At 34.2% G+C, this 102,759-nt stretch overlaps 20 protein-coding genes across 33 annotated transcripts; 7 read left to right on the top strand and 13 right to left on the bottom strand.

The window, feature by feature from the left end:
• The first annotated feature begins 5,407 nt into the window (after positions 1–5,407).
• EMS1 (Leucine-rich repeat transmembrane protein kinase) lies at positions 5,408–9,949 on the top strand. Its single transcript, XM_022285272.2, has one exon. It carries the CDS (start codon positions 5,885–5,887, stop codon positions 9,785–9,787), a length of 3,903 nt encoding a protein of 1,300 aa, XP_022140964.1. The 5' UTR covers positions 5,408–5,884; the 3' UTR covers positions 9,788–9,949.
• Positions 9,950–10,268: 319 nt separating this feature from the next.
• On the bottom strand, positions 10,269–11,707 carry LOC111011492 (heat stress transcription factor B-2b). Its single transcript, XM_022285274.2, has 2 exons — positions 11,172–11,707; positions 10,269–11,069 (listed from the first exon to the last, which is right to left on the bottom strand). The coding sequence occupies exons 1-2, from the start codon at positions 11,409–11,411 to the stop codon at positions 10,455–10,457; spliced, it is 855 nt and encodes a 284-aa protein (XP_022140966.1). The 5' UTR covers positions 11,412–11,707; the 3' UTR covers positions 10,269–10,454.
• A 973-nt stretch (positions 11,708–12,680) lies between these two features.
• Positions 12,681–14,563, bottom strand: LOC111011705 (transmembrane protein 161AB protein). Its single transcript, XM_022285572.2, has one exon. It carries the CDS (start codon positions 14,268–14,270, stop codon positions 12,867–12,869), a length of 1,404 nt encoding a protein of 467 aa, XP_022141264.1. The 5' UTR covers positions 14,271–14,563; the 3' UTR covers positions 12,681–12,866.
• Positions 14,564–16,585: 2,022 nt separating this feature from the next.
• On the bottom strand, positions 16,586–18,436 carry LOC111011640 (uncharacterized). The gene is made up of 3 exons (XM_022285492.2): positions 18,135–18,436; positions 17,682–17,761; positions 16,586–16,869 (listed from the first exon to the last, which is right to left on the bottom strand). Exons 1-3 carry the CDS (start codon positions 18,427–18,429, stop codon positions 16,795–16,797), a joined length of 450 nt encoding a protein of 149 aa, XP_022141184.1. The 5' UTR covers positions 18,430–18,436; the 3' UTR covers positions 16,586–16,794.
• A 2,438-nt stretch (positions 18,437–20,874) lies between these two features.
• On the bottom strand, positions 20,875–21,930 carry LOC111011614 (Sugar isomerase (SIS) family protein). The gene has a single exon (XM_022285459.2). It carries the CDS (start codon positions 21,718–21,720, stop codon positions 21,106–21,108), a length of 615 nt encoding a protein of 204 aa, XP_022141151.1. The 5' UTR covers positions 21,721–21,930; the 3' UTR covers positions 20,875–21,105.
• A 626-nt stretch (positions 21,931–22,556) lies between these two features.
• On the top strand, positions 22,557–26,356 carry GB1 (GTP-binding protein 1). 7 transcript variants are annotated; one of them, XR_015788492.1, is made up of 8 exons: positions 22,557–22,820; positions 23,964–24,216; positions 24,342–24,482; positions 24,806–24,914; positions 25,052–25,113; positions 25,378–25,485; positions 25,606–25,688; positions 25,996–26,356. XR_015788492.1 is itself a non-coding variant. In XM_022285174.2 (8 exons), the coding sequence occupies exons 2-8, from the start codon at positions 24,124–24,126 to the stop codon at positions 26,010–26,012; spliced, it is 609 nt and encodes a 202-aa protein (XP_022140866.1). In that variant the 5' UTR covers positions 22,558–22,820; positions 23,964–24,123; the 3' UTR covers positions 26,013–26,356. The 7 variants fall into 7 exon arrangements, 5 of the variants coding, with proteins under 5 accessions (XP_087975182.1, XP_022140866.1, XP_087975181.1 ...); XR_015788493.1 differs by having other exon boundaries at positions 25,606–25,740; XM_022285174.2 differs by having other exon boundaries at positions 22,558–22,820; positions 25,378–25,481.
• A 93-nt stretch (positions 26,357–26,449) lies between these two features.
• MBD13 (methyl-CPG-binding domain protein 13) lies at positions 26,450–30,359 on the bottom strand. Of its 4 annotated transcripts, none has more exons than XM_022285167.2 (6): positions 30,120–30,359; positions 29,194–29,322; positions 28,983–29,078; positions 28,650–28,811; positions 28,007–28,190; positions 26,450–27,754 (listed from the first exon to the last, which is right to left on the bottom strand). In XM_022285167.2, exons 1-6 carry the CDS (start codon positions 30,201–30,203, stop codon positions 26,637–26,639), a joined length of 1,773 nt encoding a protein of 590 aa, XP_022140859.1. In that variant the 5' UTR covers positions 30,204–30,359; the 3' UTR covers positions 26,450–26,636. The 4 variants fall into 4 exon arrangements, with proteins under 4 accessions (XP_022140859.1, XP_022140860.1, XP_022140861.1 ...); XM_022285168.2 differs by having other exon boundaries at positions 26,450–27,742; XM_022285169.2 differs by having other exon boundaries at positions 28,665–28,811.
• A 70-nt stretch (positions 30,360–30,429) lies between these two features.
• LOC111011427 (single-stranded DNA endonuclease family protein) lies at positions 30,430–34,586 on the top strand. The gene is made up of 14 exons (XM_022285171.2): positions 30,430–31,073; positions 31,186–31,343; positions 31,475–31,536; positions 31,620–31,747; positions 32,002–32,053; positions 32,164–32,236; positions 32,335–32,408; positions 32,547–32,606; positions 32,710–32,833; positions 33,037–33,136; positions 33,342–33,424; positions 33,514–33,614; positions 33,684–33,814; positions 34,009–34,586. The coding sequence occupies exons 1-14, from the start codon at positions 31,006–31,008 to the stop codon at positions 34,493–34,495; spliced, it is 1,701 nt and encodes a 566-aa protein (XP_022140863.1). The 5' UTR covers positions 30,430–31,005; the 3' UTR covers positions 34,496–34,586.
• Positions 33,961–40,777, bottom strand: MSH3 (homolog of DNA mismatch repair protein MSH3). Of its 4 annotated transcripts, none has more exons than XR_015788490.1 (14): positions 39,393–40,685; positions 38,686–38,877; positions 38,198–38,362; positions 37,867–37,965; positions 37,535–37,786; positions 36,966–37,220; positions 36,755–36,886; positions 36,391–36,651; positions 36,243–36,314; positions 35,932–36,081; positions 35,297–35,770; positions 34,936–35,213; positions 34,434–34,639; positions 33,961–34,337 (listed from the first exon to the last, which is right to left on the bottom strand). XR_015788490.1 is itself a non-coding variant. In XM_088119053.1 (12 exons), exons 1-12 carry the CDS (start codon positions 40,395–40,397, stop codon positions 34,932–34,934), a joined length of 3,339 nt encoding a protein of 1,112 aa, XP_087975179.1. In that variant the 5' UTR covers positions 40,398–40,686. The 4 variants fall into 4 exon arrangements, 2 of the variants coding, with proteins under 2 accessions (XP_087975179.1, XP_022140858.1); XR_015788491.1 differs by having other exon boundaries at positions 34,434–34,844; positions 39,393–40,683; XM_088119053.1 differs by lacking the exons at positions 33,961–34,337; positions 34,434–34,639 and having other exon boundaries at positions 34,932–35,213; positions 39,393–40,686.
• A 591-nt stretch (positions 40,778–41,368) lies between these two features.
• On the bottom strand, positions 41,369–43,592 carry LOC111011418 (pentatricopeptide repeat-containing protein At3g29230-like). Its single transcript, XM_022285156.2, has one exon. It carries the CDS (start codon positions 43,396–43,398, stop codon positions 41,722–41,724), a length of 1,677 nt encoding a protein of 558 aa, XP_022140848.1. The 5' UTR covers positions 43,399–43,592; the 3' UTR covers positions 41,369–41,721.
• A 539-nt stretch (positions 43,593–44,131) lies between these two features.
• Positions 44,132–46,410, bottom strand: LOC111011598 (uncharacterized). Its single transcript, XM_088118673.1, has 6 exons — positions 46,203–46,410; positions 45,533–46,098; positions 45,187–45,379; positions 45,040–45,104; positions 44,742–44,952; positions 44,132–44,645 (listed from the first exon to the last, which is right to left on the bottom strand). Exons 1-6 carry the CDS (start codon positions 46,305–46,307, stop codon positions 44,298–44,300), a joined length of 1,488 nt encoding a protein of 495 aa, XP_087974799.1. The 5' UTR covers positions 46,308–46,410; the 3' UTR covers positions 44,132–44,297.
• A 1,542-nt stretch (positions 46,411–47,952) lies between these two features.
• On the top strand, positions 47,953–52,220 carry LOC111011629 (uncharacterized). The gene is made up of 6 exons (XM_022285481.2): positions 47,953–48,310; positions 49,287–49,783; positions 50,700–50,892; positions 51,170–51,234; positions 51,318–51,534; positions 51,642–52,220. The coding sequence occupies exons 1-6, from the start codon at positions 48,152–48,154 to the stop codon at positions 52,017–52,019; spliced, it is 1,509 nt and encodes a 502-aa protein (XP_022141173.1). The 5' UTR covers positions 47,953–48,151; the 3' UTR covers positions 52,020–52,220.
• A 434-nt stretch (positions 52,221–52,654) lies between these two features.
• Positions 52,655–54,438, bottom strand: LOC111011599 (SNARE-like superfamily protein). Its single transcript, XM_088118674.1, is given in 8 exon segments — positions 52,655–52,833; positions 52,913–52,964; positions 53,139–53,201; positions 53,204–53,281; positions 53,454–53,486; positions 53,489–53,613; positions 54,247–54,353; positions 54,355–54,438. Coding segments are annotated over 8 exon segments (720 nt in total). The 3' UTR covers position 52,655.
• Positions 54,439–54,525: 87 nt separating this feature from the next.
• On the bottom strand, positions 54,526–56,129 carry LOC111011630 (Remorin family protein). Its single transcript, XM_022285482.2, has 5 exons — positions 55,756–56,129; positions 55,377–55,433; positions 55,187–55,274; positions 54,955–55,036; positions 54,526–54,882 (listed from the first exon to the last, which is right to left on the bottom strand). The coding sequence occupies exons 1-5, from the start codon at positions 55,928–55,930 to the stop codon at positions 54,688–54,690; spliced, it is 597 nt and encodes a 198-aa protein (XP_022141174.1). The 5' UTR covers positions 55,931–56,129; the 3' UTR covers positions 54,526–54,687.
• Positions 56,130–69,032: 12,903 nt separating this feature from the next.
• LOC111011735 (pentatricopeptide repeat-containing protein At1g55630-like) lies at positions 69,033–71,047 on the top strand. Its single transcript, XM_022285617.2, has one exon. It carries the CDS (start codon positions 69,475–69,477, stop codon positions 70,927–70,929), a length of 1,455 nt encoding a protein of 484 aa, XP_022141309.1. The 5' UTR covers positions 69,033–69,474; the 3' UTR covers positions 70,930–71,047.
• A 1,853-nt stretch (positions 71,048–72,900) lies between these two features.
• On the top strand, positions 72,901–76,586 carry LOC111011496 (uncharacterized). The gene is made up of 6 exons (XM_022285279.2): positions 72,901–73,315; positions 74,183–74,790; positions 75,228–75,420; positions 75,602–75,666; positions 75,754–75,964; positions 76,087–76,586. Exons 1-6 carry the CDS (start codon positions 73,154–73,156, stop codon positions 76,447–76,449), a joined length of 1,602 nt encoding a protein of 533 aa, XP_022140971.1. The 5' UTR covers positions 72,901–73,153; the 3' UTR covers positions 76,450–76,586.
• Positions 76,587–76,843: 257 nt separating this feature from the next.
• Positions 76,844–78,159, bottom strand: LOC148208363 (actin-depolymerizing factor 7). Its single transcript, XM_088118517.1, has 3 exons — positions 77,914–78,159; positions 77,412–77,671; positions 76,844–77,046 (listed from the first exon to the last, which is right to left on the bottom strand). Exons 1-3 carry the CDS (start codon positions 77,914–77,916, stop codon positions 76,896–76,898), a joined length of 414 nt encoding a protein of 137 aa, XP_087974643.1. The 5' UTR covers positions 77,917–78,159; the 3' UTR covers positions 76,844–76,895.
• A 322-nt stretch (positions 78,160–78,481) lies between these two features.
• LOC111011601 (VASCULAR-RELATED NAC-DOMAIN 6) lies at positions 78,482–81,516 on the bottom strand. Its single transcript, XM_022285444.2, has 5 exons — positions 81,087–81,516; positions 79,912–80,053; positions 79,575–79,666; positions 79,389–79,491; positions 78,482–78,954 (listed from the first exon to the last, which is right to left on the bottom strand). The coding sequence occupies exons 1-5, from the start codon at positions 81,381–81,383 to the stop codon at positions 78,797–78,799; spliced, it is 792 nt and encodes a 263-aa protein (XP_022141136.2). The 5' UTR covers positions 81,384–81,516; the 3' UTR covers positions 78,482–78,796.
• Positions 81,517–82,070: 554 nt separating this feature from the next.
• LOC111011638 (uncharacterized) lies at positions 82,071–83,238 on the bottom strand. Its single transcript, XM_022285490.2, has 3 exons — positions 83,082–83,238; positions 82,646–82,984; positions 82,071–82,557 (listed from the first exon to the last, which is right to left on the bottom strand). Exons 1-3 carry the CDS (start codon positions 83,149–83,151, stop codon positions 82,355–82,357), a joined length of 612 nt encoding a protein of 203 aa, XP_022141182.1. The 5' UTR covers positions 83,152–83,238; the 3' UTR covers positions 82,071–82,354.
• An 11,333-nt stretch (positions 83,239–94,571) lies between these two features.
• On the top strand, positions 94,572–101,336 carry LOC111011656 (RNA polymerase III subunit RPC82 family protein). Of its 2 annotated transcripts, XM_022285508.2 has the most exons (14): positions 94,573–94,868; positions 94,960–95,107; positions 95,450–95,574; positions 95,670–95,757; positions 96,389–96,540; positions 96,620–96,751; positions 96,829–96,933; positions 97,567–97,678; positions 98,235–98,363; positions 98,465–98,502; positions 98,735–98,827; positions 99,267–99,350; positions 100,120–100,269; positions 100,960–101,336. In XM_022285508.2, exons 1-14 carry the CDS (start codon positions 94,797–94,799, stop codon positions 101,092–101,094), a joined length of 1,563 nt encoding a protein of 520 aa, XP_022141200.1. In that variant the 5' UTR covers positions 94,573–94,796; the 3' UTR covers positions 101,095–101,336. The 2 variants fall into 2 exon arrangements, with proteins under 2 accessions (XP_022141201.1, XP_022141200.1); XM_022285509.2 differs by lacking the exon at positions 99,267–99,350 and having other exon boundaries at positions 94,572–94,868.
• Positions 101,337–102,759: the final 1,423 nt, after the last annotated feature.

Raw genomic sequence — 102,759 nt, 5'->3', positions numbered from 1 at the left:
CAAAAGATAATTGATTTAAATGATTTAATTTGTTATGGCATTCTAGTAATTTCTTCTCCAAGATATTTAGGTTAAAATATGATTTTGATCTCTGTAATTTTAGTGTTAGTTCATTTTAGTCCATGTATTTCGAAAATGTTCGTTTTGGTGCCTATATTTTTAACTTTGGTTCATTTTAGTCATGTACTTTGAAAATGCTAATTTTGGTCTTAGTACCTTTAAAAAGTTATTATTTTAGTCTATCTTTGCAATATTTTGATACAAATTTTACATTAGTATAAAGTAATGTTTACATTTTAACGAATATATTGATTGTAGTGTGGTGTTGAAATTGTGATAGGAAAAATAAAATGAAATGACAAAAAATAGTTAATTTTTAAAAGTACAGTGACAAAAACAAACATTTTAAAAGTATTAAGGACTAAAAAGATCCAAGTTGAAAGTACAAAACAAACATATATTTGAATAATTGAACTTTACACTATAAAAAATGAATATATTATATATTTATGCTATGGAATTTAGATTATTGCAGCTTGTTATAATCTTATAAATTAAGTCTTTATGAAATATAGTTTTAATTTAGAAGTAAGACTTGAATATAGTACTTTCCATATAGAAATTGAATGTTTGAATTCGCGCTTCGTAATATCATATTTTTAAATATAAAATATAATAATCGAAAAGACTATATTTCTTTTCACAGGTTGGATGTGAATTCTTACCTATATCATTGTCTTAAGATGCTTTTTCTTTTGGCACACTTTTTAGGAGTATGAGATGTTTTACTTCTATCTGATAAATTGTGGTTGATTTGAAAGATTCAACTAATGAAACTTCATTGGCCACCATTTCTACGAGAACCAAATAATTATTTTAGTGTGTGGTTGTGAAGTGTTTCTAAAAGAGTATTTTTATGAAAGGTCTCAACAAGCTGTAACGATGGTGTAGATTTAATTCCGAGCTTTACGAAACTTTTAATTATGTTCTTTCATTTAAATCGCAATTTTGCGTATTGATTGTTATTACCATTAACTCCCACGTATCGTAAAATAGTTGATGAAAGTGAAAAGTGGGACAAAATAAAGTAGCACACTCATAGTTTAGAATCTTCCTGACGCAGTGTATCAAATCTACATTTTTCAAGTGCTGAAATATATGTATATGTGTACTAATAGTTCCTATTGACAAGCAACCTTGAAGTATTCTTTATCATTTTTTAGAAGTTTGACGAAAAAGGAAAGAAAAAAAATGTGTTCTTCACCTGTCAAAATTCTGAACATTTGATGGGCCCGCGTAAAGTTATGATGATGGACTTGTTAAACTGGGCTCACTCGTTTCATCTAATCAAGTAATGATGGGCCTTGACAATCTGATAGATTATGAGAAGTCCAAAATGTAAGGCCCATACGGATGTAGAGGCTGTCTTTTTTCATCTAAATTGGCCGTTTGCAATTGGTGGATTGTCGAAATTACCCTCCATACACAAAACCTACTCCGACCCAATCTAACTTAAATATTGAGGTACTCAGACTTACTCGAGTTAAGAAGGTGATTGGAGAGTGATGAGTGTGGGTGAGGTCATAAAACTTCAACTTTAACGCAACGTCCTTTCGCTATCTTTTTCAATCAATTTCCTTTTTCTTTGTTCTAATCTCTATAATCTCTCAGCCCAACAAAACAAAATCTCTGCCCTGAAACTGTATGATTCCTGCGCTCTGCTCTGCTCTGCAATGCCTTCTCTAATTGGCTTCACACCACAAACGGAAAACATGTCAATTTTCCCAACTAAAAACTCGAAATCTCAGGACAAACACTGTGAACCGCGTGGAGTGTGTACCTTTTTCTATTTTTTTTTTTTTTTTTACAGATCAGTGTATTGATGGCCTCAAAAAATCACCAACAGTTCACACTTCAGTGATGACACAAGATTTTACTTGATTTTCTCCCTCTTTTTCTCCCATTCCCATACCACACTTCCTTCATAATAATGCCTACTTTTCGTTTTATAAATTAGGGGCACCCGACGTTTGAACTTGCAACTTGCAAATAACATAGATTAAGCGGAAAAAAAAAAAAGAAGATGGAGCAGATGAGTGATATAAATGGTAAAAAAACATTTACATAAACATGTCGGTTAAAAAATACTTGTGTCTATCCGTATTTTTAGTCCAAGAATGATTTAATCCATCAATTTTAATTTGTATCGATTTAATATCGATATTTTTAAATTGGTAACAATTTAGTTATTATGATTCGTAACGGTTTACTACCGAGATATCAAATATGTTTATAAATTATAAAGGTTGAATTGTTATAAGATGGACTAAATTATAACATATTTGTTAAAACTCAAAACAGAAATATTTGGCGAAGAAAAAGGAAAAAGAAAAAAAAAAAAAGCAAATGAGCGAAATGACAAAAGTGACCCCAAGACCAACAAATATTTCAGCTTTGTGTCAGTTCGGGGCCCCGAATCTCAAACGATTTGACCTTCATCCGAAAAATTCTGAGGGTCCATTTTTGCAATTTTTTTAAAAACCTTCGACTTGGAAAATGTACCTTGAATCAGAATCAGAATCGAACCCACCTACTCTTTCCCACGTGTCAGATTCTCACACCATCCCCCACCAAAATAGTAATCACCTAATTAATGAACACAACCATTTAAAAATTTTCACCAATAATTTCGTATTATTGCTGTCGTTTATATTTAATTATATTCACTCACATCACCTCCCAAAACTCAAAAGTAATATGTAATTTCTAAAATTAATAAAAACATAGAAACGAGATTTGCAAACATTATTCCTTTAATTCTATCATTTTAAAAATGAAACAAGAATCTAACTCAATTGATTTAAACATGGATAACTTTTAAATTTCTAGGTTTAGATTATTCTCATCTGTGATATCACAAATAACTAGTCAGATTAAATATTTAGTACTTCTCGATAACAACAAAGATATTTACTAAATAGGATCCCGTAGGAACAAAATTTGCAGTGACTATTTTTTTAATTCTATCATTGAAAAAATGAAACAAGAACCTAATTCAATTAGTTTAAACACGAGTAACTAGGTTTGAATTATTCTCATTTTATTATTTGTAATCTAATATTTTAGAAATTGAAATAAATGAAATTTCAAGTCAACAAACCTCCATCCCTAGTTGGAGGCTGAGTTAAATGGAATTCAAGAGAAGTAGGTACTCATAAAAAAAAATAAAAAAATAAAAAAGAATTATTGAGAGTAGGCTAATAAATAAGGACAAACTAGATCGAGAGAGCCACGACATCTCTTTCTAATAGTGAAAAAAGTTGGGAACTAGTAGAAAATTTTGTGAAAATCAAGTTCTTTATTTCTAAGAAGATAAAAATAAGTATATAATGTAAATCCTTTGTTCTTTTATATTAACTTATTAATGATAGCTTTTTTTTAAAAAAAAAAACTTATTAATGATAGCTTAATAATACAACATAATTAATTTATATAAGGTATGAATTATATGAACTGAATCTCTGCATCTCCATTTATATTTTGAGTAAAAACAAAGAAAAACAAAACTTTTCTTCATTCATAAGAGAAAAACATGTTTAATTTGTGTATAATGTGCACTTAAATATTCAAAATTTTAATGTTATATTTACTATTTAATTATGTTTATTATGAATTTTATAAGTTAAAAATCATTATGTTGTGGAAACAAGAACCAAACTTGATTTTAAAATACACAAAATTGTTATTTCCAAAATTTGTACACAAGGTTGGAGAAGATTCTAAAAAAGAGAAAACAAAAACAAAAACAATTATCAAACACTTATATTTCAAAAAAAAAAATGAAAATGAAAATGAGAAATAAAAAATATAAATATAAATATTACAGAACATGTCCGAAGAAACTAGAATAATTACATGGATGTGTGATGAGGCAAAAAGAATAATGATAAAATAAAGGTAACAAGAGAAATTAACTTCTATTGCAAAGATTATTTAAAAGGAATAACAAGTTTTAGAGACACCAAGATACTATTCCAAGAGATGATGAATTTGTTCCTAACCTATATAGTCAATTTAGAACAGTAGAAAGAAAAATAGGTTTGGCAAAGGAAAGACCTAATAGAGTATGATTTTCCGAATCATAGATGTTTTAGCTCATCGTCTCAATCCTAGAAAATAAGTCGAGATGTTATGATGAGAAATAGTGCTTATCTTGATAAAAAAAAGTTCAATTGTATATAAAAACGATAGGTATGTTTGAAGGTCTCTCATAGTCAAAGATAGAATCTAAATTACCCTAATTATTGAGGAAAAGAAATTAATCAAAAGAGAGATTAGAAATTCAAGGATTAAAGAGACAAAAAAGAAATGACCTAACAAGTTTGGGTGCAACAAAATAGAAGGACAAGAGGTGTGGTGTGACAAAAGCTCATGCACTTGCCTTATTTGGGAGATGGAAAAAAAAATCAAGAAATTTCAAATTCAATTGTCTTTATTTTCACCAAAACGAGTATAGCTCTTAAACTGTAATTGATATACATCTTACATCAAGAGATTGTGAGTTCGAATCCCCTTCCAACATGTTGTACTAAAAAAAATCGGTGTTTTGTACTAAAAAAAAATGGACATTATAGATAATAAATATCTACCTATTTTATTGCACATTTTCTACCTCTCCCATGCATTATATATGCATATATATACAAGTGAGCTATCTTTTTGGTATACCCCACCCCAAAAAAGAGGGGCACATGTAACAAAATTTAATCAACATCTTTAACAAAGGAAAAACATATATGAATATATATACTATCAAACCGACATCTTACCCTCTATTGTCTATTTATAATAAATGTTAAAAAAGTAAAATCAATTTAGATAGCAATATGAGCATAACTCAATGATAATTGACATATATTTCAATGATACTCGTTTTGAAGATATATCATATCTATTTTTAATTGCCTATATATTTTTTTCTCAATCTATCATTCAAATATTAAAAAAAAAAAAAAGAACCATTTCATTCAAGAGGCCTAAAATCCTACACCACAAGTTTCATATATTTGTATTTTTTTTTTCTTTCTCAAAAAAAAAATAAAGAAAGAATAAGAGATCAACAAATAAATAGAATCCAAGGGTAAGCATTAAAAGAATTTGTTTGAAGGAATCCAAACCCTAGTGAAAGGAGGATAGAAAAGAAAACCCTAAAAACCCAAAACACAAGTTTTTATAGATGACAAAATAATTGTCACTCTGTGTTCCCCCTTTTGACCAATTTGGATTCTTTTCCACAATTATTTTTCAAAAAAAGATTAGAATAAATGCAACTTAGGGAAAAGTATAGACCCATATAGGAATAAGGCTATTAGGGCTTGAAATTACAGCCAACAATGGTGGGAGTATTTGCAAAACCCACAATCAAAAAGCTTCCATTTTTATTCCCTATTCCACAAACACAAACACTTGATCAAAAAATGAATAAAGAATAAAGAAAAAGGGATGGAAGTGACAAAAAGACTAGTTTTTTTTTTTTTTTTTTAAACCCCCTCCAAAAAAAGAGCCTTGTTTGCCAAAAAGCATGAAACTTTTTGGACTTGAAAATAAATACCCGAAAGTAATAACAGGGGATTTGAGGGGTCTAAATTAAAGAAAAACAGAATTGCCGTTACCATCCTTCAAGTCACGTGAGCTGCGCCTCCTCTTTCTGACACTGCTTCTTCTGCCGTAGTCCTCCCCTTGCATTATACCTATGGCGCTCAACCTTCTTCTTCTTCTTCCTCTTCTTCGTCCCTTCGTTTGATTTCTCTCCAGCGGCCATGGAATTCGAGATTACCCATCACCGTCTTTTTGACTGAGAACTGAGAACATCGTGTTTTTTCAGATGGGGGTGGAGATGAAACGCTTCGTTCTCATTTTCATTGTCTCCTTCCAGCTCTGCATTTCGAGCTCCAATGGCGTTGCAGACCCAAATGATGTTAGTATAGAGAGAGAAAGCTTGCTTGCTTTCAAAGCTGCGCTTGAGAACTCCGAAATTCTCCCATGGAACTCATTGGTTCCTCATTGCTCTTGGGCTGGCGTTTCTTGCCGACTCGGTCGAGTTACAGAGCTCTCTCTTTCGTCTCGTTCGCTCAAAGGCCAACTCTCTCCTTCTCTCTTCAACATTTTGAGCCTCATGGTTCTTGACCTTTCCTCCAACTCCCTCCACGGCTCAATCCCACCTCAGATATCCAATCTCCGGAGCTTGAAGGTGCTCGCTCTCGGCGGAAACCAGTTTTCTGGCGACTTCCCTGTCGAACTCACTGAGTTGACCCAGTTGGAGAATCTCAAGCTGGGGACTAATTTATTCACAGGTGAAATCCCGCCGGAGCTTGGTAATTTGAAGCTGCTACAGACGCTCGACCTCTCCGGCAATGCCTTCGTCGGGAATGTTCCGGCCCACATCGGAAACTTGACGAGGATTTTATCCTTGGACCTCGGCAACAATCTCTTATCAGGTTCACTCCCATTGACCATCTTTACTGAGCTTAAATCTCTAACTTCTTTGGACATTTCGAACAACTCGTTTTCTGGTTCAATCCCACCTGAAATTGGTAACCTACAGCATTTAACCGACCTTTATATCGGCATTAACCACTTTTCTGGTGAGTTGCCTCCTGAAGTTGGGAAACTTGCATTGCTCGAGAACTTTTTCTCGCCTTCTTGTTCTCTCACGGGTCCATTGCCTGAAGAACTATCCAAGTTGAAATCATTGAGCAAACTTGACCTTTCATACAACCCACTTGGCTGCTCTATCCCAAAATCAATCGGCGAGTTGCAGAACCTGACTATACTGAATCTGGTTTACACAGAACTTAATGGTTCCATTCCTGCGCAACTTGGAAGGTGCAGAAATTTGAAAACATTGATGGTTTCGTTCAACTTTCTATCTGGGGTGTTGCCACAAGAGCTTTCAGAACTTCCCATGTTGACATTTTCTGCCGAGAAGAATCAGCTTTCTGGGCCACTACCCTCCTGGCTCGGCAAATGGAATCATGTCGATTCTATTTTGCTCTCAAGCAATCGGTTCACTGGGAAAATCCCACCTGAGATTGGAAACTGTTCAATGCTTAAGCACCTTAGTTTGAGTAATAACTTGTTGGCAGGTCCGATACCTAAAGAAATCTGTAATGCTGCATCCTTGATGGAGATTGATCTTGACAGTAACTTCCTTTCAGGTACGATTGACGACACATTTGTGCAGTGTAGAAACCTTACAGAGTTGGTTTTGGTAGACAATCAGATTGTTGGTACAATACCAGAGTACTTCTCAGACCTTCCCCTACTGGTAATCGACCTCGACTCTAATAATTTTACTGGTTCTTTACCGAGAAGTATATGGAACTCAGTAGATTTGATGGAATTCTCTGCTGCAAATAACCGGTTGGAGGGTCATCTCCCTTCAGAAATCGGTTATGCAGCTTCACTTGAGAGGCTTGTTCTCAGCAACAATAGGTTGACAGGTACAATACCAGATGAGATTGGAAATCTCACAGACCTTTCTGTTCTAAATTTGAATTCAAATCTGCTTGAAGGTACTATTCCATCCTTGCTTGGAGATTGCAGTAAACTTACCACATTGGACCTTGGGAACAATAGTTTGGACGGGTCCATCCCGGAAAGACTTGCAGACCTTACTGAATTACAGTGCCTAGTTCTTTCACACAACAAGTTATCTGGAGCAATACCTTTCAAGCCGTCTGCGTATTTTCGACAGATGACTATTCCTGATTTGAGCTTTGTCCAGCATCATGGTGTTTTTGATCTGTCTCACAATAGATTGTCTGGTACCATACCAGATGAACTGGGGAAATGTGTGGTAGTGGTTGATCTTTTACTAAGCAATAATCTGCTTTCTGGAGAAATTCCCAGATCTCTCTCTCACTTAACAAACCTGACAACCTTGGATCTGTCTGGTAATATGCTTACTGGTCCTATTCCCACAGAGATCGGGGATGCTCTCAAGCTCCAAGGCCTATATCTTGGGAATAATCAGCTCACTAGAACGATCCCCGAAAGCCTGAGTCATTTGAATAGCTTGGTAAAGTTGAACCTAACTGGTAACAAGTTATCTGGTTCGGTTCCAAAAAGTCTTGGTGATCTGAAAGCATTAACTCATTTGGATTTAAGTTCCAATGAGCTGGATGGTGATCTTCCTTCTTCTCTGTCCAGCATGTTGAATCTTGTGGGGCTTTATGTACAAGAGAACAGGCTTTCTGGTCTGGTTGTTGAACTTTTCCCAAGTTCCATGACATGGAAGATTGAAACTTTGAATTTGAGTAGTAACTATTTCGAGGGTGTACTTCCACGAACATTGGGCAATCTTTCATACTTGACAACTTTGGATCTTCATGGGAATAAGTTTACAGGGCCGATCCCTTCTGAACTTGGGGATCTTATGCAACTCGAGTACTTTGATGTTTCGAAAAACAGGCTCTCAGGAGAGATTCCAGAGAAGATATGCAGCGTGGCCAATATGTTTTACCTGAATTTGGCTGAAAACAGTCTAGAAGGCCCGATTCCAAGAAGTGGCATTTGCCAGAATCTGTCCAAGACTTCACTTGCAGGTAACAAGGACCTTTGTGGGAGAATCATGGGTTTCAATTGCCAGATCAAAAGCTTGGAGAGATCTGCAGTCTTGAATGCTTGGAGCCTTGCTGGAATTATCGTCGTAAGTGTTCTTATTGTTCTTACCGTGGCATTCGCTATGCGGAGACAGATTATTAGAAACCACAGAGATAATGATCCAGAGGAAATGGAGGAAAGCAAACTAAACAGTTTTATAGATCCAAATCTCTATTTCTTAAGCAGCAGCAGATCGAAAGAGCCTTTAAGCATCAACGTGGCCATGTTCGAGCAGCCCCTTTTGAAATTAACCTTGGTTGATATCCTCGTAGCAACCAATAACTTCTGTAAAACGAACATTATTGGAGATGGAGGATTTGGGACCGTGTACAAGGCCACTTTGCCTGATGGAAAAATTGTTGCTGTGAAGAAGCTTAGCGAAGCAAAAACGCAGGGGCACAGAGAATTTATTGCTGAAATGGAAACTCTAGGTAAAGTAAAACATCATAATCTTGTTTCACTGCTTGGCTACTGCTCTCTTGGGGAGGAGAAGCTCCTTGTCTACGAGTATATGGTGAATGGCAGCTTGGATCTTTGGCTGAGAAACCGAATCGGAACTCTTGAAGTCCTTAACTGGGAGACTCGCTTCAAAGTCGCTTCCGGTGCAGCCCGTGGATTGGCATTTCTTCACCATGGATTCATCCCCCACATCATTCACAGAGATATCAAAGCAAGCAATATACTCCTCAACGAAGACTTCGAGCCAAAAGTTGCTGACTTCGGGTTGGCGAGACTGATCAGTGCTTGTGAGACTCATGTCACAACTGAGATTGCTGGAACCTTTGGCTACATCCCACCGGAGTACGGGCAGAGCGGGAGGTCTACCGCGAAAGGAGACGTTTATAGCTTTGGTGTGATTCTACTGGAACTGGTAACTGGGAAGGAACCAACAGGACCTGACTTCAAAGAGATTGAGGGTGGAAATCTGGTTGGTTGGGTGTTTCAGAAGATCAAGAAGGGTCAGGCTGCGGACGTCCTCGACACGACAGTTCTGAATGCTGATTCGAAGCATATGATGCTTCAAACTCTTCAGATTGCTTGTATTTGCCTGTCAGAAAATCCTGCTAACAGACCTTCCATGCTTCAGGTACTGAAGTTCCTCAAAGGGATAAAGGATGAGTAGAATTTAGAGTTTGTTAGTGTTGGGACTTAGTAGGGGGGAAACAAAAGATTGAATAACACTGTAAAAAGAAGTATTTAGTGAGGAAGAGGATATGGTGAAAAGGTTCAGAGTTGTAATAGTTTTTATCTGCTAATCTAATCTAATCAATCACATGTTTGTGTTTCTCATCATCTTCATCACAGTAATCACTCTGCTGAATGTGTGGAACTAATCTGTCCATTTGATATATGGGTCAAATTTCAAACCAACAAAATAGATCGAACCGAGTTCATTGTGTTTGAACAACGTGATTGTCGACTCAAAACTTAATCGATTGGTTCGAGTTGTATGATTCATTGTTTTCAGAAATAAGTTTCAGTTTAGTGATTCTTATTATTATTGTATTTATTTAAGAATGATAAGTTTTCTCAGTATTTATATGATCGGATGTAAAGTAAAATATTAGTGCTTTTGAAGATGGAAAAATGGAAAGACTAAAAACTGAAGAAAGAATGCAGAAGAGGGAAGATGTATTGAAACTTCCTTAATTGGTGGCTCACGTGCCAAAGATTTACGGCACGTGCTATCTCCCCCTCCCATCTGGAGACATGATTCCCTGCATCCTGAACTAGAGCCTTAATAGTTGATACGTTATCCTAGCCGTTAATTACAGATCCATTTGATTCCCTTAGTGGACCTGATTAAGCCACGTATTCTGATTATCGACGTTATTTTGACAATGTGACCGCTCTGATTTCACCTCCGATCTATCCGGCGATTGAAGCCGCGAAGTAGTATCACCCTCCGCCGCCGCCGCCCTCTCCCGGTGTTCCCTCGGTCGCTTGGCTCCGACGGGCGCGCCGATCGGATTTCTCTCCGCCTTTTCGTCTTCGCCGGAAGACTGCTTCATCGGGAAAAGATTGAGCGATGTCCTTGATGTCAAAACGCTCTCTCTCACTTTGAAACTGCTCTCGAATTGGTTTTCAACGAAGCTCGACATCAGAGAGAAGATATTGTTGCACAGAGATTTCACCTCGACCAATTGTTCTGTAAGCCGGACTTTCTCTTTTCTCAGCCGATCATTCTCGTCGATCAGCTCTGCAATAGCTCTCGCAGGAGTTGCATTCGACGAAATAACTTGGTCTTCACCGTAATTTCCCGTCAATGTTAGTACTTGCGTCGTCGGAATTGCAGTCGGAGTCGCCAATTTACGACGTTGAATCTCACATAGAAGTTGTTTCTCGCCTCTGCGGAAGCACTCGTTCGCGAATTCGCAGCGGTCCGATACAACCTTTCTGAATCCCTAAAAAAAATCCGAAAACAAAGGTAAATCCAACACGAAGCAGGATTTCGAGGAAAAAAGGAAAACAGCAGTGAAATTGAAATCTGGTAGAAGATTGATTACATAAGTATTGAGCTGGCGGAGAAAGCTAGTGAAGTTATTATGCTTGAAATACTTGGGCAGCAAATCTCTAGCAAAAGCCATGGTGTTCCAAACGATGAAAGTGGATCCATCGTCGTTCCACGAAATTACATGGTCGATCGTCTCGTCGTCAACGAGCTGATACGTTTTCGTCAAGAAAGGAGTGGGCACAGATCTGTGTGAATCGGCGCCAACCGTCGCCTTGCCGCTCGCCTCCCCCATCAACCAATACCTCGAGAAAAAGCTTCGTCAAGTGAATTTGCAGGATTTGCAATTCTAGAAAGTTCGTGGAAGTTGAAGAAGAATTTATGGGGGGAGACGACGGAGAAGAGAATATTGGCTTAGAAGGTGTGCGATTGAGAAATTTCGTCGAAAGGGTTTAAAGGTGTCAGTGACGATCCAGAGACGGAGGCGGCCAGCGCCAGGACGCATACATTATTTCATTATTATTCTTTCTTATTTATAATTTAACTTAATTATATGAACTGAACTTAGCTTAGCTTAGGAGTAGGAAAATCAATCAAGTTAATGGGGGGGGGGGGGGGGGGGGGGGGGGGTGGGTTTAGAACTCACAAAACTGATGAATTCTCTGGAAATATGAGCATTATAATCTCGACCAAAAGGTCAGCGAATCTCATCTCCACACGTAGCCGAAGTTAAAAAAAAAAGTAGAGAAATGAAAAAACCTCTCGCGACCAAAAAGAAACTGGAGAAAGACCCACCAATTAGAATTAATAATAAAAGGAGTAGAATTGAGAAAAAAGAAGAAGGAAGAGTGAAACTTAGGCATCACGTCACATCACGAAGACTTGTTGTCCATCCTTATTATCCGAGTCAAAGACTTAATTACACTGACCCACGAAATATGGCCTACTCACAACTCTCTTTCTTTACTCAATTCATCAGAAAACCAAAACCTTGCAACTAATGAAGAAACAAACGCTCTTCACCTCCCCCTCTTCCGTTCACCCTTACATAGCAGATATCAACTTCCCCCAAAACTCATAGGACAGGACATCGTCAACAAATTGCTAAAAGAGAAGCTATATGAATGTTCTCCCTTCCTACTAAATCCCTCCAATATACCTACTCAGAAATCTACCTTTAATCTACAACTGATTTCAGACATCACCCACCAACACAAAAAGGAAATCAGAACTAAGCCTCCTCTCTTCACCGTCTCATATTTCGCATTAAGAAAAATGACGGGAAAAAATTACCCAAAGCACATCCAATTTATCCATCTCCTAACAATACATGTTTCCTTCTAATCCTCAAAAAGAATCTGTCAATCTACCATATCTTGGTAAGCCTTATTAGTTCACAAATAGAAAACTAAGTACCAAGTCAATATTCGTCACAACTTAAATCATATGACAGGAATATATCACTTCATTCGTAAGACTGAGAAATCCATAGCCAAACTGGCAAAGATTGAAGAAAACAGTGAGAAGTCATAAGGCAAATTAGGCACCGTAACAGTAAAACCCATGTAAAATTTGATCCGTCGATCAGCATTAGTTTATATAAAATGAATCATGGAAGTTCAAGAGTACAATATGGATATTTTCATGGCTACAACCAAATTGCTGTTCTCATTTCACTCAAAATCTTACAGCAGTCCGAACTCAATGGACCAAATTCCGGAGGGCAAAAAATAAAGACACATATTTCACATCAAGAAATATACAACGTGCCACGACGATATAGCACAATGATGGCCGATGTATAAACAGTCATTAGCGAGACAGTCCACCAAGCCATTAACAGAGGCACTTGTTTGACAAAAGAAGAGCAGGGAAGTAAAAAACTTACCAAAGGGGTATTTTCCAAAGAGTTGACATCAATTTGAGATAACCCAACAAAAAGTGAAACTAAGGCTGGTGGAGCAAAAAACTGCAAGGCAGACACACATAAGTAGTGATTGTGCAGAAAAACTTTTGCTCTACTGAAATCCAAGTCTGGAACCTTCCCAGCATGTAGTCTTTGGTACCACGATAACAGAGCTTCGTTTAGAAACATTTGTAAGTTTGACCTTACAGCGATGATCTGCAAGAGACCAGACAGTGACAAACACCAAAGCCTGAGCTTAACAAAATCCGGCTTTGAAAATCCCATATTTCCTACCAATCTGTCAGCATTTCGGATTTCACTGAACGTATGTTCACTTGCACTTTCGCCAATATTCTTGTTAATGAAAATTTCAGTTAATGGGTTAACCCAAAGCAAAGTGGTGAAAGCCATGGCCATTTGGCTTGCGTACAAAATCATCCGAGAGAACCATCCACAATAAACCATTTCCAAATTGCATCTAATTTGATCGGTTCCAAGCCAAAATGATCGAGCGATTTTTGTTGCAGGTATAAACAAAAACCCCGCAAAACAGCCCATTAAGATAGCAACGAAACATGCCCCCGGACCACCAATCTCACCAAGATTAAAATCCAATATTAGAGGGGTAAGAGCAGAACAAGTTAGAAGTCCAAAAAGAAGCCCAGAGACTCCAAACAGTAAGCTCAATTGCCTATCCAACGTCCTTGACGCAGATTTCTCCATAGCAACCTTTGCGAGCGTTATAAACAGCTTACATCCAGCGAAGATCGAAAACAGTAGAGGGACGGAAATCCCATTTCCCCAAATCCCAGAACTTTTAGATACACCCAAGAAACTTTGCAGTAGTAAACAAGAAATACCCACGAACGTAAAAGTGAAACCATCTCTGTATTCTTTGAAATAGATCCGCGTTTGCAGATGATTCTCATCCAGCTTTAACCTGAAGATCTGCGCTTTGCTTTCGTCAAACTCAACCTTGTCCTTCGACTTTGTTCTTTTCCTGATCTCAGAAGCAGTATTTGAGGACAAGTTTCGGTACCCATCTAGTCCAGAACCGGAGCCAGAATTTTCAGGTCTTCTAATTGCGGCGCGGACGCCACTGCTGGCGTTATCTGGGTGAATATAAGTAAATATGCCATGGAGGAAAAGGGTTGGGATTCTGAAGAAGATGAGAAAAACAGAAAGCGAGAGAGACAGTACGACCTGAAGAAGCAAATTCCCGTATGTTGAAAAATTTTGCAGCACCATAGCGTGAAGGAACTGGTTTCGTTCGAATCAAGTTCGCAAGCTTGTTTGTTCCAGGCGATTTCTGCGGTCCTTCGAACTTGAGATCTCGCAGATTCCGTCACTCCCTCGTCGTCGATCGTCGAACGAATATTGGATTTGGGTTTCATTCCATCGTTTGTGGAGCATTGGGCTCGTTGTACTGAGCTGGGTTTCATTCGCTGCTTGCGGCGGTGCTGGGCGACGGACTCGAATCGGGTCGGCCCAAGGTCCACCTAATTGGGTGCTAGTATTTTTATGGATTTTTTTCGCAAGTGCCCCTATAAATATAGGGGTTATCAATAATGCCCATAGAAAAAAAATAATTAGCAATTATGCCCCACAAACCAATATTGTAATTGTCCAAATGTCCCCATGAAAAGACCCTTTATACTTTTAATCATTATTTTACATCTTAAATGCTAACTTTCCTTTGTAACTTTTTTTAAATATAGCATCATAAATGTAGCGTGGAATTCTAACTTTACATCCATAAGTAAAAAGAGAAAATTTGTATTTTACTCAATAAATAGAAAGATGAAATTCGTAAAATTTAAATACTCTAAATAGATGATCATCGTGAGATTTAAACACACTCTTAAAGTTCTTCACTTATTCTAGACCAACCTATAGCATTTAAGAATTTAGTACCTCATTTAAAAAACAACACCTAAATAACCTAGATAAAATGAATATAGTTCTTTTTTATGTCAATTCATTAAAAGTCTTTTAACTAAATAATTATCAACAAAACATTGGTACCTTGGTAGATATAGCAAAAAATAAATATCTCTACTTTTCTAATTTACAAAATATGGAAAAAAAAAGTAGAGTTAGAAAAGAAAAAAAGAAAGAAGAATTAAGAATTTTGATGATGGCACTCACATTGATATGCTTAGTTATCAAGTATGTCATTTATATTAATATTCAATTATACACTTTATATTCGATAGGCGGGTTACATATCACTAATATACATAATGTCAAGTATATTAATGATATCAAATGTATTGACACCCAAGATGGAGTATATCATTGATATACTTGATATATTAATAAGAAACCTACCATATTATTTAAACAAAAAATTTTCACTCGAATATTAGTGCTATATCTAATATGAAGTATAACATTCATATATTTAATGTGACTAATATATTTCATATTAGGTATATTGTATATCACTTATTGGTAAAATTAGGATAACAAAGAAAATGAAATTTCAATTTGAAATTTGTTTTTGGTATATTTACCGAACTAAAAATTTGTATAAATATTTGCTACTGTTAAAAATATCTATAAAACATTATTGGTCAAAAAAATTATGTTTAAAGGATTTAATTAACAAACTCCATCACTGGGATTAAGATTTGCCAACAAACTTGATATTCATGAATGAGTCCCTTTCCTTATTCCCCACACGATCCTCTTTTATGATTTTCCATTCAACCCAATCAAAACAGGAAAGAACAACCACAATAAAATCAAACCCACCATACCGAATAAAATATCCTTCTTTTGACCATATGTAGATTTCTTCGATTAATCAAAATTTATTTTGTCTATATATCAAGACTAATGGAGATATGAGAATTGGTATTAGAATATAATTCTCATGATATTGATTCAATTTTTTTTATTTCTTTTTCTAGTACACTATAAAGATGTAGAATTGAACTTTTGACCTATAGAGAATTAACAAGATGGCTTACTGTTGACCTATGATCATGTTAGAGAGTCAATTTTCCTATTAATCCTCGAAAAAAGAAACACAATAAAACCAAAGCTATCCTGTCTTTCTTTAACTGCACTTTAGACTTTATTTGATTGATTGCTTGCAATTATCTCGACCAAATTGTTTGGGGCTACACTTTTTTTAATCACATCGAGTAGATCTTATATCATTAATACCTCGATTTTTTTTTTCTATTTACCTTTTCTTTGGCAAGCTGCCATAATTAGAATTTTTTTTTGAACAACCGTAATTAAATTTTTAATATTGCATGAGGCAAATTCATGATTTATTAGACAAAAAAGGACATACCCTTTATACTTTTCAACCATCTTTTGATTTTTCATATCACCGTATAGACGATTCTAACCCTACATATCAATAATTTAGTCACCATAAGTAAACTAAGTACAATCACAGGAGGGGAAAAAAAACAAAAAAAGGAATAACAAAAATATATGATATTAATATTCTAAATTTAGCAACTAAAACTACAAAAGTCTGCATCTAAAATGTCAAAAAAAATAAATAAATAAGAATTTAAAATTAAAGTAACACATACAATGAGTGACATTTAACCATAAGCAGCCAAACGTTTATCATTTCGCCCAAATCAAATTCACCAATTTCAACTAAATCTTTTTTTTCACACCATCATCAATTTAAATGTAACAAACTAAGGTGAAAAGACATAAATATTAAAATTAAGTTGAAAAAAAAGCAAAGTGAAAAAAAAATGCAGAAATAACAATAATAATAAATATAATAATATATTTCTCAGTTGATAGGTGACATGGGATGGTCTCTCTCATCTTCATCCTCGACTGCTCTCTTTTCCATCTGTGGGACCACCTGTCAGATCACACAAGCATAACCTTTTATTTATTAATTATAAGTTATATATGTATAATTTTTAAAGTAGTGATAGGATAATATTAATAAGCTTTTTCTTTTTTAATATTGAAGGAGATATTTTTCTTCTATCTTATTAATTTTTTTAATTATTATTTTAAGATACCAAAGTTTTGATTTAAAATGAAGGTTAAAATACTATTTTGGTCCCTATACTTCCAGCATTGATTCATCTTAGTCGTCTGTACTTTGAAAATGTTCATTTTAGTATTTAAAAAATGATCATTTTAATCCCTTTTTGTAAAATTTTAACACAAATTTTACACATAACATAAAGTTTTAGTATAAAATGATGTTTACATTTTAAGAAATATATTGATTTTATTGTCATGTTGAAATTGTGATAGAAAAAAATGAGATTAAGAATAAAATTAATCGGTCAAAATGGTTAGTATAGGAACCAAAATGAACATTTTGACTAAAATGAATCAAAATTGAAAATACAGAAACCAAAACAAACATTTTAGAAGTATAGAGACCAAAATGAACCAAAGTTGAAACTACATGTAGCAAACTAATATTTTAATCTAAAATTAATAAAGTGTTTCATATGAAGAAATGCCTTAAATAAAATTTAAATTATATCATGTTTTGTCACTTTTAAGCTTTAGTGTGAAGACTTAATATTAGTAATTAATTAAGGAGTGATACTAACTATTTATAAAATATAAATTCCATTATTGGTCGAGAAAAAAGAAAGAAGGAAGAAATGCAATGTTATATTATATATAGTTTCTTAAATCTTAACTGACCTGATCTTGATTTGAAGTGTGCGGTAGAGATGATCTGGTCCTTGATCTGCTGCTAGATCTACCGTCGATTGTAGCAGCTCCTGGATCACAGCCAAAAGTTATATAAAAAGGAAATAATAACAAAAAAAGAAAAAGGAAAATGTAAGAAACTAGAAAGGAAAGAATATTAATGATCTTTATGGAGTGGAGGGAAAGTGATTTATTGTGATATAATCGTATAAATATCTTCACACGGAATATTCACTATTCTCGCTTTTATCGTATTCTTAACCTCTCCGTCCAGTCAAATATTCAAAAACCAAAATAATTATAATACGTCTTTTTTTAAAACAAAAATAATGTCTTTCACGTACAAAAAAAAAAACCCTCTAAATTAATTAACCCCAATGAAGCGTTTTCGTTTTGTTTTTTTTAGGGGAATTTGGTTTCAACGTGGATCGGCATTAAACTCACCGGAGGTGGCGTGGTTTTTTCTGTCCTTCTGAGGGGAATCTAGGGTTGAGTCTGACGTGTCCGGCAGGTGGCGGTCCAGCCGTAGACGGCGGCGGCGGTGGGTGCGATTTTCGAACATTGATCGGACGAAGGAAGCTTCCATGGAATTCAAGAAGTGCATGTGCTTCTCATTGGTCCAACACGACCCCGTTTCGTTGAATTGCACGTGCGACTCCATCGCCGGCGGAGACGATCGGAATTTAAAAGAAGAAACCCCACTTTCCGGCGCCTTTTCGGAGATGAGTTTCGATTCCATTCGTCGGGTTGCGTTGCGTGGTTTTTATAGCGAGCCTACGAGAAGAAGCCCATAGGCTGGCGTCTCCTTTTCACCGGCTCCCTCCAAACGCGACTACAGATTCACGCACGTGTTTCGGCTACTCGCTTTATTTCTCTAGACACGTATTTGTGATAAGGTCCCCCCTCTAATAAACACACAGAAACGTGATTTTCTTTTTGTAATTCTTCAATAAATAAAAATAATAATAACAAAATGTCTATGAATCCAAAATTCTTTGTACTGTACTATGCATCTTTATAATTGCCACGTGTTGGAGAAATGTCGACTCTTATTGAATTAGTAAGTACTTGCATGAAATTTAATTTGATAATGTTGAAATAAAAATAGATTTAATTAATTTTTTAGGAGGATAGTAAATATTGTAGGTACGAATTACGATGGGATTATATGATGTTAAAAAGAAAAAAAAGGGAATAATAATTGTGGGGGAAGGTGGGAGGAGGGGGCGAGTAGGGGGAAAGTGTAGTCGCGGAGGTGGGGGAGGATGGGGGAGGGGAGGGGCTGTGAAAATATCTGGATGGATAAAAAATTGAAGAGAGAGGAGATATTTTGGAAGATGAATGGAGAGAAACAAAAAGATCTGAGCTTCTCTTCCTGTCCCAGACACTGACCATTTATCCAGTTGGCGGATTCTGACAATTTCCCCTTATTTTTCTTTTTCTTTTTCCATGTTTTATTTGCCTTCAAAATCTTACCAAACTTTCTATTATTATAGAATAACAAATAAATAAACACCAATTCTCCCCCAATTACTAACTCATGTTGGCAAAAATAATATGTATATTAGATATTTAAGCTGTAATTATTATATATGAATGATTTGAGTTGATGTTGATTGTTTTTTTGTTCTCGTTTTCATATAGTTTTTTTTTTTAATTTCATTCTCGAAATTTTAGTATCAATCAAGTGCTATTAAATGAATCAAAATGACAATTTGAATTTTAAAAGTATGTCATTTTTTGGAGTTACTTTTTTTAAAAATGTTAAATATCATCTTGTACTATCTTTAACCTTATTTTGATAAAATTAGAAGCATTCATTCTAACTATTAAAATCAAATAAAAGCGTGCTTAATTAGAGAAGGGTTCATTTTAGAACCTCATGAATAAAGAGAAATTTGTGAAAATAAATTAAGAGGTAAGTTGCATGCAAGACATATAAATGAATATTGCATGGGTCGCGATTAATGAGAATGAATTTAAGGATTTATGTGATAATACCTTGTTTTTTATTTGGATGAAGACAAATTTAGTTTGTTAATTGAATAGGATGAGTAGATTTTTACTCATGCATATTTATTTTGTTTAAAATGTCAAAGTACTATATCATTACTTGTTATTTAATCCGAATTAAATTTGAAACTCTTTTAAACTTAAGGATAAAATTGAACTTATCTGTATACTTTTTGTTTTGGAAAAAGTGGATATGGGGTGGGATCGAGGGATAAATTTGAAACATAGACGTAAAGAACTATTCTAATTTAGTCATCATCAATAGATTCTTGCATTTATAGAGAAGATAATATATAAAGCAAGTATTTAATGACAAGTTGACAACTAAATATCAAAACATGTTAATTTAATATATTGGTGCCGGCTTACGCATAATTTCACTAGGTGTCTTTAAGTCATAATTTTCGCACTACTAAAAAACTTACCATATAGTTTTTTTTTCTTAGTTATCATTTCAATTTGAATATGGTTCAATTGGTCAAAGCAAATATTAAAAAAAATATAGAATATTTGAATATCCAATCTCAATTTTAAAAAAAACCAACGACCAAAATTCTTTTTTAGTCAATTTATCTTGTTTTTGGCTTTACTAATTAGGAGATGAGTCTTCATTTCTGATCGAGATGGGAAATGGGAGTTAACAAATATCTTCTATTTTATGTGAGTTTCTTGTCTCCCCCACGTATGGATATGATAAGACATTTTGTTAACCAAAAATATTTATATGGGATATCATATGAAGGAATAGTAAATTGCTAATAAAAATTCGTGGAAAACATATTCTTCTATTCCTATATATCAAATGGAAATAATTATTTAATAGCATAAAATAAATATGTATTTTCAAAAAACATTTAAAAAAGGACAAAAACAACATAATTCATATCAAAGTAAAACTCAATATTATGTAAAATACATTAAGAAAATCAAAATTATTATATATTTCAACCTACAGCCACTTTTTAAGGTTGTAATGCTATCCCTAAAATTTGTTAAAATTTGTCTAGAACTCCTGCAATATTTAATGAAGCAAAATAATTTTATCTTTTCCAAATTAAAATTTGAACGTATACAAATTAATTGTAAAATTAAATATGCTTTAGTTGTAAAAGAGTTGTAAAATTTAATATATATAGATACATACATATTATTTCAATGCCACTAGCATTGGTAGAGTCAAAAGGTTCATTTATTTTATGACGTAATATTCAATAGAAATAAAACAAATGTTAATTTAAAGTTTAAAAAACAAAATAAGTACCTTCAATCCAACTAAGCAAGTCAAAACCAACATAGCTTATACCAAATCCTCTCCCAACATGTGGTAAAAAAAGAAAAAAAATTCAATTAAGCAAAAGAAGGGAAAAAATAAATAAAATCCAACAAAGCTAATCTGGTCCATTCATTCTAGATTGGTGTGGCGTGATCGGACGGCTTCTGGCGTCTCTCCCAACGCCTCACCCAGCCGATACACCACCATCTCAAACAACACGAACAGAGCCCCTTCATACAAACTTCCCATCGGAAGCAGAGGCCGCCGAGATTTCACTCCCTCCGCCGCCGCCGCTTCCTCATCGTCCGCCATGGTCTGCGCCGGAACGTAACAAATCACATCCGCGTGCTTCACCGACGACCCGGTCTCCGGCTGGGCCGTCACTAGCAGAACCCTACCGCCGTTAGATTTCGCCACGGAACAAATCGCATCGACGGTCGAAAATCCGCCTGGGCCGGCGGATGCGATGAGGAGGTCCTGAGCCGCGATTGGCGGCGCGTTCATGTCGAAAACCTGGTGCGATGAGAGGCCGAGATGAGCGAGTCGCATGCATAGGGCTTTGAGCATTAGGCCCTCCCGGCCGACGCCGTAGAGGAAGACCCGGGCCTTTCGGGTCGCGGCGGCTGCAAGCTCGGATACCAATACGTCCATGGGCGGCGCGTGGGGGTGCGTGGTTTTGGAGAAGATAGAAGCTATGTCGGAGCATATTTTGGAGGCCAGAGAAGGCTGCGATTGGGAAGCCATGGAAATGAGATTTCAGAGCAAAGACGGAGACTCTGTTACTCGAATTTCAACGGATCTTCTATTAAGTAGCGAAATTAAGGGGTTTTAGTTGTCTGTGTTGTGCTCTTCGTGCAATCGTTTTGGGTACTCCTGTGATACCATGCCACGTGTGGTTTGAACTCTATTGTTCCCTTATTATTTGACTGCAGTGAAGTTACGAGAGTGACAAATTTGTCCTCGGAATGAAGATATTTCGCAGAATATTTAATTTTCGTTTGTTAAACAATACTCTACTTTATCAAAGAAAATTGTAAAATATTAATATCTTAATACATTCAAACAATTGAAATTATCATTCTTGAAACTAATTCTCATTCTTGAAACTAATTCGCACGACCAGATTAATCTTATGAAATTTGTAAGAAGATCTATGCTTCTTCTTTTTGGTTGAAATTCGAGCGAGCTACTAAAATTGAGGAAAATATTAAAGAAGGAAAAGATTAAAGAATATTTTGGTGCCATTAATTTTTGAAAATGAGTCTTCCACCTCGATGAAGATAAACTTTTTTTTAATACAACATGTAAGGGGAAGGAGGATTCATCTTGGTTGAAGGTATTTATCAATTACCGCTGAGGTATACTCGCTTTGGTTCTATAAAGATGAACTTGATTAGCTATTTTGATCACCTCATTATCTCAAAGAATATTACATATCTTTAATCTAAGATGAGCTCTCTCTTGGACACTATTCACTTTATTTATCCTAAGTAAGTTTAATTTTAGATATGTTGACCTAAAATAAAAAACTACATACATTGGAAATAATTTGGAAAGAAGGAATTATAGGTTATGCGATTTGGCCAAAGGTTTTTAAAAACCAAAAGAATCAAAAGGACGAAGAGGGCAATACGGGGATTGGAAGGAGAGAACATTGCTTTGCAATTGCGGCAATCGGGGGAAATTGAGAGTGAGACAGAGCCTCCTTTAGGAGGGTGTTCTATAATTATCGGAGGATATACATAATTTCGGTTACTTTCAGGCGGTGGGAGCTCTTATTTGCTGCACTGGAAGGAAGGCCCAACACTAGCAGCAGCTTTTTCAGCAATCCCTTCTTTCCTAGAGTATGAATCTGACTTTCTGTCTGTTTTATGGATCCGAATTTTTAATGGGTTTGAATTAAATTTTCATCAAATTGCCTGATCTGATTCATTTACTGCCATGGTCACGCTTTCGATCATCGAAAATCATCTGGGCACCTTCCCATTTCCATCTTTCTTTCACCATGAAATTATCATGTGTTTCATATCGACTGTCTGGGACGCTATTACAATTTGGGTAACCAAAAATCTCGCATGAAGTTGATTCGATTCTTACTGTGTGCCTTTTGTTCCTCATTTCCTCCCTAAATGGTGCATATGGTTCGCCATTTGGGATACGGTCCTTGATAATCTTGCTTACAGCACGTGGATCCGAAGATTTATCGGGCTTGTAGATGCGATTTTATGGAACAGTTTAAAGAAGAACCCTTCTTTGATTTGTTGTACAAGTATGAAGTTAATGAACAAGAGTGTTCTGCATTAAATTTTGGAAGTGGTGTTAGTGAGTCTGTGATTGTATTTTCTTCTTGTCATAATATTTCAATGGTAGTTGCTTTTGGAATCCAGTACTTTTTAAGCAGAATGGAATGCTGTTTATTATCTTAACTTCCATTGACTTTGCAAAACCTTTGGCATATTTACTTTAAATTTTCTAAATTTGATATTGACTTTAAATTCTCTTGGAACCAAACTTAAATTTTGAGAAAATATTGTGGAAAATCGATGGTTTGAAGATATCGAAGGGACAGGAAACGAGGCTGAAAGTGTTAAAATAAATACCCATTATGATTTGGATTCTAGTTATGGAACAGGTTGATGATTAATAGAGTTGATACTTGTTCTGAAGTGAAATCCTTCATGAGTTTGTTGAAGCATAATTTATTATATGATTTTATTCCCGACTTTTGAAGCTTAATTGAACTTCCTATATGTCATTGTCAATGAAAAGTAATTTCGAGGTTGAAATAAAATTGCTTATTGTTATTGTTCTAATAGTTAAATTAAAACAATTCTCGTTAATAAGGTGAGGTATGCCGAATAGATATTTTATATAATTTGTCGATTCTATTATATTTAATTGTTTGTCTGCAATGTATCCCTATTTCTTTCTAGAACAATAAGTTTAGAGGTGTGAAGGGCCAATTAACAATGCAAAACTATTTTTAGGTGGAAATATCTCATGATTCATACTTTGCTATCCAAGGAAGTCATCTCTATCCTGTTTCTGGAGTTGCAGAATAAATAAGCCAAAGGAGAGCTAGAAGTTATGAAGTTTGACCCCAAGGGTTAAAGAGAAATTAATACCTGAGTAAACTGATAAGGCACGATGTTCTCTTTATTTTATGGCCTCTGGAAGTACATCTTTAGTAAGACAGAGTTTCATGTTCTCATCTTAGGAATCGACAAGGCGGGGAAAACGGTAAAACCCTTCCATCTTGACTGATTGAGCATTTTTACTTCAAATTTTCCACCTATGTTATTCGGACCTTCCTAGACTTACTTCTTTCCATTCGCTTATAACTTTGTTCTACAAAAATGACATAGACTTTGCTTGAGAAGTTGAAGTCCTTATACTCAAACCTGGAAGGCCTCTCCCCAGATCGAATTGTTCCAACTGTTGGACTCAATATTGGGCGCCTCGAGGTGTTGAATGCAAAACTTGTCTTCTGGGATCTGGGAGGTCAGGTAGGGATATGCAGTGAGCAATGGTTTTGTTATATTAAATCTTTAAATTCACTGTATAAATGTTTCTACTTTAGCTGAACCCATCTTGCGAAGCATGCTGTAAACAGTAAATCCCATATATTGTAGTGATATTTCAGTTGTCGCTTGCCAGACTCTTTTAGTGCTAGGTCTTTTTATGCGATTCACATTATCTAAAATCCTAGAGTTTTTGCTTGACTTCTGCAGAACCTTGGTCTCTCTCTCTCTCTCTTTCATATTTATGGTGTTTGGAAAGGGGAATCTCAATATGTTATTTATCCTAGTTCTTTTGTTTCCTATCACAGCCTGGCCTTCGTTCTATTTGGGAAAAATATTATGAAGAGGCACATGCTGTGATCTATGTAATTGATGCTGCTTGTCCATCAAAATTTGAAGATGCCAAATCTGCACTGGGTAGGTGATGGCATGGGATGACCATATCTTAAATACGTTGGTATCAACGGGTTTTACTGCTGCATAATTTGCCAAAACGAGATAGAACTAGAATACGAATGATGAATTGATGATATTGTTTTGAATTTCCTCTCCAGAGAAAGTTCTTCGACATGAGGATTTGCAAGGAGCTCCACTTTTGGTTTTAGCAAACAAGCAGGTCAGAACTGGGATCTGTTGACTCTTTTACATTTCCTTTTATGTACTTCTCTTCCCTGTAAAAGGAAAAATATATAGAATATAAAAGTATGAACTCTGCTGCAAAATGGTGAATGATTCTAACATTAATTGAACCCTTTATTCAGTTATTTGAAGGATTATCTGAATTAAGTCGTATTGTTTAAAGTTCATGTGGTATTTTGAATTTTTCACCGTACTTTAAATTTGATTTCAAGCTGTCACATTATTGAACGTTTGGATGCAGGATCTTCCAGAGGCAGTATCAGCTGAAGAACTTTCTCGTTATCTCGACTTAAAAAAATTGGATGAAAGGGTCTACATGTTTGAAGCTGTTTCTGGCTACGATGGGTACGTATGTGGTCTATCTCATGAACTTGAAAATTGGGTTTTTATTCTTTTATCTTTTAATTATAAATAATTTGCAAACAGATGGGGTGGTTTTGAAACTCTTCATTCTTTTTTTTGATTTCAGGATGGGCATAAAGGAAGGTGTTGAATGGTTGGTGGATATAATGGAAAGAAGCAAGAGAACCGAAATGTTGAGAGCTCGAGCAGGTGTGGCTGGTCCCGGTTCTGCTTAGATCAGAATATGAAACAACCTTACTTGGTCTATATTTCTTCCATAAACTTGTAAATAGACCAGGTTCCATATTGGATCCTTCATGATTTAAAGCTAGATTTTTCCCCCAATGCCAGCTGATTGCATCTTCTTGACTGTTGGAAAGTTGATTTGCTTCTGATTTCTTTAGCCTGCCTTCCATTTTCTACTGCATAGAATGAACTTAGAAAATCAAGCTCAACATTTTGTATTACCCACTTGACCTTCTCTGGTACTTATCTTGAACGTTTCTCTCATTGACAGGTGTTAGGGGCCCTTAATTCATATTACATCCTCCTCTATGAGAGTACCCACACAAATCTGGCTTCCTGTTGTCTAGCTTTATTGCACAATGTAAAGAAACTCTTGATCCAAGGGCTAATTGGTTGAGCATTAGAATTCCCAACCACAAACGTACAGAATTATACGTGTTTGAACATGGGAATATTTTCGTAGACAATCTTAGCCAACCATGTTTCATACAAGTGATCTGAATTTAGTCTCCTTCAGTTCTTAGAAGCTGTAACATATCAAATTGACATCAGTGTTGCAGTATTTGTGTTAGTGTTTGTATTGATAGGAAAATTGAAAAAATCGGCCGACCTGTACTTGAGCTACTTGATCATACTTGATCTTTATGAACTTTAAATTTAAATTCGAATCAAATATCCATTCCCGATTTAACAACAAAAACAGATGAACAACACTGGACAGCAGATTAAAATCAAAATCAAGTCCTGTTTTAAGGCATCACATAGCACATCATATTGCCCAGGAGGTAAGGTGAGCAAAACTTGGTCAAAAGAGGTTGGCTGACAAAAACTAACAAAACTAGCAAAACAGAAAAATGGAAAAGTTTGTTTTCTAAGTAGTCAACCAAAACTGTACAGGATATGAAGTTAGTATTAGCGCCTTTGGAACTCGTTGTTTCTGTTCCTTTCTTGTCCGAGCAAACCAGTTCCACAGCTTCGGAAGTTAATACTTGGAGATGCTGCAAGAGCTAGAATAGGCTGCTGCTTCTGGCTAAGAACATTTGAATAGAAGTGATCCGAACCAACATGTTTCGAGACGTTTGCACTGGTTCCTTGGGCTTTTGAGGAGCCAAGTTGGTGAAAGTAATCCTCAATATCTAGATTGTTGTCCAGTGGGATTTCGCCGGTAAGAGTTTTAATCGCAAATTCTATACAAGGGTCTGCCAGTATTTCCCCAACAGGCAACTCCAGAGTCGATTCTAGCTTCTTGACAACATTATCAACAGGAAGTTCTGGAGACGGCAACTTCTCAGCAAGCTTACTTTCTGGTTCTACAGTTCTTTTCTCATTTGGAGCGGCGTAGACAGTGGAAGGACGATCGATATTGTTTGGAACCAGTAATGCTTCTGAGCTTATGGATGCATCAAAAACACCCCCAGTGAGAGTTTTAACTGCAAATGCAATGCAAGGATCAGTCAATAAGTCCTCCACAGGCAGCTTAAGGAGAGGGCCTTGTTTTACGTCAGCCTTATCTTCATATGCATCCTCAGATTTTACCTTCTTAACGTCCTCAACAGACAGCTGAAGGAGAGGGCTTTGTTTTACATCAGAATCTTCCTTTCTACTTGAATCTGGATTTGTGTCGGTACTTTTACGACGGTCAATTATGCTCTTTGTTTCATGCTTGACGTCTGGGTTCTCAGAGCATTGAGATGCCCACTTAGTTGAACTGGATACTTGTGTATCAGACTCTTCAGATGCAAGAGGACGTGCTCGGCGACCTGCTTTTACTTCAAGCACGGGATCAGCTTCGAGCCCTGCAAGTCGTTTTGAAGCTCGGCGAGGCAAGTTCATGTCTTTACTTTTCCTCTGTCTCTTTTTAATTTCATTCTTTGTTGGCTCATTTTCAATAGCAAGTTTGTGCGGGATGGATTTAACTGGAGTCGACACAACTTCAGAAAAATCATTCTTTTCCTTTGATTGCTCAGGATCTTTTGCCTCTGCTAGAGTTGGGTTGTGCAATTTAGTCCCTATCCCCCCTGCAACATTCACTAAAACCACATACTTTAACGGATTATGAAAATGCAATCAATCTACTCTGAACAATTTTCTAAAGCACCAATTAGAATCTTTTCATTCATTCTTCAATAAGTTGGAGTATGAAGTATGAACTGCCACTCTAAACAAAACCCCTACTTAAAAAGACATAAAAATGTTGGAGAAAGGAGAAAGTGAAAATTTAGAAAACAGGGTGTCTATCAGATCAAATTTGTTATACTAAAGTTGCATGTTCGGAACTATACCATGATCATGACCAGAACCAGAAGTAGGTTCTGAAAGGGGCATGCTTTCTCTGACACCCACAGAATTTTGAAAAAAAGCTTCATCATTTATTATTTCACTGGGTTCTGATGAGTTCTGACTCCATACAATCTGTCTCCTTGCTTTGCCAATCGTTAGCATCTCTTTCTTGGAGACAGCAGGTGACTAAGAGCGAGCCGAAATAACAAAAATTTAGTGATAGGTCAAAATAATCCTTAAGCAATCCAAACCTAAGTTGAAACAGAGTTGTTCTTGCATTATGGTTTAAAATACTTCAGAAACAGGAATGTTTAGAACATAATAGTTTAGAATGAAATCAAAAGTTTTTATCATGTTTAGGGGTGCAAGCAAGTATCCAAATTGTTTCAGAAACCTTAAAAATCTCAAGTCTACACGCTAATCCTCTGATGATCTACAGAAAGACTTTGCACAAGTGTAATAGTATTTGAAATTTCAGCTTTACAAGTAGCTAGGTATTTGTAAGTTTCATCAATTTACAAAGTTCATCTACACATTTTTGATAAGATGAATTCACCCAAATTTCAGCCGTCAACACAAAGGAGATCTTTAATTGAATCATTAGCATGAAGAAATCCACCACAAAGTAAAATAAACTAGCAGTACCTTGAGAGCACTTACAGAGATATCATCATTTTGAAACTCAAGTTCGCTGTTTCTTTGGTTCCTTGATTTATATGCTAACCGGCTCACTTTTCCAGTTGTTAGATACCGGTGTACATCCCTTATCGAGCGAAGTGCATTGCCAGTTACAGGATCAATGTAAAACTGCAAACAAAAGTTATTCGTAAATTTTCTTGTTGCCAGAGTAAGTCACTGACTCACAATCTGTAGGGCACTAAATATATAAAAAAGACAAATTATGGTTAGAGAGCATATCCAAAGTGCAAACGACACAAACGAATATAAATTACGTAAAGGAAATAAATGATCAATTACTGAATCTCTTCTTATCCTGTTAGCAATCCTTGTTACTCTGATTTCTCTGATCCATCCTGGAGGTAACTCTTCTGCTATAGCCTTCTTAACTTCCACCTAGATTGCTTGAATAGTAGAAATTTTTAAGAAAAATCAATAAAGTGCATAATATAAAGGACCAGAAAGTTCAAAACAAAAAATAGAGCGGAGGGGGTAAATTTTTTCGACAGACATTGTTCACCGGTTGCTCGACGATTCTGCTCTCTTCAGATTCAGGATGATAGATTGCAGCAGTTTTGAGATATCTAGACACCTCTGCCCTAGAATTAAATCTCATTTGACTTGAGGGTTCAAAATAATACTGCAACATTAGAACCAGTCACAGAGATCCACAAATTATTTATCTTAAAACGACCATAATTGGCTACTATCCATTTATATGATCTTTATTCAAGTTTACTTTTCACCATAATCTTCCCATGATAATAAAATGACATGTAGAATTTGTAGTTAACAAATAAATATTTGAATACCAAAATCAAATAACTAGAAGACAGTATAATAGGAAGAACTGTGGTATGTTGTTAAAGTCATTAATGGAAGTTGCATTAAGATGCTTCAGTCAAGCTAATGATAGTACAGGTTGCTGCTTCACATCAGACTAAACAGAAGAGCCTAAGAAGGGATCAAAATGGTTACTCAAAATGAAAATAGAAGCTTTAAACTGATGGGTAGACTTAGTCTATGGTAGAACAAGAAGAAGGTAAGTCATTTACTCAGATCAGAAATTTATAGGAAAGCTTTTGGTTAATTAGTGTAATATCACAAGCATACACAATAATAAGGCCACTCCTTTCTCCCAAAAGTCACTGCAAAAATTAGTAATCTCTATCTTCTTTCCTTCCACTGTTTACACAACCAAACAAAAACCCCAAACTTCCCCATCAAAAGCCCTGAAATACCCATAAAAAAAGTCCAAGTTCCCAACTAGCCAAAAAGAAACACATCCACACCATTACAACATTCATCATACACAAATTCAGCAAGCTTGTTGTAACAGCAATGCAAACATTAAAGTGACAAACTCAGCTAGAGATCTATGATTTGTAAAATATAAATTGAAAAATTATAGAATCAGAAGTTAAACAAGAGTGATACCTTATCTTTTTTGCCACTCTTCCTTACTTTGATCTTCACAGTCCAGCCCGGTGGTAGCCAGTCTTCTGAATTCTGGTTCATCATTTGGCCGGGAACTCAGATTTTCCGGCGAAACCCACCGGCCAATCTCTACGAAACTCTCTCTTTCTGGGTGGGGAAGATTCTGATTTTGGAGTCAAATACCTTGAAGCGGATAAAAAAATGTGGGATCCCGACAAAATATTCTTTCACACCACGTGTTCTGAGAAGCACCCTGCGAGGCATATAAACGTGTCGGATACCATGGATAATCCTCTACAACTCCATTCTTCCACATTTTCTACGACCCACTTCCCTAGATCGTATAATTGTTCTTTTGCCCCAGCTGGATTCAAATAACCACCGCTTAAAGTGGAAGACTACGGTAACTTATCTACGAGTAAAGCAGGGGATTGAAACCGCTAGAGGTTCCGGTAACGTCTACCGCTGCGGAGAGTAAAGGAAAAGGTGCTGTTTCAATGTACCTAGGAATAGGAAGTTTTTAATTAGTTTAATCATTCTTTATAAGTCTAACGGAGGAATAATTTGTGGGTTGAGATTTGAAAAAAAGCGCGGGCAGTTTGGATATCTGCCAAGTAGAAACCTTTTTGGTCAAAAAGTGAAAGAAAATGCACGATTTTGATGTAGATATTAGACTTCGTATTAATTAGAACATTAACCCCCGATTTCTTTTTTCTCTGAAAACGAGAAGGGAAAATGGTTATTCAAATTTCAAAGTATTATTCATTTTTTAAAAATTTAAGGGAATAAAAAAAAAAGAGTAAACTTTGAAAGAAAAACACAAAGAGTTCTCATTTTGTCGAAAGAAAGGACCCGCAAACCTGTTTGTTACGCGCCCACTGGAGAAATGGGAGTAAAGAACTTGTGGGATATCTTAGAATCGTGCAAAAAAACTCTCCCACTTCACCGACTTCAGTAAGTTCTTTCTTTCATCATTTTCCATCGTTTTCTTGGCAACCAAACAGAGGGTTGTATCTGCCATTCAGTCGTCCAGTCTGAGTTTTTGTTATTTTGAATTTGGGTTCAGGAATAAGAGGTTATGCATCGATCTCTCATGTTGGATGGTTCAGCTTCAAAATGTAAGCAAATCGCACTCTTGTCTGCATAAGAAGATTTACCTACAAGGGCTCTTTCACCGCCTTCGAGCTCTCATTGCCTTGAATTGCAGCATCATTTTCGTTACAGGCATGCTCCTTTTCATCTTCAAATGAAAAATAGGTGTTGGGTTCTCGTTAAAACGCTTAATGGGTGTTCCTTATTTTCTGAGTAATTACTTGAAAAGTTGCGTAACTGTCATTTAATTTTGCTGCCTGTAGATGGTTCAATTCCTGGCATCAAACTGTCAACTTATAGACGCCGCTTGAACAATGGAAGTGAGGTGGGAATTCTCATAACCCACATTCGTTTTTGTTTTCCCCACTTTTACTTGAATCATACTTACCACAGCTGCAACAAAGACAGGTTGCTCAAAATGACGCAAATTCGCAGCAAATACCCTCACTGAAAAGGAACAAGGGTTCTGAGTTTTCTTTAATGATAAAAGAGGCAAAAGCCTTAGGACTGGCCCTTGGTATCCCCTGTCTAGATGGGTAAATTCCTTTTTGCTTAAAATTTTTTTTATGATCTAAGTTGTGGAAAAGTGAGAAAAGTCTCATCACTACATGTGCTGTTGGCGAAAGCCTAAGTTTTTGTTAAGTATTTGGCTTAATGATACTACTTAAAAGGGCTTCGAAACAATTGATGAGAATCTAGACTTACATTATTTTAGTAAAGGTTTGGGTGTCTTGTGGTTTTCTGTCTCCAAACTGAGCACTTTTTTTTTTACATATTCTTTTGAATTTAGGATTGAGGAAGCTGAAGCACAATGTGCATTACTAAATTCAGAATCATTATGTGTAAGTAGAGGCTTAGTTACTATCTTTCAGTGCTCCAAATGCTTATTGTTTCTGCATCTCTGTTGTCTTGAACATCATTACTATTATTAAATCATCATTTTTCTGATCAGGATGGATGTTTTACTTCAGATTCAGATGTTTTCCTTTTTGGTGCTAGGACAGTGTATAGGGATATCTGCCTTGGTGAGTGTACTAGAGCATGCTCAGTTTCTCTTGAGTTGGTTTATGTTTTTAAACAATGCACTTGTTATTCATATGCTCATTGTTTATTGTTAAACTAGGAGACGGCGGTCATGTAGTTTGTTATGAAATGGCTGACATTGAAAGACAACTGGGATTTGGAAGAAACTCAATGGTAAATTTCTTGTTTTTTCTGTTGTTCTATGCTTCGAACTATGTATGATTTAGCAGGGTGGAGGTTTCACTCCTAAGATGAATTTTCTTGTCATATGGTCAATATGCAATCATCACCAAGTCATTCTGTGATTTCCAGGTTACTTTGGCCCTACTTCTTGGCAGTGACTACTCGCAAGGAGTTTATGGCCTGGGTCGTGTGGGTTCCAATTCTTAATTCTTTTTTCCTAAGTTGGATTTCTATTTCTAAGTACGACCCGACTGCAACGTGTAACTGTGTTGCGTTTTTGTGCCCTTTGTAGGAATCTGCTTGTCAGATTGTTAAAGCTGTAGGAGATGGTGCTGTCCTTCAAAAAATTGCATCTGAGGGACTGTCTTTCACAAAGAAGGGGAAAAATTCCAAGAAGCAAGGACTTTCTAAGTCTGGTTATACTACTACTCTAGAACTTCATCTCTTTTTTTTTAAACACGAAAATGTGGGATTGGGGCATTTCAACCTTGGAGGATGGAAACTGAAAATCAGCCAGTTCTTTTTTACTAATTGAGCCATTACTAGTGTGCTTAGGAACTTATATGGTGCAGTTTTAGTAATATTCTGATATAATAGGTGAATCAATTGCACATGACAGGAGATGGACAGTGTCTGCATAAATGTGATCACTTTTTGAAAGTCATTGATGCCTATTTGAAACCCAAATGCCACTCGGCTGATTCTGATGCTGTGACTAGGTGAGCTTGTAGAACCCTTGGAACTATATTACAAATTTTGTTCTTCTGCATATATATATCTTCCATAATTCCTCTTTTGCTTAATTTACGGGTTTCTTATCCAAAAAAAAAGAATATATATATATATCTTCCGTAATGAAAGTAGAGTTTTTTTTGTCTAATAACCGCTCACCACATATGGCCTCAACATTTCCTTCATCTACAGGGTACTTGTTCAGCATCCTTTTCAACGCATCAAACTTCAGCAGATATGTGCTGAGCTTTTTACATGGCCTCCTGAGAAAACAGGTTCTTTTTTTCCTATATTGTCGCAGCTAAGTAGGTAAAATTCTGGTTCCTTTGATGTTTAGCGTATATGGGTGATCTGTGTGGTTCAGATGAGTACATTCTTCCAAAGATTGCGGAAAGAGACCTACGACGATTTGCTAATCTTCGTTCTAACACATCAGCACTCGGGTTCAACATTCCACTCCAAGAGGTAGTTACATTCTTGGTTCTTCAGTGACAGTCATATTATATCTGTTTCATTATGTTGCCTTGAGTACAGATACCAGCAAATTGTCCTGTTTCTGGAATTGTCAAGCATAGAAAAGTCCAGGGCAGCGACTGCTTCGAGGTCTCTTGGAAAGATTTAAATGGACTTGATTCATCTATTGTACCAGCGGATCTCTTGCAGAGGTATGGGGTGTCATGATATAATTCTGTTATTTTAAACCATACTGCATGTTTTTTGTATCTCAGTTTCTTCTATAACAACTGATGATTTGGATACTTTGACGTCTACGAATCGAAATCTCCTGTTCTGGTCATGGAAGACTAAAATGTTTACACTGCTAAGACTGCTTTATTTCCTTTTAAAATATGTTCTACAGTGCCTGTCCCGAGATGATTGTAGAATTTGAAGAGCAAAAAGCTCAAGGGATGAAACAAAATAGGCGCAAAACTAAAACAAAGAAGTCAGAGGCTGCTGTGGCTGAAATTGACAAAAGACTCCAAACTCTCTTGCTTCAGATCGAATCCGAAAGCAGGGCAGTTCATAGCCTCTCCCTCTCCCATACTCCAATAGTTTCGGAGAGCAGTACTTCTGCTACTGGTGTTGATGAAATGAACCAAGAGGATTTTCTTGATGTTGAACCAACCATCATTGATCGTACTCGTAGCACAGAGAGGATTGAGGTCATTGATCTCTTAAGCCCTTCACCTGCAATTCAAACCAGCAAAGTTTCAAAATTTCAACAGGAAAACAGTGAGAAGATTGATGTAATTGATTTGAGCGATGCAGAGAGTGATCGGTCACCTGAACATGAGAGGAAGGCGAGAGAATTGAGAGCATTCCTTGTTTCTTTGAGGAGTAAATGACATCCTCTGGTTGGCCATTAGTGTAGATTATGTATATTGCAAGACGAGTCGGAACATTACAGAAGGAATATGATCCAGAATCTGGCCTTCATTAATGAATGAAATTTGCAAAGTCCCTCCCCTTTTCCTTAAGAATGCAACTTCCTATACAAAATAAGTACAAAATGGCCTTTTCACACAGCTATCTCCAAAAGAAGCACCGGGATTTCTATACAAAATGCCCCCAGTCATCTTACAGAGTAAAGACAAATCAAGTACATAGATTCAAGGTGCTGTCCTAGTCAAGCCTGTTACTACTCAACAAAAAAACTCATTGATTATCCACCCGACAATGAATGATTTCTCTCACCTGTCATTTGTAGCAATAAAAGAAGAGAAATAAAAGCAGGGTAGAGTAGTAAAAAACAGAAGTAATTCAGATAAAAATAGTGCTTCTTTACCTTCCTAACAAGTCCATGGCCATGCTTCTAGCTCGGTTCAATTGTTGGCAACTTTGTTCAATATCATCAGCGGCACATATTAAAGCTTTCAAGGACAGAAAGAATTCCTCATACGCATCTTCTGACTCACCGGCATCTCGAAGAAAGAATTCCAACCTCTTGCCTGATGTTTCTTGCGAAGGCTGCTCTTCTTTGGACTTTCGTTGTGCTCTTCTGGTTTCTAATGCTTGTAAGCAGACCCCCATTTTTGTAGCCCGTTCAATGCATGATAAAGGTATCTAAAAGCCATAACCAACCCAAAAAAATGAATAAGTCAGGGTCACAATAAGTAAAAAGAGTTAATTATTTATATTACAGTTACCTGTGCAAGTTGGGCAACCTTGAAGCCGAAACTGCTTTCCGCAACACCAGGAACCAGTTTATACAAATAAGTAACATCTTGGTGATCAGATTTTAGGGGCGATAAAGTTGGATTTTGGTGTGAAGTAAGGTAGGAGACATGGTATACCCCCACAGATCGTGGAAATTCCTTCACAATATCAGCAACTTTGGGATAGTGTGTGACAAATAGGAGCAAACATTTTTTGTATTTAAGCAGATTATGCAACGCGGCATAAGCAATGGCAAGGCCGTCGTGGGTACTAGTACCTCTACCAAGCTCGTCGATTATAACCAGGGAACGTGAGGTGGAATGTTGAAGTATGTGTGAAGTTTCGGTCATTTCTTCTAGGAAGGTGCTTCTTCCAAGTTGAATAGTGTCAGAAGCACCCATTCGAGTGTATATAGCATCAAGGACGCGGAGTTTTGCAGACAATGCTGGTACGAAGGAACCAACCTAAAAGAGTATACATTACGAGGAAGTGGAAGCGCCAGTTGCAAAAAGAAATTTAAAATTTGTAATCAATGGATCAGACAAATGTAACAATGAAGCGCAAGCGCAGGTACTGTCTGCAAGAGCTAGTTAAAACAGCAATGAGACAATTTGGTTTGATTTACCTGAGCCATCAGAGCAATGAGAGCCACTTGTCGAATGTAGCAACTTTTCCCTCCCATGTTTGGTCCTGTAACTATTTCACAATGCTCTCCATTCACATTCATATTTGTGTCGTTCGGCACAAAATTCCCTCCTAATGTACTCTCCAAAACCTGCTTCGACATTCACAGATTGAAAAAAAGCACCCTTTTCAATGGAGAGAAGAAAAACAATTCCCCAAATAATTGTGTGCGGTCGTGGAAGAGGAAAGACATCATGTATATGCATATGAAGAACGCGATGAATTTTGACAGAGATGAGCAAAAAACCATACCGGATGGCGTCCAGAACGGATAAATATCTGACCAGGTTCATCGTCATGCACAAACTCTGGACGAACATAATTCTGTACGAATTTAAAGTTAAGAGGTTCAACATCATGTTATGAATATTGAGGAAGATGGTCTACATGAAAATCTTACCATATTTCTTGAGAGAATTGCCAACGAATACAGACAGTCTATGGAAGCCAACGCTTGAACAGCAGCTTGAAACTCTGCATAATAGCTACTGAACCCGCTTAGAAAGACATCCCAAGCATCACGAGATGCCACCATGAGCTCCTCATTCACCAGGGATAGCTCGTCTAATGCACTCAACACTGCAGGTGGGTGATACCTTATGGTTTTCTTGGTACTATTGACCTTAACCCAATTTGAAGGTACCTTCACATCTGAGGCCAACTGTACCAAAAGAAATTAAGAATAGGGCATCAACAAAAATAATTTCAAGCATCCCTACCAATCCCAATTTTTTTTATTTACAAATTAGTTTGAATTCAATGACCTCAATCAAATGCGTAGTTCCCAAAACGCTAACAAACTCCAACTTCCGCATTCCAAGCTGCTTGCGGTATAAGGTGATCAGAGAATCCAATTTCTCTCTCACAGATTGAACCTCCTTTCGAGCTCTACCAACCTAAAAAAGATTATACTAAGAATATAAAAGAGAAAATGACTGTAGAGAATGAAACATTTTGTATAGAACAAGTATATACCTTGGGAAATTGGTCATTATTATTAATGATCATAAGGTTTGGTAGGTCCCCTTGATCTGCAGCTTCTTTGCTGATCGTTGACAAAAGTTTTGCACCAGTGTTAATTAAACCAGAGGAAGAGGCAGATAAAATCAGCTTTCTTAGGAGCTTGGATCCAATCATACTTGCACTGGAATAATTGTCATCCTCTTCATCGATGTTAAACTTCTGAAGCTGTTTTCCAGCAAATAAAACAGCTTGAACAACTGCGATGAACTGTATCACACATCATTGGGAAACTGTCATTGTGCTAAATATAAGAAGAAAAATCAATAGGAATTGAATAATAAATGTAAAAAATCCACTAAAACATGTCTCCAGGTCATGTACATTTAACCAACTTGAACAGTGCAGTTATGGTAAATAGAAAACTCAGGCCACTTTAATAGACTGAAATATGGAAACCTTCATCCTCATAGAGAAGGCAAAATATGAGAACAGTTACAAAAAAAATTTAAAAAAATGTTAGTAGTTTTAAAGGAAATACATCCTACTTCTAACACTACAAAGATGAAAGTAACTCTTGGTACCTCTGATGGGGTTGCAGTTCGGTGAAAGATTCTTGTTATACCTCGCTGAATATCTGGTGTCCTTCCCAAAGTTGTTAACACTGAAGAAAGTACATAATTCAATTCTGGTTCAATGACCATCACATCAGAATCTGCTTCATCTAACTCTATGATGTTTTGTGATACTTTTGAAGATGCCATAGAAGCAGCAATTTCAGAGACGGCCTCTTGACGAGCAATTATCATGTCTCTATCACATAAAGGATGTGTTATCTGTTCCATAAATTGGAAATATTAGAAGTGGAAATATGAAAAACCTTACAGCACGAAAGACAACATAATATGATATGTACCCATTGCCGAAAAAGCCTTGAACCGAATATAGTAAGAGTATGATTCATGGACTGTAGTAAGGAGCCAGTTTCAGAACCATCATCATTATTCTTCAGAACCTAAAACATAGGACATATTTCTACAGTAAGAAAAACAAATCAAGCAGTTCCAAAGGCAAATAAATATAATCCTCTAGTATTGAAGGGTAGATCATTACTCTAATGATATGCCACACAACAAATTTAACAAAAGAGAGGGAAAAAAAGCAGTTCAAAAGATCAAAATACTTTGGCTATGATAAATTTCCATGAAGAGATCTTCTTAGTATAGTTCATTTACAGAGGAAATTACCTCAAGTTGTTTAAGTGTATTGCCTGAAAGAGACATTTCCACTTTGCATGAGAATGGCCTGAAAGAAGACCCCAACGACACAATTCTTTCTAAACCAAATTGCTTTAAATGACGAATGGTCAAGGCCAATGCTTGAAGAGCTAAATCTGGCAAGTTCATTATTTCCTTCAATTCCAACATAAAAAAGTCTCAGAGGAAGAAAATGCGTACTAATAGAATGAGAAACATCAAAAAAGAAATAAAATGAAGTATTAAGTCATAAAAATATCTTTTAATAAATGGGATGAATAGAAAAATAGTTATTACAACACATGGTCTAAAAATATTTAATACTTTTTTTCGAGAAGATAAAGTGAGTTAGGTTAGGATGCAAAAAACTACAATAAGATCCTGTAACAGCCCCACAGAAAGCAGAAAATGCAATTCTTATTCAAATACATAGTTAGGACCTCTATTCCATTTGGAGAAAAATCCATAATAACCTGTACCTTAATAGCCAAGTGATCAGTCTTTTGTTCAATAAATCCTGTATCCGGGTTGTGATGATCTGCTAAGTTATCTTGGGAAATGTTTTCATATAAAGACATCACTTCAGCTAGTGCACTGCCATCTTTGAAGCAATCTCGTGAAACATGCTCCACACGAACATTTGAGGCAGGTCCAGCATAACCTAGTAATAACTAGTCACAAACAATCCCTATTAACAATTATGGTAAGCTGCAGTATATTAAGGAACATAATCAACAACCAAGGAAAGGGAAAAAAATAGAACTACATATCAAGCAAATCAACATCATAAAGCATTCTTCGTAATGAGAAACTTGAAGGAAACCTTTTAAATAACATGAGGAAAAGGCAAGGTCTTAGCCAGTTCCAGATGTTGTAGTATGGATGAACAAACTCTCTCATGTACCCATATATTGCTATTCCTAATCCAAGGATACAATTAGACAGAATGCCTGAAGTTATTGGGAAAATTATAAATTGATACAGCAACAAAGTTCATTGGTGCCATAAAAGAAAGGCTTCCAACTGTATCCAAAATTAGCAAGGCAGGAAACAAAAAAAGAAAAAAGAAAAAAGAAAGCGTACAATTACCAAAAGTTAGTGTAAAACAGGGGAAAAGGAAGGAAGATTGTATAGCTTTTCACATTTCTTCCTTGACACAACATTACATTGTAACTCTAAAGTATACCTTCTCTGTTAGCTTTGATATGGGATCCCCAACAAGTAACTCAGCAGGAGACAAGCTCAAAAGCATTGATTCAAGCCCACTTCTCATAAAGTTATCACTATATTCCTCATAAATAACATCCCCAGTTGATATCTCAATTCCAACCATCCCAATTTTCACATCAACCCCATTTTCTATTCTACAGTCCAAATTTTCCACCAACATACCCTTTTCAACCACACAGAACAAGTAGTTACTCTCTCCCCCACACCCCTCTTCACCTCCCCCTAAATTCTGGGCCGCCTCAAGTGTTGCCTTAGTATACAATGCCGACAATCCTCTGCAAAAGGGGCCTAATTTGTTCGATCCGTGCGCCTTAATTGCAGCAGTTTCGGTTTGCTTCACTACACCCACCTTATACCCTGCGCTCACCAGCCTCCTCACATGTACATTCAACCTAAACGTTGGTATACTCGCAGTCATGAAATTATGATCTAAGTGGGCATAAATACCCAACACTTTAGCCGCTATTTCGGCATCTTCCCCGAAGAATCTGTACCTGTAACCAACTTCTACCATCAAAAGAACATCAGGGTGTCTCTTTTTCAGTTCCACAACTTGTAGCTCCAAAGGGGTGTATTTGGGATCACCCCCCGGCGGTGGTTTGGGGTTTGGATTAGAAGGTTGTAGAGTATTTTCGGTGGGTTCGAGGAACTTCTGGAGGAATCTTTTGTGAAGTGAGGGATTGGGCAGGGGAGAAACAGGGTTTTGGGTATGGGGGGAGAGTTTTGGGCGTTTTGAGGATTTGGGTGGTGTCGATTGGGAGGCGAGTGCAGAAGAGAGGAGGCGTTTGGAAGGAGAGAAAGTGACTGTTGCCGATATCTTTGGGGGTGAAAACGGTTGAGGAGCCGGAATTGACGGCGGCGATGAAGAGGAAGAGGATGGGGACTTGGGTTTTGGCGCAAAGAATCGAGAAATCACCTGTTGCTTCTGCTTCCCCATGACACCTGCACTGCAAAAATTCATCTAAGATATACATATATAGATACAGTCATACGGACACAGAGGTCACAATCACAGCTTTGGCGCGCTTTTTCGTTGCGTCAACTCCAGAATCGGGAGTTCTGAGAATGCTTTTGAGGTATATACGAGTTGTTCGTTTTATTTTAAAAATCATTTGGAAGTGGCAGGCAAAAGCAGAACTCAGAAGCCACAACCTCCCCGAGGCTTGAACAAGAGAGAGTGAGATGCAATTTTATTTATTTGGTGTCTCCTCGTAATGCAAAATGGGGTAAAAAAAAAATTTGATAAAAGATCAAAATTTTTATAAATAAAATTTAATTTTTTTTTATAACCGGAAGTATGAGCTTTTATCCCACTGCACTCTAAAACTCGAACTTGGGAGATATCAATGATTTTTGTAGATAGACAAAAAAATCCGCAGATCCGATTCACCCAGATACCCAACCCGGGTGGAAAATTCTCGATTTGACCAAGAACAGAGTCAAACCAAGATCCTAATCGGGGTCTTCGACGGACACGGGATGGGGATGAGAGGAGGTCTCCCGCCCCATTTAATATTTTATATTTTTATATATAATCATATTGATTTTAATAAATACTTATAATTGTCTTTAATTGAATTTTACAGAAGAAATTTATATTTTTTAAATAATTGAAATATTATACAATATTTCTAAAATATATATATATGTCCGTTCCCCTGGGAACCCATCCTCAATCGGAGAATTTCTGTCTAGTCCCCGTCTTCAAAATCTTAGGGATGAGGGAAAAATTTCCAACGGAGCGAAGATGGGGATGATCCCCAATCCTGTCCCATTGCCATCCCTAAATTTTTGGTATTAAACTCATCAGAAGTTCGAACCTGAAACTTCTAAACTAGTATGAATAAAATAATCCTTGCCATTTTTTTTTAGCGGGGAGGGGATTCGAATTCACAACCTCTTGGTTGAAGGTATATGCCAATTAGGCGGAGAGAAATAAAAATTGAATTTTTATAAAACAGAATTATAGATTTTATTGTTTATTATATATCAATATATGATTAAATAAAATTGGCCCATCAACTTTTTCGTTTTCTCAACGTAACAAGAAATTAACATAGAACATTTCTGTTAAGTTGATCTGGTTCGGTTTGGTTTTCAAACAAACTGGCCAAAATTGAACCACTCAAGCGATGGTGACCAACCAGTTAGGACCAATGCCAAACCCAGATCGGTTGGATTTGGTTCAATTTCTTGTATCCGATGCTCTTTGTCCTTCCACCAAAATTTAATGAAAATTCCTCGCCACCATATTAGTCTTTGTCCTCTGTGGTGAACATTGAGCTTCAACAGGGTGCATAAATCACGCTACTCTGGCCAGTCTTCTTCAATATATTCTCCTCTTCCATCTTTTCCCTCGCAATTAGAGCCTCTGGCCAGTGCTCAATTGATGCATACATATTCGACAAGCTCGCATGGATTCCACCTTCATTTGATCTCAATTTGCTCGCCCTCTCAACGATTTCTCCTGCTCTCTTGAAATCACTTCTTAACTTGCAACCACCCAGCAAAGCTCCCCATATTGCAACATCAGGCTCAAACGGCATCTTGTCTACTAGCTGCAGCGCTTCCTCCAGTCGACCGTTTCGACTGAGCAAATCAATAACGCAACCAAAATGTTCGATTGTCGGGCTAATCCCACATTCCTTCTCCATATTATCAAATATTGATTGGCCTTCTTCCACCATCCCTCCGTGGCTGCAGGCAAACAGAGCTCCAAGGAAGGTGAAGTCATTTGGCTTCAGGCCTTCTTTTTGCATCAGTGAGAATAATTTAATAGCATCATGAGACTTTCCATGGAGGGCAAGTGACTTTAACATAACGTTCCAACAAAACACATCCTTTATTCCAATTTTAATGAAAAGGATAAATGCTCTGTTAATGTCTCCACATTTTGCATACATTTCAATGAGGGCAGTTGCAGCAATAACTCCAAGTTGAGAGAAATCTTCGATCAAGTAGTGAATCCACTTCCCAAACTCTAGATCACCCAAGTGAGAGCAAGCTGATAAAACAGAAACAAAGGTATACCCATCAGGAGTTACGCCCTCTGATCGCATTTCGATAAAGAGATCCACTGCTTCCTGAAAATTCCCTTGTTGAACGTAGCTTGAAACCATGGAATTCCATGACACCACATTTCTTTGAGGCATTTTATTGAAGAACATTCGTGCTGTAATAAGATCTCCAGCTTTAGCATACACCCCAATCATCAATGTCCAAGACACGACATTATTCTCTGGAATTCGTTCAAATAACTCCCTTGCTTTTACTACCTCTCGTACCTTGACATAACCAGAAATCATTGTATTCCACGTAATGATATCTCGATCTTCCATATTATCAAACAACTGCCGTGCATTATTGACATCCCCAGCGCTCGTATACCCTGCCATCATTCGGTTACATACTTCAACAGTTCTAACACACATTTCGTCAAACACCTTGCGAGCATCAGAAACCTTCCCACCAGTAACAATCCCCGGTCCAGGGAACTCTGGAAGTTTCAAATACAGATTCAAGAGCGCATTAGAAACTGAAAAACTCGACGAAAATCCCGTCTTAAGAATTCGACAATGCACGTTTTCCCCATCCCGGAACCGACCCAAATCAGTGCACGAGTTTAGCACAAAAGGGTAGGTAAAATTATGGGGTTTCAGCCCTCTTTGAAGCAATTCGGTATACAAGGACACGCATTTCTCAGCAGGGCCATTGAAAGCGTAACCCCTGATCATAGCGTTCCAGAATTGGATTTCGGTTCTGAAACCGGGAGTTAGATGAGAAAACACGAGACTGGCGTAATCCATGGTCCCGAATTCGGTGGTTCGTCGAAGAAAGCTCGAGAAAACATGGATATTTTGGTGAAGAGAGGTGGTAATGAGGAGAGCGTGGATTGGTTTGAGGTGCGCGAACTTGCACCTTGGTAATAGTTCGGAAATTTTGAGCTCCAAGGTGTAGGCCATTCATGATTATATCGGTTGTACAATGGCGGGAGGAGGCGCCATTTAACCGCCTTTTACCAGGAGAATACGGACCAAATCTTATTATCACCGTATTGAAAATTTAACAAGTTATTATTAAAAAAAAAAAATCCTCATTTTTTAATAGCCATATATTTTTCTTTGTGTAGTTACAGAAAAACAAAATATTTATCTAGAGAAATTACAATTTTTATTAATATGATGAATTAAGTTATATATATAATACATGCTTTTAGAAGACAGCATTACAAATATGAGAGCGTCAACTCGAACTTCAGACCTTAAAACATGTTATTGTTGTGTTAATTAGTTTAATCAATTTTAGATGGACTAAATAATAGGTCAGAAATGTTAAAGATAATATATCTATTAAATATAATGTGTACGGTGAAAAATATTAGGAAAAAAAAACTTAAAAACAAAATTATTATCAAAATTTTAAATTCGACAATAATTTAATATGGTATGAGAGCAAGTCTTCAAACTCGTATAATATTATTTTCCTATATTGATTGACTATGTGTGTTAATTAAATGGTAGTTTAACAAAATATTATTCAAGTTATGCTACCTTATAATATGCATTTATATTAGGGTTAAAATACAATAAATTCTGTCTAACCCATCAACTCACTGTACATAGTTGATTAATTATTTAATATAGTATTAACTGTATTTTAACTTTTGTGTAATATTATTTTGTAACAACAATAAAATGTTAACGTATCTATAAAAAATTAACTTTTACTTTTAGTTAGGAGAAGAAAATGTCTAAGCTATAATTCTAAAATAAAGTTAGCATCAATCTCTCGATAAGAACAATTGTCCGTGAAAATATTGGAAAAATACACTAAATGTCAAATCTCACGCTAATCTTATATCTCACCCATACTGCACAGCTTTTTCCCACCTTTCGACTTGTTTGATTGAGATTTCCTTTCTGGTTCGAATGTAGTCGAGAGCGGTCGAGCTAAAGGGCGGAAGCAAGGAGCAAGGGTTCGAATACGAAGGACGTTTCACGAGCGAATCTATCATAAATTTGGTGGCTAAGCCTTCAGTAGCACAAACCAATTCCTCCAAGCAAAGCTCGGTAGCATTTGGTGGGATGGTTGGCTTAAAGGTTAAAAGTTTGGAGTATTCATTTAGACTATGAAACATGTAGTCATACACATTCTCCATCCTTAGTTTCTCTTCAATGAATTTGCTTCCTGCCTTCCCAATTGCTTGTGCCTAAGAAAAAACTCTCATTCATGAGATGCTCTAAACTATAGAGATTAAATTAAAATTCTTAAAATGATATGGGACTAAACTAATTTTAATAGGTACCTTTTGTTGGTGGATATTGCCCCAATCGACAACAAACTTGATATCCTTGCACATATCATCTTCTTTGATTGGCCAATAGTGATGCAAAGGCATCAAACTTCTCATGAAGAAATCATAGAAATGGGGGTTTACCATTAACGTAACTGAATCACAAGCAAGGATATACTTAAGACTCACCGACCAACTAATTCCCTCAATGTATACTTTGTACCTACAATATTTAATTTTCATATCATTACATTATTACAATAAAAAATCCATACCCAAGAATGGAAAAGAAGCGTCGACAACAACTTACCTATGAATACATTGATTCGCTAGATTTGATTCTTTGAATCCTTGTTCCTGTTCCTTGATCCAATCCTACATATGCATTTGGAGTCGCTAGAGAAATCATTTTATATTTTTCAAAAAGGAAAAGATGAGTGAGAACTTTTAGTCATACCTGCATATATACACGAGCATTCCAATCATATCCATAAGAGACATTGCATTTGAGAAGTTTGTATCTGGGCATAGAAACAAAACTATTTCCCTTCCAATAAGCATAAGGTTCTCTGTCGATCCATTTCTTCCTTTGGTTGCCTTCTTTTAGATCTTTTAAAAGTGATACCCATGGCTTTATATTGATCTCAGGCCTGAAATTAATCAAATCAAATTTCATTAAATTTTATACAAAAACGAAAGTAACTAATTATTAGACACGTATTTACTTCTCCATTCTTGAGTGGTAAATTCAAATCCCCATCCATCATTTAACGTAGATTTATTTAAATCATTTTAAAAATTACCATCCCCAGAAGGACCAATCAGGGAAAACAATGTCCAACGTGTCATCATCTGCGCAGTAGCGGAACAAAGGAGGCGGGGTCGTCGCATTGGGCCCAGGCCCAGGCCCAGCGTAATCACTAGCAAAAACAATGGGCTGGTCACCGCAATTGAACATGAGGTCCAAATCGGGGATTTTACCTGGGTACCACCGTAACAGCTGTAGAATCCCCCACAGCGTAAAAATATCTCTACTCTGAAACGCCTCCGCATATTTCTCCACGTAAGCCCTTCCTCCCACGATCACCAGCCGGAAGTCCGCCTTCGATCGGCCCCTCTCCAACGTCTCCCTCGTGATCCCCGTCTCCGCCCACGGCCGTAGATCCTCGTGGATCCAACGGAAGTACTCCGGACACGTGGCTGCCCCTCCACCGTCTGGATCTTCCCCGTTATCCAGCCTTGCGAGACCGCTCGCAGGGCATGTCTTGTTCCCGGCCTTAAACGCCGCGCAGTCCGGAGGAGAAAATTCGACTTCCGGTCGAGGGTCGATACGTAATTCCATCTCCTTCTCCATCCCCGTCTCCACCGCCTAAGACGCAGTAAATAATTAATTAGAAATACAAGGAGTTGGAAAATGCAATTAGTGGGTAATTAATTAATTAGAAATACTTAAAAGAGGGAAAAAAAACTTACGAGAGGGCGAAGGAGGCGCAATGAAATCAGAAAGACACCGATAAGGAGTGGAATGGAGAAGAAAAAGAAGATACAGAGTGGAGGAGTTGGTAACTTTCTTACCATGGCCGTAAAATCTGATCAGTTTTTTTTTTTTTTTTCCTTTTTTCTTCTGAGTTCGAATTTATGAAGATATTTTAGTTTTCAAATTTATAATTGGAGGAGGGGGGCAGTGTCTTTGTTTGGAAATAGTGTCAAAATTAAGTGTGCGAGCCACAATATTTGAGTCGCTGCCAGCATGAACACGAAGAAAATTGTTTCCAAAGCATTGGCCAGATCACCAATAATATCCACCACGGAACCAATTTCTAAAATAGAATCCCTTCCAACATCCAACTCCTTCAAAATTGACGAGGATTCAGTTAAAAAAATATATATATAACACCGGATTTATGTTTTTTTACACACCAACTTTTGGAGGTTGGCTTTTTGATCTTAGGTTTTGAATTGTCGTGGAGATAAATTTGTGAGAAATTAGCTAGTAGATTAGCTTTGTGTAATTTTGTACTTATATATAATAATTTTGTTTTTGTAATGAAATATTTTTTAAGAAGTAAATATATTTTCTCCGGCGGCATAACTACATAAATATTTATAGAGCTTATAAGGAAGGTAGAATTGTAGTTGCCTTTGCTATTATATTTTCCCAACTTAATTGCTGTCTTTGACTAACGTTAAAAATCTATTCTAAGGAAAAAAACAAAAAAGAGTAACGTAAAATTTTATTTAAATAATATCTTTAACTAACGTAACACAATTCAAAAGATTTTTTTTTTCTGGCCAAGCTCACATTTTTTCTTCTATGGGAGGTTATTAGAGGTCGAAATCCTCATAAATATATAAAAATATGCTAATGCATCTCAACAAATTGGTCAAATTGTACCAACTATCCTAAAGTGTATGAAACGTATTACCTGAATTTTATAAAAAGAGAATAATGATACATCTTACTAAGGTAAAATATGAGAATTTAAATATTCTAAAGATCCCGGATATGTGATGTATATGCCATTCGACTTTCAACCGAAGGTCAATTCAAATCATCTCAATTGATGTTCATCATTGCTCTCCTCGATTTAGCAAGCAACTGAGTGTCTTTTGCTATCAATACTTTAATTATTGTTTTATAAGTGGGCATCAAACTGTGTTATTAATAGATGATTTATATATATCCATTTAATTAGGCTTAGATAACTCTAGCGAGTAATAATTTTATTAAGGGATGAACCAAAGCATCAAACGAAAAATCAAACCAACCGTCGGTATGTGGGTAGTAGGATCTGAATTTTCAAAATAAAATAGTTGATCGATCGATTCCATTAAATCCCATAAAATTGACTGAACATCAAGATTGATTCCGCATTGGTTTTGGCCCAAAATCGACCCACCGATGATCCCCTAGTTTAATTAGTTTTTTCTTTTTCTTTTTTTAGTTTAATTAGTTGTGGACATAAAACTTGAATTAAAAATAAAGTAATGTGGAATAAAGGGATAAACTATAAAGTATTAAATACTCCTACGCTCTTAAAAAGATATGTTAATTACCCTGTAATTTTCCACGAAGGAAGGCGCAAAACTTGGTTTAATGAACGATTGACATTTGAGAATGACACAACACCCATTTTGATTTTCCTAAATACGTAAAATAAAATAATAATAGAAAATAGAAAAATTTCACTGACCAATCAATCAATACAAAATTTCTATTTCTTCCTCCTTTTTCAGCACAAAAAGTAAAACCTTGACCGTATATATCAAACTTATCAGATTCCGGCGGCGGCGGGTCAAACTTCCGCCGGAACCCGAACATGGCGCGGCGGAGCTAGGACCTTTATGATTATCTTCGATAACGATATGGTTGTTAGAGATCAGTTGTTGGGAAGTTATTTAAGCAGCTGATCTTTTCAGGAATGAGAGGGGAGGATTCTCGGCCCAAGTTTGAGAAGCAATTTTCCGGCGAGAAACTGCTGCCGTTCGCCAAGTCGCCGCCTCGATTTCCCGTTATCTTCTTCTTCGCCGTCGCGCTCATCGTCGGCGGGCTTCTCTCCGGGCGACTCCTTATTTCCTCGGTAAGCTAATTAGACTTGTAATTTAATTATTTCCCTCTTTATCTCTTCCGAAATTCCTAAAACATAATTTTGCCTCACAAATTTTCATGGTTTAGAATGTTGAAGGTTCTTATAAGGTTCATGTTTCTCCTTTTTGTATAAATTTCATAAACAACAAAATCAACAAGTTTGTTGTTCAATTGTTTTTTTTTTCAAAATATGGATGAATTGTTTTTTGTTATGCTTTACTTAAAAAAATGTATAAAATATTAAGGATTGATATAATATAACATAAAAATTTAAATATTTAAATTTGAAAAATTAATCTTCATATAAAATTTATACTTTTTAATTTAATTTAAAATTTTAGATACAAGAAATAGTGAATAATAGTTCTCAAACATGTTTCCTTTTGCTTTTACAAAGAGAAAAAAAAAAAGAAATAACAAGAACATGAAATAGTTATTAATTATATTCTTGTTGATGAAAACTTGGGAACAAATATTAAGGGTAGTCTCAGGACCATTTCGTTTTTTATTTTTAAAAATTTATGCTTGTTTTTGTATAATTTCATTAATACAACCTCTTGGAAAATATATTTGAATTCTTAGACAAATTTAAAAAATAACAATAAATTTTTTAAGACTATTTTTTTTGTTTTAAAAACTTTGACCTAAATTTTGAAAATGTTTATAAAAACTGGTCTAATAAAACAAAGGTTAATTAGAATTTATATTTTATTAATAATGTTAATAATGATGTAATTACTAAATTGAATTTCAAGTCATCAATGTATGCCACGTGGTTGAATAAAAGTTGAGCCAATGCTACTCATGGTCTATTAATGTTGTGGAGTCCACAACTGAATTATTAATAATTAATAAATTAATTAGTAGAGAATTCGAATTCAGGAGGGAAGAGTTGAGAATATGTCTTTAAGCTATGCCTAGGGTTATTTTAATAAATTAAATATAAATATTTAAAATGTTCAATATAGGGACTGAAATCCGATGTTCACCCTCCACAACCACGACGACATGTCGAGCAACTCAACGGCACGACATTCAACTCGACGAAAACGAAACAAGACCCGGATGGCCCGCCGCATGCCACGTGTCCAGAGTATTTCCGTTGGATCTACGAGGACCTACGACCGTGGGCCGGGACGAGGATAACGAAGGGGATGTTAGAAGCGGCCCAAAAGAAGGCCCATTTCAGGCTAGTGATCGTGAAGGGAAAGGCCTACGTGGAGGTGTACGAAAAGGCATACCAAAGCAGAGACAATCTTACGCTGTGGGGGGTCCTACAGTTGTTACGGAGATACCCAGGGAAATTGCCCGATCTTGATCTGATGTTTAACTGTGATGACCGGCCAGAGATCTATCGAAAAGATTACAGTGGGCCCCAGGCGCCGGCCCCACCTCCCTTGTTTCGGTACAGTGGAGATGATGCCACGTTGGACATTGCGTTTCCTGATTGGTCCTATTGGGGTTGGTAAGACCTTTATGAATCCTCCCATTTTAAATAAAAACAATTTATATTTTATTCTGTTATAATTATGTTATATTGAAATAATTTCAAGTTTTGATCAAATTACTGTTTTACTTTTGAAAATTTAGGCTGAATCTTATTTTGAAAAAAGAAGATTTGAAATGCTGAAGTTTGATTTAGATTATTAATTAGTGATGGTTCAACTGACAAAGTCCAATTGATTTAAGATATGTTTTCAAAGTTTAGTTCTTTGAAAAAATAGTTTGGATGATTATTGATTTAGGTTGATTAAGATACCATTAAGATGTTCAGAGGAAAATGAGGAGGACGCAGTTTAAATAATAGAAAATTTATTGGAGAGTTATAAAAACAAAAATAATGAAGCAATGTTGAACTTCATGAACTAAAAGTAGTGACAAACCTTAAAATAAGGTTTAAATACTATTTTGGTTCATATACGTTCAAACTGTAATTTTTATCTCTTACTTCCAATTTTTGTCTATTTTAGTGATGGACTTTACAAACATGTATTTTAGTCATGGTCCCTCAATTTTCTTTTCTATTTCATTTTTTCTCGATTATGATTTTAGTAAAGTATTACATTCAATAAAATTTCTTGAAATGTAGTATTAGTTTTGTATTAAAGAGTTTTGGGTTGCATATAAAACTTAGTGATTATTTTTTTAAAATGTAGGAACCAAATCATGCGTTTGTGCAAAATATATGGACTAAAATAGACATAAGTTGGAGTAAATCAAAATGAACAATTAAAAAATACAGGGACCAAAACTTCAAAATAGAGTAACCAAAATAATATTTCAACTCGAAAAAAAAAAAAAAATTAGTGTCTTGATATGAGTAATAGTGTGAAGCAATTAATTGGTAATTATATTTGTTATGTTATTAATGATTTGGGTAGGCCTGAGATAAGAATAAAGCCATGGGAAGAAATGTTGAAGGATATAAAAGAAGGGAACAAGGAGATGGAATGGGTGAAGAGGGAACCATATGCATATTGGAAGGGAAATCCATCGGTGTCTCACAAAAGGACAGACCTTCTAAAATGCAATCTCACACGCAAACAAGATTGGAATGCTCGTTTATATAGGCAGGTACAAATCTCATCCGTCTCGTTTGATAATTATTTTATTTTTTATTTACTATTTTTAAAAATTATATTTGAGTTCTCACGATTTATTTGATATATATTTTTAGGTAAATTCCAAAAGCAAAAATAAGTTTTTAAAAACTACTTAATTTTCAAACACTTCTAGGCTTAGTGTTTTTGTTGGAAAACAAAAATGAAATATAATGGTTTTCGAATGAGCATAATTAATTTTCATATTATATATATTGTTGACATTTTTAATTTTTAATTTTTGGTGTTAGGATTGGATTGAAGAGTGGAAAGGCGGGTTCAAAGGCTCAAACTTGGCCGACCAATGTGTTTATAGGTTAATAATTGAATTTAAGGGGTTAATTAACTTAAGTTAGGGATAGTTATATTAAAATATGATATGATTTATATAATATGCAGGTACAAAATATATATTGAAGGAAAGGCATGGTCAGCGAGTGAAAAATACATTATGGCATGTGATTCAGTAACCCTAATTGTGAGGCCTCATTACTATGATTTCTTCTCAAGAAGTTTGATTCCAATGCAACACTATTGGCCCATCTCCCCTAACCGCAACTCTATATGTTCTTCTATCAAATTTGCTGTCGATTGGGGTAACTCCCACCACCAAAAGGTACCTTTTTTACCCTAATTTTTTTTACTTCACTTGCAAAGTTGTTCTTACTCACATTTAAAATACAATTTAAGTTATGTATTGAAATTAATGAGTCTTTTTTTAAGGCGATGGCGATCGGAGAAGCAGCAAGCAAGTTCATCCAAGAAGAGCTAAATATGGATTATGTATACGACTACATGTTTCATCTTCTCAACGAATATTCTAAGCTGTTGACGTTCAAGCCGACGGTCCCGTCGAATGCGACAGAGCTCTCGTTGGAATCAATGGCTTCCGCTGTGAGAAGGTCGGTGAGAAAGTGGATGATGAAGTCGTTTGTGAAGAGCCCTGCCGTTTCCGACCCCTGCGCCATGAAGCCGCCGTACGATCCACAGTCTATGGAACTTTGGCTTACAACAAAAGAGAATTCTATCAAACAAGTGGAAGAATGGGAGGAAAGTTCTTGGGAAAATAATGGTGATCCAACTTTGAACCCAATGAGCTAATGCTTGCTCTTTCTTTTCCCGTTTCATTAATTTTATAGTCAAAGTTACCATTAGGATAAATCAATATTTTATCTTTTTGGTCGAGCATAGTTAAGTGGTAATTGATGTATACCTAAGTTCGAATCTCCTCTCCAATATATTGTACTAAGAAAAATGTTTTGTCTTTTTGTAACGTTTTGTAACGAGTTCTTGTTCATATTCTTTGTTTAGGCTGAGTGTCATTTTCTTTTTGGCTCTATTTTCAAATCAACAGTGGGTTCCAAATTTCCACCTAAAAAGTAATAACCAAAAAAAAAAAAAAGGAGATTGATTTTGTGTAGTATAGAAATTGGGAATGGTTCACTAATAAACAAAATTCAGGTCGGATACTAAATTTTGAGTACAAAACATGTAGATATATGCCAATTATTGTTGAGCTATGCTGGCATTGACGATTGTTATCCTAGATTCTAACTTATTAATATTAAGATGGTATAACAGAATTATTAAAGGGATGTGACATTATTAGTATTCAAATCAGAGAAAAAGTGTAAGTTAGCTCAATAGTAATTGACACGAGTTGATCAAGAGGTTATGAATTTGATTCCTTACTTATTGTACTAAAAAAAATCACAAGAAAAATAAATTTTGCATTAATTAAAACGAGTGAATCAGTTTTCTGTTGTTATATAGAATTACAAATTCATTATGATGAGATAATGAGATGTGAAAGAGAACAAAGGAAGCCCAAAGAATCAAAAGCACCACACCAAAAGTTACAACCATTGGCACCCATTTTACGGCAGTTGCCTGACAACAACATCCAACATTAAGGCTTATCCTTTGTTTGGCTGCCGAGAAAATGAAAGAAAATTATCAACTGAGATGCTTCAATTAAATAGATCTGCACGTACCTCCAAACAGGTTGGGGATTTGCATTACAGATTGATCTTTCCACCATATGATCTAGTGCTATAACAAACCAGAAAAAAAATTAAAAATTAACGTGAATCCGAGCATAGCTAAAGCACCAGTTACCTTTAGCTGAGATCAAATGTTCAATCCTCCTCCCCACATCTGTTGTAATAAAAAAAGAACGAAAAATTAACTTTTGGTGTAGTATGAGGAGCCGATAATTACCTAGTTTTTTCCTTTCTAAAATTTCAAAAAGTGAACATGTGACAATGTCTGGACACCTTAGCCAGGATTTGCATTGAGCTTATGTAGATTGGCTTGTGTCCTTGTATCAATGTACCGTTTTCTAATATTGCTAATTATTCTATCTACATACATCAATTGGTCGATAAGTATATTTCAATTCAAATCATAAAAAGAAGTAATACTCACTGATTAAACTATTAATAATGTGTAGTATAGGATGTGAAAAAATATTTCCTTGGCGTACACATTTGGAAAGAAACTAAATTTGTATGAAGAGGGTTGAGAAAGGCTTACCAAATTTGGCAAAACTATTGGGTTTGGTAAGACGTTTATTAGGGCATCATCAAACTTGGCAAGCTCCTTTTGCAAATCTTGCAAGTAATGGAGAGCCAGCTTTCTTGGGTATGAAGAATCACACAATGTGATGCAGCAGACACCATTCTCCACCAAGTAACTAAATGCAAAAAACCCAACTTTAATTCAAAGTCTGAGACAACAAAAGCAGCTCTACTTTGTTTTGTCTTAATAAGTTTTGAGGTTACGAAGAAATAAGAATGTTTGATTTGTAGTTTTGCGAGGATTTTGATCCGTCGGGACTGACGGAGCTCGAATCTGTAAACACCTTGACAGGGTGATGCTTTGATTGATTGAGCAAAATATGGTATAAAATGTGAGTTTTATAAATCTAAGTTTATATAACGCAAACTTAACCTATATAGTAGGTGGGAAATCGTAACCTGAAATAAGCAAAACCTATATGCTAGAGAAAGTTTTGTAGATCTAAGTCTCCATTTCTTAGCCTGAGTTAAACAAACCTAACTCATAAACCAAACACCTCCTGACAATATTTGTTTCAATCTTATTTTTTATGTTAAAGTATGTGTTAAAGTCTTCATTTTTAAAATAAAAGCTTGAGAAAAAGTGATTTCTTCGTCATCAATTCTCTCCCATTCTTCCTCTTGAGATGCATAATCCATGACTAAAAGTTGAAGACTAAATTGGACAATCCGGATTAATTCTTTTTCTATACTTCATCATGAATAATAAGAGTTAGAATAAAGGAAAAGAGAAAATTGAAGAGTGGTACATGAAACATTGATGATGAATCAGAATGGCCATTTTTGAAGGTGAGAAGGCCCCTCTAGAGATGTGTTTGAGTATGAATTCAGCTTGCTGTTTGTAGCCTAAAACATCTATCATTCTCTTCATTAAAATACCCAATGCCCTGTGCAAGTGGCAGCCCATCCCTAAGCCTTCCAACAATTGTCAACTTCACCATATCCCCTCTCAGCAAAACCTTAATTTGATGAAGTTTGTGATGAAATTGAGATCCTTGTTGCTTCAAATTCAGAAACTCCCATCAACATCAAAGAAAAAACCAGCTTTAATCTCCTCATTAACTTCCAATTCTAAAATTAAGAAATTACAGATATATAATGATCCAAAAGAAACAAGTATACAAAGCAAATCCCACCATAATCAACATAAATTAATAATCAAACTAGCAATTTCACAGAGAGAAATTGCTTCAGAAACAACCAAGGAGCTTGTTTGGAGCAGTTCCAGTGGCTCTCCATTTTGCTGCAGTTTCCTCTGCCTTGAGCATGTCTTCTCCACGTATGGCTTCAATAATGGCCTTCTTTTCCTCTGCTGATTTGTGGATCTCAGCTATTTTGTTCTTCATTTTCTCTATATACTCTGCTTTCTTCTTCTCCAATTTTTCCTGCCACCAAAATGTTCCTGTCATCCAAACAGATTCTTCCACAAAAAGCTTCCATTTTTCCAGATTGCTTACCTCAATCTGTTTCAGCTCAGCCTCCACAGCTGCTTTCTTGCTGTTCTCCCATGACCCAATTTCTGATAGCTTTTTGTGTGCTCTGCTCAACAAATCCCATCAATTATATGTAACTAAAAATATCAGAAAAGGAAATTTCCAAAAAGGGATGACAAGAGTAACTCTGCTTAATCACATATGTGACTAATAAGTGTGTTTAAAATCATAATCAAAATTTAAAGATGATGGTTACCTGTTCTCTGCCTTTGATTTTTCACTCTCTTCCCAAGCTTTGATGAGTGACAATCTCTTCTCTGTTGCCACTCTGGCTAGCACAGCATCTGAAAACCAAAAAAGAAAGGAAAAAACAAAAAATTTAATGCAATTACTGATTTGGTAATTAGATTATTGACATTAATCATTCCATATCACCATCTGATTACCTCTATTAATTGAGCCTCCATTGTCTTTCTCTTTCTGCTCTGCTTTTTCTGGAGTCTCTATCAATTTCAAAAGAAGATAAAGCCAAACATGAAATTTAGGACACACCCAAAAAATAAAAATAAAAAATAAAAAATTCTGGCTTTCCTTTTACAAATTCACAGGAAAGCTAAATTTTGCATTCTCTCTTCTTTCTAGCCAACCAAACAGATTAATTACACGAGAGAAAAAAAAAAAAACAGAGGAAGATTAATTCCAAGAATAAGATTCCATTCCCCTTTTTTTTCAACCTTTATTTTCTTTTCCCACCAACCAAAAATCTAAGGTAAAAACCCAAAAAGTAATCAGAAAAAGTTGAGAGTTTTTATATATGTAAATTACTTTCAACGACAGCCAGAGCTTTGGAGTGATCGGCCGGATTCTCCATCTCCTCCGGTGGGGTTCGTGGGATGATTGATTTCTCCTCCGCCACATCTTTGGACGGCTCCTCAACCGGCTCCGCCGCAGGCAGCGGTGGAGGCTTTGACGAGGATTCAGATTCTCCCTGAGCGGCCATTTCTGGGTTAAAAGTGGGAAATTGAAATAGAGAGAGAGAGAGAGAGAGAGAGAGAGGTGGTTGAGATATTATAGTTGGGAGTTGGGAGAAAGAAGAAGGCAACGGTGAACTGTGAGGAGTTGGTACTTAAAAACTTGAAATAAAGAAACAAAGAAAGAACAAACTTAGCTGGATGATTATGAGTTGACACAACCACATGACATGAGAGAGAGAGCAATTCTTCTAATTACTCAAAACATTCATAAAATATCTTTTTCTCACCAAAATTTAAAAATACCCAAAGCTTCCAAATTAAGGAATACTACTCTATCAATGAGTATTCTCTTCTCAGAAAAAAAAAAATAAGTTGGGTGTATATTCAAATTACGTTTTTATTTAATCTTTATTATATACGTGAAACAGTCATTTATGTAAAGATTGTTAGAGCAAATATAACTAAATGATAATTGACATATATCTCAAATTAGAAAGTTGTGAGTTCAAATTCTACCTCACATGTTGTTGTACTGAAAAAAACTAAAGGCTGAGACCATGTCATGTAATAGATAAATTTAAAAAAAAAATAAAAGAAGGGTAATTATTAAAAATATGTTACAAAATAGAGAAAATTGGATTGAATTGCGTAATAAGTAATAAATAACGGATACTTTGGAATCGAGGAGGATGAGAGATTCAATTGTTGCATCAGCAAAATATCCTCAAGAAAAGGTTTTTTTTTAAGCCCTACATACGACGCCGTATGGCAACCGACCTTTATGACTATTCATTAAAGTGACATCTTATCAATTTTTCTTTTTCCCGAAAATGTCTCTTTCTTAATAAATTAATCACAAAGGATAATTTTTTTTGGACAGATAACCACAAAGGATAATTAAAGAATTAAACGACGTTTATCAATAAATTAATCAATTCAAGAGCCAACTTCATATCTATTTTAAGTCAAAGATTTGAAATAAGCCAAAGCTATCCTATTTTTCTTTTCATTGCCATCAACTCAACCAATGAATCAAATCAAAGCTATATAAAATTTAGGTTGCTTATATTCTTTTAAATTTGTTCTTTTGAGTATACACTTTTTAAAAACTCATTTATTGGTTTTTTTTAAATAAGTGATTACAAATCTACTATTTTAGTCGAGTTTGAGTATAAATTTCAATTTGGTTCTTAAGTTTAAAAAATGACACTTTGATCCCAACCTTAAGAAAATAATAATGATACTAACAGATGTGTCATGGGTCGGATTGATATTTGTTAATTTAATATTATTTTTAATCTTATGTTTAACATTTTCTCTTATCTTCCTCTTATATTTTATCTCTCTTCCCTCGTCTTCTCCTCGTTCTCTCTCCCTCCACCTCTCTCTACAAACTCCATCACGATAGAGTTCAGACGACTTTGATAAATTGGAAGTAAAAATTTCAAATTTTATTTTATCTTTTATCTCTCCTTATCTTTCTCTCTAATATAGATTAATGAACATGTTATCATTGTACAACAATGTGTCAATAATACCAGTAGTCTGTGGAATATTTTGATCTTTCTAATTATTCAAAAATATTTTTTACGTGGATTGATAACAATAAAAACAATTCATTGGGAGTATCATTCATGATTGATTATATGAATAACTACTAATAATCAATTCACTCATTCAAACACGAATCTTTAAAAAGAAAAAAAAAATTCAAACACGAATGTGAGAATTTAAAATTACCGAAAAAAATTGCTAATATTTTGATTAATTGAGTGTCTAGTAAATGTTAAGATTAATGTTTGAATACTATATATTCTCACAAACTTATTATTATTCAAATTAATAGTTACTTTAATTATTTCGAAAATTTGAATAGAGTCGAGACATTACTTACTTTTCCAGAGGTGAATTCCTTGGAAAATTTTCTCCTAACGAAAATATCAATGGTTAAAAAAAGAATATTTTTCTTTTATAAAACAATAAACTCAAACTATTTGGTCACAAATAATATCGAGATTACAATAAAAATAATATTAAATATAGGTAGGAGAGAGAGAACCGACTTTTGATCCACTTTGCTTTTTTGTTTATCTTCCCAAGCCTTGATTTTTGCCTCCGTTTTCTCGAGCTCCTTAATTCCTTTCCCAGCTAGCATTTTGAACATAATTTCTAAATTTTATTTTGAATTACGCAAATATATCTATGGTTATTAATTCAAATCAATAATCATATAAAGGTTCAAGATAAACTTAATTATCTAAGAAAAATCAGATAGAGACATATACATATACATATGTAATTAGTAGAATATAGAATATAGGTTAAGTTTGGTTCATTTTTGTACATATATTTTTAATTTTGGTCCAATTTAGTTCCTATATTTTTAAAAAGTAACCATGTTCATCTTTTAATTTTATTTTAATCTCATTTTCTTTATCACAATTTCAACAAGACAGTACACTTAATATATTTCTTGAAATGTAACAATGCACGTCGCCCGTACGTGTATTTAAACTCTAACGCGACTCTAGCCGGCTTGCCTCTACTCTAGGCCAAGGTCTTCTGAACGCGACGTCGCAACTTGTTTTCAACCATCTTGGTTCTCGGTCACTCGACCGTCCCGCTCCTACGATGAGCCAGGACCTTACCGGGATGAGTTCTGACCTATAACGAGGCCAGAACGAGCTTAAAACGCCAACCGGGTACAACCGGGACATTCCTGCCGCTTAACTATGTCAGAACTAGCTTATCGGGCCCATCGGACGCCTCTAAGACCATTCCTGCCGAGAAACTAGTCAATAACGGGCGACTTTATATTAAAGAGTTTTCGTTATGCGTAGAATTTGTTTTAAAATTTTACAAATAGAGATCAAAATAGTCGCTTTTTAAAAGTAAAAAAGATAAAGAATAAATATTTTAAAAGTACGGTAACTAAAATGAACTAAGGTTGAAAGTACATGATTAAAATGAATATTTGAAAACTACAGTGACAAAACTCAATCAAAGCTAAAATTACATCGACCAAAATAATATTTTAACCTATAATTCACTTGAAGTTTAAAATTAGAAAATACATTGCTCGGACTGAATTAAGGCAAAGAAGTTGTAAAAAATGATATTTCTTTCTAATCATAGAAAATCTTAATTTACATAGTTATGAAAATTAAATGTTTCAATAATGTATTTGGAAGAGTTAGATTGAGGAAGAATGAATACCACGAAGAGTTAAAAGTAACACAAGTACTTAATCAAACGAACATGTACTTATCTCTTCAAATATCGACATATCTAAAAGTTTTAAAAAACAACTAAAGTATATAAGGAAAAAAAAAAACTACCCATTATATGATGATATAACAAAACCACACAAGAAATCTCAGTGCCCTTTAGAAAACTCTCTCTAGATCGCAAAAATGAAAACTTTGTGCTATCTATTTATAATGGAAATATTTAGAGGCTTATAGTAAATTCATTTTCAGCATACCTAACACAATTCACATTTAACTCTATTCCATGCCAATCATTTGAAGGGCTTTTCCTTCCTTTATTTTAATTTATATATGAGATGCTTATTATTACTATATTTTCGTGACAATGTCAAAAACAAAAACAAACAAAAAATATTGCTTTTATGTCATTGCGTTTATTTAATTTATTTTCCTCCTTTTATAATAAATAGATTTTATTTTATAAGCATTATATTTTATAAAATTTTTGAATTAAAAGATAAAATACATCACATCTCTATATTCATTGCAATTTAGACCATTATTAATGAATTAAATCTCCTATTTTTAGGGCTTAAATCTCACGGATCTGCCCCACTTACACCCATCATAAATTTTTTTAATGACCTTAACATTTTATTTTTAACAAAACATTTATCAACGACACCTACTGTAGTCAAAAAATATATCGTATTTACCATTTAATTTCATGTTCTATGTTTTAAAATTTTCACATTTAAATTATGTCTTCAGTTCATGAATTTTCAGCTTGTTACTCTTTCGTTTGGATTTCATTAATTGTTTAGTCTTCGCCGGTGAAATCTCTCCTTACTTTTTTTATTCCATCTTTGATAGATGAAGAGTATTTCATGTACCGATTGTTATTCATGCTCCAGACTGATGTATTTTGTTGTATCCTCTAGTTGCAACTAGGGAAGAAACTTTGTGTAACCCATTATATTTTATAGTGGATGATTTTTGGAACTATCCCGTTGTTTTTCCCCTCACATTGAGAGGTTTTCTATGTAAATCTTGGAGTCTCTATTTTTCTATTGTGTTCTTATGATTTTATTTCTTGCCGAAAAGCTATCAACTATGCATTAAAAATCCCAACACAACAATATCAAATATTGTTTATCCTTGAACGCCACTAATAAATCCAAAATATTAAAATAATACTTTGGTCTCTATATTTTTAGCTTTGATTCATTTTGCTCTATTTACTTTTAAAATTATCGTTTTGGTCTTTATATTTTAAATTTTGGTTCATGTTAATCAATATACTTTCAAATTTTTCATTTTGATTATCGTACTTTTAAAAGTGACTGTTTTGCTTCATTTTATTTTTTATCTCATTTTTCTTAATTACGATTTCAACATGATACTGTATTCAATATAAAATTTGTGTTAAAATTCTACAAATAAGGATCAAAATACCTCAAGGTGCAGCCTAGCTAATTGACAAGGACTTAGGGACGGTTGGTCATAAAGTTTAAGTTTGAATCTTTTAGTGAGCTTAATAACAAAAATTTTTAATGTCCCTCGAGTCGAGTGTTGGGCGGATAAGCGTGGCCCTGGTATAGGATATATATCTTTTTAAATTATAAAATAAAGAAAAACTTCAATCTTCTAAAAGAATCCAACCTATAATATAACCTTTTCCTTTTAAAATAATAAAACCCATAACCCAATGTGACCTGAAAAAGATACATCTTTTAAATTTTTATTTTTTTTTCATAAAAATGTTATCGGAAATTTTAGTTAAATTTGATCAAAACTTAAAAAAAAATGTTTTTTTCTTCAAAAAGGAAAAAAAATATATATGTTATTGCTATTTCATTTTATCCTCCAAGTTTTTCAATTTTAAAGAATATAATTTTGACATGCATTTTGTTTAAATGCAAGAAATTTTTGTTTAAAAAAATGAGAACATATTTCTAATTTCCAAAATTTCACTCAAAACATACATACCACGCATGTAATCCCCTAGTTCTCTAGCTTGCATTTTTATCGTTCAGCATAATCTTTTCTCTCTTTTCATAATATAGATTGAGGAACGTATTATCATGGTAGTACAACGATATGTTAATAATACTAATAGCAAATAAAATAAAGTAATTGGGAGTATTAATTAATTTTTTTAAGTTGATAGACTAATGAAACCATATCGAATTATTTAGTATTATTACAAAATACCAAGTAGTAGTGTCAATATGTTCTACAAGAACCCTAGAGTGTAGCTAGTCTTTGAAAATGCCAAAAAACTTGGATGGAATTGTATTGGGAGAGCGATGTTGAGCAATTTTCTCTTCAATCTTCTGTTTTTGACGATTTCTCTCAACCTCAATGTTTGCTTTCTTTGATTCTGTTGTTATATGTGCGTCTAATACTTTATTTCTTACCCTTTCAAATTCCTCCTGCTTCATCTTGCCGGTCATTTTGGTCTTTAATTTCAAAATTTTAAAAAGTTTTAAAAACTTATGATATATAAAATGAAAATTAAAACACACCCCTAAAAAGAAAAAAAGAAAACTTCAATCTTCGGACTTTAGCTTCCAAAGAAGCTTGCTTTGAGCTCTCACATGCCTCAATGGAGGTTATCTTCCGTTCAGCTCTGATTTGTGATATCAATAATTCAAAAGACTTTGACTTTTATAGTTAAAAGAGAAAAGGAGTAAAAACATTCCTTTCTAGTTTTTATAGTGGAATATTAATATTTTGATCTTTCTAATTATTCAAAAATGATTTCTATGTGGATTGATGAGAATAAAAACAATTAGTTGGGAGTACGATTGATTATATGAATAACTAATTAAGTATCAATCAATTGATTCATTTAGAAATATCTTTTAATGTTATAGATTTTGATTCATCATATCTTGTTGTACAAAATGATTTTTTTAACATGCAAAACAATATTTTGAAAATAATTAAGGTGAGAATTCAATTAAAGAAAAATTGCTAATATTTTGATTAATTGAACTTTGTTTAGATATGGTTATGTTCATTTAAAAAATAGTTTTTAAAAACCATGATTGAGTGTTTAGTAAATGGTAAGACTAATGTATGAATATCGTATATTCTCACAAACTTATAATTATTCAATTGAATCCCTACTACAATTTATTTAAAATTGAATATTGTTAGACATTACTTACTTCTTTAAAAGTCGAGAGGCAATTTTTCTGTGCTGTAATAAAAAAAAAATTTATTCTAAATAAAATATCAAGGTAAGTAGAGAGAGAACCAACATGTGATCCACTTTGCTTTTTTGTTTATCTTCCCAAGCCTTGATTTTTGCCTCCGTTTTCTTGAGCTCCTTAATTCCTTTCCCTGGCATTTTAAAAATAATTTCTAAATTTTATCTTCAATTACATAAATTGATCTATTGTTATTAATTCAAATCAAAAATCAATAATCATATATGAAGGTTAAAAATAAACTTATCTAAGAAAAATCAGATAATATATATATATATATATATAGTTGTAAAAAATTATATTCATTTTTAATTATAGAAATCTTAAATACATGGTTACGAAGGTGATTGGATAATGTACCTGGAAGAGTTGAGATTGAGAAAGAGAGAATATTATAATAAAGAGTTAAAAGTAACACAAATTAACACAAAGGGAAAATAAACCTACACATTATGTGATGATATAACACAACCACAAAAGAAATCTTAGTGCCCTTTGAATAACTCTCTCTAGATTTATTGCCTGCAAAAATGGTAACTTTGTGCCATTTATTTATAATGGAAATACTTTAGAGGCTTATGGTGTTAACTTCATATATAACTACAAGCATTAGGTTATGAATTTGAAATAAATTAAGTTTATAGTAAATTCATTTTTAGCATACCTAACATAATTCACATTTAACTCAATTCCATGCCAACAATTTGAAGGGGTTTTCCTTCATTTATTTTAATTTATATATGAGATGCTTATCATCTTTTTTTTTCCCTTCTTAACGTTTTCCTTTTTTTAAAAAAAATAATTTTGATTAGTAGCTTGAAATCATACTTATTTGATTTAGATTCTAATCATCCTCAAATTCTTATATCTAACTAATTTCAAAAGTTGATTCATAAAAAAGCTTTTCCTCTATAAAAAAAAATTATCCGACCAATTGTCAAGAGTAAAAGAATTTTTTATAATATATTCTCAAAATTTATGTGAGTAATAGAGACGTGTGTTTGAGAGTGATAATAAAATGGCTGATTTTAAAAAAGAGAGTTAAGTATAACTAATTTTCCAAAATCATCATTCAAGTGATACTTTAAACATCAATTTAAAATGATTTAAAACTTTCTTTAAATTAAAATTTTAATTTGTGAAATATGATCTATGAAAAAAAAAAAGAAAAGAGGTGATTTTGACGAAAGTCATTCCTAAATACACCTTTAACCAAATTCAAAGATCACAAAGAAGAACCCTCGTGAGTCATAATGATTCAAACCTAGTTTTGAATATAAACGGATGAAAGTATTTTGAGATCATAGATAAAAGCTACAAATATATTTTGTAGTCAAATAATGCAAACGTAGAGCATGAAAATTTTTCATAAACTGGAACAATTAATCACAGGAAATATGGAAAATTTTGATCGAGTTTCAAATATGGGTCTCTACTCAAAGCCGGCTTTTCAAATATTTAGATTAATTTATTTGTAATTATTTTTTTAGATTAGATTTTCTTATAATTTGATTGTTAAAAAAAAATGTTCAAATAATACTTTAGTCTCTCTATTTTTAACTTTGATTTATTTTTCTCGTTTTACTTTGACATTTTGGTCTCTATATATTTTGCAACTTTTGCTTATTTTAATCTAGGTACTTTCGAAATGTTCATTTTGGTTCTCATACTTCTCAAAGAGTCATCGTTTTACTTCATTTTATTTTTTTATCTCATTTTTTCTATACAATTTTAACATTACACCACATTCAATATAGAATTTGTGTTAAAAATTTACAAATAATAACCAAAATGATGGCTTTTTAAGAGTACAAAACCACCTTTGAATTTCAACAGTTACTAATTTTTAATAGAAAGATCAATCTATTCATTCATTTAAATTAGTTCATTTGGTATATAGAATTCTTTTTAAAATCATTATTTGGTAAAATTTTTTTTAATAATAGTGAATCTTTTAACCCATATTGTATTTTTTTATTATTAAAATAATTTTTGAACGAGGGATTGATCCTTCAACTTCTAGAAAAGAAGTCAGATTGTCTTAACTGGTGAACTATACTCAGTATTAAATAAATTAATTAAACATCTAATAAGATATATTTCTATCTCTATATAACGGAGATATTAAATTAATTTAAATATGATATATAATATTATCAAATAAAGAAAATCTTCAATCTTCTTAAAGATTCCAACCTGTAATGTAACCTTTTCCTTTTAAGAGTCATCGTCACTTGAAAGAGATATTTTTACAACTATTTTTTTTTATTTCTTAAAAGTGTTCTTGGAAGTTTTAGTTAAATTTCAAAACTTAAAAAAGAACGTTCTTTTTTGCAAAAAGGAGACAATATATTATTGCTATTTCATTTTACGGTCCTCTATGTTCTTAACGTTTCAATTTTGAAGAATAAAATTTTGACATGCATTTTTTAAAATGTGACACCTTCTTATTAAAAAACGATTAGAATAGGCGTCTCATTTCCAAAATTTTACTCAAAAGATGCATATATCACCGTATATATTACCTTTCTTTAACTTATATATTTATCTTTTTAACATAATCTTTTTATCTTTCTGCTTATCTTTCTCTCTAATATAAATTAATGAACATGTTATCATCCTATATCGATAATTAAAAAAAAATATTATCCAAAGTAATTGAGAGTATTACTTAAAATTTTTTAAAGTTAACAGTTACATAGCAATTATATATATCGAATTTTTTAGTATTATAACTAAATACAAGTAGTGTCAATACATTGTACAACAATGGTAGAGCAACTAGTCTTTGAAAATACCAAAGCACTTGGATGGAACTGTATTGGTAGAGCGATGCTTAGCAGCTTTCTCCTCAACTTTCTGTATTTGATGCTTTCTCTCAACCTCAATGTTTGCTTTCTTTGATTCTGCTCTTATATGTGCCTCTGCCTCTTTGTTTTTTACCTTCTCAATCTCCTTCAGCTTCATCTTCTCCATTTCAGCCTTTAGTTTCCCATATGAATTTTATTTTAGAGTTTTTAAAACTTATTATCAAATGAAAATTAAAGCACACCCGTAAAAAGAAAAAAGAAAAAAAAAACCTCAATCTTCTTGACTTTAGCTTCCGAAACAGCTTGCTTTGAACTCTCCCATACTTCAGTGGAAGCTATCTTTCGTTCAGCTCTGATCAATCATTCAAAGAGTTAATTTTTATAATTAAAAAGAGAATTATTCATTTCTAGTTTTTCTCGTGGAATATTTTATTATCTTTCTAATTATAATGTAAAAGTTTTCTCTATGTAGATTGATAACAATAAAAATAACTAGTTGATAACGGTATCATTCATGATTGAGTATATGAATAATTAATTATATGAATAATTAAGGACAATACTCATATTTAGAAGAATCTTTTAATTGTTATAGATTTTGCCTCATCATATGTGCAAAATGATTTTTTTTAACATGTAAAATAATTTTTTGAAAATAATTTTTTCTTGCAGGTACCAGGTAAGAATTTGAACTTGTGAAAAGAAAAAAATTACTAATATTTTGATTAATTGAACTTTATCCAGATATAGACATTCACAGAATAGTTTTTAAAAATCATGATGGAGTGTAGAATATTATTTGTACGAATATTATATATTCTCACAAATTTATAATTATTCATTACCATAATTATAGAGGTTTTTTTTAATAATGTTTTCTATTAAACTTATTCCAAAAATATATCACCTATCAAATGATTTTCAAAAATAATATTTGAAAAATAGTTAAAATAGTTAGTCGTCTCTTGAAGAGACGATCTATGAATAGGCGGCAGGTTGTCTCTTCAAGCGTCACCAATCGAGCGTCACGTTTGCTTTTTTGAAAAAATTAAAACGTGTCATCTCTCAACTAAACATGTTTTTCCTTGGTCTCTATAAGAGACGACAACGTTGTTTTTGAAAAATGGTAATAATAATAGTTAGTATTATATATAACACCAAAAGTGTTTATATATCAAAATTAAGTTTTGGCGCAATGGGAGATGCCCAGCGTGGTATTCATGCAGGCCTGATTCGAAGTGACAGCCTCTTGGTTCGAGGTATATACCAACTACTAATATTTTAATAAATTATTATTAATAATCATTTGTTTTTAGTTTATTATTATTATTATTTGTAGAAAGTTTAAAACAAGATTTTTTTAGAAGAAGATTATTTTTTATTATTATTATTATTATTATTATTATTTGTTTAAAAATAAAAAATAATATTAATTATAAGCATATATATAATTATTATTATTATAATTCTATATATATAATAAATTATATTTTTAAAATGAATAAAAAATAATAGTTAATAATAATAATAATAATAAGTATAATTATAATTATTATAATTTTCTATTATATATATATATATATATATATATTAAATGAATAAAAATAATGAGAAGGAGAAGTAGGAGTGGGAAGTTGACTATATTTCTTAAAAAAAAAGTTGATTATTTCTAAAATTAAAAAAGAAAAAAGAAATTAGAATGTAAAACAATTTCTGCCATTAATGAGATTCAAACGCATCCTCTGGGGGATGATGGTTTGTGATTTGTCTACTATATATGCCATAGTATTTTAATCTCAAAATTCTGCTACTCTATATGATATACTCTAATTATATTTTTTCTTTTTTTTTTTTAAAGCAACATTGTCGTCTCTTGAAGAGAAAATCAATAATAAGCATGTCTAGTTGGTCGTCTCTACCTATTTTAATTTTTTCAAAAAATTAGACGTGGCGCCGATCGAGCTCCACATCTGTAGGTCGTCAAGACGACCGACTATTTTCCAAATATTATTTTTGAAAATTGTTTGGTAGGTGATATATTTTTTAAATAAGTTTAATAAAAAAAACATTTTTAAAAAATATCCAATTACAGAGATTAAACTTCTGTAATTTTTTTTTTTTTTGAGAAAAATTAAACTTTTGTAATTATACCAAATTTCATCGTAAATAATATCGAGATTACAATAAAGATAATATTAAATATAGGTAGTAGAGAGAGAACTGACTTGCTATCCGCTTTGCTTTTTTGTTTATCTTCCCAAGCTTTGATTTTTACCTCAATTTTCTCGAGCTCCTTAACTCCTTTCCCTAGCATTTTGAACATAATTTCTAAATTTTATTTTGAATTACATAAATAGATCTATAGTTCTTAATTCAAATCAATAATCATATAAAAGTTTAAAATAAACTTATCTAAGAAAAAACAGTAGAATTTGTAATTAGTAGAACTTCGGTATTTCTTGAAATGTAACTACAATTTTATATTAAAGAATTTCCGTTAGGTGTAGAATTTATGTTAACATTTTACAAACAAGGATAAAAAGTAGTCATTAAAAAAAACATTTGGACTAAAATGAACATTTTGAAATACAGAGACTAAAATAGTATTTTAACCTAAAATATTTTGAAATTAGAAAATACATGGCTCATATTGAATTGACGTGATGAAGTTGTAAAAAAGGATATTCATTTTTAATAGTAGAAAATCTTAAATAAATGGTTACAAAGATAATTCGATAATGTATATGAAAGAGTTAGATTGAGAAAGAGAGAATACTAATAACACGAGTTAATCCAAACGAAGAAATGATCTCTTCAAATATTCATATATCTAAAAGTCTTAAAAAATAATTTTTTATATAAGAAAAAAAACTTACCCATTGTGTGATGATATAACAAATCACAAAAGAAATCTTAGTGCCCTTTGATAACTCTCTCTAGATTTTTTTCCTGCAAAAATGGAAACTTTGTGCTATCTATTTATAATGGAAATATTTAGAGGATTATGGTGTTAAATTCATATATAATTAAAAGCATTAGATTATGTATTTGAAAAACATTAAGTTTATAGTAAATTCATTTTCAGCATACCTAACACAATTTTAGATTTAACTCTATTCCATGCCAATAATTTGAAGGGGTTTCCCTTCATTTATTTTAGTTTATATATGAGATGCTAATTATCTTTTTTTTTCCTTAACATTTTCCTTCTTTTTATTTTTTTAATAATTTTGATTAGTAGCCTAAAATCATACTATTTGATTTAGATTCTAATCAGCTTCAAACCCCTTATATCTAAAATTAATTTCAAAAGTCAATTTATATTTTCATCGCAATATCAAAAACGAAAAAGATTGCTTTTATTTCATTGCATTTATTTAATTTATTTTTTCTCTTCCCATAATAAATAGATTTTATTTTATAAGCTATTTTTATATTATTTTTAAATTAAAAGATAAAATGCATCATATCTCTATATTCATTGCGATTTAGTTAATGAATTAAATCTCCTAGATTTTTTAAGGCTTAAATCCCACTGGATCGCCCATCTACACCAATTATAATTTTATTTTTATTATTATTATTATTATTTTTTTTTTTGTAATGAGAAGAATTCTTAATCTATCTTAACATTTTAATTTTTAACAAAATTAATTCATAAAAGAGTTTATCAATGACACCCGCTGTATTTTTTCAATTCACTCATATTTAAAAAAATACTTTATGAATACAAATTATTATAAAAAAAATCAAATAAAAGCTACTTATGTTTCAAATATATTTATTCAAAAATGGAAAGGAGAAGGAAGATAATAAAATTTCATTTGGTTTTAATTTTATTCAAATATTTTTATAATAAATTTATTATCGACATGTCGAGTGGTGGGAAGCGAAGGAATTGGGTGGGGAAACGACAGTCGCCTTGAACTGCTTTGAGCTTGTGTTCATGTTACCCTAGGAATTCTTCTCCTCTCTCACTCTCTCTTCAGCTCATCTACAATCCTAACTTAATAGCGGCAACCCGAAAGAAGGAACTTCGAGCTTGTTTCAACTCCGAAGATCTCTACCGAATCGCAAAATCCCAGATAAGTCTTTTTCGAACTTTAAATTTTCTAATGCTGCATTCAAATTCAAGAGGCATATTATGCACCAAATGAGAATTTTGGGTTGGATTCGTAACCTATTGCAAGATTGGTGTTCATGTTAAATGGGTGGCTCCCAATTTGGGAAAACAGACGATTCGGCACTTGCCCACTTGGCCATTTTCGCTCTGTTTTTAGATTACTTGATTTCCCTAAGTCCTGCGGATCTTTAGCGATAATGGGTATCAATCATGAACTCTATATCGCTTCTGAGTTCGCGGATAGTCTGCAGATTTTCAACTTCTTTTATTGTGCGTCTAACAGTTTGGAATCGGAGTTTTAGTAGTGATGATGGATTTGAGTGCGTTGTGGAGCCCTTTAAGAGGGTGTGCAAGAGGTCAGAGTTGGGTTGCTTTACGGATGAAAATTCAGATTCTTCTGAGTTTGGGGGTCGTAGATGGGATGATTTCTCTGTGAGAAGGGGTTTTCTTGAGGATGCGAGATCTGATGCTGAAAAGGTTCTTGAGGTTCTCAAACAGGATGGTCCTGGATTTGACACCATTTTGGCTTTGGATGAACTGCAAATAAAGGTCTCAGGATTTCTTGTTAGGGAAGTTCTGATGCGGATTTTGAGAAGTATAAATTTTGTAGACAAAACCCAGTGTGCAAAATTGGGGTACAAGTTTTTCGTGTGGTCGGGTAAGGTCGAGAATTACAGACACACTGCAAGCTCATATCATATTATCATGAAGATATTTGCTCAATGTGAGGAGTTCAAGGCTATGTGGAGATTAGTCGATGAGATGACCGAGAAAGGGTACCCTGTTACCGCAAGGACATTTATCATATTGATATGTACTTGTGGTGATGCAGGTTTGGCTAGGAAAGTTGTTGAGAGGTTTATCAAATCAAAAACATTCAATTACAGGCCATTTAAACACGCTTATAATGCCATTCTCCATGGACTTCTTGTTATAAGACAGTACAAGCTGATTGAATGGGTGTATCAGCAAATGCTGCTGGATGGTCACACCTCAGACATTCTGACATATAATGTGCTATTGTTTACAAAGTGCAAACTGGGGAAATTGGATCAGTTCCACAGATTGCTAGATGAAATGGGCAGGAATGGGTTTTCTCCTGATTATCATACCTATAACATTCTTCTTTATGTTCTTGCCAAAGGAGACAAACCTCTTGCAGCTCTAAATCTTTTGAACCACATGAGGGAAGTGGGTTTCGATCCGGGCGTTCTTCACTTCACAACGCTGATAGATGGACTTAGTCGGGCTGGTAATTTGGATGCTTGCAGATATTTTTTCGATGAACTGGCTAACAACGGCAACATTCCTGACGTTGTTTGCTACACTGTGATGATCACAAGCTATACAGTGGCTGGGGAGCATGAGAAAGCTCGCCAACTTTTTGATGAAATGATAATAAAGGGCCAGCTCCCCAATGTATTTACATACAACTCCATGATTCGTGGTTTTTGTATGGCGGGTGAATTCGAGGAGGCTTACGCTATGCTTGCAGAAATGGAATCCCGAGGTTGCAATCCAAATTTTCTTGTATATAGTACCCTTGTAAGTTATTTGCGAAATGCTGGAAAGCTTTCCGAGGCTCATAAAGTTATAAAGCATGTGGTTGAGAAGGGGCAATTTGCCCATTTAGTGACAAAATTCAAGGGATATAGGAGATGCTAGATCAGTAGGATGAATCTTTGTAATTGGAGATTATTAATTAATAACTAGATGAGAAGTTCAAGAGCCAGTTTGTCCATGGTTTCCAGATATCAATTAATAGCGGTGACTATTATTCTAACCTCTTTTTACTTTGTGGATTCATTTCTGTTTCTGAAGTTCTCTTCCTAATCATTTTAGTCTTAGAATGTTTCAAGTTTATTCTTTTACGAATAGGACATTTGGACGGCACGGAAATATCGCTGCTTGTTAATGGTAAAACATGGTTATAATTTATAGGTAGGAACGAACTTCATGTAACAAATAGTTTTTTTCTGCTGTGATCCTTTGTCTTCTTTATAAATCGGCATCTCTTTGTGCTCTACATTGATTCTCATTAGCATCAAAATGGCAATCTTATGTTCTCCTTTTATTCTTATTCTGATACAAGTCATGTTTTATCATCTTAGATTCTTTGTTCTGTTATCTGTTTTCATCCTTCTCATTGGCTGGACCAAGTGAACGAATCTCAACTTCGCCAACTTTGTTCATCTTCCTTCACCAATACAACTGCATCCATTGATACTGCTACTGTTACTGTTACTGTCTGCTTCTTCAGATGAGCTGCAATGGAGTCAACCCCTGTTGGTCAAAATCACACCCCTTTTAGAATTCCCAAATCTAATTAATAGAAATAGAAACCAAAAAAGGCTTAGATACCAAAGATGTCTGCAGCTGTTTCTATGGCTTTCTTCTTTGATTTGTGATCACCTAGCTATTGTTTGAATCTTCCATACTTTCTTCTGCTAAACTCCAAAGAAAGAGAGTGAAGAAGAGGAGTGAGAAGAGGAGAAGGAAGTGAAAGTTTGGAGATGAAGATGAAAAGGAAAGTGGCTGAGCCATGTGATGAGAAATGACACAGCTGCTCAAACACAAAATTCAGAGGGCTATGCTTTTGGGGGAGGACACTCTCTTAATCTTTTAATTGAAAATATATGTTTTAACTGTTCAGATTAGTTTAACATATATACTCCCTTTTTCTTAGGTTAGGATTTCTATACTTTTAAAACTTTCAAAGAAAGCATAAATAATTTAACTTAAAACAAATGTGGGAAAAAAAACTTGTATCATAGTATTCTTCCGTTATTGATATTATGAAGCTCTTTCAACTCTATCATTAAATTGTGTGATTAATATTAATAACTATTAATCATTTAAGTCTTTTAATTAATTGAGTTATTAATTGTAAAAACAACTATTCATATTACAATACACTTTCAACTCTCTTGATTAATTAGATTCTTAATTTACAAACTCATTTCACTTTTCTTTTTCAATTAATTAATTTTTTTTTTTAACATGTGCTGTGGGGTGTCGAACCCACAACCTCTTGATTGAAAATATATATCAATTATCGCTGAACTATACTCGATCTCAATTAATTGAGTAATTAATTATACAAAACCAATCAATTAATTAAGTAATTAATTATACAAAACCAACCATTAATGTTAAGTAACAGCTACGAATATTAAGTGACTACTTGATATTTGAATTTCACAATAAATATCGGTTGATATGTCAATATTTCAAGTCACATATAAATTAATAAGTATTTTTATTTCATTAATAAAAATAAAAATACGAAATTGATATTTATTATGTTTGTATAAATTTTTTTTAAGTCACATGATTTCTTAATGAAAACCCTCCTATCTTTTCTTCCTCTTACATTGAGACTTGCTTGGTGGCATTTTGGTTACTTGTTTTGTAAATGATTTATGTTTCTTATTTTTTACTTTTTAATAACATTTTCAAAATTGAGAGCCATGATATTTTATTTTATTACTTTTAAGTTTACGTGGGTTAAGAGGCATGATTTTTTTTTCTTTTTTTATTAGAAATGAGAAAACGAAAATGTTGGCAAACAAGTTATCAAATTTCCGTGGTGTTTACGATTTATTTAGTTTGGACCCACTCTCGCTCTCGCTCTCGCTCTCACTCTCACTCTCACGAGTTGCACCTCTTTTTTCAAAGAAACCAACCAACTATTTTGCTTTCATAAAACCCCTCCAAATTTCCCATCGATCAAACAAAACAATAAGGAAATTACAGTCCTCAACATCAACAAGTTTTGCCATTGCGAAACTTCTCCATCACACAAAACAAAAGCCTCGGCCTTGAGATCTCTCTATCTCCGTTCGCCGGAAGCGGCAGCGCCGGAATGTGGGCGTGAAGAGTAAGGAAAATGAGTTTCCAGCAGAGGTTTTCAATTTCATGGGACTCTAATCACCATCGTCTCTTGAGGCCGCTTCTCAAGTCTCCGGCTAGATCCTCTCTCCTCTTCTTCTTCTCTCTCTTCCTCCTCCTCGGCGCGTTCCTCTCCACGCGCCTCCTCCATTATTCCACCGTAAGTCTTAGCTTTCATTTTCTTCTTTAATTTTAATTTTAATTTTAACTTATGCTGTTCGTGTTTTCCAACTAAACCGAGGTGTCGGGTCGATCGTGTCGTTTCTAACCAGGGAGTGGCCGCTCTGTCGGTTCTACGATTTTGAGGAAGAAAAAGTGTGTCTACTTTTTGGACGCGTGTTTCTCCCTTATTTACATTTTGCCACGTGCTTCTGGGTCCCACTCTCTTCCTGAAAACTTAACACTTTCTTTTAAAATATCATTTATTTTGGTCTCTCGATTCTCATACTTGTTTTCATTTTAATCTCTACATCTTTCAAAATTATCAAAAAGTCCATAAACTCTTGCAAATTAATAACACCCAAAAAAAGTAATCTAATCAAAATAAAACTAGTAAGCTTTTCTTTTTAAATTTAAAGAATAAGATTGATACTAAAAAAAGTTACTCGTTTGGCAGCTGTGTATTTCGAAAACAACCCAAACAAATTTTTTCGATTCTTATTATCATTTCTAATTTATTCTAAAAAGATTCTTTTATCATGCCTATAATTTTTCATAAAAAAAAAAAAAGAGACAAAAATATTGTTTTTATCCGGAACTAGAACTATGCTGAAAAGCTGAAAGTTCGACAGAAAAATAATCCATTTTCTTTCTATCGCTTTGAATTTTGAAACTAGTTCCACACATATATGTATATATATATATATATATTTCGATTTCGAATTCGAAGCGAATAGATTTTTTATTTTTAAAATTACTACTAAAGCCAACAGCGTTTTTCACTTTCTCTAATTTTCCGAGAAATGAGGAATATCGTTAAATCTGTCGGCAACGAATTTACAGAAAATCGTTGAATTTTTTTTTTCAGACGGTAGCAGGTAATTTGTCTCGGAGCAGAATAAAAGAAGGTACGAAATCTCATTTTTACCCCAACAACACTTCCGAAATTCCGAAAAAGCCAAGAAGACGACAAGTCGAATTTGCACTCGATTGCGCGTCCTTCAATAACCTCACAGTCACAGGAGGAGCATGCCCCGCCTGCTACCCGGCGGATTGGACAGGCGAGGAAGATCCGGACCGTGGAGCGGGGGCCACGTGTCCGGAGTACTTCCGTTGGATCCACGAGGACCTGCGGCCGTGGGCCCGCACGGGGATCACGAGGGCGGCGGTGGAGGCGGCGAAACGGACGGCGAATTTCCGGCTGGTGATCGTGAAGGGGAAGGCTTACGTGGAGAGTTTTGAGAAGTCGTTTCAGACGAGAGATAGTTTTACGGTGTGGGGGATCCTACAGTTGTTACGGAGGTACCCCGGGAAGGTGCCTGATCTGGAGCTCATGTTTGATTGCGTTGACTGGCCCGTGATTTTGACCCGCCACTTTAGTGGGCCTAATGGGCCGCCCCCTCCTCCTGTGTTTCGCTATTGTGCTGATGATGCCACGCTGGACATTGTTTTTCCTGATTGGTCCTTCTGGGGATGGTAACCACTCATCTTTCACTTTCGATTTTTCCCTTTAATTTTTATTAGAAAATAAATAGGGTTTAAACTTTTGAATGAATTGGTAATATAGGTTTCACTTATATTTTTGTCTCTGTATTTTGCATTTTGTTCGTTGTGTTTGTGAATAACTGTCTTGGTCTTTTTAATTTCATTTTTATTTTATTTCCTTCTGTCATAATTCTAATATAGCTACAAATTTGTACTCATACTATGTCAAAATTGTGTCAAAATTTTGCAAATAAACACCATTGACCAAAATCAATGTTTTGAAAGTAGAGGATGAAGATGAACTAATAGGTAGTTCTTAGTCATTTCGTTTCCAATATCATGTTTTGGGTCTGGCAGCAGCCCTCATGCAAGCCAATACAATGCTTTTGAATGACTCTAATGATTTAATATGTGGTGGCCTTTTACAGGCCAGAGATCAATATAAAGCCATGGGAGCAATTGTTGAAGGATCTGAAAGAAGGGAACAAAAGGATCCCATGGAAGAGGAGAGAGCCTTATGCTTATTGGAAGGGAAATCCAGCCGTGGCCAAAACCCGACAAGATCTCCTCAAATGCAATGTCTCCGACCAACAAGACTGGAATGCCCGTGTATTCGCTCAGGTATAATTGGCTTACGTTTGAACCCCGTCGAATATAAGCCACTTGACAATTCATTAAAACAATGCCTAGATGAAAGAACTCGAAAACGAAACAGAACTCGAAAGCGAGTGGATCTCGTGCTCGTAAACTGCAAAAGATGTTGGGTAGAAATTCTTATAATGCTTGGGAAAACAATTTTCAGGATTGGATGAAAGAATCCCAGCAAGGATACAATGAATCAGATCTTGCAAACCAATGTCTTCATAGGTACAATTTGAATAACTTCCCTTGTTCATTCCAACATTAGCTAATCTCTCACCCAACTCTGTTTCCCCTGTTTACGCTCATTTTCAGGTACAAAATCTATATAGAAGGATCAGCTTGGTCCGTTAGTGAAAAGTACATTCTTGCTTGCGATTCTGTTACCTTTATCGTCAAGCCCCGTTACTACGACTTCTTCACGAGAGGTTTGATGCCGGTGCACCACTACTGGCCCGTAAAGGAAGACGACAAGTGCAAGTCTATAAAATTTGCAGTTGAGTGGGGCAACAGCCATAAGCAAAAGGTTATTCTATAGTTAGCTGAACTGGTTATTCGGTGTATATTGGTATAAACTTATGGTTTGAATCATGTTGATGTACGTTTGGGTTTCGGGTATGAGATTATCTACTTTTCGTGGTTTCTCAGGCGCAGGCCATTGGCAAGGCAGCAAGCAGTTTCATCCAAGAGGAGCTGAAGATGGACTATGTGTATGACTACATGTTTCATCTTCTAAGTGAATATTCTAAACTTCTAATTTTCAAGCCAATGATACCGCGAGGTGCGACCGAGCTATGTTCGGAGGCAATGGCTTGTCCAGCTGAAGGGTTAACTCGAAAATTCATGATGGAATCATTGGTGAAAAGCCCTGCAGATGCGAGCCCATGCACAATGCCACCCCCGTATGATCCTGCATCGCTTCATTTTGTTCTTAGTAGAAAAGTGAATTCAATCAAACAAGTAGAAAAATGGGAGAAATCTTTCTGGGATGGCCGAAGCAAGCAGCCATAGAGACCCCTCCCCTGTTCTTCCTCCTTAAACAGGTATTCGTTACATTTGAAACACATGCCATTTTCTTTCATCTTCTTCCATCAGAATTTCAATACAAAAAAGTTCGATCAATGATGATCATATCATACAAAAACTCATTTGGGTGTTCTTCTCTTAACATGTTTTCCTCTTCAAGTTGTTCAAATTAAATCTTTCCATTCTGGTTCATTTAGAAACATGAAAAACAAAGAGTTACGAATCATGTGAAAGAATAATTTTATATAGAATTACAATAGATCATTACAGCTTTAGAGCTCAATAAAACCCCATGAAGCAGAAACAAGACTCTGAAAAAGACAAAAACATACAAAAAGAAAAGAAGAAAATCAGAGTGGCATCACAACATTATGCCAAGTCTCAAGAATGAAGACAGAGAAAAATAGAGAGAGAGAGAGATGAAAATGAGCTCAAAAAGCTCTGGCTTTGATTATGTCGAAGCTCATTTCACTAGGATCTGTGGCCTGCAACTCCACCTGAATTCCATCCAATTCCCTCTTGAATCTGTCCTTAGAGCTCGCATACACCATCTTGTTTCTCACTCTCGATGTGTCGGGTGACCTTCAAAAGAGACAAACACAGAAATATAGGACAAGGAGACAACCTCAGTTCATAGTGCTGTTGAAGTTTAAGGTTTCATGTAACAAATTTGACAGAGAAGTTGAAATTTTACCAAAGTATGTTGAAATGCTCTCCTTACAACCCCTAGAGTCAATGAAGACAATGGTGTTTTGGGCAATATATTGTTTTGGATTGCAATCGATATCACAAATGTCTTTCTATATTATAATAATACATAATTGTGGTAAATGAATGGCTAAATCGTATGTACAGTTAATTGGGTCAACAATTCTATTTGTGTTAATTTAGAATATAAGGTAATCACTCGAAATGCAATGTGGATGTGTGTGAAAAAGAAAAGTTACCATGCTATGAAGAAAATCTTGCTCTTCTGGCAATTCTCATCAGTAGTGAAATCAAAGTCAAACACAGCATAGCGACATTCATCGGGAGGGATAGCTGCAGTGAAATCTTCATAAGTTTCTTCGGGGCTTCCAAGTTTCTCCACAACAACTTCCTGATTCTCAATCTTGAATATAATGAACCGATAGTTCCTCTTCGCTTTCAGTTCCATAAACTTGAGCTTGCATTCGTCCCTCACAGCCATTCCAGATGCCGAGTTCGCCTAATTCACCCCATTAAACACAACAAGCATCAATCCATTTTTTCACAAATTTCAGCCATGCCTAATAGTATCTCTGATCTCGACATATTCAAAATACATATAATGAAAAATGAAACTTTACCCATTAAGGAGGTAAAGAACCTATCAACTTTCATCATTCGTCTAAACCAATTACAATTATTGACATAGCAACCGAAGAATATTACAAATAACAAGAAGGAAAAAGAGAGAGAGATGAATACCATGTTGTGAGAGACAATGTGTGAGAGACAAAGGAGTGAGAGAGATGGGGTTGTAGGGAAAATGGAGAAGGATGAAAGAAAAGAGAGAAGAGGAGAAATGAGAGAGATGAAAAGGTAAGAGGGAGAGATCCTTATTTTTGGGGAGAGGGATGAGAATAAAGGGGAGAAGAGGAGAAATTTTAGGGACAAAACTACTCTGCAACCACATTTGCCATGCCACGTTTCATAATACTAAAAACAACAGCCTTCTTCCTTCCTCTTTTTTCTCTTCTAAATCCCCTTTTATACTACCTTCCAATCAACCATTTCGCTTTGCCCCAAAAAAAAAAAACTGAAAAAATAAAAAGCTTTGCTATTTAATTTACCCCTTTTTTTTGTATGTTTTTAGCTTTGTGATCTTAATTCAAAAGTAGGAATATTTAGCATTCTTAGTCATGTGAATGGCATATTTGTCACATTTATTGTTAAAGGGGTTCCTAGGTTCTTTATTAAAGACGTAATGAACATTTTTGTTTCATGTTTTTATATCTTGAGGAATAGATGTTTGTTTCTCTCCGAAGCGAACAAGTAAACAATAAATTATAATGACTCATTCAAATAACTCATCAAGAAAATTACATATTTTCTATACGTCCTCTAAATAAACGAGCCTAACATTCCCTTTTTAGACAGTACCCTAATGCAATAGGGTTGAACTTGAACATGGCAAAACTCTATAATCATAATTTTAAAAAATGAACTTTCAAGAGACAAAAATACTATTAGAAAACTACTTTTTAGATGGGTGATGTTCTAACTTCTAAAGCTGCCCCCAGTATTCCCTCGTGTGTTGAAGGGTCTTTACAACAATACATGATGACAACAAGTTTCTTATATAGAGTTGTTAATCCAAGAACTTCACAACTTTGGGTCCCTTTTTCTTTCCTGGTTTTGCATCATTGATCTGCAAATGATCTTCATCGATCATAAAGTCGTCCTCAAGATCGTCTCCACTCACGAGCCTCGTTGCCGGTCGTCTCGGCATTTCCATGTATCCAGATGCTGAGACAAGAGAAAATGACTTATAACTCATAAAAGTACGTTTCGTTCATGCTTTTGCAGACACTGTAATAGAAAGCTTTAGTAGAAATGTATCGATCCAAAGAAGTTGGTTTCTCATTCCCAATTATCTCCTTTCAGCCCACGAAATCATTTTAGAGAGAATGATTTAGGAGTAATTTTGAAGAAAAAAATGTTCTCCAATAGCATTTTTTACTGGACCCAATTAACAATATATGAAGAAATAAGGAAGTAAATATCCCAATGATACTAAAAACAATATATGAAGAGATTACGACATTTGATTTTTGCCAATATTTATATTTCTAGATTGTTTGTATCAACAAACATGTCACAACAACACACACAAAAACTGAAACAATGGGGAAAAGAAAAAGTTGAGAACCTAAAGAAAAGACAAAAACAGGAACACTTACATCTGTTACCCGATATACCAGCCGCAGCAGAAACTCTGGTGCCTTTGTTTGGACAATCTTTAGCTAAATGTGTAACTTCTCCACAAGTTTTACAACAACCACCCTGCAGAATACCATACAAGGAAAATCTTAAAGTCGTTCGTGGTCCATTGTCCGTGAACACGACAAGGAAGTTAAACCAAATACCTTAGGGTAGATACCATGAGTATTCTTCGGGCAGTTCTTGCTCAAGTGTCCGCTTTCATTACAAATAAAACAATTGGCGAATTTAGTTCCTCCTACAGTTCGAAGAGGGAAACTGGTAAATATAATTTGGAGTAGAAACCTTTAAGAACTTCAGAGCATCTATGTTGCAAGAACACTCCACTTCATATGAAAATCAGGCACTTGATTTTGAAATACAAATGCCACAAGGAATTAACCCTACTATAATGAGATCAACAAAACAAGAGAACCCAAAGAAACTATTCTATATATTATACAAAGCACAGACAAGTCAAGTTTGAATTGAAACAAAATTTACCATCTTGAAGAGGTTGTGGACAATTAGCCAGCGAATGTCCTGTTTGACCACAGTTGTAGCATAACTTCTTATCCTCTGTCCCTTCACTTTTGTCCGGGCAATTCTTGAGGCTGTGCCCGCGTCTCCGACAAAGCAAGCATATCTATAAACGTTGAATAACAGAAATAGAATTACCAGACATAAGGCTCCCTTCAAAATGACACTATTATAAAACAATTTGAGATTAATTTCCAGTAGAGGCAGTAACTTCCAAAGGCAAAAGCCACATGATATAACTCAAAACAAAAAATAAGTTTTCCTCAACTTATGAAATATCGATAAACTAAACCAAGATAGAATTGAAATCCAATTATCTTGAGTTATCAACAGAAATAACCTTCAGTTCTATTAAAAGGTATAAAGGAAGAAGGACTGGTCGTTGAAATGTACTCAAGGGGAATTGAACAGTGCAAGAAGCAAAAGAAGAATAAAAGAAAGGATAAAGAAGAGCAAACGACGCCCACCACAGTATAAGAAGATTTTAAAATCCTCTGTTGAGAACCACCACAAAGTGAATCTCACTTTGAAGGCAGTCCATATCACCATTTTTTTCTTTTTTTTTAATTTCCGTGTGCCCCGGCCAGCTTGCGCGCACCTCGACTAATCACGGGTCAACCGTCTAACCTTACTACATTTGGTTGACAAGGTAACTCGTAGGTTATTAAATCTTAGGTAGGTGACCACCATGGTTTGAACTCATTCCCTCTGAGCCCTATGCTATTTACAATGGCCCTTATTGACCACTGGGCCATCCCATATCACCATTTTTGTCTTAAAATTCTCCGATTTCAATCCTTCCAGTTTGCCAAAATGTTGTCATCACAGAATTTTTCCAAGTAATATTAGTGTTCATCTTGACCACCCCAAGACCTCTAACAATCAATTATAAAATGACCATGATTGATGGAAGAAGCCTAAGCACAGGCAATTGAGTTAAGAAGTTTACCACACATTGGAGAGGCAAATTGAATCTTAAACCATTTCCATGAACACCACATTCCTAAAAGTAATAGGCATACGCTTCCAAAGAGAACTATTTCCTATGAGCAAAATTTCCAGTAAACTAAGGGAAAAGTGAAACACCCATAAACATGGAAAACATAACATAATTGAAAAAGTTGCAAAAAAAGAAAAACCTTGTTCTTCTCCCATTGAGCCTTTTCTGGGCAGAGCTTGGCAATGTGGTCTTTGGCTTTGCAGATGAAGCAGCTTTCTCCCGGCTTCATCCCGGGCACTCTAAGAGGGTGTTTCTTAAAACCCTTTTTGAAGGGTTTATTTGGGTCTTTCGATTCTGCCTTGTTGCGCTTAAATTTACTCTTCTTTTTCTTCTTCTTCTCCGGGTCTTTTGGTGGCGTTGGCTCTGCTTTCGGGAACAGTTCTGGGTGTGCCTCTTTGTACTTTTTCCGAGCAAGTTTTTGCCTCTGGCTCACCATATTCACCGGGAAAACGGTACCGCACGATCGGAAGGTGACGGCTCCGGCGATATCCGAAGAGATTCTGAGGAATTTTCGTGCTTCTACATCCAAGGAACGGAGTGACGGCAAGGTTAATTCGAAGTAAACACGGCGAAGCGAATGGATATAAACTACATGTAGTCTTCAGTATGTGGCCTACATGTCGTTTTCTTGTTATTCTAATTGGGCTGATCAATAACTCAAGGCCCAAATACAAATCCTGATCCAATTGAATTTGAACGGTGTGATCTTTTGGCAGTCCAGTCTGTCAACGTTACAAACAAACTTTATAATAGGAGAATTTAATCGGAGTCCATTCTATCAAATGATATTCTTTTTACAGTAATTCAAATTCACGACATTCTAATCTGTAATAAATGTCTTAATCATTTGTTTTATGGATATGGCATTACATAAATTTCACAATAGAAAACTTACTCATTAGCGAGACTTTTTGGTGGAGTAGTAAAAAGAAATGGGTAGTTTTTATTTTTTTTCCTTTTGATGGGAGCGGTTTTGAATTTCAGAAAAAAAAAAAACTAGGGTAATTCTGTTAAACTAGGGTGATTTTGAATTTTAAAAATCTTTATCTTTATTTTTGCCTCTGTCTTAATTGTTAAATATATAATCATGCAGAGGTAAGCAGCAATATAAACATCTAAACAATATTTATAACTTTAATTTTTTATTTCATAATATATCTAAATCCCATCACAGTAGTATGGAGAGGCAACACTATACTCAAAAAAAAAAGGAAAAAATAGTATGGAGAGGCCATACACATCACACAGACATAGAGCTCTTTTAGTTTTAGCCTTCTTCCATACACCACACGCTCACGCTATAAAAAAACATAGAAATTTATATTTCTGTATTAAAATTTAAAACTATCTAAAACTCAAGCCATTATTGTGGTGTTGTTGTTTTTGTGTTGGAATAAATAAAGACCATCAAGCTCCCTGAACGGCCGGAGCCACTGCCGGCGCAGTGGACAGGAACACCGGCCGAACCGGCCCCGGTGCGACTGCCGGGGCAATTGACAGAGAGACTGGCTGGATCGGCCCCGGTGCAACGATGCCGGAGCTTTTGATCTCCGACATTTCTCTTCTCACATTCCCTCCTTGAGCTTCACAAAGCTTGGGAAGAAACACACCTGCCAATTTATTATTATTTTTTTTTCTGAACGAATGAATTGTGAAATTTTTAATAATAGCAAAGAGAAGATTTAGTGGAAAAGTTACCTTCACCGGCGGCGAGGTTGAAGAAGAGGTCGACGACATTGGGGCAGCGGCTATAGCAGCGGGAGGAACAGAGGGTGCGGGTGAAGCGAGGATCGAGGAGGGAATCGGAGGAGATGCCGAGCGTGTTCCTGTCGAGGCCGCAGCTCTGGACGCAGTCCTCTGTCTCAACGACGTCGTTTAATTGGTCGGCTTCGATGTCGGATGTGCGGCACGTGAACGCCTCTTCTCCGCTGCGCTTCACCTGCTTCTCCAAAACGCAGCGTTTTCCCGACCACGACACCGCGAACGCGCACTCCCTTCTCTCCAATGACTCGCACTCTACCCTTCCACTTGACTCCCCTGCAATCATTTTTTATCTTTATTAATTTTTAACTCAAAAATATGTTTAATTACTATACAAATTAAACAATATATATGTTTTTGATTAAGCTTGTACCGAGTGCTGTTTGGAGGGAGAGAGCCATGAAAATGGCCACAATAATTGCAAGGTTTCTACAGTAATCCATTTTGCCAAAGCTTTAAAACAGCAGGATCAAAGCTTTGGTTTGTTATGCTCTGCTTCTGAACTCCTTTAGTTGGGGCTTCAACGAGGCCGGGTTTTATAGTTGTTACGAACCAGACTGTACATTAAAATAAATTAAATTAAATATGTGATGTTTCAATGCAATGCAGGTCAAAAGGAACTACTTTTAATTTGATTCAATTCTCCCTCTCCAATTTTGTTGCATTAAATTTGAAGACTTTGACTTCTGTGACCCCCGTAGGATACTACTCTCTTTTGTTAGGTGATGTTAATTAATGAACCAGGTTAAATTGGTAATTGAATAATTGTTTATGTTTTTTATCAAGGTTCAATCGTTTAATACTCTATTTAATCTCTTTCTTAGAAAGAAAGGGAAAAAGACACGTGGAAATTGAGATTTGAACTCATAACTTCTTGTTCATAAATAGATATCTAAACCAATTCAACTATTCGGGTTAGCTTAAAGTATGCGTCTCCTTATATTGATTTGAAAATTTAATTCAATTATTGATCAAACTTGCCTATAATGGCCCAAGTGTTTCAACTTTCCTTTTAACTTCTTTGTTTTACGTTTTAAAACATATATAATTTTGGAAAAATTGTTTGATTAGCTGATGAATTGCATGGGTTTTGGGAAACGCGATGCTACATTCAATATGGAAGCGTTAGGATTTCTAATCGTGTTCTCCATTTATTAGATTGCAATACGCAATGGACATAAAGCAAGGTGAATAGTTACACAAAATGAATGATATATTTCAACTCGAATATATGTCAACCTAATCATCTTTTCCACAAGAAAAAACTAACGGTAACATAAGTTAAGGGACAATTTAAACCTATTTTAGAAACTCTCGATTACCAAAAGTACACCATTTTAAAATATATAAGATCAAAGTGTCCTATAGACAAAAACTAAAACTTAAGATCGAAACTATACTTTTAATTAGTTTTTACATTCACCTTTAATTTACTCACAATCTCTTTGTCGTGTGATATTCAATTTTTAAAAGATAAATTTAAAATCTTAACTAAATTAAAAAGAAAAAAAAAACAATTGAAAACTTATTTATTTTGTTGAGGATTCACGATTAATAAAAAAAAAGGTGGAAAATAAAGCATAGTCAGAGGAGATTGTGATTAAACAAGCTATAAAAATATAAACTAAAAGTGAATATATATTTTAAAATTACAGGAAACTAAAGCTAAAATCATTATTAAAGCAACATGAAATATTAGCCCTAATTATTAGAGCTCAACCACTATTCAAAGTATGTATGTTAATGGGGTGTGTAAAAAGGCTGGACATGGTCAAAGAGGAGGCTCCCATGGCCACGACAATCCAAAATACAGTAAGCTTGAAGGTCAATGACACCGCCATTAATGGCGGCAAAGACCAACTTTTGGTCTTCTTCCTAAATTGCTGTCAAAGTACATGAATTTGGTCGACATCGATGGCTCCCATTTCCCCACTATTTCCGCACACCCAATTTAACTTCCATACATCATCACTGTTGTACGTTTTTCATACTTTTCATATCTTTAGTTCCCATTGCCCATTCAAAGTTGGATTGGAACCCTAATTAATCATTTCGATTATATTACTCGATCAACTTTACTAAATAACAACATATAAGTACCACTTAATTCTTTTGATTCGTGTCGACATAAACACTCAACTACTAATGTAGATATCTCCGACTAAAAAAGAAAAAGATATTTGTGTCATGTACTTCTTCTACGTCTACGTGTCACTTTGAACGGTAGGCCGTGAAAATATTGCAGATTAAGAAATTTGACTTAATTAAAATTTTAATGCTAGGTTTAGGTATAGAGTATCCCTCCACTAAAAGGCCATTCAAATATAGTGAAGAAATTTTAGGGTTTGTTTGGTAGAAAATTTGAAATTCTGTTTTTGGATTACGTGATCCAAAGGATAGAAATTGTGAAAACAAAATTTTTATGTTTTCAGTATTTTCATATTTTAAATTTGAAATTTTAAAATGTGGAATTACATTTAAAAAGATAAAAACTTTAATAAATATACTATTTTATTTCATTTTTATTAAAATTAAAATATATAAAACATAATATATTATAAATTCAATAATATTGTAAAATAATAACTATATACAAACTCTATAACATATATATATATTAATTAATTAATAATATTTTAGACTGAACTAAAGTATCATTGCTTTACAAATATATTACTAAACACCACTTGAACAATTTTTAAATTGAGATTCAATGATTTATAAATCTGCTACCAAATACAGATTAAAAAATACTGAAAACATAAAATATGACTCTGATTTTTATTGAATTCGTTATTTTTAGATTTTTGTTTTCAAAATGCACTCCAGCGAACTAGTAAGGAAAAATGCATTTGTTATCAAAACCTAGCACGTGTCCAAAGATGTTACGTTATCCAAACTTGAAGCAGATTGCTTGCCTACTACTAATTTTATTGACTATAATTGTACGTGTAAATTTCTCCTCCCAAACAAAATATATGGAAAAATTAAAAGTGATTAAAAAAATTGTAGCACACAACAAAAAGCAAAGACTTGTTAAAGCATACTTGCTTATAATACTTACAATGCAATTACTTATTTAGCTTCCCTTGATTATTGTTGAAACTTTCATTCTAGAAGCACAAAGTTAGGTATATATATTTATATATATTACAATAAAAAATTATAAACAGAGTAAAGGAAAATTGCTATAATAAAAAATTAGCATAAAAAACTATCGAAAGGTTGTTTTCTCAATTGCCAACATAAGTTTAAAGTTGTAAATTTGAATCCCCTACCCCACTTAACTATTTATATTTCTCACTTCTCATTTTTAATAAACGTTTCATGTAAAAATTTAGAAAGGACAAAATCAAGTTTCCCGCTTCTATTTTTAGTTTTTTTTTTCAAAACATAAATAAAATCAATATTTTGTCATTATTGACTTATAAAATGCATGGTAGATATTAAACATAAATATAACATAAAAATTTTGAACATTTAATTTTGTTTTTTAAATTAAAATTGTAGAGAAATTGTTATCAAATATGTCTTTGTTTTTTTTTCAATAAAAATAAGTAAATAACAAAAAACAAGTTTCAGTTACCAAATGAAGTGCAGTTTTCATAAGGTACTATGAAATTAGTTTCTTTATCATTTATTAAAAAAGAGAAGACGAGAAACAATAAATAAAAGATAAGAATAGAAATATTATTCGGTTCTTATTTCAAATTTTATATTTGTACCGAGTTGGAGAAGAATTTTTTTTTAGTACAACATATGGGGGTGGGAATCGAACTCATAACTTCATGGTTGAAGGTATATGCCAATTATCGAGTTGGAGAAGAATTAATGAAGAAGAGTCAATAGAGTCAATTTTTTCTATCCACATCACCTTTTTAAGTTTTCAAGACTATGGTCACCTACATACTTAAATAGTTTTAATTCTCTAATTTTGTCAAATTTTTGGTTAAATTATTGAACTTTAACCTGTCTGACAAATCTCTAAATATTAAGGAAATTTTTAATTTTATATTTAATAAGTCTGGATCTATTTGAAATTTTTTTAATTAATAAATGTATTAGACATAAAATTATGATATTAAGAAAATTTTTAATTTTGTATTTAATAAGTCTTGACCTATTTAAATTTTTTAATTAATAAATTTATTAGACATAAAATTAAAACTTGTATTTAAAAGAGTTGAAATAGATCCGAAAATTTTACAAAATGTCGAATTGATCCGTAAGACATAAAATAAAATATTTAAGAATTTATTACACACTTTTTAAGTTGAAAACCTATAAAACATAAAATAAAAAAGTATGAAGATCCATTAGACATTTTTTCTAGACAAACAACTAGTTATAAAGTTAATAGCGGAAAAACCTAATTGTTCCTTTAAACTTTACACCACGGATATTTTTGGTAAAATTTAGGTCACTCATATTTAATGTTATTAAATTAATAAATTGATATTTCCGTATTTATAAAAATCCGCCATATTCAGTAATGATGTCATTTTTATTCTGTAATTTGATGACTCCTGAGGTGACATTATTCGGTTTACATCAAATCAAAGTTGTTAAAATAAAAAGTCATGATTATCATGTTTATGATTAATTAATTTAATTGGAGAGGGAAAAATTAAAGGAAAAAGACGTACTATTTGGAAAATGATAATAAAACAGTTCTTTTGTTGGCTTTGTTAGGAAAGTATTTAAGGACAGAGACCAAATTCAACAACAAACTTTCTTAATTTTTTCTCCATAGTCAAATAAAATACTGTTTTATTGAGATGTTCCCACATATTTGTACTGTTTAGTGGTCTATATTTTCCAACAACTACTTTAAATGGAGTAAGTTCTTTTTCTTTCCAGAATAATAAAAGTTGAGGTGCATGAGCTTTGATATATTCAAGTTGAATTAGAGATTTTTTTTCCCAAAATTTAAAGCAATGCTGTTGCCGGGGATCGAACCCAAGTCACTCGCATGATAGACGGGAATACTTACCACTATACTACATCGACTAATGTCAAAGTGGCCAATAAGTTAAATAATCATGTATCTTATTAAATCTATCTATCCTAAATTCACGATGAATAGTCACTTTTAACACTAGTGCATATGAGACATATTTTTTTATATTAAGTATTTACATTAGTCTGGACCGAGTTAAAGGTTCTCGAATTCATCACATTTTTCCATCGACGAATTGATTATGACCCCTATTTTGTAATGCATCTAAAAGATAACATGATTCTTTCTTTTGCGACTTCAAGAGAGATAGTAGATATCATATAGAGTTGAGTTATATTTATGTTGGTAAATTAGATAAGTTATTAGCTATGCAAATGAAGTACAATTTTTTAATTTATGAGTGAGCATGCATAAATAACATGAATTAATAAATTTGTCAACCACAACCTAAATCAATTGTCTAAAAACATACATCTTCAAAAAAAAGTCAGAGATTCGAATTCACACCTCATATGTTGTCGATAGAGGTGTTTATTCTCTTTAGGGATGGACCTTTACGGGGACTCGTCGTAAACGGGGTGGAGAATCCCCGTTGATTCGGGGGATGCATTGTCTCCATTCCCCGCCTTGTCCCATTTTTTTTAATGTATATATATTATTAGGTGGTTTTAAGAATAGGTCTTTTAAATGAGGATGATTTTAATTGAGATTCATTTAATTATATATATATATTTTTTAAATTATTTAATTGATTTTTCGCCGTGAGGCCCTGATCCTACGAAATTTCATGGACGGAAAATAGGAGAAAGGAAAAGGCTTCCCTCTCCCCTCCTCACTTCGAGTATATCCCTAATTGATGAACTAGAAAAAACTCAATTAATAAATTTCTTTTAATATCCACATTATTAAACTTTTAACATGTCCGATAATTACATGAATTATTGATCAATAAGTATAGAAATTTACCTTTATTCAAAAAGTTTGAATACACCTAAAAAAAAAAGATTGAAAGTGGTGGCTACAATTTGATTGTCCTTTTAAAATGACTCGAGTAATATGTAATTATTCAATCTTTTAATTTTATTTTCCTCATTATATCTTACCAATAAAAGTTTACAATAACAGTGAATAATTTCTCCAACTCGACCTTATTAAAAGATTTGAGATAAAAAATAATAATAAATAAAAATAATGAATTAAAAGTTTGTAGTTGACTTGAGTCCCTCCAAAGGAAATATTCTCCTCCATTAATTGCGGGGAGGACTCGTTAAATTGAAGTTGCCAATTTGGACTTTGAATTAAATTTTTCTTCTCCCATTCGTTAGGAGTGTTTAATTATTAGCATCTTTTAGTTAGATTAGAAGTAATTGCATTAACATCATTTTTAACGTGCTGAATTTTCAAATGTTGGGAGACATTTACACAGCTAATTCAAATTTTGCCTAACTTCTTTTTTCTTAATTAATATTGATGTATAACTAATGTGATTAGGACAATGCATTTTTCTTTCCAATAATGGATCGTTTATTAAATCAATATAATATTACTACTACTTAATATAGTTATATCTCCGCTCCCTTCAAAAAAAAAAAAAAAAGTTTTTATGTAATGTGTGGTATTTTACTATTTTTCCATATTTATTTGAGATCGTCCCAATGTTAATTGATGAATCTATAAATAAGACAACACTTCGACTAGAGAGATTAAACACAGTTAAGAAAAATAATATATCAAATATATCATTGATATATCAACATTCATATTATGTATATCAATGGTATATAACCCTCATAATTCGGTATATCAATGGTATATAAAATCAAATATATCAAGTATATCATTGTTTAAATTATATGATCATTAAGAGTATATTGGACTTTTACTTCTCCGATTGAACCTCCAAATTTTGCGAAATTTGCAAAATTAAAAAGTAGTTAGGTACGTTTGCAAATTCTTATTAATTTTTATTTTCTCTAATTTTGCAAGTGCCTCTTTTTTAATGAAAAATAAAGCATGAATCAATGGAGAAATGTTCATAGGTATACCCATTGGGACAAAAAAACCATCGTATCTATCGCCTCCATGTAAAAGCTTTCAAAATTGGTCCGTCTTAGGGAGAAAAAAAACATAAAATCAACTCTCGAGTAACCATTAGAATTGCTGAATTATCGTTTTATAAAAGATAATCACTCATATATATAACTTACATTTTTTAGTATAAAAATATGTGGGAGTGTGGAAAATTTAAATTCACTATATTTTAGTCGAAAATATATGTCTTAATTATGCTTAGGTTGACACTAATTGTATAACCATTAGTAAAATAGTGAAGAAGTTAATTTTCAAAGGGTTGAATTGAAACAATATTATTTTATAGGGACATTCTTTAAAAAGATAATTCATTAAGGGCAATAATTATATTTTCTGATGAATAATGGGTCAACATGAGTAGAGTAGAGAGATGTAAAATGGGCCGGAGAAACGCAAGGCCTTTTGATTGGGCCCACGTACAAGGAAGATTTGGGCTTGGCCTTACCCGTCATAATAACTGTGCTGGACGGGTTGTGCCTGATCCGACCCGGACAAGGAGGCCTTCTTTCAAATGATTTATCCAATAAATTTTAAAAGAAAATTTGATTTTTATTTTAGTTCTTAGGGCGAAGATTGGAAATTATATATTTAAGGTATGTTTAAGTTGGTAAGAAAATTGAATTCTTATTCTTGTATTTGATCATCACAAATGATTATATAGCAACAATTTTTTTTCCTTATCATAACATAAATATATTAACAGACAAATTTAAGAAATAATTTTACTAGTTTATTTTTCCATAAAAATTAAGCTAATGATCATATAGCAACAATTTTTTTCCTTATCATAACATAAATATATTAACAGACAAATTTAAGAAATAATTTTACTAGTTTATTTTTCCATAAAAATTAAGCTTATAAACATGGTGTAACTTTATTTAGTAATCTACGTAATAGAAATGTTTTCAAAATCTAAAGTGAAAAAAGTAATTTTCTATTTTTTTTAATTTGATTAAAAAAACCAAACGTGTTTTTAAGAAATATAAAAAAACATATGAAAATAAATGTAAGTTTAATTCTCCTTTTCAATCCATTACCACACCTCGAGGACATTATTATTACCCTATTGTCCGCATTACGAGGTAGATTCTTCCTTTCGTTTCATATTAATTATCCCTTTGTCTCAAAAAAAAAAGATATCTGTTTAACACAACAAAGGTCATCGAAAGAATCTCAAAGCTAAAAAGTCATTTTCAGATAGAAAATCACACTGATGTCAAATTTTGAAAACATAAAATTAAAAATGAAATGATATATTACCAAGCGAGGTTTTTTTAACTCGCACAATATTTTATTGAAATAGTTGTTGCAACCATGTCAACAAGTTAAATTTTACACGAAAATTATCATCATTTGCTGATCCAAATTTAGTTCGTGCATCTTTCAGATTAGATTAATTTATCCGGAGAAAGATTTGAAGAGATGTCTTGAAACTCTTAAAGACTAAATCAACATCCATAGTTAATTACAATTTGCAAATGCTTGTAAAGAGTAATTCGATTGCACAAATTACGTACCATGAGAAAGTGGGTTGAACAAAACCATCACAAAACTACATTATTTAACAGCAAAAACTTGTGAAAGAAAATTGTAGTGGATCGATCCTTAAAAAAACTGGAAACAAATTACACAAAGAGAAAGAACACATATATACCTGGCCGAGAGATCATCAAATTAGCAACACAAGTTTAGAGCAACTGATGGAAGATTCCTAAGAGATCGCATGATCCAATAAACGATCTTCGACATCGACCAACATTGGATCAATGCGATCCCTTTGGAACTCTCCACCTGCACTAAGATGAGATTGATAATCTAGGAAATGGGGGAAAAATACTTGTCATTTATAGAAGAAAAGGGCCTTGTCCCACGCCCACTGCTACCTTATTATCAGTTATTCCTTGTGTGCTCAACTCATGTTTTATGTGTGGTTGGAGGTTAATTAGCCAATTTTGTGAAATTTCTGAAAAAAAAAAACTCTCTCAAAGTTGAAGTTAAAATTTACCTACTTTTTTAGCGACACGCATCAAACAAGTGGTAAGAATTAAAAGAATAATCTCCAATCAATGTGTTAGTCAACTCCTGTTCTGTAATTTAAGACTATAATATTCTCAAAAGATGAGCGATTGAGAGCGCTTCCATTGTCTTGACTTTTCGATCTCAAGACGAGCAATGAGAGGACGACACGTGGGCACTCAATTTTGGGTTGATTCACAAATTACTTAAAAAAAATCTCAAAGTTGAAGTTAAAATTTACCTACTTTTTTAGCGACACGCATCAAACCAGTGGCAAGAAATAAAAGAATAATCTCTAATCAATGTGTTAGTCAACTCCTGTTCTGTAATTTGAGACCATAATATTCTCAAACGATGAGCAATTGAGAGCGCTTCCATTGTCTTGACTTTTCGATCTCGAGACGAACAATGAGAGGAGGACACGTGGGCACTCAATTTTGGGTTGATTCACAGATTAAAGTTTGAGGGTTATAATGGGGACAGAAAAGGAAAAGACAGAAGATAATGTAGAGCATTAGTATTAATAAAGGGGATGAGAATCTGCTGCTATGCTATGGTTTGTGAAGACAGATAAAAGTTGTAATCAAAACAGCTAATATTGCAGGGAAGAAACTTAGCAATTAGTCCATTTCAGAAAATAACATATTCCGATTCCTCCCCCCTTCTTCTCTTCTTTATTATGTGCTTACCTTTCTCCACATTTCCATATCAATTCTAATCGATTTAGCATTCTATAACCCCCATATTTAATTTTCAACCTCTGGTTAACATATCGGTCTCTGTTCATGCAGATTTTCGCTGAGTTCACATAGTCGGTCACGAACTAATTAGAGCGATTTGTCGAAGTACGACCTCAAACGACAGTGAGACTTTCACAAAGAACAAACACTCCGACACTTGAGTTAGAGTGAGCTCTGTAGTAAGTCGTTCTCGGACAAAATTGCGTACCTTATACATGGGGTGGAGTGCCCCTTTTATAGGTAGGTTGGAGAGACAAGGTTGTTGGAGCCGTCCTAACTGGTGGTTACAGTTGTCGGGCCCTCGGTCAATGATCGAACCTGAGGTCGGATTCCTCAGACCGGCTGGTATGATTTAGTGATCATCTCAGCTCGAATACAGATCAGGTCAGCGGTTACAGAGGGTTCGTTTTATCCCTTTTGGAGATTCCAAACTAAGTTCGAGCATCCACACGTCGATTCTGAATTTGACCACCAACAATCTCCAACCTAATAGCGGTCATGTTATACCAAAAAAACGTTCCATATTTAATTAAAATTGGAGTCTTCCATTAAAAAACTGTAGTACCCATTTGTGTCTTCCGTTATTTGAAACTAACCCATGATGTCTTTTAGGGGTGAAGCTTCACATGCATCTCATTAATTATGTTATTTTCTTTGAATGTAATCAACCTTAAAGTAATTATATACCGTACTAAAAAAATGATTATAAACTTTTTTTTTTTTTAAATATAAGAACTAATTTCATTGAGGTATGAAAATATAAAAAGGTAGTTAAAGAAGGCTCTCCAATCCAACAAAATTAGAGAATTACAATTAAAAGATATGAAAGATAGGGGAACATTCACACCAAGAAAACGGCTAACAAAAAATAATTGCTCAGAGCCATTTTTCTTTCTGGATATGATGATTTCTTTCTATCCAAATAATCTCAAATGATTTTTATTTGTTACTAAACACACTAACTTTTTGGAGGAAACAAAAACTTATACTCTCCAAAATCACTTAAAAAGTTAGTGAAATCATGCATGCGTGCTTCTATTTAAGATAGACTATAATATAATATTATATTAAAAATATAGAAATTTGTTGTTTAGCTATCAAAATATAATTAAACGTTAATTCTATTATTAGAAATAGGATTTGTATAGAATTTGGCATCTACACAATATGATTATGAATTTCAACTTTCATACATGTATATATTTGTCCCCTTCATTGTAGGCAGGTGGGTCTTCATGTTTGGCTTCTTCAGAACTAAAAATTTGTTAAAAATTTTAGATGAATATATTGCTGACTTTCAAAAGCTATGTCTCCTATTCTTCAGGCTCAACTTTTTTAGGTTTTTCATTTTCTTCGTTCACATGTGGAGTAATGTTAGGTCACTTATTGGATGATAATATGGAGCTCAACATTATATAATCAACCCGATGTTGTTGTCACATTAAATTCGGACATCTTATCTCTCTAATAATAGAAAAAAAAATATTAGTAGAAGTATCAAATTTTGCTTTAAAAATTAAATTTAAATATTCTTTTCTTTAATTTTTCATCCAATTATATTTTACGCTCCCTTTATTTCAAAGGAATGTTTGGAAAATTTTATTTAGCAAGATAGTGCTTACTAAATTTGTCTATAAATAAATAAATAAATAATTAATTAATTAATTAATTAACAATGGTTTATTATATAAATTAAAATTGTTAGACAAATTTTATTCTTATCGTAATTAGGAAAAAAATTACTTTTAGCTTTTATTTAATTATCACAAAATGAAATTTTCAGAAAATTGAAATAATTAAAGGCCGGACCGGCTTCATCGATGTTCGTATCGCCTATGTTCTCGCCGTCGCCGCCTTACCCAAAAGGAAAGTTAGTTTCTGTTTTTTCGACTATTTTGAACCGAATCGATTTAAAATTGACCGAATCGATCGAAATCGAACCGATCGGTTCGGTTCGGAAGGGTGCAGAATCCAGAGGTTCGATCGGCACTGGTTTTGTGTAAACGGACCAAACCGGACCGCGCACACCCTTATTTTCCTTGCCCCCATCGCCGTTCTTCTCCCGCCATGAGTGTCGACCTTCTACAGAAGAATCTTTGCTCGTCTTTTGTCCGCCGGAGCACGAGCTTGTAAGCCGTACGTCTCAGTATTGCTCTCTTTCGGTGTCTGTACTCGATTGAACTAGTGCTTTCGGATCTTATAGTTCGTCAACGTCAATTCCAATTACTTCAGAATATTTGATATCATAGACGCGCGATAATCGTCTTAGTAGACAATCATGGGGACGACTCAGAATGGCATCAAATACGCCGTCCACATTATCACTGCGCACTTCGGCAATCTCGTCGCGGTATGTCTTTTTAATCTTCGCTTCGTATGAAATTATCGGCCTGTTCTTCTTCGTATTGTTGCTGTTCAATATTATTGTTTGTGCATTGCAGAAAGTGTGCGAAACGCTGCTCCGAAAGGGGCCTCTGACGCTGAGACTTCTCATACGATTCACGGAACTCAACTCCTCACAAGTTAACAACTCCCTTCTTATTCTCATCCAACATAATTGCGTGCAAGCGTTCACTTCAGTGACCGAAGGTAGAATGTGTTCTCATTCATTGTAAACGTTCTGGGTGGTATTGGTAAAGCAATTGTTTGGTTAATTATTGACAATAAAATTTGGATTTTAGAATTGAGTTCAGTAGAATTCGCATAACTGGTATTCTATTGAGTCACTTAAAAGAATTAATTAATTTATGCACAGTTTAAGCCAATTCGTTCTTAGATTTATTGTCTCTGACAGGAAATTACTTATGGAACCACATGAACATCCTATTGGATGAAGAGCGTTTTAAGCAGGCTGTATTGTTTTTCCCGGGAAGCACACCATTTGTGTATTGATTGAGTTTCTTATCATTGTTATTGAAATTGTTTGTGTAGGTGAGTTTGGAGACGCGCCGAAGACTGACACGCAATACTTGGCGTTGTTTAGTAACATACTTCATCGCATGAGATTTTCCAAATTCCTGGCAGTTGCTTCGGAAAAGCTTGAGAAAGATAAAAATGTTAATTCATTTACTCACATTGGAAAATCTTTCTTATCGAAAATTTTCAACTTCAGGTGAATTTAGGTTTTTGACTAATGTTTCTGATTTCGCAGTGTGAAGAACTTCTCGAGGGTCTGCTGCAAAATGGTAGGCTTTCAATGGAACAATTGGTTGAAAGAGCCAAGTCAAGTAAACATGCAGGCAAGTTTATAATAAGTAAACATAGTAGGCTTTCGTGCAGGCAATTGTTGTTGTTTACTCCTATATGCAGTATTTCTAATAAGCTACTTTTTCATGGTGGCATAAAATTGTGTATTGATTTTAATTATTAAATGGAACTTTATTATACAGTACTGGGAGATTTTAGGATTCATGGATTTCAGAGATCATATTCTTTTTCATTCATGTGAGTCCTAATATCAGATTCTATTATTCAGAGTATGAAACTGATTTCCTTGAACAAGGAAGAAGCCCAAAGCTTTTTTCTAACTACCCTATTTCTATGATTCTAGCTACTTAACAAACCTTATTGTAACCCCTTGACTTGATTGGGGTTTCAATCATCATATTGAATTTCTATTTGTTTCAAAAGAAAAAACTTGTTTTTCTTCAACTGCATCTTGTTAAGAAGAGTGATATTGGTGTGCTTAATTCCTAAAAGCTAAAACTGTGATGTGTTTTGTTGAACTCTCTGAACAAGCACATTAATGAAAATTAATATTGTAGAGAAGGCGGCTCTTGCACCGAGAAAATGTTTGTAACACGTTGTTGCTTATTATATATCTACTTATACAAACATTTGGTTTCTGAAGTATCGTTTCTGTATTTTCAGGAAACCGTCCAATTCCAGATGTTGTACACGAAAGTTTATTTAAACTTTTGACTGCCCATTTTGTCGAACGCTGTCCAGCCCCTGAACCAATTCTTTCAGCCCAAGTTGAAGAACAGCCTCCTCCGAAAAAAAGAGGTGCTAAGGCTGCCAAGGTAGCTGCATATTTATGAAACCTTTCATGCGTAGTGGTGCTAAATATTATCTCTGAGTCATTAAATGGATCCATAACAGATATCTGAGGTACCAGAGACCTTAGAACAGCGTCTTGTAGGAGTAGCACGTCCAATGGAAGTTCTAAGATTTTCAATGAGTGAAACCAACACTGAAGCTGAAAAGAGTGAACTACCCATTTCTGGACAGAAGGTATGTATTAGAATGTTATATCAAATTACCAAGTTGAAACATGTTTAGTACTTACTCAAAACAAAACTTTTCTGTAGCGCAAGCACGATGAGTTGGAGGCGGTACAAGAGTCTGGAGATGCTGATGGTATTATTCTTTGGCGTGCCAACTTTGATGAATTTATAAGATGTCTTAGGCATAAGGTTAGCATTATTTTATCCTACAGAATTTCTTGTACATTCTAACTAGGTGAGTATGTAATTACAATGAATGCCATGCTCCTTGTCTTGCATTCACAGTAATGGAATGAGAAAGAATACTAGGGAAAAGCAATTTAACTCACTTGAAGCCTATTGATAGAGTACTTCAGCGTGCAACTATTGCAAGTATATTGATATTATTCTCAGGTTGAGTAATGTGTATGAAACTGAGTTGGTAGTCAATACTTGCTAATTTTATACATGAGTAGGAGAAAAACTATATCTAAAACTGCAAGTTCTATTACTGACTTATTTAGAACTCAGAATATTTCGTTCTGTTGAATACTTGATAAATTATTGACTCACTAACCTTAAATGCACTGCTCATCCAACTTTTGCTCGTATTAGATCTTTCCTCCTCTTTGGATTTCCTTTAATTTCTTCGTGTGTTATAATTTGTTGCTCTTGTAGCTCTTATATTGACTTTGGTATTTTTTTTCTTCGTGTAAGTTTAAAATCTTCGCTTAATATTTTTCTTTTGATAAAATTCTTTTATTGTGCTATTTTTGGAAATTTATTTATTATCCGGTGGTCAATTCAAGTAGTAATTGAATCAATATCTTTCTATGGCTTTAGGCTTGCATTGAACATGTCAGATCGCAGTTTGATGATGGAGTAGTAAATGTCTTGAGTGCCATTTTGGAGGCTACTCGAAGTTCTGAAAAAACTGTGAAAACAGAGATAACAGGTCAATCCAACGCTTGTATAGATTCCTCAAGGACTTTAGTTATGAAATTTTTTTATCTTGATGCACATTGATTATATAAAAAATGAAAATATTAATGAAAACATGTTTGCTTAATTGCTTTGTACAAGTTGTTATCTCATGTTTTATTTTAGTTTATATTTAAAAATGATTTGATTTTTAGAACAATTGAAGTACTTCTAAAATTATGGTCTTTTAAACAGTGATTTTAAGTGCATAATAACCTTAATCTTTATAAACCTTGGCAGAAAGCTTTTTTCCCGAACAGCTCTCAGGTTTCATATTTGATTTTTTTCTCTTGGCATTAATTCATTTACTTCAATGCGGAAAAAATGACCCCTACAAAGCCTACCAGTAGGTAAGCAAAAATCGGATGCATGGTTCATGATACATTTTTTAAAGAATAAATCATAAACAATAGGGCCTTAGAAATATAATAAAATGACGCATGATTTGGAAACTACCATAGAAATGTGTTATCCTCCGCCACCTATGTCTACTTTTATGTCTCCTGTTCTAAAAATTCAATTGTTTGCAGTTCCTTTATCGTTGGATAACATATATGAGGAGGTTATGAAGAATGAAGTAGGACGTAGTATGACCTTAGATCGAGTTGAAGCTTCCCTCTCTGCATTGGGTTGTCCAGGGATGGATGATTATAAAATTAGTATGTACACTCACTGCTAAGCTTTGTTTTCCGTTGTGTTTACTTTTCACACTTTCCATCTGATTTACCAAAGCTGCTTCTCAAAAATTTTGCTTGCACAGATTTAAGGAAGATTATTGAACAAGCTCAAATTGAGGAGGTATCTCCCTTCCTCTCCCTCTCTCTTTCATTTATTTAGTGAAAAATACACCTTTGTTTTTTGAGATTTGAGAAATGGCTTGTCTCGGTTCCTAAATTTTAAAAAACGACGTCTTATTGCTTGCAATCAGTTGATTTAAATCTCGAACCTGAGCTAGTTTGATAGCAGTGCTATCCTTCTCTGATCCCTTGCATTTGTACCGATGGATTAATTTAAATTATCTTGATTTTAGGTTGAATCAATTGTTTTAAAAAGATATGGAAGAGATGCTTACAGAATGTTCAGATTCCTATCGAGAACTGGTGGCTTGGTTGAGACAGAAAAGGTAAGGAGTTTTCAGTTCTGACACTGAAGGTTGTCAAACTGCAAAATGAAGTATGCATGACTTTTAGAAATATATAATCATTTATCATAGTGTTGTTTTTGTAGTATTTATAATTTATACATGTGTATGCGATTAATTCACAGTTGATTTAAAATTTCAAGTTGAGCAATAAATTAAAGAGTAAAAAGCTAATAATACACGTCTGTGAAGGGGGTGTTATCATCTAATAAGAATTAAAGAGGCCGCATACCAATTTACCAAGTAAGCAGAAATTTTTTCATTTCAAACTTTATTCCCCCCCCCCCCCCCCCCCCCACTTCTTTCATATATACTTTAGAATTGTTAGTTTTTATTCTTAATATTTTGGAATTGGCTATTCTTGAAAAAAAAAATTAATTAGTTTAGTTATTTTTCAGACATTCCATGTCTTTTTTTGTAGATTTCTGATAGTTCATTTGTTGATAAGAATGAAGCGCCTAAGATTCTATATAGGTTGTGGAAGGACGAGTACCTATACATGGAGGTAAACATATTTTTGCTCTGTATGCGTGTGTTTTTGCATCCACATTCATATATTTAATGAAGCAAGAATACCAAACTTTTCTTTTTATAATAAGAAACGCAGCACTTCTCATCAAGAGAGTTGAAAATTACAAAGCGAGACCATGGAGGAAGCAGGGATACCATATTGGATAGCCTGTTTGAGTCTGATAGCATTGGACATATTGGTTTTTCAATGTTTGTTAAGAGCTGAAGATAATTGTGTGTATCAGACATGGACATACCAAGAAAAAAACATAGAAGGTTCTTACCAAAAAAAAAACATCAGAAGGATAGTTAATGTTTGATTAGACTTGTCATATGACATTCATTTAGTACTTCATTTTACATTACATTGTATACCTCTGCTATAAGGCATAATATTGTTTAACAACACGTAATTTACAATATGAAATGACATTGATATGACCTTACTTGAACAAAATCTGCTATATAGGTTGTACAATAGTGTCTAAATCTTTACCACATACATGCATAAATCTAAATTATTTTATTTTTTGCTTATCCTTGTCTTATTTATATATTATCACTATTTTGACATTTATGTATTTACAAGTCTGAGTCACACCATATCTATAATAGTGTGTCTCTCTTTGTTTTCTTCGTATCTGTGTGTCATCTTATACCTACACTGGCTAGTCGTGTCCTTTACCACTTGAAAGATTTACATTGTTAGTCTTTTTGGGGGCATTTTGGGCACATCCTAGTAAAACAATTTATCTTTGTTGCAGAAAGTAGCTCTAACAGGACCTAGACATTCCCTATGCTTGTTGTGGAGAGTAGACAAATACAATTTGTGGGAACATGTTCTCGATGAGATGTACCATGCTTCATTGAACTTGCAGCTACGACAGGCTTATGAGATGGAACAAGACAAAGAGGTTTTTGAGTTGGGATTTTGCCATGTTAATTTATACTATGCATCATAACTGATCATTTGGACATTTAAGTTATTTTAGACTCCTTTACAAAGATATGGCCTATGGCTTCAAGTCCTCATAATTTAAGCAACAACAGGGGCAGCAAATAAAGGGCTTGTTTTATATTTAGTTTAGTTTGCTGATAAATTTGTATAATTGGGGTAGTTTCAATTAATGTGGTGGAACCATAAGTGTACCTGTTTGCGGTCTTCTCAAAAGTTTTTGCTCCCACTTGATTCTCAGTCATCTAATTTGCGTATTTCCTACTAGTAGAAATCAAATCATTGCCTTTTTTATCTGCTTCTAGTACATCTGAGCTATTAGTGCGGTTTGCTTCCTAGTTTTTAATAATAATGTCTATAAACTCAGTTTTGTGGCTGAATGACAGGATACTTTCATATGAATCGGAGCAGATCCCCGTTTGTTTAATCACCCCTTTAAGCTTATCATACTCTTTATGGTGTTTGTCTTAGTTTGATTAATTATGGGTTTGTGCCGTATCTAACAGAATTGTCATTGCTATTGCTATTATTTAAAGAAAAAAATATTTGGATTGAAGATCTCTTTCTGGTGATTCCTTCCATGTCTTCTCACTGTGTATTACGTGGGCATATTCACATACTGATTTCTTGCTGTGCATCTCTTTTCCAGCTTCTGAGTCTTCCACCAGATAAGCGTGGCGGGCCACTCGAGAAAAGATATAATCGTCTGAGGAATGTCAGGATACTCCTGGAGTCGTCGTTGCTGAAGCTGGACGATGCACTAATGCTTTTCCATGACTTCTAAATGAAGTACTTAGATCGGTGGCTCTTTGAAGGTGACTATGGAGGAAGCCTTGCGGATCTTTCAGACTCGGAAAAGATTCTGGTTAGCTGCGTTTTCTCCTCCCATTAGAATACAGGAATTACATCTTCCTTGTTATAATTATTGTTTGATGGAGTTTTTTGTTTTTGGGATTCACATAAAGTTGGTTTGTACATCTGAAATTTTCTATTTGAATTCGAAGGAAAAGTGTTATTTGCAGGTAACTTGAAGTTCATATGATACTCTGTGAACAACGAAGCATTTTTTCCCAAAATTTTACCATGTTTTTGTATTTGTTTGTTTTGTTTTCCATCTTTAAAGTCAAACCATAAGTTCTTGAGCATTTAATTTTGACTGACTCACAAGTACCGAAGGAGAGTGTCGAATAAGGTTTGGTTGACCCATAAAATTCCACAACATATTCAACTTTTTCTTCCCTATTTTGTTGTGTTCAGAGCAATAAGTCTCTAGTAAACATTAGCTGCTAACAAATTGTCAAAAGGTGCTTTAAAGAAGACGTGGCCTTTTTTCTTTTGTGTGTGACAATGGTAAATGGCATGAGATGAAATTAAGATTGTACATATTTATTTATGTTTATAAAAGATGGCTAAATTTTAATTTAGCTCATTGAGTTTATTTGGTGTCCAAAGTTTTAATTAAATTTTTAAGTTATATACTTCAACTTGTGTTTCTTATACTTCTTTTTGGTTTTTGCCATTAATACTAAAACTGCTTTCCTCTCTAACATTCATGTTACATTTTTTTTTTTTTATTAAAACAACGTTTAATGGCAAAAGCACTTTCCTCACCGGTGATTTACAATTTCTATTTCCAATTTCGTTGCTTACGATGAAATAACTTATGTAATATTTATTTCTTAGAATATTACCTCACAAATATGAGAGTGGATATTTGAATCTACAACCGCTCGAGGGATGTAAAGAACACTTTAACCATCAAACTATATTCATACATATATAGCAATTTAAGTATTTATTTTATATGTTTTATTAACGATATATCAAAATGATATTGTTTTGTGATCAAACCAAACCCAAAACTTTAAACAATTGTCATGTATCATTTCGTACATGATCTAAACAATTTATTTAAAAAAACATGCATGTTCTTTAAATTTAATAGATAAGCTTTCAAAAAGAGTTGAAGCAGCCTGTAGCCTAATTTAATATATATGTAAATATATTTTTAGAAAAATAAAAAGTTAGATAAATGCTAACATGTGAATTAGAAGTGTAACGTCTTAAGGATGATGATCTTGAGTTGACTTTACAGATCATGAAAAATACCAAAACGCCACCTGAAAGGTTTTTAACTCATTAAACTTGCTCTTTCGAGACATCATTGTTCGTACAGCATTAATCACAGCCGTCCACTTGGACCTCGAGTGGACCCCTCAAACCACGCGTAGTCGGAAATGGGACCATGTAGATGGCGCCACGTGTCCTCGTCAAATTTTTCATAGTGCCCAGTCAACTGTCGGAAGGGTCCACTGTTGGTTGTTTGGTTGAAGGAGCTGCGTTGTTTTTTTTTTCCCTTTTTTTTTCCATATATGTAAATGTGATTGTGATTTTTTTTAGTACAATGTAAATCAGTAAATGTGATTAATTTTTCATTAAAGTTATAAAT

Source organism: Momordica charantia (assembly GCF_013281855.1).
Source record: "Momordica charantia cultivar OHB3-1 chromosome 10 unlocalized genomic scaffold, Mcharantia_2.0 BLBB01000010.1, whole genome shotgun sequence".
Lineage (NCBI taxonomy): Eukaryota > Viridiplantae > Streptophyta > Magnoliopsida > Cucurbitales > Cucurbitaceae > Momordica > Momordica charantia.
The sequence above is the reverse complement of the archived record's forward strand: the minus strand, read 5'-3'. Positions and strand labels throughout refer to the sequence as shown.

Excerpts from the sequence above, each read along its gene's own strand:
- LOC148208363 (XM_088118517.1), bottom strand. Across the intron at positions 77,047-77,411 it reads AAGATTTTCTTCATAGCATG|GTCACCCGACACATCGAGAG; the intron begins GTAACTTTTCTT and ends TCTCTTTTGAAG.
- LOC111011630 (XM_022285482.2), bottom strand. The coding sequence starts at position 55,930 with ATGGCCGCTCAGGGAGAATCTGAATCCTCGTCAAAGCCTCCACCGCTG. Across the intron at positions 55,275-55,376 it reads TGGAGGCTCAATTAATAGAG|ATGCTGTGCTAGCCAGAGTG; the intron begins GTAATCAGATGG and ends TTTGGTTTTCAG. Across the intron at positions 54,883-54,954 it reads CTGAGCTGAAACAGATTGAG|GAAAAATTGGAGAAGAAGAA; the intron begins GTAAGCAATCTG and ends TTTTGGTGGCAG.
- LOC111011427 (XM_022285171.2), top strand. The coding sequence starts at position 31,006 with ATGGGAGTAAAGAACTTGTGGGATATCTTAGAATCGTGCAAAAAAACT. Across the intron at positions 31,748-32,001 it reads GGTATCCCCTGTCTAGATGG|GATTGAGGAAGCTGAAGCAC; the intron begins GTAAATTCCTTT and ends TTTTGAATTTAG. Across the intron at positions 33,815-34,008 it reads CCAGCGGATCTCTTGCAGAG|TGCCTGTCCCGAGATGATTG; the intron begins GTATGGGGTGTC and ends TATGTTCTACAG.
- LOC111011638 (XM_022285490.2), bottom strand. The coding sequence starts at position 83,151 with ATGGATTACTGTAGAAACCTTGCAATTATTGTGGCCATTTTCATGGCT. Across the intron at positions 82,985-83,081 it reads CTCCCTCCAAACAGCACTCG|GGGAGTCAAGTGGAAGGGTA; the intron begins GTACAAGCTTAA and ends AAATGATTGCAG. Across the intron at positions 82,558-82,645 it reads CAACCTCGCCGCCGGTGAAG|GTGTGTTTCTTCCCAAGCTT; the intron begins GTAACTTTTCCA and ends ATAAATTGGCAG.
- LOC111011492 (XM_022285274.2), bottom strand. The coding sequence starts at position 11,411 with ATGGGGGAGGCGAGCGGCAAGGCGACGGTTGGCGCCGATTCACACAGA. Across the intron at positions 11,070-11,171 it reads TCCGCCAGCTCAATACTTAT|GGATTCAGAAAGGTTGTATC; the intron begins GTAATCAATCTT and ends GATTTTTTTTAG.
- LOC111011601 (XM_022285444.2), bottom strand. The coding sequence starts at position 81,383 with ATGGTGAGCCAGAGGCAAAAACTTGCTCGGAAAAAGTACAAAGAGGCA. Across the intron at positions 79,667-79,911 it reads TCCACAACCTCTTCAAGATG|GAGGAACTAAATTCGCCAAT; the intron begins GTAAATTTTGTT and ends TTCGAACTGTAG. Across the intron at positions 79,492-79,574 it reads CTCATGGTATCTACCCTAAG|GGTGGTTGTTGTAAAACTTG; the intron begins GTATTTGGTTTA and ends GGTATTCTGCAG.
- LOC111011705 (XM_022285572.2), bottom strand. The coding sequence starts at position 14,270 with ATGGTGCTGCAAAATTTTTCAACATACGGGAATTTGCTTCTTCAGGTC.
- LOC111011598 (XM_088118673.1), bottom strand. The coding sequence starts at position 46,307 with ATGGTAAGAAAGTTACCAACTCCTCCACTCTGTATCTTCTTTTTCTTC. Across the intron at positions 45,105-45,186 it reads ATGCTCGTGTATATATGCAG|GATTGGATCAAGGAACAGGA; the intron begins GTATGACTAAAA and ends ATGCATATGTAG. Across the intron at positions 44,953-45,039 it reads GCGAATCAATGTATTCATAG|GTACAAAGTATACATTGAGG; the intron begins GTAAGTTGTTGT and ends TAAATATTGTAG.
- LOC111011614 (XM_022285459.2), bottom strand. The coding sequence starts at position 21,720 with ATGGCTTCCCAATCGCAGCCTTCTCTGGCCTCCAAAATATGCTCCGAC.
- LOC111011640 (XM_022285492.2), bottom strand. The coding sequence starts at position 18,429 with ATGGAATCGAAACTCATCTCCGAAAAGGCGCCGGAAAGTGGGGTTTCT. Across the intron at positions 17,762-18,134 it reads AAAAAACCACGCCACCTCCG|GAGCTGCTACAATCGACGGT; the intron begins GTGAGTTTAATG and ends GCTGTGATCCAG. Across the intron at positions 16,870-17,681 it reads ACACTTCAAATCAAGATCAG|GTGGTCCCACAGATGGAAAA; the intron begins GTCAGTTAAGAT and ends GTGATCTGACAG.
- LOC111011496 (XM_022285279.2), top strand. The coding sequence starts at position 73,154 with ATGAGTTTCCAGCAGAGGTTTTCAATTTCATGGGACTCTAATCACCAT. Across the intron at positions 74,791-75,227 it reads GATTGGTCCTTCTGGGGATG|GCCAGAGATCAATATAAAGC; the intron begins GTAACCACTCAT and ends GGCCTTTTACAG. Across the intron at positions 75,421-75,601 it reads ATGCCCGTGTATTCGCTCAG|GATTGGATGAAAGAATCCCA; the intron begins GTATAATTGGCT and ends AACAATTTTCAG.
- LOC111011418 (XM_022285156.2), bottom strand. The coding sequence starts at position 43,398 with ATGGCCTACACCTTGGAGCTCAAAATTTCCGAACTATTACCAAGGTGC.
- MBD13 (XM_022285167.2), bottom strand. The coding sequence starts at position 30,203 with ATGATGAACCAGAATTCAGAAGACTGGCTACCACCGGGCTGGACTGTG. Across the intron at positions 29,079-29,193 it reads TCGAGCAACCGGTGAACAAT|GTGGAAGTTAAGAAGGCTAT; the intron begins GTCTGTCGAAAA and ends CAAGCAATCTAG. Across the intron at positions 28,812-28,982 it reads ACAGGATAAGAAGAGATTCA|TTTTACATTGATCCTGTAAC; the intron begins GTAATTGATCAT and ends TTTTGTTTGCAG.
- MSH3 (XM_088119053.1), bottom strand. The coding sequence starts at position 40,397 with ATGAATTTTTGCAGTGCAGGTGTCATGGGGAAGCAGAAGCAACAGGTG. Across the intron at positions 37,966-38,197 it reads ATACACTTAAACAACTTGAG|GTTCTGAAGAATAATGATGA; the intron begins GTAATTTCCTCT and ends CCTATGTTTTAG. Across the intron at positions 37,221-37,534 it reads GAACTGCAACCCCATCAGAG|TTCATCGCAGTTGTTCAAGC; the intron begins GTACCAAGAGTT and ends TGTGTGATACAG.
- LOC111011656 (XM_022285508.2), top strand. The coding sequence starts at position 94,797 with ATGGGGACGACTCAGAATGGCATCAAATACGCCGTCCACATTATCACT. Across the intron at positions 95,575-95,669 it reads AGCTTGAGAAAGATAAAAAT|TGTGAAGAACTTCTCGAGGG; the intron begins GTTAATTCATTT and ends CTGATTTCGCAG. Across the intron at positions 100,270-100,959 it reads AGATGGAACAAGACAAAGAG|CTTCTGAGTCTTCCACCAGA; the intron begins GTTTTTGAGTTG and ends TCTCTTTTCCAG.
- GB1 (XM_088119055.1), top strand. The coding sequence starts at position 24,124 with ATGTTCTCTTTATTTTATGGCCTCTGGAAGTACATCTTTAGTAAGACA. Across the intron at positions 24,217-24,341 it reads TCGACAAGGCGGGGAAAACG|ACTTTGCTTGAGAAGTTGAA; the intron begins GTAAAACCCTTC and ends AAAATGACATAG. Across the intron at positions 25,114-25,377 it reads TGGTTTTAGCAAACAAGCAG|GATCTTCCAGAGGCAGTATC; the intron begins GTCAGAACTGGG and ends GTTTGGATGCAG.
- LOC111011735 (XM_022285617.2), top strand. The coding sequence starts at position 69,475 with ATGAACTCTATATCGCTTCTGAGTTCGCGGATAGTCTGCAGATTTTCA.
- EMS1 (XM_022285272.2), top strand. The coding sequence starts at position 5,885 with ATGGGGGTGGAGATGAAACGCTTCGTTCTCATTTTCATTGTCTCCTTC.
- LOC111011629 (XM_022285481.2), top strand. The coding sequence starts at position 48,152 with ATGAGAGGGGAGGATTCTCGGCCCAAGTTTGAGAAGCAATTTTCCGGC. Across the intron at positions 48,311-49,286 it reads GGCGACTCCTTATTTCCTCG|GGACTGAAATCCGATGTTCA; the intron begins GTAAGCTAATTA and ends TGTTCAATATAG. Across the intron at positions 51,535-51,641 it reads GTAACTCCCACCACCAAAAG|GCGATGGCGATCGGAGAAGC; the intron begins GTACCTTTTTTA and ends TCTTTTTTTAAG.